At 39.2% G+C, this 144,179-nt stretch overlaps 1 long non-coding RNA gene and 1 pseudogene across 2 annotated transcripts; both read left to right on the plus strand.

Moving 5' to 3' along the window:
- The first annotated feature begins 47,949 nt into the window (after positions 1–47,949).
- Positions 47,950–106,922, plus strand: LOC149230780 (uncharacterized). 2 transcript variants are annotated; one of them, XR_016248023.1, is made up of 3 exons: positions 47,950–48,234; positions 53,996–54,080; positions 106,588–106,922. It is a non-coding gene; the product is annotated as an uncharacterized LOC149230780 (long non-coding RNA). The 2 variants fall into 2 exon arrangements; XR_016248022.1 differs by lacking the exon at positions 47,950–48,234 and adding an exon at positions 50,998–51,803.
- LOC149230781 (putative sugar phosphate/phosphate translocator At5g25400 pseudogene) lies at positions 101,082–102,302 on the plus strand (annotated as a pseudogene).
- Positions 106,923–144,179: the final 37,257 nt, after the last annotated feature.

Genomic DNA, 144,179 nt, shown 5'->3' on the forward strand with positions numbered 1-144,179 from the left:
ATGCATCCTTCCATATGTGGAATTTGGAACCGTGGAGGTAAAATAATGGTCATTTATTTTCTTGTCATTATTGTATTGGAACTCATTGTTGTAGTTCACTCAGATCGATTAACTTGGAAAAGTGGTTTCCAAGGAGAAGCTTGCATCAAATGCATGTGTTGCAAAGGAGGAACATGATTCTTAGTGGGAAGGCCATTAGTCAGCTTACAAAGCACTGAGGGATCGCTTTGGTACAACAAGGTGTTTAATCAGCAAGAAACCAACAAGTGTTGGATTGGGTCAGCAACAAAAGGAGAACATTGGTTGAAGTACCAAGCCATTTGCAAGGCAAGGCATGTCAGTGAACCCAAGTTCATGGAGATTTTTCCAAGTAGAATCAATTGATAAAATTGGGAAGGATAATAGTATTTAGCTCTCATCAGATAACCAGCTTTTGTGGTTCCAAAAGCCTTTCAGTGGGAAGGAGTGATCGAAATCTGGATTAGGGGCAAAAATTTGCTCAAAAATAAAAGTGCTCAGCATTGCTCAAAAATTGAACAACCGCGTACGTCTCGGTGATATGATCCCAATGGAACTCATTTCACTCAAAATGGAGCTCGTATGAGAAAGATAAAGACTTCTATCCACTTTGTCAAACATCAAAATTTTGGGTACAGGGTTGACTGGGATGCTGACTAGGCATCCGTACAGCCCAATTAGCAAAAAGAATATTCTTGAAATATTCTGACAGGTGGCTCAATCGGATTGTGACAATTGTCGGCATGTTATTGGTCAAAGGCATTTGAGGTGGACCAATGAGACGCTGATAGGTGGCAAGCCTGGAGGCCGCCACGTGCCCTCTCAAAGGTCGTGTAAAATGTTATTTGGCAGGCCAGTGGAGTCGAACCCACGACCTCGCCCACATAAGCCCCATGCTTGACCTCTATACCGCAACCATCTGACTTAACAAGCAATGAGCGTGACTTTTATTTAAAGAGGTAGCACATGGTGGTTGGGGAAGGAGAGGGCCAGCCCCCTCCGCATATGACCGACACCTCAAAACTGAAGGCTAGCGCTTAACGCTAACCCCACATTTAGTTAACTAAGTGGGGATTAATATTAATAAAAACATGCTTATCCATTAATTAATCATGGATTAAGTTGGCACAGGTTTTAGCAGGCCCGATAAATCCGGCGCTGCTCCAATTTTGGTGGGGCTAACTGGAGTTTCTCTAGATTTGGTGGAGTTTTCCTAAGGAAAACTAAAGAGACCATAAAATTTTCAAAATTCGACCAATTTTGGCTCAGAAAGAGTCATTCCTAGATGATTTGGATGTTTTAAACACAATGGAATTGGTTGCAGAGGAAAAAAGACACTTCTGTACATGATTTTTCTATGTTGAAGTTTAAGGAAGCTTAGGGCCACTAGGAGAGGAGGTCAAGCCTAGATCAGCTGAAGTCTAATTGTAGAGCTTAGATAGTCATTTCTGGGGTTTTTGGGTCTTTTGAATCCAATGGAGTAGGTTTCAAAGCCATTGGAGCACTACAGGTGCATGTAATCATAGAATTGACCATTAATCCAAAGAGGGCCTAGCCATTGAAATATGTCCAAGGAGACGTAGCCCAGGAGGGGTGAACTCCTTTATCATATTTGTGTTATGAGTTGTTATGTTTTACTTCTCTGTAATTTACTTGCTATACATGTGTTTAAAACATCTAATTAACCTTATAAATTGCTCATAAAACACTCAACACTTGACACATAATTCCTCACATTTTGGTTAATTTGAGATGATCCTAAACACATTTTTTTTTTTAATATTGATGAGGGAGATTGCATAGCATTAACAAGTTTTCCCAACATTCAGATCAAGAACTAATTGATGAGTACCTTGCAACAGGAGCAAAGGTCTCATCATAGTCAATCCCCTCTACCTGTGAAAAGCCACAGGCCATAAATCTAGCCTTATGCTTCTCCACACTACCCTCTGCATCTTGATTTACCTTGTAAAGCCAACGGGAGCTAACCATTGACTTGTCCTCTGGTCTCGGGACCACCTCCCAAACATTGTTACAAACTATCGAGTCATACTCCTCCACCATGGCATCAACCCAAACTGGCTGTTGCACTACTTCCTTAAAGGAAGATGGCTTTGTCACAACAAATTCGTCCATAAGAGCCATGTATCTAGTGTACCTCTCAGGTGACCTCCTCTACCTGCGTTGAGAAGTGGGTTCACCCACATTCTCTTGTGAATCATCCAACAATCTGTCGGTCTCTATGGTGCGCTTTCTTCCCTCTATGGAAGACTCTGCCTGAGTGGATGTCTCCACTCCCAGATCCTTTACATGTGGCTGCTACACATCAATCTTAGGCTCCTCAACCTTGGGAGCTAAAATCTCCCCATCTGCATGTATCTGAATAACCCTCTCAAGGGAAACTTGCATGGCCTTCTTCTCACTGAATTTGACATCCCTACGAACCATTGTCATCCTATTGGTTGACAAGTACACCCGATAGTTGTGAGGTGTATCAGTGTACCCCACAAATATCCCCAACTCTGTTGTCAGCTCAAGCTTCTTCCATGCAGCTTTGGTCACATGGAAATATATCGATGACCCAAAAATCCTAAAGTGACCAACATCTGGCCTCTTACTAGAATAAGCCTCCTCTGGTGTCTTCAACTCAAGTATCTTATGTGGGCTACGGTTCTAAACACAAACTGATGTGTCGCATGCCTTAGCCCACAAGTGTGGTGGTAGTCCCTAATCATGCAACATCGTCCTTGATGCCCCTACTATGCTTATGTTTTTCCTCTCGGCCACCCAATTCTACTGAGGGTTATGGGGTGTTGTCAACTCCTGTTTAATCCCTTCCACTGCACAGATGTTCTTAAACCCATTTGAGACATACTCACCACTGTTATCACTCCGTAGAGCTTTAACCTTCTTGCCCGACTCTTTCTCCACCAGTGCTTTAAACTCATAAAACTTTGTGAAAGTTTTATCCTTTTTCTGCATGAAAAATATCCAACATTTACGAGAATAGTCATCAACAAATATAACATAATACATGTGTTTGGTCGTGAATGTTATCGAGAATAGTCCACACACATCTGAATGGAATCACTCTAGAATAACCTCTGCTCCAATGTCTCTATCGTGAAAGGAAGACTTGGTGTATTTTCCCAAAGTACACCTATCAACTTTCTCAAGTGTACCTTTGGGAAGACCGGTAAAGATGTGCTGCAATATCTTCAAAGCCCCATGTTGCAAGTGGCCCAATTGCATGTGCCACAACTTGTGAATGTCTCAGCTCTACACCCTCTCTTCTTTTTTTCTCAAAGCAACACACTCCTCTACCTCCAGATTATAGAGATTCTTCACCCAAATCCCTATCTTCTTTACTTGACCTATGGCTATGTGTCGAAGGAACACCTTTCCTTTCGAGAAGATTACATCATAGCCTCTAACCTCAAGAATGACAATGGATACCAAGTTCTTCTTCAGCCCGGGAACATACATAACATTATTCAAGGTGAGTTGAGCCCCATGCTCCCTCTGAAAATTAATCATGCCCAATCCAGTAACACCATACTTCCCATCGTGACGCATATCGATATGTATCTGGAGATCTTTCGCCTCCAGGTCACTAAATAACTCTTTGTCACCAGTCATGTGGAATGAACCTCCATTGTCTAGGTACCATACACTTCCCATCATTTATGACACCATACATGCAATGAGGGAAAAGTCCAATTTGAATTGAGATGCCAAAGCCTCACCCGCTCCTCCTCCTGAGGACTTCTTCTCTTACTTCTTGAGTGGATAATTTGTAGCAAAATGGCCTAGCTCATGACAATGAAATCACTTAACTTTCGTCATGTCTTTCTTCTTACGTCCATGATAAGAATTTGATTTGGAATGGGAATCTTTCCCTTTCCCTTTCTTCGTCGTAATTGCTAAGGCATAGTTCTCTTCATCATCAGTCTTTGATGAAGATCCATCCCTGGTGTTTCTCCTGATCTCCTCCTGCATCAAATCCGACCACAGTCGTTCCCAATTTGGCAGCTTCTCCCGACCATTGACAGAGTCCTAATAACTATGCCAACTCTTTGGGAGTCCTAGAAGAGAAAGACTCACCATATCATCCTCGACAACCATGATTCCAACATCCAAGTTTCTAACAACACTGAGTGAACTTAGTCAAGTATTTTGGAATCATCTAGCCTTTCTCCATTTTGATTTTTCGAAGTTTGTCCTTCAGTGCCAATTTCCTTTAGTCATCGATGTTCTGATACAAGTCCATCAATGTTTTCCACATAACATACGGAGTTTCCTTACCATGGAGACCCAAGACAATGTGGTCTCGAACTCCCTCAAGGATTATTCACCTCGCCTTCGCCACACACTTCTTCCATTCGGCCAAATTCTGTGCATCTGGTGTTGTTGACTTAGGAATTTCTTGATCAACGAATTCCTTCAAGCCGTTATCTTCTAGCACAACCTCCATTATGTCTCTCTAGGCTATAAATTTTGAGCTGCCTCCCAAGGCATACTCGAGTCGCAAATCATAGAATGCCATGTACCGATCGTGGAGTATGTATTGCAAATTCGAATTTCACCTATAACTGAAAACTCAAAACTTCGAAATCTCCTCTAGTATATTGTTCTCTACTCCGATACCATGTAGAAAATCCTATCGATTCACAAGCTCATGCAATTTACTAAAGCACAGGACAAGAATCTACTTCTACTTTCAACCAGCGAAATCCAATAGATAGATGAAAACAATATGAACAAGAATAAGATAAATCAATGGCACGCAACACAAGATGTATATGGGGAAAGCAACTGCTCAAAACCCCGCTATTTGTATTGCATATATCAAAAATATGAGTGAAGATACAAAGCTTGTTCTCACTAGAACAATTCCGCACAAGTATGCCTAACTCTCTTAGCTCACAAGCTATCTCTTGGCCAAAACTTAGCCAATTTGAAGCTCTCCAAGCTCCTAATATCTTCCATAATTCCTAGGATGAATAGCTTGTATTTAAAGGGAATTCATGCTTCCAAAATTGTGTAATCCAAACATAAGATCAACCTATGATGAATGCATGATATTTACACTCCCGTAAATAATACAACTGATAGTACATTGTCCTTGAACTCTAGTCTCAACTAGGTCTTTCTCTGAACTGACATGCATGAGTTTCTCATGAGGGAATATTCAGTTAACTGGAGTAGCACTAGTGGATGCATTAGTGCGCCAACTGACTGTTAGTCCTTTATTAGTTCCTTAAATAGTTTGGAATTAATTTAACCAAACTTAACTCAGTAAACTGAGTGATCTAATTTCCAACTCAATTTAAACTCATATTGGACCCCTAAAACTTAGGGAGAACATATACATGACTTTAGAAAGACTGCCGACTGAAATTCCTAAGATAATTAAGTTAATTAAACTTAATTAACTATTTACAAGTTTCTATGAGGATAGAATTCGATTTTAATTCTCAGTTTAATTCAAGGACAAATTAAACTGGAATTTCTTATTGTCATTTCTTAGCATGAAGGCCTTTTCGAATGGTTGGTTATGCCCTTCGGATTGACAAATTCCCCTGCTACTTTTGTGAGGCTAATGGATGACATCTTGCAGTGCTTCACCAACTTATTCATGGTGGTTTATCTGGATGACATCTTCATCTTCAACAAGTGTTGGGAAGAACACTTACAACACATTCGACAGGTTCTTCAAACCCTTCAGCAACACAAACTGTGTGCCAACTTGGAGAAATGCACCTTTTGCATGAGGCAGGTCCAATAATTGGTTTACATCATAGATGAGCATGGCGTGCATGTGGACCTGACCAAAATCAAAGTCATTTAGGATTGGCCAGCCCCAAACACTCTAATGGAGCTTCGTAGTTTTTTGGGCCTTGCAAATTTCTATCGGAGGTTCGTGTTTGGATTCTCCCATATGACTTGACCTTTGAGTCAGACTACTAAGGGTGGGGCGAAAACGAAGTTTGCCTGGTCTGAGTCCCAACAAAAGGCATTCATTGAGTTGAAGCACCGCCTCTGCCCTGCACCAGTACTCACACTGCCTGACATGCAACAACCATTTGAAATCGAGACAGGCGTCTCAAACTATGCTATTGGTGCAGTCCTCACCCAGCACAGGAATCCAGTGGCCTATCATAGTGAGACACTTTCTGATACAATTTAGAAGTACCCCACCTATGATAAAGAGATGTATTCCATCGTGCAGACTTGCTGACAATGGAAGCACTACATTCTGAGGAAGGAGACAGTCATCCACACCGATCACCGACCTCTTCAGTTTATATAGACACAAGGGAAGTTGCAGAATGATCATCATCATAAGTGGTCTACATATCTGCAAAAATTCCACTTGAACATTAAATACAAAAAGGGGGAAATACCAATCATGTTGCAGACTGCCTCAGTCGGCCCCCAGTTGCAGCATTGACTGTTGTTCTCAATTCTTGTGGTCACGATACCTATGGATGGCCGCAACTATACAAAAAATATCTAGATATTGCCTCGACATACCAGATGCTCGTAGTTGGCAAGTAAGTTCCTGATTTCCACTTCCAAGACACATTATTATGCAACCTGGGCCACCTTTGTGTTCCTTCAAGCGAGCGTGCCAAGATGATTTTGGAGGCACACCACAGTTGGTTCGTAGGACACTTTGGTTTGGAGAAAATTGTGGTTGTACTACAAAAGTACCTTTATTGGCCCAAACTCCGACTGGATGTCGGGAAATATATCAGATCCTGCACCATCGCCAAGCAAACCATCAAGAAGCAAGGCTTGTACACTGCTCTGCTTACTCTCAACCAACCGTGGGAATCCATCTCCATGGACTATATGTCTGGCCTCCCTTCTACCAAGAATGGTAATGACTGTGTATTTGTGGTTGTGGACAAATTTTCTAAGATGGCTATATTGGCGGCCTGTAAGAAGAGTATCATAATAGAGGACACTGCCAAACTCTTCTTTGAAAGAGTATGGGTTCATTTTTGGATTCCTCATACCATTATATCAGACCATGATAACAGGTTCCTAAGCACATTCTGGTCAAGCCTCTGGACACTATTGGACACCAAGCTCACCAAATCGACTGCCTTCCATCCCCAGACTGATGGCTAGACGGAGGCCATTAATAGGATGATAGTGCACATACTCCTAATGTACAACTCCAAGCATCCTCAAACTTGGTATGAGAGTCTTCCATATGTGCAACATAGTTATAATAGAGCTCTCCATAGCTCGACTGATCGCAGTCCTTTTCAAGTGGTTCTAGGATTTCAACCATTGTGTCCAATTGATGTTGCCATGCCTCATGCGACTACGCAGACAGAATCCACACATGTACTGTATGAGGCTGATAAAGTGAACAGATTTATTGAATGCATCCAACACATCCGCCAATAGGTTCATGACATCCCGGAGAAGTCAAATGCCAAGTACAAGCAGCGACATGATCAACATCAGGTGCCACACAAGTTTCAGGTGGGCAACAAAGTCTGGTTGCATTTGTAGAAAGAATGCCTTACTGGAGCCCATCGGAAGCTCAGACCACTCTGATATGGTCCTTACACCATTACCAAGGTTGTGGGAGACAATGCTTTTGAGCTCAACATTCCCCCATTCCTTGGCCTGCACCCAGTGTTCAATGTGGACCGCCTTCGACCATACTTCCCACCATTGTTGGACACATCAAACATTACAGAACAACTCACACCAACAAGGTTAAACTTAGACTGCATGGAATTGGCCACAACTAATTGAATTATGGACACACAGGTTAAGAACACTCACCAGAAAAATATCCAACTATATCGGGTTGTCAAAGTTGGACAACTCCTACACTAAGGCAATGGCTCACCAGGGACCAAGTTCAACAGAAATTTACTCACCTCATGGAGGCTCTGCACGTAATGGGGACCATTTCTTCCTAAGGGGGGAGGAATGATCTAGGTGAATATTGGTGTCCACCTGTTGGCTTTTTGGGGCCTCACCCAGGTTCAGAGTTAATTAGCCAAACAAATCCCAATACTACTGGCCTCCTCGACAATAGTCCGCGGAGCGCGGACTGAGGTCTCACCTAAAGTAGTATGGGAGGGTGTTAGAACCAAGTTCCCGCACCCTGGAGATGTATGATGAGTTCAACTAGTCCTTTGTTTGTCCCTGCACGCAGGTGGCTTTGTGCACCTTCTGTTCGCGACCTGATATCCCACCTTCGCGCAACCCTAACCAGGGGCTGTGTCGCGCTCTGCGCTATTACCTGAGATCTTATTTATCTTCTAGTATTATTTAAGCACCTTCGCCTACTCAAATGCCTTAATTTATACTTAACAATACAAAACATTCATATAGGTTCACGCAGTAAATAAACAGTATACTTGCAAATTATATTCAGCCATGCATTAAACCAGGAAAAGATACACAAAATTATATCAAAACTTCTCTTTATTGATTCTCCAACGATTACAGACTCAACCCACCCTACGCACTCAGCTGCAGACTACTAGGCCTTTGCGCACTCAGCTGCAGAGCCTTTTCCTACTCTACAACCCACAGACACACTTTACACTTCGACTCACTCACTTAGACTTCTCATTCGTTATTCCTTATTAGTTATCTTTTACACTTAGAGCCTCGCTCTATTTATACAATCCCATGGTCCGTGGACCATGGTAGGTCTATCCAGCCGACATTACATTACAAAATTAGGGCGGGCAACCCTATGACTCTATCATACTTTTGCGCCCCGTGCCTGCAATTCGCGAAGCTTTTTACAACAAGATTTGGTCAAAACTTGGGCTTTAAGCCCCAAAACATGCATTGGGGGGATTTCATGCCGAACAGGCCCCCAACACAAACATCGCGACTCGCCCTTGAGTCACTCTGTCGGCGTGGAGATCTTTGCGTGGAGTCCCTCCAACTGTTCTCGAACTGCGGCAAGTTCAACAGCACACTGAGTTGTTGCTTGTTGGATTTGTTGCATACATTGTTCCGAGACCTTTGTGTCGGGAGTGCTTCTCTGCATCAGTACATGCATCCCTTGCATGTGTGCGAGCTTGCCTTCAATTTATGTTGTGATGGTGAAGGCCTCGTCGATCCAAGGCTGAACACGTGCCTTCAATACTGCTTCCTTGTGTCTTGTTGCGTCCCCCTGCTCTTTTAGCGCTTTAGCCTGTTGCACCCGCGCGAGCCTCTAAGTGAGGATCACTGTCTGCACAGTTCCTCGGACGTTGTCATACTGCTATTGGAGTTCTCGCGCCTTTGTCTCTAAACGTTGGATGTTGGGGTCCTCTTGCAGATTTGTGAGTACCTCAAGTGATTCTCTCAACAAACTAGTGCAGTCTCACACTGTACCGCCAATCTTGTCCAGTCCCACTGTGATAGCGCTAGAGCGATGTTCTCTGACTTTTGGGGGGTGGATGGTTGTGCCTTCAATCGCAGCTCAGTGATCTAAAGATTCAGCTCTAGCTGAACCTTTGTCATTTCTTCCCTTATCTCGCAGACACCTGCTGCTAACCTGTGGATCCACGCCTTTGCTGGCATGTCTGTTGGGATGGCCAGCTCCGGGACGCTTTGGCAAGCGTTATCTATTACCTGTACCAGCTGTTGGTTTTGCAACACCACTTCGTTGCGCTGCAAGCTCACTTGTTCCATATTGATTTTCTGCTCACTGAGGACTTGCAGTGCGCGACTCTCCCTAGCACGCATTTTTGCAGTTATCCCATCTTGCAAAACATATAAGGTCTCTTGCGGGAGTGCAACCATATTGAGACCGAGACCTTTCAACGCGCTAACCATAGGCCTATCGGCCTCATTTAATGCCACTAGTGCCCGTTCCGGTAGCACTATGGTATTCGTCATCCGTGCACGCAACATCTGCTATGTTGTTGTTGAACCAACTGTGAGGCTGGTCGAAAGGGTACCAACCTGAGGAGGGTGCACCTGTAATTCCTGCAACTGCGCTTTGAGGGCCCCCAACACAATCTGGTTCTCCTGCATGAATTCTTGGAGAGCCTTAGAGGTGACATCGCATAATGTCTCACCGATGTCATGCAGATCCCCCTCAGTTAGGGTGATCGGGTCAATAGACAACTTCGATGCCTTAACCTTTTTACGCGACCCTGCCAGCTCCGTTGGGTGTTGACATTTCAACTGCGTTGATGCAGTTTGTGGGTCCGCACCTCCCTCTTCTGTCTCTGCTTCCTCCACTTCCTGTTGGTGCGAAGGCGTCATTTGGCCCTCACCCGCCTTCGCGGCTACCTCCTATGTTGCTGCCGCTTCTTGTTCCTGCTCAAGTGTTGTCTGTGTAGCATCCCGTGCTGCCCGCACTTCTGCTGCCACTACTTCCTTCCTTCGCTTTTTGGCCAACTGTGCGATGCACAGCGTGTCCTCGTCTTACTTTCTTCGTGCCACCGACTTCTCGATCGCTGCGACGTCTGGGGTGTGCAACTCCGACGGCCATGCCTCTAGTACGTTAAAAATGACGTCATATGTAGCTACAAAGGGTATCTTTATCCAATGTTTGGTCCGATCCGTTCGTGCTCTGATATAAATGTTATGCATGTCTACTTTGAATTCTGCAAAACTCTGCAGACTGTTGTAGACAGTGGGTGACAACCGCGGCTTACGGTTGATCTCCATTCTGAGGTTCATCTCCATGAACACCCAGAATATTTTACTGTCGCGGATCCTCTTGGCATCCTTTGTGGCCCAAAGTGAAGCATACTTCGCGGCCTTTGGCAGGTCACTATCAATTATGGGGAATTGACTATCCTCTAGTAATTCCCCTGCCACGAGCACTATGGACAGTAGAAGCCATGCATAGTGGAACGTTTTGCCCTGTTCCTGGGCTTCGCAGCAATTCTCTAAAAACTCCTTGCAGAGGAACTCGGACCAGTTAAATTGGACCCCCTCCACGCACTACTCAACCAGTGCTACCCTCAGTGCGGGTACTTTGTTTTTGCGACACTTGCACATAACCTTTCCTGCCAGGATTTGGGTTTCCATGCATACTGCTTTGTCCTTGATGTTGGAGATGGCATAGCCCCTCTTCTTCTTTTCCAGCGTGTACTTTTTCTTCATGGCCTCTGCGATTTCCAAGTCACTTCTCTTCCCCTCCGAGATGTCCGCCGGGTCCTCTCCTTTGCATGGGATTCGGGAGATAAGGTGAATCAAGTTTTCCATGATGGGGATGGGCTCCTCCAGCCACAAAAACCCATCATGCACCAGGCAAAGCAACTGCCTGATGATGAAAATAGTTATTGGGGCGCGGTGGAAATGCGGCACCTAGAGCAAATTTGGTAGTCCAGCATTTTCCACTCCGCACAACTACTTCCGCGGCTCTAATTCTATAACCTCCACCGTGGTGTTCTGCTTGGGATTCATGAGCGGCCTGGTCTCAAGGTGAGGGAACTTATCGTGGTCAGCGAGGTCCCAATCTTCAAATTTTAGGCTCGGCACCCCTCCCAGGTGCATGCCCTCAAACATAATGTTGTTTGGGAGGAGCGGGATCTAGAATGAGCTCTTGGTCTCGTCCAGGTCCTTGGGCACTTTAGCCTTTCCTTTTCGTGGGGGGATATAGGTAGGAAACTTTGTCAGGGGGTGCGCAGGCTAAGTTTCCTCATCCATACCTCAATCCTCGTCTTCGGCAATGATTAGGTCCTCCAGATATTCTTCTTCTTCATCGGTCTCTATGGTGACGACTTCCCCCTTCTCCTCCATTGACAACTTGGCGCGCAACAGGTTTTGTGGGGACAAACGTACGGGAACCATCGCTTGTTTTTCCTTCTTGGGTCTTGGCGTGAGCAGTGATTTCGAAATTTCTGTCACAATCCCAACACCTTCCGGAGCATCCCCCGCGGCTAGGACCTACGCGACCTCCTCGGCGATCATTTCAGTTATCTCCATAACATCCTCAGCTGATACCATCGTATCTGTCTAGAAATCTCGTACTCGCGAACTTAGGGGCTCAACCAACGCTCGGCACACAACAATTGGGAGTCTGCTCAATAGCTCAATTCGCAAATGACCAAGTGTTGTTTGTTGGACAACCCTTTGTGTTTTATAGTGCTTTTTGAATTTGAATTCGACCGTTCCCCCCAAATCTGGTTCATTAATGCTCCCCTGGTGGCAGATTTTTCCAAATCTTGCCCATAAATCACGTCTTAAATACCTACGGCCCGCTCCATTTGGTCTCAAGTCGAGCATCCCATCATGAATAGTGACTTCAACGGTCACTTTCTGGTCCACCCGTGCGGCAGCGCAGCCCCCTATGCGCGGTCACAGACCTTGTGACTCTTGGTTTCTGCGCGCAGCTCCCAGGCAGAATAGTTTATAGTCCCGCACTTCCTTTCAACTGCCTAGAGCGCTAAGACTATTCTTCCTTCGGCTAGTCAAGTTGTCACACCACCCATGAAAAGTTTCACCCTGTCATCCATCATGTTTCTTTGAGAATACCCACTTTTTATTGTTACAGTCGGCATCGCGCATTTTACCATCTGCAACATGCTACCCTCCTTAGCAATGTGTGGTCCAAGCCAAGGCATCAGACTGATCAATTCACAATGATAGGTCTTAAACCTGTCATCATGATTGTATGCATCCTACCTTATCACCCTGGTCTTTTTGCCGAGAAAATATTCCTTTATCTCATCCTCCAGCTTCTTGACTTCTGCGTCCACCAGAGCGCTTTTCTTCCTTAATCGTACCCTTTCTTTTTCAAGTTCTTGGAGTCTAAAATTTCCCTGTTGGATTTCTGCTTCCAAGGTTCCGCGAACCGTTGTATCTACCGGTGCTATCATGCGTAGTCTAACCTCTCCAAGTACTATAGGGATTACAACGGTTGCTTCATACTCCAGCCTTGACAGTGCATGCGCGGTCAGGTTCTTGCACACAGTCCTATAAGCCCATAGAACAGCCGGTATGCGCAGGTCCTAGTTAGTCCGCTTCACAATGTGGACCTTGTTCAGTGCTTTGCGTACTTTGTTAAAAGCTTCTGCGTGGATATTCTTCTGCGCACTTGGTCTTTCCATACTTCGTGGTCCCAACTGGAGAGGTCATTCGTGCCACCTGCTTCCCGATCGTGTTTCCTATCGTGAGGTCGGTGTGCATTTGTGCAGGTTGTGCACCATATGCCTGTATCCACCTGGATAGGTGGGTGCACAGGCCAATTCATCCGAAAATTTTGTCTGTTATTCGCATCAAAGGCTTTCCAAACCACATGCGCATCATCCTTCTACATTCGCGCCAGTTCTCAAAACTCTTCTGGTGCATACCCCACCACCTTGCGGGCGTAGCACGCAATACCCATTTCAGAGCGTCAAAATGTTTTTGTTCCAGCACTTCTCTTTCAAATTTGTCCAAGAAGTCATGCACCTCGCTCAACCCATCATACGTAGGAAGATCTCTTACCTTTGTTGCTACACAGTGCAACGACCTTTTCATCATGTTACAGTTGAGCATGGTTGCCTCGTATAACCGATTCTGCCATCACTCTATCTCCTTGTTAGAATCTAATGTGCAGGAGCTTTCACGCTCCCACGAGATTCGATCATCCATGGTTGGTTTTACCCAGTCTTGCTCGCGCGCAATTATCTTGTAAATATGGTCCAATTCATCGTCATTGTCGTAGTCGCGCATTGGTTCTATGTAGCACGATCCTTCTACAAGGTCTAAAGGTACCACTACGCGCAAAGACTTTTTCTCAAAGATCACCTTGCGCTTCTTTAGATTTATCACTCCATTCATGTCAGTGGCCCAATCTATTCCCAATGGTGTGGGGTAGGGATTGTTGTCATCAAAAATCTCTATCACTTTGAAATTTGGTAGTGCACTTGCTCCTTCGACATCTATTGTGATTCCTTGCAATCTCCCCATAAACAGGATCTTTTGATGGTTCACCATTCGCAGTTGGATAGGAGACCATTGAATGCAGGCCTTCCCATGCGCTCCCATGTCTGCTTTGGCAAGACGTTCCCGTCCGACCCTAGATCCAGAATCACTTGGTCCATCTCGTATTCCCCGATCTGCATGGTCAATCTCATCTCCCTTCCTATTCTCGTCGTGTGCTTCCTGAGCTTCCAGACTACGCGCGGTTCTCCTAGCGCGGTCCCAACGCATCTAGTTATGAGTTCTTGCAACCCATTTATAGCCTTGTTGTTGCATAGCAGCTCCATGCATGTCTCTGAGAATGTAGTGAGCATCGATGGGTCCATGTCTGGCTCCAGTCTATCTTTACTTCCTGAAGTGGAGGCATCAACGAAGCTCCTCTTAGCTTCCATGAAGGTCTCCTTAACACGCTCCAAATAAAATTCTGGTTCCTTCGTTGGAGCCTTGCGAACCCAGGTGCTTTCTTTAGGCTGCTTGTCTTTGTCATCCCCTGTTGTAATACCACTCTGGAGCACGATATTTACATTAGGGTCTTCCTCGCGCGGCTCAGACCTCATCATTTGTAGGTTCTAAGTCGAGGGAGGCTGGAGTGATCCTTTATCATGCAACCTTGCTATCAGTGTGGGACAGTCCTCTATATCATGATCAAACAAGGTACAGTACAAGCATGATGGTCGCGTTGGGTTCGTACAATCACAGGCATAATATCCTGGCCCTCTGCAATTGTAACATATCAGCTATCCGTAACCTCTTCCTGGTCCCATTCCACCTCGACCTCATCCACGCCCCTGAAATCCAGTGTGCGCCATTCCTGTGTTTTGATTGAGGGGTCGTGTTTCGGCTTGAACTCTGCAGGTAGGAGTCTGATCCATTATCAGTTCATAACTTCTACAGGTGCGCTCATCATGGCCTACTGACCTGCAAAAATTACAGAACAATTGCTGGGAATTTCATTTATACTTCTGTAATATATGGTAGTTATCTATAGCATGTTTTCCTCCTATCTGACAAATCGTGCACCATAACGCAGGCGTCGCATGTTATGAAACCAACTCAAGAAAAGATAGAAAAGATAGATCAACGCCTAAGAATTCAGTCTCTTCGAGGGGGCAACCTCCTTTACATTACATAAATGAACAATTCTTGGATGATACAAATGAAAAGACCTCCTTTCTATATATAGGAGTCTAAGGGGTCATAACATAATCAGAGCCGACATAACAATAATAATGTAAGGGCACAATAATAACAATAGTGGGCTTCTATGGGGCACAATAGTAACAATATGGGCACTACATGGGTACATCAATATAATAAGTGGGTTGTACTAATAACAATAAGGGGTTACACTAGTAGTATAGGGGCTTAACATGCCCCTCTCCTTCAAAAAGCGTTGTCCTTAACGCTTGAGTAGTTCTTGATGCTTCTGTATAAAATTCTTGTCCTCCCATGTGGAATCTTCACCGGGTAAGTTCTTCCACTTGATGAGATAATCTAAAATTGATTGATTTCGTAGTTTTCAGGTTCTTGTTTCTGTGACTACTCCAGGTTCCAATATGTTTTTTCCTTCCTCTTCAATTTCTGGCAATATTGTTTGAATTGGGATCTTTTGCAACTTTTAAATAAGTGGCCATACTTCTTCGTCCTTCTTCCATTCATCCCTTGCTTCGTTTATCCAATCTGGTTGGATAATAGAAATAGCACAAAACAATGCTTCCACATCCTCATCCTTGAAGAGTCTTCCCATTCGGTAAGGTCGCCATTTTTTGAGTGCATGTAGTATTGCCAACATTTCCTTCTCATAAATAGCTTGCTTGAGATGTAGCAGTAAAAATACCCAATCACCTACATCAAAACATTTTTCACTAGGATGTTGATCTACCTGTTGTTTCTTTTGATTTTGCACTGAAGTGGCGTTATCCTTTAAAATTTGGAGAACTTGTTGTTGATGCTCAATGTGATCTTTCACTGCTTGAACCTTTTCCTTCTTGATATGTCCTTCTATCTCTGGAGTTTGAGGAGTGGTAATTTCTTCCAATCCTTTACGAGATATGGTCGGATTCATTTCTTGATGCTCGATGTGATCTTTCACTTCTTGAACATTTGTCTTCTTGATATGTCCTTCTATCTTGATAGTTTGAGAAGTGGTAATTTCGACCAATGAATTACAAGATATGGTTGGATTCATTTCTTCTTTCTCGATGTGATCTTTCACTTCTTTCACCTTTTTCTTCTTGATATGTCCTTCTATCTTGAGAGTTTGAGGAGTGATAATTCTTGCCAATGCTTTACAAGATATGGTCTGATTCATTTCTTCTTTCTCTGGGGTGGGGTCCTGGCGTATATCTTCTTCTTTTGATGTTTCTTGATCCTTTTCTTCCTCCTCTTCATATTCTATGTAAAATAATTTCTTATCAGCACACTTATGACCTTTAGTGCATTTGCTATCACAATTGTAACAAAGCCCCTTTTCTCTTTTTTCTTCCAATTGTTGTGGTGTAACCCTTGTAGGTTGTGGAAGGCTAGGAGAAACAACACTTCCATCTTTATAGTTGTGAGGGGTATGCTTCCTGGGTTCCATAATTTTTCTTTCCAATATGTCACAAAGCCCTTTTACTCTTTCCAATTTTTGTGGTGTTTCTCTAAAGAAGGTGTTGCTCTTTGTATCCTCATAATGTGCTATCATTTCCTCCATGAAAATTGACCATGTAACAAGTTGTTTACGAGAACAAAGCCCTTCATACCATAAAAATTGATCTGGTTCTAGATATGAAGATGCAATACATACCTTTTGTAACAGTGGTACACCATGTAGATCAAAATATTGCTCCATCTGAAGTATCCAATTTACCGGATCCTTGCCATCAAACTTCTTCATCTTGCTTTTTCTTGATTTTACAAGCTCGATCTTGAAACGACTGTAACTCTGTACTTTCGGATCTTTAAGTTCTGAAATTGCGATCTGTAGTAGCCTTTTGTGTCCTCTTTCCAATGCCACAAGTCTGACCCAAATTGGATTCTCCAAGGAAGAGTTATGCAAAATCTCCCACAGTGACTTGATTATAGACTAGTTCAGTAGAGCGAACTTGTACGATGTGCCATGAGTCACTATTTCGACCTTTGGATCTGAAAAATTCATACAAGAAACTACAGTTCGTCCTCTTTTTGTACCTTCTTATGAAATTTCAATCCGATCCCCAGAGAGAAAGTTATGACGCTTTTCCCCAGGTCACCTGTTTGGAATGTAATTCAGGAGTATGCCAAAAGACCAATGTCTTCAGATCATATCTCCGCAAATGTAGTGCGAAAGGCTCTGAAATTCGGACCCGAGATTTAGCACGATGTCTTCTCAAATGGGTTTTTTTTGCAACTTCTGAAACGTTGCAGAAAAAAGTTATAGCGAAAATTCCACGATGACCTATTTGGAGCAGCGAAACCCTAGAATCCAAAGCTCTGATACCAAATGTTATGAAACCAGCTCAAGAAAAGATAGAAAAGATAGATCAACGCCTTAAAATTCAGCCTCTTCGAGGGGGCAACCTCCTTTACATTACATAAATGAACAATTCTTGGATGATACAAATGAAAAGACCTCCTTTCTATATATAGGAGTCTAAGGGGTCATAACATAATCAGAGCCGACATAACAATAATAATGTAAGGGCACAATAATAACAATAGTGGGCTTCTATGGGGCACAATAGTAACAATATGGGCACTACATGGGTACATCAATATAATAAGTGGGTTGTACTAATAACAATAAGGGGTTACACTAGTAGTATAGGGGCTTAACATCGCGCATGGTCCTACTTGTGCCTCCGGTCTCAATGGCATTGGTCCTCCCCCCGCGAGGTAATTCGCGAACACCGAGCAGTGGTCCTTGTTTTGCACCTAGCCCTTACACTTTATGCACCATACCTCGTTGCGCACTTCTGGATGAACCGTCCTGTCTTGTTTCAAACTCTGCATCTCAAGGCACAAGTTTTTCAACTGCGCGTGAATCTGCTGAACTCTCAGGTTAGGATCTTGTATCGAAGTCTTGTGCAATCTCATTGCAACCTCTTTCTTTATTTTATGGGTGGTGGTGGTATGCGTGGAATTCTCTGCCTTATCAGATTGATCACACTTCTTGGTGAGACCTTCGTGAGCTCTTCTTCACCTCCTCGCGGAGGTGAAATCAAGGGGCTAGTCTCTAGTTCTGTGCTACCTTCATTTTTATAGATTCTCCTACTTTGCATAGCCCCAAACATCAATTTATTCGCATAACCCGCTTTTCACACAGTAGCATTTTAATCCAAATGTTCAAAGATTTAACGTACTTACCTTGCGGTCCCTTGAGGAAGCATCGTTCTACCTCGCTATAGCTGACTAAAGTATCTACCGCGAATTCGGTGATGAATCCTCCTATGATTTGATCGAGCTAGTGGTCGACAGCGCACACGATCTTATCCTCTGATGCTTCTAGTCTATGCACCAATTCTGGAGTCCACACAATAGGTTTGTAGAGTTTACACCTTCCTTAGTTATCTGCTAGCTTCGCGATCCACTCGTACAAATCAGTAGGGAAGGATGCAAAGAAAATTTCGTGGACCTCTGTATACATGTAGAAATATAACCACTCTTCCTTGGATAATCGTGGATTCCTATTTTCCTGTGTCGCGAACTTGTGAATATTTCTGTCCAACCAATCTTCAATTCCTTTCTTTGTCGGATTCCAGTGATACAACATTAGACATCTCTATGCAGATTCTGGTCCCGGCAACGAAACCATTTGTTGGCTTGTTGGGGCCTGACCAAGGTTCAGAGTTAATTAGCCTAACAAATCTCGATACTACTGCCCTTTCAACAACAGTTCGCGGAGCGCTCACTAAGGTCTCACCCGAAGTAGTATGGGAGGGTGCTAGAACGAGGTCTACACCTTGGAGATGTCTGATGAGTTCGACTAGTTCTTTGTTTGTTCCTGGGCACAGGTGGCTTCGCGCACCTTCCATTCCTGACCCGATATCCCGCCTTCGCACAGCCCTAACCAAGGGTTGTGCCGCGCTCTGCGCTATTACCCAATATCTTATTTATCTTCCAGTATTATTTAAGCACCTTCATCTACTCAAATGTCTTAAGTTATACTTAACAATACAAAACATTCATATAGGTTTGCGTAGTAAATAAACAGTATTTGCAAATTACATCCAACCATGCATTAAACCAGGAAAAAATACACATAATTATAGCAAAACTTCTCTTTATTGATTCTCCAACGGTTACAAACTCAACCCACCTTGTGCACTCAGCTGCAGACTACTAGGCCTTTGCACACTCAGCTGCAGAGCCTTTTCCTACTCTATGACCCACATACACACTTTACACTTCGACTCACTCACTTAGACTTCTCATTCGTTACTCCTTATTAGTTATCTTTTACACTTAGAGTCTCGCTCTATTTATACAATCCCATAGTTCGCGGACCATGGTAGGTCTATCCAGCTGACATTACATTACAAAATTAGGGCGAACAACCCTATGACTCTATCATACTTTTGCGCCCCGTGCCCACAATTCACAGAGCTTTTTACAACAAGATTTGGTAAAAACTTGGGTTTTAAGCTCCAAAACATGCCTTGGGGGGATTCCATGCCCAACACCACCCACCTATACCACCCAGACCTCCAGCCAGTTTCATTTGTTTCCTTGTTTATTTCAGTATTTACTATTTTTAGTATTTTTTAGGTCTTGAAATTCCGGAGCAGTTTTGACCCCTACACGACATTTTTTGAGGTTCTCTATAGGCTTCTTGCAACAAATCTTGTAGTACTCTGAGAGACCTTTCCAACAATGTATCGTACGCACCAAATGAAGATAATATGACCAAGTTATGACCCCGGTAAGTTGGCTGCCCAACTAACCCCAACGAGGCCCACAAACTCTTGTTGTTACATCTCTTAGGGGTAGGATTTTCGTTGTTTAGGATTTTCTCATGTTTTTCGATAATAAATAGGCCCTTAAGCCTCATCATAACACAGTTCAAAGGCATGTAGCCACCACATCTCTTCTTAGATATAAGCTACCATTGCCCATGCTAGTCTTATTTCCATTCTGTTTGTAAGCATATTTCAGTATTTGATAGTAATGAAATGAAGTGTTATTTCTGCTACATCTTTGTATTTATGATTATATCTGTAATTTGTTGTGTTCTTGTTTAAATTCGGATCAGGGCTCTCCTAAGTCTACACACATGTGTCTCCTTGTCAAATGTCTCAAATCCCTCCGTCTGCTCAATGTAGATCTCTTCCTCAACCACTCCATTGAGGAAGGCAGTCTTTATTGAAAATTGGCAACAAGAAATTGCTAAAAATAGAAGTGCTAAAAATAGCAGTTTGGGCATTGGTGCTGGATTGGGCAATAAGGAATGAAAAATGGAAGTGCTAAAAATAGAAGTTCTATTTTTAGCAGTGCAGTGTGGATTCCTATTTTAGTCAGTCCTTGGACTAGAAAAAAGAAGAATTCGAATTTGGTCTTACCAGCAGTTTGAATATTAATTAATTAATTCAGTTTGAGTTAATTAGTTAAGGAAAATCAAACTTTAAGTCTTTGTGAGAACATGCAATAATTTCTCCACTGATTGGGGAATGTGTCATTGATTTGCTCCACTAATTGAGGAATTAAGGATGAGTTCTATATTGAGAGGATCAATTGACTTAGTTTAACTTAGTCAAGTCGAGTTAGATTAATGTAACAAGTTGCTAAATTAATGAGATTCAGTTTGTTGATGCTTGCATGCATGTGACAACTGGTATTTTCAGATAACTGAGTATTCACTCATGGATAATTGATGCATGATAGTTCAGACAGAGACCCAGTTGAGATCAGATGAGGGACAATGTACTATCAGTTGCTAGGATATTCCTAGTGAATATTCCTTGCATGAGGAAGGAATATTATTCCTTCTAGAACTGCGTAGTTGGACCTGAGGTGACAACATATATGATTTGGCCAATTCATACATGTTATGTAATTGGACCCCAATCAAAACTGCGCAAGGAAATAGGAGCTTGGAGGACTTGTAGAGCCTATATATACAGGCCTAGATAGTCCATGAGCAACATCATCAGAGTACAGAGAGAGCAGGATAGCTTTTGAGCTGATTCTTTTTGTATGTTGTTGAGGATTTCCACTTGATTGATAATACAGAGATGGGGTTTTAGGTTGGTGCTTTTTTTGGATAAATTCTTCTGTGTTATGTGTGATTGATTCCTTCTTATCAGTTATATGTGTTCATGCTTGATGTTGCTCATAGTTGATTAGCTTTCACAAATTTTATGGTAGATGTAGAACTAGTATTATGCTTTAGTACATTGCATATATCAGTTGGATCTGCAGGTGAAATTTCTACATGATATCAATGAGCTAGCTGATTTGTAGAGAAAATTCTACATGGTATCAGATCACAGGTGATCAAGGAAGAACAATATACAAGAACGAAGAAGTTTGTGGTTTCTATATATAGATATCGAGTTCTTATCACATTTCAGATTTCATCAATGGCATTCTATGGTTTGAGGCTTGAGTATGCACTGGATGGCAACTCAAACTTTATAGCCTGGAAGGATTGCATGGAGGCAGTATTAGAGGATAACAGGGTGAAGGACTTCATTAATCAAGAAGTCCCCAAGCCCTCATGATCTAATGCCTAAGAGTTGGAAGAATGGAGGAAGTGTGTGGCTAGATCTAGGAGAATCATCCTAGAGGGAGTTCGAGATCACAGAGTCTCGAGCCTCCATGGGAAGGAGACTCCGTTTTCATTGTGGAAAACATTGAAAGATCTTTATCAGAACAGCTGTGATCAGAGGAAGTTGGCACTGAAAGACAAAATTTGAAAGATCAAGTGTGAAAAGGATGACACGAACTCTATGTATCTGAACAAGCTCACCTCATGTAAGGATGAGCTTGGAAGTGTAGGGATTGTGACAGCTGATGATGACATGGTGAGCCTTGCACTCCTCGAACTTCCTAAGAGTTGGCATAGCTACCAGGACTTGGTTAATGGAAGAGAGAAACTACCAGATTGGGAATGACTATGGTCGGATTTGATGCAGGAGGAGATCAGACGGAGCACCAGAGATGGTTCTTCATCCATGGAGGATGAAGAGAATTGTTCCTTAGCAAGTAAGGCGAAGAAGGGAAAGGAGAAGGTTTCTCTTCCCGAATCCAGTTCTCCCCATGGTGGGAAGAAGGTTGATAAATCGAAAGTGCGATGCTTTCATTGTCATGAGGTGGGCCATTTTGTTACAAATTGTCCACTGAGGAAATCCAAGAAGGGAAGGATCTGAAGATGAGGCACTTGCTTCAAAGTTCGAGTTGGATCTCACACTCTTCACATGCATGGTTTCATCCATGGTGGGAAGTGGTTGGTTTCTTAACAATGGAGCTTCTTTCCACATGACCAGTGACAAGAGTTTGTTCAGTACTTTGGAGGAGAAAGATCTCCAGATACTCATAGCAATGGGTAATGATGAAAAGTATAGTGTCTCAGGTGTAGGCATGGTTATTTTTCAGAGGGAGCATGGAGCTCGCCTTACCTTGACCGATGTCAAGTATGTATCAGGACTGAAGAGAAACTTGGTGTTGATCGCGATGTTGGAAGAACAATGTAAACTTTGAAACGGGAACTGTAAACTCAAAACGGGAACTCTAGCCAAAAAACACCAAAAAAACATCAAAAATAGTGCTAAAAACAAAAAGTGTGTATACTAGAACGATGGTTTTTTTTTTCTAGGGACAATTTTGAACATGTTTTAAAAATGGCAGTGAAAACGAAATTTTCGTGCAAAATACAGCTTGAAAACGAAAAAGTGATTATACTGGAACGATGAATTTTTTTAGGGTCAATCTTCAAAATTTTAAAAAAATGCTAGTAAAATGATCCAACAACATAAAAATGACTCATAACTTCTCATTTAATACCATATGAAAATCAAAAAATTTATTTCAAGATACGATGCACACATCAGTTAGATAAATTGTCTTAAACAATTATTCAAAATCACTCATATTTTCTTGCACACCATCAGAATTCACATCTTCAGATGAGTGACTGGATGCTGACGAAGATGTTCCATATTCTTCTCTTTCATCAACTAGTGCCCCATCTGAGTCCACATGCATGCCCATCATTTCAGGTTTCAAAATTCTTCTAGATCTACGACTAGTTTCAGCAGACTCCCATCTCAACACTGTTCCTTCTGGTAACAACCTTTGCAGAATCTCTATCGTCTTGAAGTGAAGAGTTCCTCTCTTTGTTAAATTGAAGTCATAAACAAGTATGTCAACATCCTCCAATTTTAATATGCCTGTGCGGCGCTGATTTATATTCGTACCCTTTCTTTTTTTCTTTCCGCCATTTTTTTGTCAACTACCATCTTTGGCTTATACACATCATTGAATGGGTGTGTATTTGTGGCATACCAATGTACTTAAACACTTGTAACATCCTCATTTTCTGTAAAGACCTTTATAATTTTAGCAACCCATAATGGATAGCCGTTGGGATCTCCATCTGCTAGCACTACGTTCATGCAACCCTCCTTAATATCATGTAATGAACCCCTGTAAAAGTCTTCCATGGCTTCACGTTGTGCACGAGATCTTCTGGAACCAATATACATCTCTCTTTCCTCTGCCTGTGAAGAATTAATAATACCTTGAGATTGTTGTTGTTCAATAATGTTTATTTCCTCATGTGCATTCGACACATTTTGTGGCCAAATAAATGGATTTTTCAAAGGTATATCTTCTTTTGTTGTTGTTGAAATGATATCACTTTGATTATTGAAAAATGACTCCCACCAAACTGAATCAGCGATGTTAAAGTACTCATATGTATATCTAATACATTTTCTAATTTCTTCTAGGCAATCTGAATAATTTATATCTCTATTTTGTCTGCGTGCATTATGAACTTCACCAACTGATTGTAATAACAATATTTTTGATGCAAATATTGGATGATCTGGAATGAATTTCAAAAATCGCAAACCTGATGACGGTGCCCATTCTGCAGTAGTTGAATACTTCTTGCCCCATATTAGTGTTTTCCCATCATTTTTTTTGATACGAAATTGATGTTGGAAGCTAATGTCATTAAGTTGTTCAATGCATTTCCCCTCACCATATGATCCCATAATAAACCTTCATATGTCAATAGTTTCTTCCAACACATCAAAAGCAGGCTCTGGCATGTATGATTTCTTAATACATTCAATTAATGATGGCAAGCTCCCAACTTCCTTCCTCCTCAATGTGACTGAAAAACGACTGAACATCTGATCAATATGGTCATGAGTGTGCCCAACAAGAAGGAAACCAACCTTTACCTTCTGAAAAATTCTCAATTCAACAAGCATGTTTAGATATCCAAAAACAACCTGATTTTTGTTTTCACGGCAAGTGTTGTCCAATTGTAGATACAAAACTTTAGGAAGATTACCAGACCAATGAGAAAGCACATCATGAATTATGGTTATGGTCATATTTGCATCATTATGAATATTTGGAGCTGTGAAGTACACCTTTGGCAACATTTTCCCATTGAAGACCATACAACCGACCAAGTGATACTGAATAAAATTTTCCTCCTGTAAATTTTTGGGTGTGCGAACAAAATGTGGTAAAAGTGTTTTCTTCTGGTCCATACCATCAATTATCAAACCCAAATATTTATTTGGATTATCATAACACTTCTTTCGATGCTTGTACAACTTTTTCCTTTCATTTGTTTGTTGTTCGAATGCTTCTGAAGTTCTTTGACAATTGAATCTACACAACATAAAAGAAAGCCATTAAGAAATATGGTTTCATACTTGATGAATATACAATTTTAAAAGTTAAAGCTATGAATGCTTACCTCTTTCTGACCCTTCACATTTGCCCCTTTTTTATTTAAGAGAAGCACATGTACTGCAAATCCCCATCCTTGTCTTCTTAGGAATACAGACGTTGTTGAATTATTTCTTCCATACCTTCACAAAATATTGATATGTAATAAACCGGGCATGTCCCTTAGCACCTTCTGCATATTCTTTGTATAAGTTGTAGATTTCTCGTCTTGCAAAAATTATCTGGAATATGTATTGTCTCCCTATTTAGTATACACTCTCCATGCTTTGAAAAGAAATTTTTCATCCATGACATTGCAGTATTTGATAATGGCCCAAACTGTCATTTATGACGTACTTCAGAATAAAATGTGGGATCCTTTTCCAAATTTTCTTGAATTCTCAAGAGACGAAAATTCCCAATCAAATGAAACATTTTGAAATCTTTTCTACAGATAAATAAAGTCCTAATATGATAATCATAACCTGACAATGTAGATTGCATGCACCCAACTAAATATGAATTTTGCATGATTTTATTCATTGACAAATATCTCTTCCTTCTCTCTAATGTAAATTTGAAATCCATATGTTTCGAGCAATATTTTTGGCAACATTCACTTGAAATGAGTGCACTAATATAACTTCTTCTCGTCAGATATTCTGCTCTACCCCTTGTATAACTAGAACATCTTGCATTGATACGAAAAGGTCTGCTCCTACTCCTCGATACAATATTTCTTGGCAACATCTCCATCATTGGATCATCGTTTGTATAAGGATTTTCATCATCATTAAGAGGAATGTTATCCACACTATGATCAGCTGTGCTTTTCAAATACTGACTTGGAGGATATTCTTCATCTTCCCCTTCTTCAGTGCTACTGTCATAGTCCTTAGAATTCGGACTCAATGGAAAATTTGACTTAATGTTTATTGGATATTCTTCCTCATGTGTATTTTCAGTGCTGCTCTCACAGTCCATAGAATTAGGACTAAGTGCATCATCCTATCCTTCATCACTACTACCTTTATACTCATTAGAATTAGGACTAAGTGCATCATCATGTCCTTCATCACTGCTGCTCTCATAGTCCTTAGAATTAGGACTAAGAGGACATTGTGACACTCCATTCTTTTGAAACTCATCATCACGCTCTTCATCACTGTTGCTCTCACAGTCCTTAGAATTAGGACTAAGTGGACACCATGGCACTCCATTCTTTTGAGATTCATCATCCCGCTCTTCATCACTGCTGCTGTCATAGTCCTTAGAATTAGGACTAACTGGACACCGTGACACTCCATACTTTTGAAATTCATCATCCTGCTCTTCATCAAAGATGCTCTCATAGTCCTTAGAATTAGGACTAACTGGACACCGTGACACTCTATACTTTTGAAATTCATCATCATGCTCTTCATCACTGCTGCTCTTATAGTCCTTAGAATTAGGACTAAGTGGACACTTTGACACTCCATTCTTTTGAAATTCATTATCATGCTCTTCATCACTGCTGCTCTCATAGTCCTTAGAATTAGGACTAAGTGGACACTGTGACACTCCATTCTTTTGAAATTCATCATCATGCTCTTCAACACTATTGCTTTCATAGTCCTTAGAATTAGGACTAAGTGGACACTGTGACACTCCATTCTTTTGAACTTCACCATTACGCTCTTCATCATTGTTGCTCTCATAGTCCTTAGAATTCGGACTAAGTGGACACCGTGACATTCCATTCTTTTGAAATTTGTCATCGAGCTCATCATCATTGATGCTTTCATAGTCCTTCGAATTCGGACTAAGTGGAATCTGTGACTCTTTATTTATTTGAAATTCTCCATCCCCTCTTTCATAAGTGGTGCTCTCATAGTCCTTAGGATCAAGATCAGGACAAAGTGGAAGAATTGACTTTCTATTCATAGTGGAAGAATTCCCATTATATTCATCCATATGAATAGAGTTGTTACGCGATGAAGATGTTGATGCTGTATAAATCGAAACTTCACTATCAGGACAATCCATCCCTTTCAAATAGAAGATGTTGAATGATACAAATGGAGAGTCTCCTAAAGATATTATATAGCTTAGAGAATGAAATTTTCCCTCCAAAAATTTTCCCCCCAAAAAGTTTCGCGAAAATATTTCCCTCCTAAAAGTTTGTGAGATTTATTTCTCTTCATTATTTTATTCTACAATTTAATGAAAAATGTAAACTAATTTTTTTTATGAAATAAATCATTAAAGTTAAAATTGTAAACTACAACTTCTACCTAAATTATTTTAATAGTCAAAGTATATAATATTTACTAAACAATTGAATGTTTTTTTTAATTTTTATAATACATTCTGAAACAAATTAATCCCACATTCACCCCGCTGTAAAACAATTCCATAATATTCACTTTATCATATTTTCCTTCATCACCATAAAAAAATTAACATGTTAAATTTTTTTAAAACTAATTAATCCCGCATTCACCGTACGGTAAAACATCTCCGTAATTTCACCTATATACTAAATTCCATTATCACTATTACTCACATTACATCAAGGTTTTCTGAGGTTCGTTGAAAGACTTGGAGCGAATTTGTGGAGCAGCTACATTGCTATCAACAACATATTCAATGAATAATTCTCGCAATTGAAAGGTCAGTTAATTTTTTTTCCTTAAAAATTTTCATATTAAATTAGTTTAATGAAGTAGATTTTTTTTTAAGATTAATACTTTTTGTTAGCCAAATTAACCAATACTTCCATCGTGGTGGGGCCAGCCAAGCTGGGCACCCCCACCTCGCATTCAACTGGCTAGCCGCCCCCTTTGCACACCTTACCAGCCCCCTCCCCAAACTCTTCCACCCCACCAACCCCTCTCCCACCGCTACCCCCTACCCCCCGCTCACCCTCGCCCCTCCTCACAACCATCCCACCCACTACACCCCACTCGTCTCCCACAACCACCACAACCCCCGCCCACTTTGCAATCGACCGGCCAGCCCACCCTACCCTCATTCACACCCCCTTCCCCCATACTTCCCATGCCCCCCTCTACTCTCCGCCCCCTTTTGCCTCACCCCACCCAACCACCCTTCCACCCCACGCGACCCCTGGCTCCCTTCCACCCCTACCCCCTGCCCTTCGCACACCCCACCCAACCTCACACCTCTCCCCCCCCCTCACGCCCCCTTACCTTCCCCACCCCACTCACCCTCACCACCCTCGCCCACCCCTACTGCCGCGCTCCGCCCCTCTCCGCACCCCACCCATCTGCTCACTCCTCCCTTACCCGACACCCCACCCCACCTAACCACGCACCCCCAGCCTCCCTCACCCTCCCCCTCACACTCACCCCAACCATTGCACCCCTATCCCCGCCCTGCTCCCTCACCCACTCTTCCCTCTGCGACCCCTACCCCCCCCTCTCCCACTCCGCCTCGCCCCACCCCGCGTCACCTCGGCGGCTCTCTTGCCCACCCGAGGTGGCTCGGGGTGGGGCGCCACCCACCCCGCGTCACCTCGGCGGCCCGCCCACCCTCCCGGGGTGGTCATCCGATTCCGCCGCCCACCTCGTGCCACGCCGGCGGCCCGCTCGCCCGCCCGGGGTGGCTGGCCGATTTTGGGAATCGGCCGGCCACCTCGGGCGGGCGGGCTGGCCGCCGAGGTGGCGCGGGGAGGGTGGGTGGGGCGGCGAGTATGGTGGGGTGGCCGGGCGGGTGGGTGTGGCGCCAAGTGGGGTGGTCGGGCGGGTGGGGTGCAGTGGACGGGTGGGGTGAGCGGGTACGGTGGGCAGGCGGGGCGCCGGGTGGGGTGGGCGAGGGTGAGGAGGGGCGTGAGGGGGTGGGGAGGAGAGTGTGGGGGGAGGGGGCGGGTAGGGTCGGGGAAGGGGGGTAGCAAGCGACGGGAGTGCGAGGGTGGGAAGAGGCGACGGTGGGAGGGTGGGGTGAAGGGGTGGGCGGGTGGGGTGAAGGGTGAAGGGGTGGCCGGGTGGGGTGCACAGGCATGGGTGGCGGATGGGGCGCTGGGTGGGTTGGGTGGGCGTGAGGAGGGGTGTGAGGGGGTGGTGAGGGGAGTGTGGGTGGAGGGGGCGGATAGGGTCAGACGTGAGGGGGTGCAGTGAGGGGTGCAGGGGGGTGGGTAGGCGTCAGGTGGGGCGTGAGGGGGTGAGGAGGGGTGTGTGGAGGGAAGGGGCGGCGAGTGTGGGGGGACGGGGGCAGGGAGTGTGGGGAAAGGGGGCGTGAAGGGGCAAGAGTGGGGAGGTGGGAAGGGGCAGACGTGAGGGGGTGGGGTGAGGGGTGTAGGGGGTGGAAGGGGCGGACGTGAGGGGGTGGTCGGAGCGGTGACAGAGGGGAAAGGGCTGGCTGGGAGTGTCGGGGGAGGAGGCAAGTAGGGTGGAGGATGTGGGGGGGGAAGGGACGGGCGGAAAGGGGGTGGAAGGGGCGGGTGTGAGGGGGTGGCGAGGGGGTCGTGGGAAGGAACGAGCGGGAAGGGGGTGAGGCATGGCGGGGGTGGAAGGGGCGGCCGTGGGGGCGTGTAGGGAGGGGGGATGGGTGAGCGTGTAGGGAGGGGGTATGGAGGCATAAGGGGCGAGCGGGCTGCCTGGGTGGTGCGGTGAGGAGCTACCGCAACCCCATCCAGCGCCACCATGGCGGCTCGCCCGTCCGCCCGCGGAGGTTGTGCGATTTTCGGAATCGCCCGCCACTCCGCGGATGGACGGGGTGGTGTCAGTGGGCTTCTGCCATTTCTTAGTGTTAATATTTTTTTAATTTCAATTATCTGATTATACAAATTTAAAAAAAAAGAAATGATATATTTTCGTTGTGGATTTAAGTTAATATGTTTTCGTTATTTACTGATTTATGTGTTTCTTTTTTTTAGGAAAATGGCATCAAAGAATATTTCTGTGAATCTTTCTGGACCAAAGACTCTTAAAGGTGCATGTTCAAAAAACATTGGTGAACGAACTCCACCTGAGCTCATGGCTACAAATCTTTCAAGTGCCTCAAATGATAAGAAGATGATTTCAGACTGGAAGAATTCAAAAGAGGTGAAATTCCCATCAAGAATCAGGTACGTGAAAGAAAGAGAAAGCCAAAATGTGAATATATGTATCTATATATTGATATACCGAATAATAATGGAATTTATGAGCTGATGGGAAGAGTCATAGATATGTGTTCGGTACCGGACACTGAAGTTGTTTACATACTTACAAAAGCTCCCAAGTCACATGAAATGATTAAATATCGACTATCATATTCATTGTATGACACAAGAGAGGTATCTACAAAGTTGTGTAAACAAATCGTAAATGAGATGAAACAAAACATCGTAAGTATTGTTATTTATATTTGTATTTTGCGTTCTTGAAAGTGTCTTGTTATATTTTTTTAACTTTGTTTTTATTGACATATGATATTTTGTTTAGCAGAATTTTGTTGTTCAATTAGGTTGGGAGGCATTCATTTCATAGAGCATGATATCATGAAAGTTGTCAGTAGTTTTTACTCAGTGTCAGAAGAAGATATGGAAAACAAGCAAAATGTAGTAATTGATGATGCTACAAAACTACATCCAAAGGATCAGAAAAAAAAGGCCTCTAGTGGATAACTAGCAAGGGTAGACAAGTTACTTTTGAGGACGATGAAGTTGAAACTGATAGTGAAGCATATGTTGTCGTCACTGAAGATGACATTGGAACTGAGAAGAGCCGTAAAAGACCAAAAGTAATAATGCCTAAGAATAAATCTGTTGAGAATGTTATGACAAAGAAAAGTAAAGTTGAAGATTTTGAAGTAGTCATTACCAGCAGTCAAGAACCTAGTGAAACTTCAAAAGAAAGCAGAGAAATCATCACACAAGGAGCTGATTTAGAGGATGGCATTATCAAAACAAAACAAAATGCCATTCGACAGAATTTGACAAAGAGAAACTTAATTGATGGTGGTCGTACATTTCAGTTTAATGTCAAACAAACCTATAAGGCAAGTGAAGGACAATGTCAATATCAAGTCAGAAAGCCACACCATCTGCGTGTTCACAACTTAAAGACATTGATGAGGTACAATCCATATGCTCATGTGGTTAATTATGTGCTTCTTCTTGATCCAGTTCAAGTTCTCAACAAAGAAGCATTTGATAAGTCAAAATGTTTTGAATACAATCATTATGTGCTTGGGGGGAGCCATTCTGTAGAAGCTCAAAGACAATTGATGGAGGAATATCCCAATAACCTACGTTTTGAAACAATGAAATGTATCATTTATGTTGGTTTATCGAATACAGAAGCAAATTTAGTGGCATGGGATCATAATTCAGATAATGAATATAGGTTGTCTATGACTTTCACCGAAAGGGTTAGATTTATTCATAGTGAATTTCAAGAAAAATGTGGTGGGGATATGATAAATGTTACTGCGGATTTCCGAAGGGAATGTTGTATGGAAATAAGTTATCAAATTGAAGAGAAACCTAATTCAAAAGGTGGAAAATGCAACCTTCCTAGTGATTTATTCAGAGGTGTTGATAACATTTTCCAATTGGCATTTAGAACAGAAGATGTTTGGAAGTTGATTGATGAGATTTTTAGCATGTGGGAAAACATTGGCATTAAAAACCAGAAGTTCAAAAAGTCTAAGCCATTGATATGTAGCAGCAGTAAATCAACTCTTGAATTGAAGCAGCTTCCAAAAGATATGACTATCACACCTTGGAGAGCAATGCAAAAAGTGAAAGATGAAAAAATTGTCAAAACATTATTATCTTGTGTGAAGTCAGGGGAATTATCATTGAAGGAAATGTCTGAAGAATTACAAAAGTAAGTTTGTTGAATTATTTTTATTTATTTGTAGATTATAATTTTCTTTTAAATAAAACATGTTGTTCTTGGTAGTATTTGTTATACATATTATTATATTAACTTTTTGTTACTTTATCTATGCAGTCACAAAGTTTACATGAAAATTCAAGAACAAATGGTTAAATTGTTGAATGAAGATAGTTGGGATGATGTTGTATGCAACTATCCAGATTCAAGTTCTACATCAACATTAAAAGCTTTTTATCTTGCATTTAAAAAGGTATCTTGATTTACACATTCATTTTTATTCATCTGTGTACTATTTTTAATTTATAACTTACACATATATTTGCTTATTTTATAAAAGATGAAGAAGGATGATAATGGAGCGCCAACTAGCTTCAGAACCTTTATTGAAAAAATAAAGATCGAAAGACTGAGGAAGCAACATATTAAGAATGTTGAACTTGATCCAACTCTTATTCATTTCATTTGGAATGGGCTAGACACTATTCAATATCAAGTAATACAAGGCGACTGTGAAGACATTGCTAAACTCATACCTAAAAGGAAGTATGCCCTAGTTATTGCAAATATTCCCCATGGTTTCAATATTCCAAACATTGACTATGATAGTGACCCTTATACTTATCAAACTCTTAGTAAAGTGGTTGCGGGATTTGTAGAGGTCACGTCATCACCATTATGGAGATTTGTGACATTTCATTCAGACACACAATTGGCAATGATATTGTCAAGCTTCAAGGGGAAAACAAATTCAAGGATGCAGCTTACATGGTAAGACGTTTAAAATGTATATTTGATTAATGTTGAAAAATTCATTTATGTACAAGTTGATTGAACTTTTACTATTTCATGTTACAGGCAAAAGTCAAATCTTCTTAACCGTGAAGATCAACTATTTATAAATGATTGTGAGTTCATTCATATTGATAGTTGGGCAAAAGATGATAACTATATGCCTATGATTTTTAATCGGGTAGACGGAAAGAGTCATAGCCAAATACTGACTTATGATGATGTTGTAAGAAAACTAACATATGAAGACAAAGAAGCAAAAGGAGAGATAGTTAACATTTATAAAAAACCACAATTATTGATTAACTATCTTATAGACATATGTTCAAAAGAAGGAGATTGGGTTCTGGATTTATTTTCTGGCTCAGGTAAGTTTTATTATATGGAATTGAATTTCAATATGTTATTTTTTAATTAATATGTCATTGTACTAATTTACTTCATTATTTCTTTTGTGCTTGATAATTAGGTATAACACTAACATGCTGCCTTCAAAAAGGAAGAAATTGCATTGCAATTGAAAAAGATCCATTACAGTGCAATTTCATTCAGCAAAGAATTAATGCTTTTCAATTTCTTCCAGATGCAATGAAAGAAATTGGGTTGAAGAAAGGAGACTTTAGTGAATCATGTGTGGCAAAAGAGGCAAAGGAACCTCAACCACCATTACATGGGATGTTTGGAAAGACATACATTGGGAGATTTGCAGACATCAAAGATCCATTAGAAGACGAAAATGAGCAAAAGGAAGCAGAAAGTATTGTGGAAGAAGACAATGATGAAACTCTAGAGGACGAAGAGTTTGGATTACGTGACATTGTTGATTAAATTTAAGTTATGCTTGGAAATCAAGCTCATTTTTTGTAACTATTAAGTAGTTATACTTGCAATGCTTTGACTTTGACATTTTATGAGAAGAATATACACTCAGTTAAGGTTGTTATGCGTTCAATATTTGTAATATGTGATTTTCACATTAATTTTTAAGTTAATCATTATTTTTTGAAAAAAAAAAAGAGTATTATTATTTTTTTGACATGAAATTCATAAAAAAAAAAAAAAAAAAAAAAAACTATTATTTAACTATTTATAGTTAAATTTTTCGTATAAAAATTGTGATTTTCGCATGTCAATTGTAACAAAAATTTATCAAAACGTGTAGTTTTTTAGTTATATTTATGTTAAAAATGGCTATTTTTATGTCCATTGTTAAAAAAATATTGTTTTTTAGAAACAATTATTTCTTGTGGATTGAAAAATTAATTAACAATGTATAAATATGTAGAATATTGAAAATTCAAAATATCGACCTTATTCTTTAAATATGCAAAACAATAGAAAGTTCACTACAAAAAAAATTAATTTAAAATTTAAACAAGAAAATATGAAGAAAAAGACCACTTCAAAAATTATTAAATTTACAAAATAATTATTTACATTTCATACATTAAAAAAAAAGTCTTTTAAAGAAAGGGCCTGGTGTAGAATTACCACGTTTTTAAATTAGCATAAAAAACACTACCATTCTAAGACGCAATGTACATAAAAAAATTTATAGTGCCAAAAACTAAGCTCTAAAAAACACGTGTGTTCTGCATCACCCCTTTTCAAAATCGGGTCATTTTTTTGCTATCTCTGCAAAACGGGTAATAGTATGAGTTCCCGTTTCAAAATTTACATTGTTGAAGACAGAGGTTATGATGTAGTCTTTAGTAACGGAAAGGTTTTCCTTAGACACATCATCACTAGACAGGTGAAGCAGATCGGTTCACGGATCAAGAACCTGTATGCTCTTGAGGTTCAAGATGCATGCAAAGCCTTGAGCAGCAAGGCAACTGATGGAGACTTGGTGGTTGAGAGGGAAAGTATATTACCTATCAACATGAAGTGCCAGAAGAAATCTCAGACAATTGTGGAGGAGCCACGATTGGTGCAGCAGCTTCAGGAGGTTGTGGAGCAGCGACAACAGGGGAAGCTGAGCGGAGATCGAGTAGAGACATCTATTCATGCAGAGATCTCTAGTAGGGGAAACTTCGAGCCAGGTGGGTTGAGGGATCACATGCAACCATACCTCCAGGTAGGAGGTGGGGCGATGTGGAGTGATCGTCCCAAGGAGGAGGGGCAGGATCCTTGAGGTACCCAACCTCTTTGATTCGACTTTGCTACGGGAGCTCTGATGTGGAGTAGCAGGAACTGACTGATTGGGTAGAGTTAGATGTGGATGGAGCGGCAGAGAGAGCTACAGTGTAGGGAATCCCAAGACAGCGCAGAGCATGCAAGCTGCAACAATGCGAGAGGCACAAGTGTGTTGCACAGTGTAGGGTAGCGCAAAGAAGGGTGCAACAGTGCGAGATGCATGAAGATTTTGCAGTAGCATAGAGGTCAGAGAAGGAGCACTTGTCAGCAACAGGTAGAGCTTCAGTGTCAGAGTATGTTTCTAGCCCAACAGAGAGGTCAGTTGGGAGTTTTTTTGTTCCGAGAGTTGTTGGAGCAACCACACTTGATAGATGTGTTGCATGCAGAACATTCCAGAGGTACAGGATCGAGTTTGAGAGGAAGTTTTTCTTGTTGAGAGGGAGTGTTGAAAATTGGCAACAAGAAATTGCTAAAAATAGAAGTGCTAAAAATAGCAGTTTGGGCATCAGTGCTGGATTGGGCAATAGGGAATGAAAAATGGAAGTGCTAAAAATAGAAGTTCTATTTTTAGCAGTGTAGTGTGGATTCCTATTTTAGTTAGTCCCTGAACTAGAAATAGGAAGTAAAATTCGAATTTGGTCTTACCAACAGTTTGAATTAATTAGTTAAGGAAAATCAAACTTGAAGTATTTGTGAGAACATGCAATAATTTCGCCACTAATTAGGGAATGTGTCCTTGATTTGCTCAACTGATTGAGGAATTAAGGATGAGTTCTATATTGAGAGGATCAGTTGACTTAGTTTAACTTAGTCAAGTCAATTTAGATTAATCTAAAAAGTTGTTAAATTAATGAGATTCAGTTTGTTGATGCTTGCATGCATGTAACAACTGGTATTTTCAGATAACTGAGTATTATCTCATGGATAACTGATGCATGGCAGTTCAGATAGAGACCCAGTTGAGATCATATGAGGGACAATGTACTATCACTTGCTAGGATATTCTTAGTGAATATTCCTTGCATGAGGAAGGAATATTATTCCTTCTAGTACTGCGTAGTTGGACCTGAGGTGACAGCAGGTATGATTTGGCCAATTCACACATGTTATGTAATTGGACCCCAATCAAAGTTGTGCAAGGAAATAGGAGCTTGTAGGACTTGTGGAGCCTATATATACAGGCCTAGATAGTCCATGAGCAACATCATTAGAGCACAGAGAGAGCAGGATAGCTTTTGAGCTGATTCTTTTTGTATGTTGTTGAGGATTTCCACTTGATTGATAATATAGAGATGGGTTTTTAGGCTGGTGCTTTTCCCGGATAAATTCTTCTGTGTTATGTGTGATTGCTTCCTTCTTATCATTTATATGTGTTCATGCTTGATGTTGCTCATGGTTGATTAGCTTCCGCAAAGTTTATGGTAGATGTAGATCTAGTATTATGCTTTAGTACATTGCATATATCAGTTGGATCTGCAGGTGAAATTTCTACATGATATCAGTGAGCTAGCTGATTTGTAGAGAAAATTCTACAATCTTAACATCCATCTTGTGGATCTTCCACCCGAAATGTGTTTCCAATTCTAGTATGGTCCTAATAGAAGAATATCTTTCCAAAGGGGAAAATGTCTCCCCATAATCAACTCCCTCTACCCTTGAGATTCCTTTGGCCACAAATCTAGCCTTGTACTTCTCAACACTGCCATCAAATACACGTTTCACCTTATACACCCACCTGGAGCCAATAACATATTTTCCCTCAAGTCTAGGCACAACCTCCCAAGCATTATTCTTCATGATGGAGTCATACTCCACCATGGCATCTATCCACACTTGTTGGGAAACTACTTCTTCAAATGAAGAAGGCTCAAAATCAATCAATTATGTCATGAGTGCCATATATTATACATATTTTTCTGGTGATCTCCTCTATCTACGTAAGTATCCAGGAGCTCCAACATGCTCCCAAGCATCCTACACCAATCTGTCTGCCTCCCTGATTCTCTTCCTCCCTTATTTGTAAGACTTTGTGTGAGTGAGTACCTCCACTCTACCTCCTCTCTGCTCCTCCACATTTGGTTGTGAGTTGTGAGGTGCAGTGAACTCCCTTTTAATACCCTCTTTGGCACACAATTATTTGAAGGCATTAGGCACATACTCTCCTCCATTATCACTTCTCAGGGATTTAATTTTTTGTCCAGTCTCATTTTCAACTAAGGCTTTGAATTCAACAAAATTTGAATAAACTCCATCTTTCTTCTTCATAAAACATATCTATCATTTGCGCGTAAAATCATCTACAAAAATCACATAATACTTGTGCGTTGCAACTGAGACTATAGAAAACGGTCCACACACATCTGAGTGAACTCACTCCAAGATGGCCCCAACTTTTCTATATTGACCTTGGAAGGATGATTTGATATATTTTCCAACAGTGCATCCCTTGCAAACATCATGCTAATCAAGGGTGCATTTTGGAAGTCTAGTGGTGATCTGCTGGATTATTTTCAAAGCTCCATGGTGTAGGTGTCCCATGCGCCTATGCCAGAGCTCTCCAACATCTCGGCCTTGAACATGTTCTTCCTTGCTACTCAATGCAATGCATGCATCCACCTCTATATTGTAGAGATTTGTAACCTGAACACCAATTTGTTTTACTTTTCCAGTAGCAACATGCTTCGGATAAGTTTTCCCCTTACTGAACACCACATCATATCCATGATCTTCAAGTACAACTACATAAACTAAATTTTTATTTAGACCAAGCACATACATTACATTATTCAGGTGAAGACGGGAGCCTGACTCCCTATTAAAGGTGACAGTTATAATCCCTTTGGTAATATACCTCCCATCATCTCGAATTTCTATGCGTAATTTTAGGTCCTTCTCCTCCAGGTTGCTGAAGAACTCCTTACTTCCTGTCATATTAAATGAAGCACCAAAATCTAAGTACCATACACTGCCTTGTATAGTACTTGACATGCATGCAATGAGGGTGAAATCCATCTCGAATTATGATGTGAGAGCATCACCTCTTGCTGCTCTTGCAGGCTTCTTCCCGGATTTCTTGTGTGGACACTTGATTGCATAGTGTGACACTTGATTGCATAGTGTCCATATTCATGGCAGTGAAAACATTTAATTTTACCGATATATTTCTTCTTACCATGGTTTTGGTTGGATTTTTCCTTACCTTGGGCCTTCTTGCCCTTGGCTTTCTTTCCTTTGCTTACTAGAGAAAAATTTTCTTCCTCTTCAGTTTTGGATGTGAGACCATCTCCAGTGTTTCTTCTAATCTGCTCCTGCACCAAATCATACCATAGTCTCTCCCAATATGGGAGCTTGTCTCTTCCATTGACGAAATCATGATAGTTGTTCCAGGACTTTGGAAGGCCAAGGAGCACTAACCTCACAAGTTCAGATGATGGAACATTTTCTCCTACTCCTCCAGGTTCTTATCTGACTTCAATGAATCTGGATACACTAAGGAAGGGTTTCATTTTTCTGCATTCGAATGCTCCTAATTTTATATCTCAATGCCAATTTCCTAGCATCAATGCTGCTCTGGAATAAATCTGAGATAGTTTTACACATTGCAAATTGAATCTCCTTTCCATGCAAATTCAAATCCACATGATATATGACTCCCTTTAGGATAATACTTCTGTGTTTTGTTGTGTCTTTTTTCCATTGGGCCAACTGTCGTGCATCTGATGTTGGTGGTTTTGGGATATTAGTTTGTGTGTACACCCATACTTCATTGTCATCCAACACAACTTCCATCATGTCTTTCCAAGCACAAAAATTCAAGGTGCCCTCTAATGCATACTCAAGCTTCAATCCATTGAAAAACATTGTTCCTACACTGAAGAAAATCCCCCCCCCAAAAAAACTTGCAAATCATTTTTTTTTTAAGAGAAGATTTGGAACCTAGTTTCTATGTAGTATTCAATAACTCGGATACCATGTAGAAATAGCTCGAAATTTGCAGCTGCTAATGAATTCAAATTGAAAACAATGGACACAATTTTCTTCTACTTAATCTGCAAAAAGAAAAACATACAATAGAAACACATGCAATAACATACAGCTATTCAACCACAATGAACACAATATTTTTATTGGGGAACCCAACTGGGAAAAAACCATCCTCTATTTTATATCAAATCAGATGAGAATATGGATCTATTACAATGACAACTTCAATCCTAGAAATGTACACCTACACTGCAATACTAATATCTTTCTCTCTAACCTTCCCTGACCAACACTTAGCCAAGATAGGCCTCAACCATCCTCCTATTTCCTTACACAATCCTTGAGGAAATTACCTCCTAAAAGATAGGGAAATTCCTTATTTCCTTGCACAAATCCTAGAGGAATTGATCACTCGCTCCAATGCAAAACATGTACACTCAACTAGTATACAATCGATAACTACAATGTGCCTTTTCCTCCAACTCAACTAAGCAATTCAAGTTGCATGCATGACTAGGGATATTTTTAGTAAATTGATTAGTTAATTGAGAGATCAGAGAGTTAGCAACAATTACCACTACTCAACTGAACTCCTATTAACTCTATTCATGACTAGAGCTCATATAACTGGGTTTAACTAACAATAACTCCACTAGATTGCTAGATCTCAAGAATCAACTCATGCACAACTCTACTTCTTGCCCACAAACTCGAATTGATTGACTTAACTAAATGACTTGGCCATGTCACTCATGCTAACTGCAACTCAAGTCATCATGCTGTTGTGGAAATTTGAATTTCTCCATTTGACTAAGGCACAAGTCAAATGAAGTCTTTTCTTGCTAAAATTTAACTCTCATTACATCTATACTCAATAAATAAAGGGTTGTAAATTTGAATATTTTCTCTATTAAAAATTCAATGATGTTATTGTTTGCTATTAGAGCACCTATCATGGACTAGCAAGATTAAGTTGATTATAATACATGCTTTTAGTTTTTGTCATCAAAATATTAGCACTATTTTTTGAAAGATATAATTACTTTTACCAATGAGTCCACAAATCATTATAGTTTCTCATATTTCTCTTGTTTTTTCTTTTCTCCTTTTTCTCTTTTTTCTCTTCAAAAGCCATGTTCTTCAATTCTAGAGTATTGCTAATAATAAGTTGAGAGTGTCTCCACAAAAAGGCATATGAATAACAACATATGCTTGATTAAGGGAGATTTCTGTCATTATTTGTTTGCTATGTTTTGTTATAAAGTTCAATGGTATAATCTATCAAACTCCAATTAGAAAAAGGCTATTGAATTTCACTAACCAAATTGCATCTTTTCTTCGTAGAAGTAACATAAATTCTTGTGCCCCTTGGTTTAATGGACAATTATAATTTGAAGAGATGACAATCTAGATGCATTGACAATGATTTTGTCTACATGGCTTAAAAAATTGCTTACATTCACACCAAAATGTCCCTTGTGAATAATTCCATCACTCCACTCAATGATCTTCGACATCTGTGAACTTGTTTAGTAAACAATTTGCTCCTTTTTGCAAAAATTTTACACCATCCCTCCTTACATGCTAATAACTAATTATTCTTATTTGTTTAATGAATAGTGACCGTATTTCAAATTATGTGATTTGAGACACAATAACTTGATTTAATGCCACCTTCTTAGGACATTTTCATTTGGATAAATGCTTCTAGTTAACATGAGCAAGCAACACCATCTAATATGGGATATTACAATGACATAGATATGTCTCACATGTGACGAAATCCATCCATGTCTATATGAATTTATTATGTTAAAGTCACCCAAAGATTATATTTGGCTCTAATTTCATTTGGATGATTTGTTTCTAAACACATGTTGGCCCACAAGGGGTGATTGTGTATCAAGGGGATTCAAACATTCGTGGGGTGAATAACAACACCTTGCTTTACTAACCAACTAAGCTCTGTTGAGACATCTCTATAAAATAAACATGTGACATCTTAAACCTGGGTATGTTAAGCACCAAGAGGGATAAGAAAAACCAAAGCACAAGCTTCTCAATGCTTAAATAAATGAAGATGTGACATATTAAACCCATGTTTATTAAGCACCAAGAGGGATTAGAAAACCAAAAACAAGCTTCTTAATGCTTAAAAAAATGGACATGTAACATCTTAAACCCAGGTCTAATAAGCACCGACAAGGATTAAAAGAACCAAGTACATGTTTCCCCATCCTTAAAAAATCCACAATAAAAATGGATATTCCATAATTAAAATGAAATTCATATTAGATGATTTATTTCTCTCACACACGCATGACTTAAAAGTTCTATGACTAATATCGAAGAATGTATATTCAAAAAATTTCACTTTGATCAATGTAAAAACACTGAACATCAATAATAAACAAAACAAAACAAAGCATCTAAATAAAAAACTAAAATAACCTATACATTTAACAATATGCACATTTTGAAGAAATTCTAAATTTCTAACTAGCAATTGCACAAAAACATGCAAAGTCAAATTGCAAGAAGTCGAGTTGTAAAGTAGTGAAACACAAGAACAACATGACACTTAGAAGGCAATATTTAATGTAATGAACCATACATAAACTTAGAGATATGAATGACTTGATAAGTGGGCGAATTATTAGTGAACAAGAATTACCTCTCGACCTTTCCAAGGTCTTAAGCATATATGTAGCATTTGGGGCATTTTGTATTATAGTGACAATCATTTTATAAAAAATCATCCAAATGTAGGGCTTGGAACAAGCCATTTTGCTAAGTGGATGACAACCAAAGAAATCATGGAGTTGGTGCTTGATCAAGAAGTATCACATATTTAGATATATGAAGATTGACAACTAGTTATAAAAGAGTTGACTAACGAACATCAAATTTAGAACTTGGCACTTCAGGAATTGGTAGGGCAATTTAAAGAAAACTCCAAATGATTTGTTTGTGCACATGTATAGAGATTTGAACACACTAGTGTACATACTTTATCAAGTGTGGGAGGTAGGGCATCTTCAACTGATCGCTAGATAGATTCATTTTTATGGAATGCATCGAAGGAATCATCACTGAAACTGTAATGCCACAATGCATTTTTTATTCTAAGTATCATTTTGATTCTAGTTTGTTGTTGGGCATACCAAATTAAAGTTTAGTATGTTTGGAATATCTTTTTATGGACGCCTATAAAACACTGTAATAGATTGAATAAAGATTGTTTACTCTTTATAGAAATTAATGTGTAGATTCAAAACTGGTCTTGAAATTTTCTAAATCACAAGACTTGGAGCTACTCTATTCATCTGCGGAAGTCAATTCACCATCTAAAACAAGAATATTAGACATGCAAAAGGAAACATCACACATGCAAGAAGATTTATCTAGGGGAAAACAACTGCTCAAAACCCCTTACTATCTATATTGCATTAATCATAGAATCTGGATGAATACAATATGCTTGCTCAAGCTTGAGCACAACCTGCACCTGTATCTTCTATCCTCTGCTTGACTAACTGAACCTGGCCAATACTTAGCCAATTTTAAAGCCCTCCAAGCTCCTAATTCCTTGCATTGTTCCCTTGGGAATTAGGCCCCTATTAATTAGGAAATTCCCTCATATGGATTGCACAATTCCTTTAGGTCAATTCTCTGACTGCATGTACCACCTGTACAACTTGGAATATTTTACAACTGATAGTACATTTCCCTTGAACTCCAATCTCAACTGGGTAACTCAAATTATTTGCATGCATGAGCTAATTTAGGCTAATTGATTAGTTATTTGGATGATCACTCAGTGTGGTTGAAGTTCCACTTCCACAACTTGACCTTCCACTAGTTCCTCCATTAGTAAGAACTAGTTTTACTGACCATAACTCAATTTAACTGAATTAAATTGTTACAACTGGAATTAACTCAACCTAGGCTCCTAAAATTTAGGAACCCATTACACACAACTAAACTTCATTCCCCTAACTTGAATTAACTGATCTCGACTCCTATTTTTTAGGAATCAACACAAGTAAATTAAACCTCAACTCAGTAACTCGAATTGAGTGTTCTTAACTAAGTGACAAGTGCTATGTCACTTTCGTTAACTCCTCCAAGTTTTCTGTTGATATGGAATTTCGAATTTCCTTAATTTGATTAAGGCAAAAATCAAAATTGAGACTTTCTCGTTGCATTTTCAACACTCCCTCTTCGCAAGAAAGGGATTCTCAACTACCCCGATCTAGCACCTTTGGAATGTACTGCATGAAACACCTCTCACTGTTGTTGCTACTCATGCAACACTTGAAACTAAGAAGCATCCAAAAAAAAGACTAAATCAACTATGTTTGTAACTAACTACTGGGAAAACTGTGCTGCTGCTGACTTTGCTACTGAGCCTCTTACTCTGTTGTCAACACTCCTCTGCACTCCTCAGTATCTAACTGACATTGATATTCCTTCTACTGAATATTGTGGGCCCCTGTAGCAAGGTAATGATCCATGAGGGGAACATCTCAATGGATCCTACCCAATTTTTTTTAAATCTTGGACTAGGGTTTCACATCACCCCACCACACACCTGGGGGTATGGTTACATGTGCTCCCTCTTCTCACTTGGCTCGAACTCTCCCCCTGCTGGAGGTCTCTGCTTGAGTGGATATCTCAACTCTTCCTCATGTATGCTTCTCCATTTGTGGCTGCTCCACAACTTCCTGAGGCTTCTTCTGAGGTTGCATGTTGAGAGGTCTAACATTCTCCCTCTCAACCACCAAATCTCTAGTCTCTGCCTTGCTCTTGAAGGCTTTGCATGCATCTTCTACCTTAAGTACATACAAGTCCTTGACTCGAACCCCGATTTGCTTCACTTGTCCCGTGGCTATGTGTCTCAAGAATGCCTTTCCTTTGCTAAAGATCACATCATAACCATGGTCTTCCAAAATTGCAATGGAGATAAGATTATTCTTTAGACTTGAAACAAACATCACATCCTTGAGTTTGAGAGGGGAGCCTGACTCCCTCTAAAAGGTGATTGTACCAATCTTAGTTGCATTGTACCTTTTGTTGTCTTCAAACTCAATGTTCATATGGAGATCTTTCTCCTCCAAGTCACTGGAAAAGTATATATTCCCCATCATGTGGAACAAGGCACCACAGTCCAAGTACCACCTGCTCTCCATAACTGTGCTTGTCATGCATGCGATGAGAGTGAAGTCAAGCTCGAACTATGAAGCCAAAGCTTCACTTGTTGTTGCTATTGTAGGCTCCTTCTTTCTTGCCTTCTTTTGTGGACACTTCGTGGCATAGTGCCTGAATTCATGACAATGAAAGCACTTGATTTTGAACAAGTCTTTCTGCTTGCCCTCTTGGTTGGAATGAGACTCACCTTGGGACTTCTTCCCCTTAACCTTCTTTACCTTGCTGATTAATGCAAAGTACTCTTCCTCTTTTTTGGAAGAGGTCCCATCTCTAATATTCCACCTTATTTCTTCTTGCATTAGATCAAACCATAACCGCTCCCAACTCAGTAGTTTCTCTCTACCATTTACCGAATCTTGATAGCTATGCCAACTTTTAGGAAGGCCCAAAAGGGCTAGAGCTACCAAGTCTTCTTCAGGGACATTAACACTGACCCCGCCAATCTCATCACGACACTGTATATACTTGCTCGGGTATTGCGAGATTGAGTCGTTCTTTTGCATCTTGATACTTCGAAGCTTGTCCTTGAGTGCCAGCTTCCTGTGGTCACTATTTTTCTCGAACAACTCAGTCAATGCTTTCCACATCATGAACAACATCTCTTTTCTGTGGAGATTCGAGACAATATGATACCGAACTCCCTCTAATATGATTTTCCTTGCTATGGCCACATCCTTCTTCCACTGAGAAAGTTTTTGGGCATCAGATGTTTGGGGTTTTGCTACATTTGTCTTGATGTATTCTAGCAACCCATTATCATCCAATACTGCCTCCATGCAACAAAGTTTGAGGTTCCTTCCAAGGCATATTCGAGCCTGAGTCCATTAAATCCATCTTCTCAGTCCCGAAGAAAACCTTCAACATTGATCTTTGTAGGGCCATTTAATAGTATGCTAAATTCCTTTCATTTAATTTGTCAACCCGGGGGTTTTGTAAACTTAGAAGCAAACCAAAATATATGGGACCTCAGATAAAATTGTTGTATAAAGTTTGTTTAGAATGCAAATAATGGAAATGCATATTACAAATCTAAACTATTTTGAAAAGAAAAGATTCAGATCTATTTTATGAAAGCATAAAAATGTTTGATCAATGGAATTAGTTTACTTTAGAAGCCAGAGAAGAGTCTCTTGTTCAAGAGTCCTGGTTGCCCTTCTACAATCTTTCTATAATAACATTGCCAAACATATAAGAAAGCAGGAAAGAAAGCATATAAATGAAAGCAAGTAAATATTGTTTTCAGTTCAGTTCTTAGCTCATGGAGAAGAGTCTCTTGTTCAAGAGTCCTGATTGTCCTTCTCACATAAAAACTAGGGACTGAAAGGAAATCAATCTTCACATAACAAAACAAACTTGCGGAAAGTAAATCACACATGTATGAAAGGAAATAATAGAAATTAAACTATGTTACAAATGTATGCGAATTGTGGTTGATGGAGATCTGTCCATTCCTCAATTAGCACACATGAACAACGATCATTCCTTAAGAATCAAGCAACATTCATAACTCATAATTGCAAGAAAATGATATTATTCATGTTGAATGAACAATCATACTTTGATGCTAATGAATAACTGACAACTGTTGGCTTCCTTTGAAGGATGCTCCTCCTATTTATACATGAATTAAGGATATCTACTCAATAAATGTAGATCCCTTAAATATCTACTAGATCCATACTTGTCTCAACTTATCCCCCAATACTAGATACAAATCCCATGACACATCGAGATCTCCTTGGAATATGGTCCACCTCTTAAGTTGAAATTCGAATCTGTGCATTGGAGGCCACATAAGGGTTCCTTGGAAGCTTCCAAATGACCTACACATGTCACCAAACTCAAGCCACTTTTAGGTATAAATAGATACATGTTATTTTCTAGTTTTTAATCACAAATTCACTCTAAATACATGAAATTAATAACTTTGGAAAACGTAAATGTGAACTCATGTAGTAATGATAATGCAGGGTTATGTAATGATAATGTGATGGAATGAGGTGACAAAATAAGGATAAAGGTGAAAAATAGAGTGAAAGTGAATGTTAATTTGGTGGCCCAACAATCTTCAAATTCGAATTTCCTGCAATGACAACTTCGAAATCTCTACTCTACAACGATTTTAGCTCTGTTACCATATAGAAATTAATGTGTAGATTCAAAACTGCTCATGACATTTACTAAATCACAAGACTTGAAGCTACTCTACTCAAATGCGGAAGTTAATTCACCATTTAAAACAAGAATCATAAACATGCAAAAGGAGACATCACACATGCACAAAGATTTATATAGGAGAAAACAACTGCTAAAAACCCCTTACGATCTATATTGCATTAATCAAATAATCCAGATAAATGCAATATGCTTGCTCAAGCTTGAGTCAACCTGCACCTGTATCTTCTATCCTCTACCTGATTGATTGAACCTGGCCAACACTTAACTATTTTTCAAGCCCTCCACTCTCCTAATTCCTTGCGTTGGGAATTAGGCCCCTATTAATTAGGAAGTTCCCTCTTCTGGATTGTGCAATTCCTTTAGGTCAATTCTCTGACTGCATGCACCACCTATACAACTTGGAATAGTTTACAACTGATAGTACATTGCCCTTACACTCCAATCTCATCTGGGTAACTCAAATTCTCTGCACGCATGAGCTAATTTAGGCTGATTGATTAGTTATTTGGACGATCACTCAGTGTGGTTGAAGTTCCACTTCCACAACTTGACCTTCCACTAGTTCCTCCATCAGTTAGAACTAGTTTAACTGACCATAACTCAATTTAACTGAATTAAATTGTTACAACTGAAATTAACTCAACCTAGGCTCCTAAAATTTAGGAACCCACTGCACACAACTAAACTTCATGCCCCTAACTCGAATTAATTGAGCTATACTCCTATTTTTTAGGAATCAACATAAGTGAACTTAACCTCAACTCATTAACTCGAATCAAGTGTTCTTAACTGAGTGACAAGTGCTATGTCACCTCAGTTAACTCCAAGTTGTCTACTAATATGGAATTTCAAATTTCCTTAATTTAATTAAGGTAAAAATCAAAATTGAGACTTTCTTGCTGCATTTTCAATACTCTTGAGTACTGTAAGTTTCTTTTTTGAAATATCATTTTGGCGAGTTAGTGATATAGTGAGATAATGAACAAGCAAACAATGAAGGGGATGTTGATATGATTGTTCTCCTCCTTATTTTGTAATGTGATAGGTGCACTTTTAGAACATGTATTTCATTTTATTCCACAGTAAAATATATGTTTTTTTCTTTAGAAAAACTATTTGAGATATGAACGCTGCAAGTCAATGCTTTTTGGCTTATCCATAGCTTAAACAACTAACACTACCCAAGATTTGCTACACTCGTCATAAAAGTGACTTTGTTGGTTAGAGTAGGTACCTAATCAAATGATGGAGACATTTTGACATCAAATTTGCTAAAATTTGCATCAGTACCAAAGGACAAAAAGTTCATTGACACATAATCACCATTAATTTCTCCCAACAAAATTAACATAATGCTTGCAAAGACTATTGATTTAAAGAGATTCACTTAATTTAATGCCAATGCAATGTAAATTATACATGATACTAATACTGTACAAACAAGGAAAATTTTAGGGGCTAATATTCGTAGGTGGGTTACTTTTCCAAGCTTTAAAAAAAAAATTCGACAATTTCCATTTTTTCAAATGATTTGCCCAAATTTTAATAAAATTATTTTACCTTAAAAATCACCAATATTTTATAGAAACTATATAAAATCATTAGAAATATGAATATTGTTACAAAATGTCACTAATCATTTTATAGTTTGCATATTAAAGACTAGTAAAATTCACCAAAATTTCTAAACTTTAAAATAAAATTCCATTTTTAACATTTTCCATAAGTACAAAATAAAATTATAAGACATATCACAAAAATTAGCATAGAACATTACTCAATGCAATTTTCACAGAGGCATATGAAATGAAATGATATTTTAAGATTTTAAGGTCCACGAGACTAAAATTAGTCATGAAACCATTAATTTCTTTTTTTTTGCTTTTTCCAATTCAATCATTTTCCAATTCAAATTGATAATAAACGGCCCAACCAATACTATTTAATATGATTGTCTACACACAACCAATACTAATAATAATAAAAAATAGAGATCGACTATGCAAATAATAATTTGGCAGTGAATAAACCTTATGAATCCCTATCTCAAAAACAAACACAAACACAAATTTCCAAACATTACTGGAAAAGAAGATCCGACGACAACCCAAACCAAGGATAACTGAGTATGCTTATGGTGAATATTTGCACATTGACGCTTTTTAAGAAAAACAAGTTCAGAGATAAAAATTTTTGCCACAGCCTCTCGGTCTATACTGTCTGGATGCCTAATTATTGTGTTTGAGGGCATCGAGCCCGGACGGACCGCTTCAGCATTTTGGGCGCACAACTCCTCCATTCCATCAATCATGTGAGTAACCGTATTAGATTATAAACAGTATCGGCAGCCTCATGTACTTTGTTTATTCGTCCTCTACTGCTTTTTTTAATTATTCCCATTTTTATTTGTTTGTGTATAAGCGGGCCGCACCTCTTTTTCTTTAACGGTGATTTAAGTTTTTGAATTAGTCCCAGGCACAAGTGTAAACCAATTTAGTAGGCGCGTGAGTACCCTAATTCAAAGCACCTCTTTTAGAATCTAGGTTGCAGATTTCTTAATGTCATTTAGATCGGCCAATGGGGCCGTTGGTTCATTATTGAGGGTGATATACTATTCTGATTGTGAAGGTTTGTCCTACTAGAATGGCATGGGTTTCAAAAGGATGACTTTGACATACATATTACTAAAATGAGCTTGAAACGGTGAACTCCGAGACATGGGGATTTCCGAATGAAGTCCACTGTGTGCTATCCAACTCTAACAACGTTTCATGGAGCACTTCCAAATAACACATATAGATTGGTTTGCATTAATGAACCATGTTGGAAGATGGTCACATAAGAAATAGAACACAGAGATCTAAAATTTTGTGAGGCTCAGATATGAACCTTGATTATTATGAGTATTGGTTTATTGCACTAAGATAAGTGTGGTGCCTGGGTGGGGAAGATCATTTTGTGTCTATCTTAGTTAGTTTAGTTAGTGTTTAATGTTAAAAATAGGTTTATTTTAATTCTGGATCTCTCAAGCAATATTTTTAGATTTTTTAATTTTTTTTGAGTGGTTAATAGATTTGGAGTTAAGATAAAGAGCTAGTTACCTAAATTGAGCTGGAACCATATTGAATGGTAAGCCAATCCAAGAAACACAACATGTTCGCAAAGCCTGCGTGTCCATACCCATATGTTGGACATGTCACATGTTAGAACATGAGTTTGACACCTGTCCTGTTTTTTAGTATGTGTGTGCCCTAGGGTGTCCCAAGGTTTCAGATACGCAAGGGGCCAAAATATAAGCCATAAAAGACATTTCCTCCCCCTTTTTTTCACTTTCAGCAACAGGAAAATGCTCTAACTTTGTGGAGGTGAAGATAAAAGATCAAATTTGAAGGGATTCTGGGAGATTCGAAGGCATTTTAACTTTTTAGATTTGTCATTTTTTCTAATAGCAGCTTTTTTCATTATTCATATCACAAAAATCATGGCTCAATCATTAAGGGCACTGGTAAAGGTCAAAGGATAAGGAAGAATGTTAATGTTGTGTTGCTGCTTTTCCTCCAACTCCATCTACTTCTGTTACTGCTCCATCTGCTGCAAATAGAGTTGTCTGTGCTATAAATACCCCATGCTATAATAGGACATCAAGCTCGAGAAAGAAAATATCAGCATCTTGTATCTACCAAATTTTATATTTTTCCATTGGCATTCCCACTCATAGTATCAGTATCTATGTAATACATTTTGATTTTAATGACATCAAATAACTCAATGAAGAAAAAAACACTCTGTGGTTCAAACTTCATTATTGAATACTCTAATTTCTTGAGTGTTTAATGAAGTGACTAATATATTTAAATAAAGTGACTAGTTGTATCAAATTTTTTGTAATTAAAAAAAAATGGCACTCTATAGTCTATATACATATTTTCTGTACTTCTAATTTTTGATATATCTCATGGGTAGACACATAAAAGTGTCCAATAAGGGACACATTGACCCCAAAACGAAACACAAGGGATATATGTGTGTAAGAGACTTAGCTCCTAATTATTAGAGAGAGTGATTAGTTCATCTGGGGATCAGATCTGTAGTTCATATGCTGAATAATTTGTCCTAGTTCAGTTTCTCAGTTTCTCATGCAATGGCTACTTTACTAGGATCAAGGGAAGTAGGTTTTTTTGTTCAGTTTCTCAGTTTCTCATGCAATGGCTACTTTACTGGGATCAAGGGATGTAGGTTTTTTTTTCACTGTGAAGGGCTCTCAATTACAAGATACACAACTTATTTTTCTGAAAATTTTGCCAATCTAATTGAACAAGCTACCAAATGAAACTTATTTAATAACAAAATCATTCAATGGAATTTGAAGGAAACTATGAACAAGCTATCAAATGAAACTTATTTAATAACAAAATCATTCAATGGAATTTGAAAGAAACTGTGATGTCCTCTTCTACTTAATTTTGCCAATCTAATTGAACAAGCTACCAAATGAAACATATTTAATAACAAAATCATTCAATGGAATTTGAAAGAAACTGTGATGTCCTCTTCTACTTAAAGTGCCTAATGGAGGATGAAATAGATTATCTAATTCCATGGAGGATGAAATAGCTTATTTAATTCCATGGACTATAGTCAATTATAAAAGAAAAACTGATTATTCAATGTGAGTAACATGGGTAAATTGGGGTAATTAGAAGAAAATTTGTGAAAAAAAACCAAATTTGAAACAAAATAGAGAAAACTTGTCAGGGATTCAAATTAAAATGATGAGAAGAAACCCAAAAAAGAATCTAAAAGAAAATCATTTTTCTCATCATAATTTGTGAATATTTCTGTTTTGTGAGCTAAGACTCTTGGAGAGTTTTAAGACCCCTTTCTGTTGTGTGCACTGAAACTCTTAGAAAGATTTAAGACCCCTTTCTGTTGTGTGAGTTGAAACTCTTAGAAAGATTTAAGACCCCTTTCTGTTGTGTGGGCTGAAACTCTTAGAAAGATTTAAGACCCCTTTCTCTCTAATTGATATTTCTGTTTTGTGAACTAAGACTCTTAGAGAGTTTTAAAACCCCTTTTATTGTGTGCGCTGAGACTCTTAGAAAGATTTAAGACCCCTTTCTTTCTAATTGGTTTCCGTGGTGAAAGATTTCACTTTAGCCAATCCCTTCTCTCTATTCTGTTTGACATAATTCTCTGAAGCATCTTCATCTAATTTTAGCAATCATTGGTTTCGGTGGCGAAAGATTTCACTTTAGCCAATCCCTTCTCTCTATTCTGTTTGGCATAATTTTCTGAAGCATCTTCATCTAATTTTAGCAATCAAGAGAGGACTTCTGTGGATTGATTAGTCTAAGGAGCAATTCTGTGGCACTGAGGTTTGTCTAAGACAATTCCACGGTAGTGACGGGGCAGAAGTGAGCCCTCTTTGTGGCAGCCAGAGTATGCTGACAGCAAAACAACCCTAATCCAAGACATGCGGAGGAGGTTCCCTGTAACAACGAGATTATTTGAGGGCTAATACCGTGGTCTGTGGCAGCGACCCTTTTGAAAGCGATTTCTCTGTGGCAAACGAAGTCATTCAAGGCAGCGAAGCTTCCTACCTGAGGCAGCGAGGGCCTTTGAGGCCGTTTCTCCGAGTTGTTCTAGCAGTGAAGGTTTATTCTGTGGTTGCGGGCCACGTCTAAGAGTTTTGTAATGGCAGTGGCTCCTCACTGAAGCACACTTGAGGCAACGAAGTGAAGGCCTAGCTGGAAAAAGGGGATAGGGCAAGCAGCTTGCCATTTTGGGACAACAACAGGGTTCGTCACGTCTCTTTGATGATAACAGAGCAGCAGGGCAGCAGAGTTGTGAAGGCAAGCTGAGCAGTGACGGGAAGGACTAGTAAGCTAGTTAGTTGTGTTGCTGTTAGGTTAATTTGTATTGCGATCCATGTAAAAAGAGTGCTATTGTTTCTTAATTGTTGAGTTCTGTACAGCAGACTCTGCTAGTGTAACAGCCCTGGGAAGTGAACCTGTGGGAGTTGTAATTTGACGTGTACTGTTGGTATTGTTGAAGATCATCTACTTGTTTACATTGTTGTGCTATCTTTCTTGAATTGAAAAGAAATGTTGTGATATGTACAATATTGTCTTATGCTCCAATAACCCTAAGGGCAAAATTTTCCATGGGGACAATACAATGGTATTAGAATTGTGCATTCTGCCAGTCTGTGAACATATGAACCCTGGATGTTTCCGGAAGACAGGGAGAACGTTATACTTAGAATTGTGCATTCTGCCAGTCTGTGAACATATGAACCCTGGATGTTTCCGGAAGACAGGGAGAACGTTATACTTAGAAATGTGCATTCTGCCAGTCTGTGAACATATGAACCCTGGATGTTTCCGGAAGACAGGGAGAACGTTATACTGCGGAAGAAAAGGGGTGCCCACAGCTCAATCATGGAAGATAAGGAAGAGCAAGAGAACCCTTTTGGCATCTTAAATGAGCTGTCAAGAGGGCAGCAGCAGCTAATCCGAAGGGCAGCAACAAATCACCCAACTGTTAGCACAAGGGCAGCAGGACGTAACCGAGAATAGGCTCAATTACCTCAGATAGAAACTGTTGAAATACTATGAACACCTGCATCTAAAAATATGCGATGAATGATCTTCATATAGCCTTCATGAACTTGCCCTCTTCCTACAATAAGCGAAGTACTTGTAAATAGCATATTCCCACTCCAATAATAGCTCCATAAAAGCACTTCACAAGTGATAAGTATGCGTGGAACTGAAGAAAAAAATTCAAAGGTTCAAGTAGGGTGCACCATTTGAGGTAATAATAGGTAGTGCATTTTAGGATTAAACTAGTTTTACATTTGGTATGCATGTGAGGCAATAAATAGCATTCCAAAGCTAAAATAGAATGGTGGACACGTCAAAAAGAGAATTGTGGGCTACCATCTAAACAAAGCAATAACCATTCAAAGTAGGGTGCACCTCTCTAGGCCACAAGTAACAAGAATGAGGCCCACTTATGTGCTTAGGAAGGTTCCTTATGTGGTGTGCTCTGGTTCTAACTTAGCAACTCCTCCAAAGACCAGATTTACCATAATTATTAGCCCACCATAAACTCAAGCCAAATGAAGTTAAAGGACTATAAAATTACAGGTAAAGGCTCGAGTGGATGGAGCTCATCAAGGCCAATAATATCAATCAGGAAATCCACAAAAAGTGTGAGGAAGCTTCCTCCACATGTGCACCCCAAGTCAAAGTCAGAAGGAAATCTAAAGGCTTATGTGTCTTACGCTCTCCAAATATAGTAAGTGCATTTCATGTGGGACCCGCCAAGAACCCTTTAGAAGCTGACAGTGGATTTGGACCCTGAAAAATCAAATTTTCAGAATGACTTGAAATTTGCCATTGATCATTGATGCTTTTTGCCATACTGGGTCCTCCAAAACATGACCAACCTGCTGAAAATAAAGTGCTAAAAACAGACCAAAATTTCATGGTCTTGGAATCTAATAAATTTTGAACCATGAACAAATCTCCATAATGGGTCTCCAAAATGTAATTCATTTCCGAAAAGGGCCAAGTTTCAAAAAATCGAATTTTTCCTTGAAAATATAAACGTTCTAAAAGTTGGAACTTCTCTGGTTTGCCCCAGATTTGAACCCTATGCATATTTCAAAAAAAGGTCTCATCAAATATATTATCAGATCCAGAAAATGATGTCTGATTCATAATATGCTGTGATCTATCATCTGGTTCATACATAGTATGTTGTATGCTGTAGATGCATATTTTGTTATTTCTATTCTTTTCTTTCATGGTGGGATTTGGTCTCCGTGAGTTACAGGCCCTTTTTATTCTTTCCATGTAAAGAGTCAAGAGTCAAGACAATGCAAATTTGATGTATGAGTCTGAAACTTGGTCTACATCAACGGATGCTTGTCTTTTGATTATTAGTCTGAATGTCTTCAATCCATTGTTGATTTGCTGACAAAGTGAATTATATTTTCCTAAATGTTTTCTTGAAAGTGTGTTATGTTAATGATTTGGTACTGGGCTTGTGCAATTGGATTTTAGGTCAGACATAGAACCTGTTGATCCTAAAGCATGCATTGAGGAGTCCTGCAAGTCAAGTTGTGTGAAGCCACTTTTTCAATATCAGGTGATGCAATTTTATTCTTCAGATACAGATTCAGGGAATTTTACTCAAAATGGATATAAGTGTGACCATACAACATTATCTTTCTTTTCAATAATTTCTTTTCTTCCATCAAATTACTTAGAGGACTCAAAATGCCATTAAGCGAGTATTACATTTTTCTGAAAACTAGATTGTTTGTTGGTGCACACAGCTGGATTCTTGTTGCTCTTAATTGTAGTTTTGGTCTATGTACTCTATAAATTCTCAAAACAGTTTCTGGTGCATTGCTTTATTGCTCTGGCACTGCACAAGGCGCTGCTCAAACTTCCCAGCTATTTCTAAGAAGACTGGAACTTGTTTTCGTGTTTTTTTTTTTCCTTTGGCTCGCATAATTGTGTATTTTTTTCTATCTTCTGAACATTTCAACGAGTTTGACAATTACATGATTGTTGACACATAAGATGCATTCTATGTAGTAACGAATGCCAAAATGAAGGTTGTTCAAGTGGCTATTGTTATTTAATATTTAGAAAGGCATTCACATTCTCTGGGTTCCATTCTGAGATTGTTTCAATCACTGCAGTCTGGGAGTGTTTAAAACATCATCCTATTGTTTTGGCATTATTTCAGGAATAAATGGGTAAACCTGTGTTCCTTTGTATCTGAGGATTTTTCCTTATAAATAAACCATTTCATGCTATATTGCTGGCCTGTTGCCAGCACCCCCATTATTCATTTAGTGTGTGAGGGTGAGGTAATAATCTCACCTCACCCTCACACACCTAAGTGAAGAATGGGGGTGCTGGTAACAGGCCAGCCCTCTTGGAGCTCTCCCATTCTTCCCCTGAATCTCTGGATGAAGACAGATCGACTGACAGCTGCATAGGTAGCTGGTAACCCCAAACAACATGAAGCAATTTGATCCCGAGACCTCTGTGGACATAACATGAGAGCAGCTAAGATTCGAGCTAACCCTTAGGGCTTTTTCATGCTAGATATGTTACCATAGATGGATGTAAGTTCATTTTGACTTTTATTCGAAATATAAATATTCTTTTCTTGTTTTGGAACAAGCTTAGGCCATGTGTGACAGCCTAAGTTGCATGAAACAGGGAAACGGGTACGAGTTTTTGAAACGGGCACGAGTATGAAACGTGACCCCCCCAAATTTTGGAAACGGGGAAACACAAATATATATATATATTGTAGGACATTTAAGAAATATGTGCAATCATAAAGCATATATGATACATTCTAACTTATAACATTATGATTAAATTGTCAATTGTCAATGCATACACTATAAGTCTCTAAATTTACATCACATTTACTCATGAATGATCACATAATGAAAATAGCAATATCCAAAATCAGCCACGAGAAATTTCTAATTTCTTGTCTCATGCTTGATTGGGAGTCTCCTCCTACATAGTCGAACGACCTTAGTGCTCTTGATTAAATACAAGTTCCATACCCTAGTACCCTACATGCTCTTGATTATTGGGAGTCTCCCTTGCATAAAGGGCTTGGTTCTCTTGATTAAATACAAGTTCCATATCCTAGTACATGACAAAATCTAATGGAAACATTGCAATCCCCACAATCCTGAAATCCTGAAAAACATATAAGTCTGCTGGATTTTGAGTGAGATTTTCTACTTTCTCCATTTTTCATCATTTTACTTAAATTTTTAACATTACCATGAATGACTCAAGATGTTTGAGAGTGGTTTCGCCTTCATTGGATTGGAAAATAAAGGAGAATGTCACTTCTACTCAAACATTACCATGAATTGCATATCAACACTAGGGCCATAGGCTTGAACATTAGGCTGCCCCACTAAAAAAAATCCTCTTTCTTATAACTTGAGAGGCATCTAGAAGCATCCAGAAGATATTTTAGTCACCCAATAAAAAATTAGAAGCGAAAAAATATAAAAAAAAAAATACAAGAAAAAGTCAAGTTAGAAGAGGATCTGACAACCTTGATTTACATTTGTAGTGATTTATATTTTATAATGATATATGGTGTATTTTCAAGTAAAATAAATCCTAGGAAACATTTCCACAAGAAAACAATTAGCAAGGTTGTAGTTTCTAACAACTATTCTAGCTTAGTCCCGAGGGTTAAGCCCAATTGGTCGAGTTCCCGTTGCTAAAGCACCTTGCCAATGGGAGGTCACGGAGTCAATTCTCCTCGATGCTCTTAGGGTTAGTTTCTGCTAATAAGCGGGCAGGATGTGATCCCTTCAGGTCGATCTGCCTGGATATTTCTTCGATGATGAAAAAAATCTATGCTAACTGTACTTCATACTCTTTAACCCAGACTTTGCATAAATCACAACTACCAATTTTCAACACTCCCTCTTGGCTAGGGAGGTGTTTTTCATTCTCTCTCTCCCCATCCAATCCATAGGTCTCTCAGCCACAACCCAAAGAAGAGATCAGATGTACAAGTCTCTCTGTCTTTCAATATCAATCTCCATGACCAATCCATAGGTCTCTTAGCAACTTCCCAAGGGAGAGATCAAATGTACAAGTCTCATCATAAAGAAAGATACATAGCATCAAACTCATCCCATAAGCCAAAACCCAATGGCATCAAGGTCAGTGCCCAATTGACCAATGGGATCAACCGATATCGTTCATGAGGCCAAACTCTCCAACCATATGCAATGGTTTCTTAGTCAAGCTCAATGACCCAAGAGAGTGTACACAGGGTCCATCTCCTCGACCTTAAACAAAGGTCTCTCTATCCACGACCCAAGGGAGGAATCCTTATCTTGACATCAATCTCCTCGACTATATAGTCTCTCAGTCCACAAACCAAGGGAGAGAACTCATCCTTCCCAACCAAACTCATTGGCCTCTCAGTCAACGACCCAAGGAAGGGAACTCAAGATCAATCTCCCTGACCAATCCATTGGTCTCTCAGTAACTACCTAAGGGAGGGATTACAAAATCAGTGTCCCCGACCAAACTCATTGGTCTCTCAGTCATCATGACCCAAGGGATCACTTCATGCCTCAGAACCAAGCTCCCTAACCAAACTTACTGGCCTCTTGGTCAACTGACCTAAGGGAGTGATAATATTCCTGACCATGTGGTCTCTCAGCTACAACCCAAGGAAGATTCATGATGCTATACATTCAAAGCTCTCTCTCTCCAAGAGAGAGATTCTTAATCATTCCAAGCTTTTCTTATAAGCAAACAAACTTCATCTGGGATAGTGGATTTTATCAAAACATCAACACCCTGCTCATCAATAAAAATGTATTCGAGCCTCACAACCCTTATTTGGACAACATCCCGGGTACAAATCTCATTATGCTTCGACTTGACCATGAACAACAAGATTCTCAGAAAGCTTTACACATTTTGATTATCACAATATACAATAGTTGATTGTTACAGGGAAAAGTGTCTATATAGAACTGCTCTATCCCACTAAGGTGTGACCGCTGCCTTAGAAACAAACAGAGAAAAGCTACTTTCGTTTTTCCTTTATGAATTATAGATAGAGAGGAACAGAAAGACCAACCTCTGTCTTGCGCTAATCTCCTGATTTGATCCCTCTCTTCTTTGATAGTCTTCAGCTACCTGCTCCCTTGCACGCCCAGCTTCACAAAGTACTTGTAAGATCACAAAAGCATAGCACTATACAAAGACATGGATCTATAATCATAAACAATCTAGGATCAGATGTCAATTGACCATACAAATGTAGCAAGCATCAATGACACAAAAGCATGGAGGAAAACTTGAATAGCTTTTATTGATAAACAAGAAAAGAGCCAAGAGGAGTTACAACCAGTTGTTCTGACCCAACATCAACCTCCCAGCAAAGAAGCCCCTCTTCACCTCAAACAAAGCTTAGATCACCCAACAATCTGATGTTTGTCTCAAGAAACCAACAACAATTCCTTACAATATGCAAAATTCCAGCCTCTGGATCTCTGGGATGAGGGATCCATATATAGATATCTGTAAGGGGGATGAGTCAGCTTGTGATTTGATTAGTGTCCTCCCTCTGATAGTTCTTGCTTCCACTTGGAGATTGATGGTCTCTTACTCATCCTTGGTCGAATTCAGTGAGGCAAGTGTCACAGGAGAAGATTCTAGAAGCTTCCATTGCCTCTCCAACTCGCGGAATGACACTGCCATTTGTCATTTCTCGCCCATCGCACCCCACAGAAGGGATTTTTGAAATGTAACGCACCCACACAGTGTATTTAGGTGAGATGCAACGCACTTAGCTAGTGGAGCAGCTGAAATGATCCTGTTTTGACCAATTCTGAGCAGTTTTTCATGGAGAACTTCTGGGAGAAGCTGTAATCTGTTGACCTTGTTCCTTTAGGGGTTAGAACAACACTTTTAGGGACTTAGGAGCCCTTGATTTATGGACATTTCATGCTTGGGGTTGTAGGGCCCAAAAATGTCTATAACAGTTGCCCCCTAAAGCATGAGGTCGTTAATCTTTTGATGTCGGGTGAAATGCTTTATTATGAGGATCCGAAGTTCTTTAAATGCTGGGAGGAGACCTGTAATAAGATACAATACAATACATTATCTTCATAATATTTTCATGATCTAGCTGAGGCGGGCATTCCCATGCTCCGCTTTATAAATTCATTTTCATGTACATAGGACAAACAATCGTCTAAGTGTAGACTGATGATTTTGATAAAGCCATCATCCTTTTGATTGGATGATTATCTGTGCAGCAATGATGTACATTTGATGTCTTTATTTTCCCTGAATATATATCGTAGCCCGGATGGATGAGACTAGATCCGGGGTCTTCAATCTCGTTCGATCTTCACTGGGAGTACAAGTCGATCCATGTGAGAAATGTTCTGAAGTCGAACATGGAAAAACATCGCTTGATTACCAGCCAATGATGTAGACTGTTAACAAGCGCGAGAGGAATCACCGATAATGATAATGACCCTCAAGGTACTGCAGTACAATTGACGTGGTGTGAATAAAGGACTTGGCGTCGAACACCACGCAAAATCTTTCGGTCGAAGGCCATTGAGTTAAACCCGTCGCCGGAAGTGAGAAACTTGCCATTGAGGCATGCAAGCTTCAAAGTACTGAATGGGGTGTTCCTAGATCAACTTCTTGGATAATGAGCTGATGTCGACAAGAAGTGATCCGTCACAGGAGGGCCTTAATGAATCCCACATCAATGACACGGAACAGAGCAAATGATTTTAATGGAGGTGAAAACGATCTGGTGATATAAGGCTCAGGGTGGCGGTCATGAAAGAATGGAGTATAATGTATGGTAGTGGGTGAGACACAGGTGAATTCTCTGAATGACTTCTCTTGAACATATCGGCGACACTGTTGTGATGGATTGGTAGCATTAACCCCAAATGTGGATGGTATGATGGGACCATGGTGATGTGACCGGTGAATGAAACAACCCAACCCGACTTGGACACGGAGTGGAAGTGTCATGTTCAAGAGCGACTTGCTACCAACAAAGTTTCTTCAAGTTTTCTTCCCAATTTTCCCCAGTCATTGCTGACCAGTACCTCTTTATTTTTGTCAAGCTTGAGGAGGATAACATATGCTTGTTCTATAATTTGCCCTTCGGGCAAACCCATCGCTATGTTTTAACAAGCCTAGCGATAGTGAAACTCGTTCTCGTCTATAGACAAGTTTGTCGCTATTAATCCTTTTAACGAGTTTAACGACAAAGATAACTCGGTCCTTTTCAATTTTAGAGAGTCTGAAAAGGAACGTAAAGGCAACTCCAAAATTCCTTTTTCGTCATCTAATCCCTTAAGTCCGAAAAAGTATAAAACAATACAGAAGGGATGAATTTTCGATACTTTTAACGAGCCGAACAAAACAAGCGCTCGATCTTTTTGTGTAATAATCCCTCAGGTCCAAAAAGATTAAAATCTAGAGGAGGGATAGCACTTCCTGTCCCTTTAACGAGCTGGAGAGGCCAATGGCTCAGCAATCTTTTCATATTTTATGAGTCAGTTGAAAAGAGCTTAAAGGAGACTCGTCTTTTGAGGAACGAGTGGTAAAATGGGTAGCAGCTGATTCCAGGTAAGGTTTGGAATTTCCAATCACGGTAGTGTCACAAGGATGGCTAGTGAAATCACTCTTCGCAGCTGTTCCTCAAAATGGGTAAACAATCAAATGGGGGTGAATGATCGGCCAATGCAAAAGTGGAGGTGACGGTGCAAACACGACCAAGGCTTTAATGGTTGAAGTACTACATTCACGATGGTTATTTACCGGGGGAATAGTTCATTTTTTAACGAGCTTAAACGCGGGGGGAAACATTTGCTCATGTCTTATGTTTATTTTTTAACGAGCTTGAACTATGTGCTAAAGCTGCTCGATTAATCCAGTCGTGTGATAAGAATGTCTCATATAAAAACGGCAACTTTTAGAGTTTTGCCCCACATCCTTTCTTTATGCAAGTTAGGAAACGACCAATCCTACGAGTTTAAAGGGTTAGAGGACCTACAAATTTAAAAAATAAATAGTCGCTCTTCGCTTGCACGCCAAAAGGCTTGCATGCCCCCAGGTATAAAACAGAGTTTCAAGGTTACCCCTTCTTTAGTCCGTTAAAACATTTGTTTTACCGAGAGAGGCCTACCTCTTACAGGTTACCAAAGATTGTTCTATTTACGGCGTAAACAAAACACCTCTTCGGCGATGTCTACCGAGATAAACAAAGGTGAGCGGCGATGCCCGCCAACTCACATAACTTTGACAAGAGGATCTTATTCCAGTCCAACTCCCTCTTCCAATCACGGACGGGAGTACGGAGGTCATATACTCTCGCGGAAACCTACCCTATACCCGAGGTTTTCCTGCCGAAGCAGACCAGGGTGCATGCCCCCTGGGTTTCAGTCATGTCCCTCGAATCACTCGCGCTCATTGGGTGGACGGACTGGGGATTGAGACATTTCTTGCGTGAAAAGACCATTCAGGGATGGTATATGACTATTTGCTATGCGTGATCCGGGAAATGAAAGCTGGTCTACGAGCTTGACCACTCTTCCTTCGTGCGGAAAACACATCACTCTAAAGAGTGATGAGACAATGGCTCTCATGCAATAAATATAGTCTCGTCCAAGGAGTAGATTGTAATCGAGGGGTCCTTGAACTACCATTACGTTCATGTGAACGGTTTTCCCTCTCAATGTTATGGGCACATTGGGAAGGATCCCTAACGGTCGACTGGTTCCTTTATCAAAACCTGTTAGATTTCTCATCTCAGGCAAAAGCGATGGCGAACCAAGCGCTTTCCAAGCAGTTGAGGAAAGGATACTCACAAAAGCCCCCTCATCTATGATGGTACCAGACATAACCATTCTATATATTTGAACAATGATTCGGAATGGTATACTAGCTGGTAAACGGGGTCTGCCTAGTTGATTCCAGTCGAAGGAGACAACTAGGTTGCTTGGAGGTGGGACCGAATAGACGGCCGGGTACGACTCTGACGAACTTCCTTCCTGTGGTAAAGGAATGGGTAAATTGCCCCCATGTTCATTGGAGTCTGTGCTTATGAAAAGAATTTGGACGGTGTCATCCTTGTTCTCTTCAGTGACTGTATCATCTGAAGATGGAACCTCTGAAGGCAAGACCAGGTCAACTGCCGCCTCGACCTTTTGACTTTCGTCTGGTATGGGTTCAGATGGTTTATCTTCAATGATAGATGCTTCGGCCGACCACCTGAGCAGGCCAGCCGGATTTTCAACTAGTGACGGACTCAGCAAGAGTTTTTTATATCCAGGAGGAAGTCGTAACGGTGAAACCAGACGATCGTCCAAAACTCTTTTAGCCTCGTCTAAGAAGGGACAACAGTGGACGGCGTGATCGCCTTCGCACAGTTTACAAGGAAATCTATATTTTCCTTTTTGTCCTGGGGCTTCACTTTCACTAGTTGACGATGTGTTTTCAACATGATCATCAGAGGTTGACGACACCGGGTTGTGCAAACGAGGAGACCAGTCCCTTAAGATCCGAGGGATGCAAGGACAATCTCTGTGATAGTGGTCTCCTTTGCAAATGACACATGGCGATTTAGGCCTGGTCGGTGCAGTGTGTGGATTTTCGCTAGACGACACTCGTTTGCCCCCATTCGCTTTTGGCTCCTTCTTCTTCTTCTCTTTCTTCTTCTTTTCCTTCTTCTCCTTAGGTACTTGACTTTTGGCTTTACCAGCCCCATCAAGCGAAGAGGAAGGAGGAGAGGAAGAATTAGAGGAAGTAGAAGGTTGGTGGGTAACTCTGGACTCGTCTAGTTGCTGATTCGATTGTTCAGGAATTGTGGTGTTCTGAATGACAGAGGTTGAGAAGAGCCATACAGGCAAACCAATTGTCAGTCCTGGAAGCGACAATGTGGCCATATGGGGTGCACCAACATCTCCCCAAGAGGAGAAGGGACTAGGATTTCCTCCAAGGGGAATTCCTTGGTTGGTGGATTCCATTTTCTCAACCCAAGATCAACGTAGGAAAGGGTAATGAATATTCTGTTTAAAATAAATTTTAGACGCTTTGACACAACTTGTTTTTTCAATTTTTAAGAGTCGAGAAAAAACAAAAGATGACTCTAGTCTCCTTCGATTTTTAATGAGCCTGAAGTGACAAGTGCTCAGATGGACCTTTTCCGTTAAGGAGTCTGAAAAGGAACGAAAGGGACTGCTCTGGAAATCTAGGTAGAGGGATTACCAAACCAATCGCAAAACTGCAGAATACTTTTTACGGTACGGCAGTCAATCTTCCCGAATGCTGTGTTCAGTGCATTGCGATCGATAGGGCGGCAGACACGGCTTCCTATGGATAAAGGATTAAGCCTATTGGGGTCTCCCAAAATATACTCGACGGTACGTGGGAGCACAAGTCCTTACTGGCACTTATCGTCTCAAAGTGGAGGAATCACCCAACCATCAGTGAGAACAACAGTTACCAGGCTTTACGACGCCGGAATAAGTCTCTAGCCTAGACTTCTAAATGTTGTGCGTTAAGTTCCAAAGCGTTGTTAGATTCATTGAATTTATTTTAAGTTGATCTTGTTTATGAAGTTTGCCTTTCAGGTTCACCACGAGATGTAGATGTAATTCCTAAAATGCAATCTAAGATGATAAACAAACTTTTTATCTTCTTTGTGCAATGAAAATCCTAGCTACTAAGGGAAAGAAAGACAGAATCTTTTCACAAAGAGCAAAGAGCACACTCTAAATGCACTTTCCTAAATCAAGCCAATCAGACTGTCTATATGCAAATGCACATGCATGTATTTGTTTTCGACTTTCTTAGTATATGAATGCTAAAAAGAAAGTTGATGCACAAATCTGAATTTCTTTTCAAGCGACAAATATCAACAAGTTTCTTTTCGAAATCAAAAAATGGAGACGATCACAACACCTTACGATTTTGAAATGAATACTTGTTCTAGACACTAGAAAATTACAAATTCAGACCAAAAGCAATAGTAACAGGATAATCGACCATCAACAGCAATCAAACTCTTTCCTACGATTGAAATCGACACTTGCGACAGTTTCAAATCAAAGGACGATAGTACGATTATGCTACTTTTGCAAAGGAGAACTGTAAATGACTCAACAAACACACAAAAACATCTACAGTTCTTTTGTACAAAGGAGGCGGAATAACAGCAAGGAAAAGGGGTTTCAAACAGACATATACTGATCACAGGCAGCAAAATTCAGGAATAGAACTGGAAAGAATGAATCACAGAAACCAAAATTGCACAGAGCTAGTCTGATCAGCGCACCTGTAACACAGAGAATTTGAAATGCAGCGCAGCTTGTCCACTCGGGAAGTGCGCTGAAATTCAGATTCTCTGAACAGTACCTGCGCTGGGCCAGAAACGAGACTCTGTTCGGGTTCCGGGTCACAGTTTGCAGTTCAGTTCTTGGGTTTTGGCCGAGCAAAAAGCAATCAGTAATGCAACAATCAGGGGTAGATCTAAGGAGGATCTAAGAGCTATCACAAGGGCAATCAGATAGTTTGTGAATCAGTTGTTTAAATCATAAACAGATCCAGTAGATGGATTGAAGTAGCAGTTATCTACTTTGCATTTGTTATGGCAAATGCAGTTCAAATGCTACCTGTAAGTTTATGAAATAGACAACAAAGAATGATAAACAAACAAACTAATTATCTCCCCAGCGGAGTCGCCATTTTGAAGTGTCTATATAGAACTGCTCTATCCCACTAAGGTGTGACAGCTGCCTTAGAAACAAACAGAGAAAAGCTACTTTCGTTTTTCCTTTATGAATTATAGATAGAGAGGAACAGAAAGACCAACCTCTGTCTTGCGCTAATCTCCTGATTTGATCCCTCTCTTCTTTGATAGTCTTCAGCTACCTGCTCCCTTGCATGCCCAGCTTCACAAAGTACCTGTAAGATCACAGAAGCATAGCACTATACAAAGACATGGATCTATAATCATAAACAATCTAGGATCAGATGTAAATTGACCATACAAATGTAGCAAGCATCAATGACACAAAAGCATGGAGGAAAACTTGAATAGCTTTTATTGATAAACAAGAAAAGAGCCAAGAGGAGTTACAACCAGTTGTTCTGACCCAGCATCAACCTCCCAGCAAAGAAGCCCCTCTTCACCTCAAACAAAGCTTAGATCACCCAACAATCTGATGTTTGTCTCAAAAAACCAACAACAATTCCTTACAATATGCAAAATTCTAGCCTCTGGATCTCTGGGATGAGGGATCCATATATAGATATCTGTAAGGGGGATGAGTCAGCTTGTGATTTGATTAGTGTCCTCCCTCTGATAGTTCTTGCGATTGATGGTCTCTTACTCATCCTTGGTCGAATTCAGTGAGGCAAGTGTCACAGGAGAAGATTTTGGAAGCTTCCATTGCCTCTCCACCTCGCGGAATGACACTGCCATTTGTCATTTCTCGCCCATCGCACCCCACAGAAGGGATTTTTGAAATGCAACGCACCCACACAGTGTATTTAGGTGAGATGCAACGCACTTAGCTAGTGGAGCAGCTGAAATGATCCTGTTTTGACCAATTCTGAGCAGTTTTTCATGGAGAACTTCTGGGAGAAGCTGTAATCTGTTGACCTTGTTCCTTTAGGGGTTAGAACAATACTTTTAGGGACTTAGGAGCCCTTGATTTATGGACATTTCATGCTTGGGGTTGTAGGGCCCAAAAATGTCTATAACATTGATTCCAACACTTGATCGATCAAACCAACAAATAGCTTATGAAGCTACACAGATTCACAAAAGGTTGAACATGCAACTATATACTTAGCTTCAAGTGCACTAAGAGCAACAAAAGTTTGCTTCTTACTTGATCATGAAATCATAGTAGATGCCAGAGCCCAAGCCAAAAGAAGAAACTAGAAGCGCTCTTTCTATCATCAGTGCATCCAACCCAATCAACATTAGTAGAACCATGCAACTTCCATATTAGAAACATATCTCAAAGCATAATCAATGGTGCCATGCCGATATCTCAATATTTGCTGCAACCTAATGCACATGTTGGGGCTCAACCAAGAATTGGCTCAACATAACAGATATAAGATCTTGTGTTATCAGATAGTTCAACAAGCCAATCAATTTGCAATACACAGAGGGATCAACTATATTAGAAACACAATCTCGTAGCTTCTTCAAATTTGTCATCACGAGAGTGTCCATGAACTCATAGTCCATCATGCCAAACTTCTAAAGGATCTCAACAAAGATTTCATCAGTCTTCTAATCTTAGGTAGTCATGCATTAGATCAAGATCCTTTTATCATCTCCCTCTTACAATGGACAAAGAGGTCCTCAGACCTAATCATGGGCTCATCTTCAACAACGAATCAATATCGCTACAAATAGCCATCAACCATGCACGAGGTGTCTATCTTCATATTCTTTTCCCTCTTACTGAGGTAATCCCTCGCTTGGCACTTCCAACCATCTTCCATTTGGAAGTCACAACTGAATTCTTTTTGTCATAGATCCAAACAAGCTTTAGTCTGGATGATTGTCTACTCCCTCCAAGTCCAGGGATCATCTAATAATATCTTTTCAACACGAGTTTTCTTGTCACAGTCACAAGTTTTGTTCTTCCAATCTTTTCTTTTATTGCCACAGCCTTGTCAGGCTTCAACATGTACCTACAATCCGCACTCGGAGGCCGAGGAAGAACAAATACAACCAAACAAGATATACAAGGACAAGAAGAACAGCAATAACATTAATGATTTAAAATAAGAGAGATACAAGATACTTATCTTTTGAGAACATGTCAGCTCCCTCTTGAACTTTAGCCTTCTTGCAAATCGACCTTGTCCACATCATTATCATGAGGTTCTTCTTTGATGGATTTAGGGTTTCTTCTATCAGCAGAAGCAATCAATTTCTTACCCAAGTCTTGTTGCTTGCTAGTGTTTACAAACCCTATATCTTCAATTATTAGAATTAATGATGATCCTTTGATCTAATCAAAATCAAGAAACCTTTCAATTTATTATCCAAGTCTTGTTGCTTGCTAGGGTTTACAAACCCTACATTTTCAATTATTAGCATTAATGATGATCCTTTGATCTAATCAAATTAAGAAACCTTTCATAAATCATTATAACAATAGCAACATCTGCTTCCTGAAAACTTGCAATGAATTTTCATCATCCAGATCTTAGCTTTTTACTATAAAATTCATGCAATTGCTTAATATATCAAGAGAGAGACTCAGGTATTCAAGGCTTGACATCTTCAGATTTAGCAGGATTTTCAAAGAAGGTAAATGAGGTGACTTTGCTTTCAATGATATATGATGACAGCTCGTCTTCTTCCAGGCCTTGTTCAAGCCTTCAAAGTAATGTCCTGCCTTCATGCAACTTTGCAATAAAAGTCACACGATTCCTTCTATTTTAGCAGTCATGTATTCTAGCTTAGACAAGTTCCTCAATCAAGTAGACTTTGCTCCAACTGTAATTCAATCTTGAAGAGGCATTTGACCTTTTTTTTTCATTTCATCAAAAGGTGTTATGATAAGACCGATCATCCAAAAAAAATATCGTTCTTCAAGCAATACTTCTTTCACAGCTCAAATCGAAGAGATGTCCTAGACCATTTTCATGTCATATACAACCAATATTTCTATGAGGATTATGATGAGACATCCTCAAGTTCAATACTTCAGCGTTTAATCTCGAATGGCAATTATTGATGGTAATCTTTGTAAACTTAAGTATTCTATACACAGGATCAGCCCATATCATGTTTGAATGTATCATACCACTCATTTTCAAATGTAAGCACACTGTCTTTTAGGTAAAACATGAAGTTTGTAAGGTACTGTCTTCAGGTTGAGGCATTTCAGTTCCAAAGAGTATTATGATGTAAAACTCAGACCCACATTTCGTCAGAACTTCTCTAATGGAGATAAGATATCAAATATTTCAAACAAGGGTTATTAATACCAAAGAGTTCAGGGAGACATCAATCTTTGGATTATTTTTCCAGATATCTATCCTTGTAATGTGCTTTGTATGAAGACTTAGGAGCCAAGCAATATCATCTTCAGTCTTATAGTTATCACAGATCTTTTCAAGAAAAACATGATCCAAAAGAGTCATAGGTACATACCTTAATTCCTGATTTTGCTCCAATGGTCAACACTTCTTCCTGTACAAAGATTTGCTAAAACTCCATTGTCTTCGATTAGACATAATTCTTGAACGATCAGGATTGCAACGTCCTTGAGCATTAGATTGATAAATTGGGGGCATCAGTCCTTCAAATCATTCCTAAGAGAATAAAGACAACCTTTCACAGGTATCCACTAGCTACACAAGAATGTCTCCCAGCTGTTCATTATATATATGTATAGATATATATGGATCAAAATCTGTTATATGCCTTCCTTGGACTTCTTCCACTAGAACAGAGAGGCTCAGATATGCTTGAACAACCTCAAACTTCTTCCTTACAAGGGGCTTTGGACTTCCTTCTTGACTATACCACATGGATAGAGTTCGGATCCTTGACTTCTTTCATTCTTTGCCTTTTTCATAGTGATGTCAACACAAACTTCTGAAGTACACTCAATCCATTTTGGATACTTTGATCACTCAAGTAACAAACTCAGACTTGTAGCTTCTTCGGACCTTGTTTCACAAAGAGAAGAGGCTCGGACTTGTCCATTCCACAGAGACAAAGAATCTTGAACCTGTTTCCTTCTCACAGAGATAAAGAAGTTCAGTCTTCCACATTGATTATAGGCTTCAGACTTGGTCACCTTCCACAGATATCAAGAGCTTACAATTAATACTTTCCTCAAGAATTTTCCCTGAATGATATTAGCCCTTGATCTCTTTGCAAACTGTGATATAGGGTTTTGTCCTTCCATAACCAAGACTATTGATCTTTTGCAAATTGAACCAGGACTTTTTCAGACTTAGGCCTTCTTAGGGCTTCCTCAAAAGGGTGATCTCAGTGCTCCTTTCTTCACCATAGTTTTGATACATTGTTGAGTTTTCTAGTAGAAACAAACTAATACAATTTTTCAATCTGATAACTACTTCAAATGATAGAATTTGACTTCTTTATAACATTCCAATTATCAAGTAGTCATACATGAAATTTTTTAACCATAACAATAGAGCAGCAGTAGAGATCACAGTAGTCAATAAGACAAGAGACACCAGAAATTAGGCCAGCGGCCAGGGCAAAACCCAAAAGGGGAAAACCCACAAAATCTTTCCCTATGAGAGAGAATTCAGTTCTTCAAAATGTGTATTAGAATATTCAATCAAAACATCAATCTCTGCCCTCAATGTTTTCCAAGTCAAAACCAGACAAGGGAGAGAGAAATAGTCTATGTTGGTTCATAATCAAAGTCTGCAATTGAGGGGCCTAAGTGCCACAGTCCTTTGCTTTCCCATAGAGACAGTGAGTCACAGAGAAGCTCGCATACGACAGAGATAAGTGCCTCTGAGAATCTTGCTTGCCACGGAGAAGCTCAAATACCACAGAGATGAGTGCCACAAAGAAGCTCGCATGTTACAGAGATGAGTGTCATAGAGAAGCTCACATACCACAGATATAAGTGCCACAGAGAAGCTCACACATCACAGAGATAAGTGCCACAGGGAAGCTCACATACCATAGAAATAATTGCCACAGAGAAGCTTGCATACCACGGAGATAAGATGCCTCAGTCCGCTCGCAAATGCCTCAGATCAGAGATGCGAAATCTGCCTTGGAGAGTGAATAGACTCAATATATAGTTATTTGTCCAAGCAAAAAGATGTGTCTCTTGGGCAGGCCGACATGATCTAGGAGGTCCGACTCGGACACTTTGTGGGGTAATAAACCAATTATTTTAAATTCAAATTTTCTCATTTGGATTTTGCTAATGAAAAGACCAACCATAGCTACCAATTTTCAACACCCTCTTCCTCCTTAGCCAACATGGAAACAATTTTTGTGCCATAATTCTATGTTCATATGCAATGGGAAATTAAGAGTTTTTTAGTGTGAAAATTCTTGTCTTCTAAGGTCTGTTTCCCCTGAAAGACCATCATGCTTTGTGCAGTAAAAGTAAGTGTGCAAGAAAAAATGACTTTGAGGGAGTGTATCATACCAAATTGGACAGCACCCAACCTTGAGGGTGATGTTTGTTGCTGAGAAGAAAATAGGATGTCCTTCAAGAGAGAGATCGCTTTCAGACTAAGAAAAGAGCAGCCACTTAGTCATTGGGAAGTGAAGTTGTCTAGCAAATGATGTTATCATTATGTAGATGGTCCAAAAGTTTGAGGACAACAGCCAGAAAAGTAAATACTGGTTTGGAAAAGTAGATGTCAAGTTTTTGCCCCAGACTGAAAAACCAGTCGAATAAAACATATTCGAATTTTGATAAAACACACACACAGTTTCATGTGCATCCATATGAATCCAAACCATTTATACTCAAACATCCCAAGTTTCTCATTTATGTAGCAAGTAAGAGTGCATATAACCAAAATAACACTGAGTGTGATACATCATTGAACCAAGTTACATCAATGAAAGGCTCTAAATGCCCTCTAGAGTGCAAAAATAAGCATAGTATAATGAGTAACTATAGTGTCATAGTCTAGAGTCTATACTCTAGACTCTACAATTTGATCATATGGTACCAGTTTCTAGCTGTGATTGCATTGATTGTTGTACTCCTCTTTCATGACCCTGGTGACAATGTACACTTCATTCAAGCCATTGGTGACACTAGGTCCATGACAAAGGAATTAAGCAATTAATGTACCCAATATCAAGATACATAGAAGGTTTGATGCTCTTGATTAAATGCCAATTCCATACCCTCATACATGATATCTAGTGGAAACCTTGCAATCTACCAACCATGTAATTTTGAAAATTGTTAAGTCTGCTGAATTTTGAATCGGATCTAAATTCTTACTTTCTCTCCATATGAAGTCCAATGAGGTTGGCACCACTCAAACATCCCGAAACAATTAATGGTTATGTTAAAATGTGTTTGAAAACTTTACATTCGGAGATGCAATGCTGACTGGAAAGATGGATGATGAAGAAAGGAAGGATGCAACTTTGAGTTTGGCAGTGAAGAACATGCAGACTCTGATTCAGATGAGGAGGATGAACAAGAGCAGCAGAATAAAGAAAAAGGGATTTCAAATAAAAAGAAGCTTCAACAAAAAATGAAGATTGCGGAACTTAAACAACTTTGTTCCAGGCCAGATGTTGTCGAGGTTTGTGATGCAACATGGGTGAATCCAATGTTGCTTAAGTTTTTAAAATCTTATCGCAACACTGTTCTTGTTCCTCGACATTGGTATCAAAAACGAAAATTCTTGCAGGGAAAACGTGGAATTGAGAAACAACTTTTCCAACTTCCAGATTTCATTGCTGCGACTTCCAGCTCGTCCGTCGTCCACACCATCACTCCGCTGTTCAACTCTAGACCACTCTGTCATCTGCACCATCGTTTGCGTATTACCTTGCCACAGGCTTGTGCTGTCCGCCTGTGTTTCCCCGACCGCATCTGTCTCTTGCTACATCCTCGACAACCCTGTCTGCTCGGTGTCATATCCACTTCAGGTCGCCACACCCTTCGTTGATCATTGTCGTTGGTCAACCTTTCATTCCCCGCACGTTGGAACAATGGATTATCTTGGTATATAATTACTATAGTTATAAGTTATATTGATATATAATTCATATTAATCTAAAATTATATAATCAGATATAATCAGTTTTAATATAAAAATATAACAGTGATAACTGTATAATTATAATTGATATATAATTAATTATAAAGTTATAGTGATATAACTATATATATATATATATATATATATATATATATTAAAAAAAGTGAGAGGAAAATGGATTAAGCTCAACAAGTACCACTTACACATACCTGAATGAGTGGGCAAGGTGAAGGAAATTGTTGCAATTAAGCTTTGAGGACAAAGTTTTTTGAAGAGAGGGGCAATGTTACGAATATAATTTCAATAAAAATAAAAGTAAATAATAAATAATCAAAGTAATAATTATTTTAATAGTTATTAGTTAAAAGACATGTCTAAAGGCATGCCCAGTCATGAAGGGGCACCTATCTAGGTATATAAGCGGGCCTTCATTGTAACATTCAATCATCCTTGTTCTATCGTCTTATCAATAAAATATCATCTACAATACATTTATGTATTTTACATTTAAAAGCACAACAAGTAGCAACCTCATCCCTCAGCATCACTGAATATCAATAGCCAACACATCAAGCTCAGAAGCTCACTGATTGAACTAGTACTTCATAAACTCAAGAGACAATTTCAGACCACTCCACTTAGCATATGCAACAATATGGAAGCTACATCAATCTCAAATACAAGGCTAGTAACATGGCGACATACGAATAGTAGTGTATCCTTTGCCACAAAACTTTCACAACTATATACAACAACATGCGAAACTTTTGTGATCTGATCTAAAAATAGCACATACTTTGATCAGTAGCATATCAACAATCTCCTTAGCAACAACTTCATCATCATTGACTGTAATCTCCTTAGCACTCACACATGCTTTGAGTACATCTTAGTCATGTAATGGCCCCACATGAGCATGACATCAGTAACAACTTAGTAGTCCTCAATATTCTTAGCAATGTTGCACGACTTGTATAAGACTCGTCTGGCTATTGACTCGGTGACCCATATAAGACTTGGTAAAATACAGGAAAAACTTGAAATATTGTATATTTTAAGCACAAAAAAGAAAAAAAATCAAATTTTGAGGGTCTTCATGGGTCTTATGTGGGTCATATGCGGTTCTTCATAGGTTCAATGCAGGTAGCCGAGTTTTATGCGAGTTTTGGTGGGTATGGGTAGAAATCGCGGGTTTTATGCGAGCGACTCGTCTTGCTATAAAACCTGTCAAGACCCACGGGTACTCGTGGGTCTTATAAGATTTGTGCTACACTGATTCTTAGTAAGACTCGAACCGTCGTAGAATAACCTCCACAATACTCAAACCCTTGGTCCTTGAACTGCCTCAAGATTCTGCCTTGGAGCTTAGCTTACACACAAGAAATTTGGTCTGATCAAACCCTCAAACAACCCTTTAGATAGACCTCTAAAGCTGTCCTTATATTTTTCCTCAGATGAGGTTGTTTGGGTCAACAATTTGGCCTTGAATGACCTTATATTGGCCTCTTTAATTGCGGATCAATGCGGCCTGATTAGATCTTCATGTAGCCCAAAAACTTAGCCTTTGTCTCTCCTTATACCGCGGCAAGAACAGGCCTGAACTGGACCTCCTTCCATAGGCCTAACTTCGGCCTCTCCTGTGCCCTAGATAAGTCTTTACTGCGGTCTCCTCTTGCGGATGCTACATGCCCTACTGCGGCCTTCTCCTATAGTCTGCTCAAGGTGAACTTGGCTCTTTTTGGTGCACTTTCAATTGGTTTTGAAACACGTCCTTGGCAACCTCAGAAGGGCCTCAGACTAGTCCAAATTTTGATTATATATGGCCTCAGAACCTGCCCTCACAGCCCTTTAATGTCCTAAATTAGCCCTTAAACAACCCACACAAAACTTTGTCCAATCCAGCGAATTCACCACATAAAAGATGAAACAATGATGATCAAACACACTCAGAAACTCGACCTCCTTCAGATTAGCGTGACTCCTCTTAGCCTTCGACAAAAAAAAAGATAATGCGTGAGAAATTGATGGCTTTTGAAATGCAACTGAGTGCCCTATATATACACAAAAGAGGGGGTCAAAATGGGGGCTGACTTGCCCTAAAAACACCCCTAAATAGGTGGAGCTGACCTGATCATTTTAAAAATAAATTTGCATTTCTCATAGGGTCGACCTGAGTTCCCTTTCTTAAAATTATTTTCAAAGATAAATACTCCTTTTTTAGGCCGACTTGGCTAATGAATAGTAACAACCATGACCCAACAAAATATATCAAAGATCACCCAATAAAATATATTAAATATTGTGCCAATCTTTGGACCAAGTCATTAAATAGATTTGAGCACCATGACTATACATTTTGGGCTTCAAATTTGAGAAGGCATATCTCCTTAACCATGAGGAGTTACATCGCGTGCCACCTATTGTTAGAAATGACATGACAAGTACTATCATCTGATGATGGTCTTGTTAGCATATTCACTGATCTTCCCTTTCATTTACCTCAACAAATACGGGGCTTCTTCTAGTTGCTGCTTGAGTTGACATCAATGGCAACCAATTTTGAACAAGAAGTTGTTATTCCAAGGATAAAATGTGTTGCTAGGGATGTTGCCCCCAACCCCTTAGACAATCCAAGGAAATTTAGTATTCCCTTGAAAAGGTGATCATCCGTAAAGGTTGACTTCCCCATGGATTTGTGAACCCATGACAAACATGTGTGCCCCCAATTATGTGGGAATTGCATGGACCTAATATTAGCATTCCAACCAAAAGGGAACCCAACATTTGGTGTGAATGAATACCAACAGAGGCACTAGGGCCAAGGGATGGACGCAAAGACCCATATATAGACATAGGATTTGAACCTCTTGAAGTGGATGTGGGTATACTACTTGTAGTGGGACTAGAGCCTCCGCTAAATTTAAATGGAGGGACCATGGTGGATGATGTTGAGGCACCTATACTTGATAGGTCAAATGGTGGAAAGAGCGATCTAGGATGAGTTTTCCAATAGAAGATAGTGTTGAAGAATGTAACTATTATCGGTCTTAATAATTGTACTTGAGTCATTATGTAATATATTTGTCAAAATAAATTTTATTATTATTATTAAATTGACTTATTAAAGCATGGGTTTCATGCTTGGGTCAATGGTCAATAGGTCAAAGCACTCATTATGTGCTCTAGGATTTTGTTGAGTCAAAGTCAAATTTAATAATGTAACCCTTCTTGGGATCATTGTATTAAAGAAAGAAAATTGTTTGAGTTCTTGTTATCTCCTCCACAATCAAGTCGTCCTCAAGCAAATTTGGCTTCAATATCAAGTCAGCTTCTCCTACTAGACAGGTCGGCTCAATGTATAGACAAAAACCACTATATATACCCCAGTGAAGTCGACCCAAAGAGGTAGTAGTCAACAAGTTTGCATGGACTACAGTCAACAAAGTTACAGTACAAAAATTACAGTCAGCGAAGTTTTGATCAAACACAGGACAACAAAGTATTGAAGCAAGACATAAATTCAAGATCAAAATTTTTCACAATTAAAGAGGTCAAAATTTTCTATCATTGCAGGGCTAAAGTTAAATTGCAGGACCAAAGTTTCTTCTTATAATTGTAGAAGCCGAAGTTGGTTAAAGAAGGAACGAAACTCTTATTCTTGAAGATTAGTATTGGAAGAAGACTACTTCAATTGAAAGGATGACTTGATGGATGGAGAGAGGTTTAGGTCAAGAGTCTTGGTTGTCTCACTATGATTTGAATCTACTGAAGAAATATTTCTTGACTGGGTTTTCCCTTACCTAGGGGTTTTGCCCTGGCTGAGCGCCTATATCTTGTGTTTTTGTGCTTTGGCAATTGTCTTGATGATAATAATGTAATAACAAAGAAGAAGAAGAAATACCTAATCACAAGAAATTGTCAAGTAATAGAGAAATCAAATTAATAAGCAACCCTATCAGTATTGCCCTAGATTTCTCAACATGGAATCAAAGCATGGGTCATTTGCATAAGTGCAGGAAAGAGATCACAAAGGCTACAAGTCATGGCAAAGAAGTCTGGTCAACTAAAAGAAGTGAATCAAAAATTCTGGGGACTATAAACTAGCCCTAACCACTATAATATGGCTACAGAAAGAGTGAAGGCATAAAAATGTTTTGTTTGGAGCACTGAAAAAGGCCAAGCCATTCAAAAAGGATGAACCGAACTATTTCAACACATTTTGGGCATAAAATATGAATCTATACCTCTGCAACTAGGCTGCAGACCTGGGTGTTTTGGGCCGTAGATAAAAAATTAAAGAAAGGAGTTGAGAGGCACTGTTTCTAATCACTGAAACGCTGGGCATCTAACCTAGACAAGGCCAAGTTCATTGCACAAGAAAGCGAGAGTCTGGGCATAAAACTTAATAATTGAAATTTCTTGAAATTCGAAGTTATAGTACTTTGTAACATGAGGGTGACCAAATTATACTACTTACGGATTAAAGATAGTTCTTACAACTAGCAAATAGCCTAATTGAAGATAACAAGCAGAACTAAACTATATAAAGTTTTAAAGACCTATATGTATGACCTGTTGTGAAGTATCAGTCACTATGGAAGAAGCCGAAACTCTTGTGAAAAAGGTCACAGTCCTGCAAATATATATAAGGAGTTTGAGCCCTTACAGTAACAAAAAGAGCCGACCTAGAAGAATCACATATGAAGTTTGATTCAGTAAGATATAGTCAATCTTGCAATTTGTAAAACGTCTACATATTTATTGGAATTGGTATCTAGCAAAGTGAATGAAGATCTTTGAGCATAGCCTATAATTGAGCAAGCAAAAACAACCAATCTATATCCGTGTGAAGAGGAATATATTTGAGGAACGGTAGCAGCTCATTTGTGGAAGCCTCTACTACAGTCAAGAAAGTAAGTATTGATGTTACTCTTTGTGTTTTTAGTCATTTAATATATGTTTTTCAAGTTTGCAAGAAAAGGCATCAAGCTCAATAGAACTTCAGGGATGAAGGTATGTAATCTTAAGGTATGAAATGTTTAGTTGCATATGTTGGCAAATACTCATTGTATTAAAAAGTTGTTAATATCTAGGGCTGTAAAACATAGTTAATATATATATGAAATCCTAATTCGTTTGTTTAAAAACTCTATTTCACATTTCTCTAAGGTTTATAGACAATTCATGATCTATAACGATTCTTGGCAATAGTAAAGGTGTCAAGATTTTGTAACTCAAAACCTTAGAAACTCTCTTCAGATTCTAGATAATCATCGCACTATTGTACTTGCATATTTTGGTTGTACTTGATAAGAAATATTGCAGGGACATATCAAGAATGATGACTTGAAAGGACAATTTGACAAATGAAGATGCTATCATATTTAAGAGTGAGCCCTTTTTTGTTAAGGAAAACCTACTAGGTTTGTATAAAGTGTAACTCAAGGTATGTATAAAGATTTATAATTCTTCTTCATATTACAAGTTGGGGTCATTTTAAAATTTGTTACTAACTCTTTCTTGTCTAGGATTTTTGGACCATAATGATCCTTGATAGGGTGATTAATCATTAGATTGAATCTATTCTCATCATATTATCTTTTGCTATTTTGTTTATGAAACCCTAACCTTTAGGGTTCACTGTAAAACCCTAACCTAAGGGTATGTCGATGAAACCCTAATCTACTTAGGGTTTGCGCACTGAAATCCTTGCTTAAGATATGTTAACAATATTGTTGAAACCCTAGTCCTCTTAGGGTTGTTAGTAAAGAACCAATTCTTGTAATGTTTAGGGTTTTGATATTGATATAACAAAATCCTAGACTTTTAGGGTTTGTTTTTGTTGTCCTTAAATCGAAACCTTAGATCATTAAGACTGTGATAAGTTAGGGTTTGCTGCTAATAAGTCAAAACCCTAGACTCTTAGGGTTTGGTGGATTAGGGTTTATAAGCAAGACCCTTGGAATGAAACTCTAAATTTATTCTTCCACTTAATCGAAACCCTAGCTTGATCAAGATTGTTGTGTATCTATTGATGTCTGTTTCTAGGGTTTACCTAAGTATTGATATAAGTTTCAATGATGAAACCTTAGATATGCATATGCTAGTAAGATAACTTGATTATCAATGTATCTAGGGTTTATAACAAAAACCATAGCAAAATCTATCTTGAAAGTATATTGTAATTGAAGTCTAGGGCTTATGACAAAAACCCTAGTAAGAAGTTGAAGTCTAGAATGTAAAAAGATGAGTCTCCTGCTGATTATGAACCTTACTAGGTTTAGGTATCCAATGTCTTAAGTTTAATTGTTTTGATGCTTCCATTATATTGATATGATTTTGATATAGTTAACTTCATGCTCCCATATATATTTGTATTTTGGTTGTACTTGCTATTAAAGTTTTACAAGTACGTGATCTTCAAGATGTTGAGGATGAGCATGATGACCTTGAGAAAGAAATGAAGCCTTGAAAGATTGTAAGTCTCTCCTATGTTATAAAGGAAGTAAGTTGTTGCATTGAGAGGGAGCTTGGATGAAGGAAAAGAAAAAGTATATCTCCCCAGTTGAGAGGGAGGGCATAGCATGACAAGAATAAAAAGAATGAAGCTGGAGAATGAATGAAAGTACTACTGTTGGCTTTGCAAAAATAAAAAGACTTAAGTACTGAGGCTGTATTTGGTGCTCCTGAAAAAAAAAGAAAGCTTCTGACAAGAGGTATTTCATAGCATGATGATACAAGCAAACCTTGTGCAATTATCCTTAGAAAGGCTAAACCCCCTAGGAACAACCTTACAAAACCTGAATTCGAAGCTCTTAAATCCTTGAACAACAAGAAGGACATTGTTGTTCTTAAAGCTGACAAAGGAGGTGCAGCTGTTATCCTTAACAGGGAGGATTACCACAATAAAATGTTAGATCACCTTTGTAATAGTGGGAGCTATAGGAAGCTAGCTAAAAATCCCTTGAAAAAGGTTTCTAAGACAGTCGCACTAGCCATAAAATCTAGTTGCACTGTTAGCTCTCTGAGTAAGAAACTTATTGAGAGCAACCGTCTCACTCCTAGGATTTATGGTCTTCCCAAAATCCATAAGGAAGGGGCTCCCTTGTGCCCCATAGTCAACACTATAGGAGGGCCGACTTATCTTCTTGCTAAATTTCTTGCTAATAAAGCTTAAGCCTCTTGTTGGTCAGACCAAGTCCTTCGTTAAAGATTCGTCCTCCTTTATTAATGAATTAAAGGATATTAGAATTGATCCAAGTGATATGTTAGTTAGTTTCGATGTGGTCTCATTATTCACTAATATTCCTATTAATGAGGCCATTGATGTCGTTAGTCGTATCACGGATCCTGATACTACGTTTTTAGTCAAGATTTGCCTTACCTCTACTTTCTTTAGTTTTAAGGGAGAATTTTATGAACAAACTTGTGGTGTTGCTATGGGTTCCCCCCTTTCCCCTGTGGTTGCTAATCTCTTTATGGAATTCTTTGAATCCAAAGCCTTGTCATCGACACTTTTCCAACCTAAGCTGTGGAAAAGGTTTGTGGATGAGACGTGTACCGTTTGGTCTCATGGTAAAGAGAAGTTAGAGTTATTTTGCCATCACCTTAACAATCAGTCAGATTCCATAAAGTTCACCATGGAAATTGAGGTTGATGGTAGCCTTCCTTTCCTTGACATTCTCATTTCAAAAAAGGAGGATGGTTCTTTCTCTCACCAAGATTTTTGGAAGAAAACTCACACAGAGCAATATCTTCATGCAAATTCCCATCATTTCCCGACTCAGAAACAAGGTGTTCTCAACACCTTAGCCACTAGGGCTTTTTTCCGATTATAATCATTTTGATGATGAAAAGACCCATCTCCTTAAGGTCATTAAAAATACTGGCTATAGCAAATCCCAGGGTCTGAGAGCTTTCCATAATGCGGAAAGAGGACCTAAGAAGAGGATCGATCCCAAGGGTCAAGCTTATGGGGTTCATCTTTCTTTTATTCAGGGGACCACAGACAAAATCGCAGAAGATCCTGAAGAAATATAATATTCCTTCTTCCTGAAGACCCCTTCGCACTATTCGAAGTTCTCTTCGTTCTATCAAGGACCTAGTTAACCCCAAGGATGTGAGGGGAGTTTATATTATTCCTTGTTCTTGTGGGACTCCTTACATTGGAGAGACTGGTCGATCAATAAATCAGAGGATTTGTGAACATGCTGCGGACATCAAACATGGGAGGTCTCGCTCCTCAGCCTTGGCAGAACATGTAGAAAAGACCAATCATCACATATGTATAGAAGAGGCTAAAGTCATAGCTAGGGTTGACCATTTTCATCATCGTAAATTCAGAGAGGCCTTAGAAATTGAAAAAAGGCCCATTAATTTTAACAGAGACGATGGTTGGAGCATCAGTAGGTGTTGGCTCCCTGCCCTGATCTCTATATATATATATATATATATATATTTGTTGTTGTTGTTGTTCTTGTTGTTTCCTCTAATATCTATATTAAATAATATAGATGTTAATTTAAATTAATATCTATATTATAATAATAAAATTAATAATGTCTACATTATAATTTTATTAAATTAAATAAAATCTATATTATATTAAATTAAATAATATCTATATTATGATTTTATTAGATCATTATTTTGTTTTTATAATTATTATTCGTTTTTATACATTTTATTTATTTATTTTATTATAGCATTTAATATATATATATATATATATATATATATATTAATAATAATTAAAATCCTTTTTAATTAAAATTAAACAAATTAAAATCAAAAATAGAAAATAAATAACTTAGTCAAAGTAGCTGTTTTTTCTAACAGCTAGTTAGTTTCTCTCTTCATCTATTTATTTCAATGCCTAGATCTGATTCATCATCTTGTCCTGAAGATGAACCACACTGGATGGTTCAAAATGCGTCGACGAAATTGCTCCTATGTGATTGTTTCCGAAAGAATTTGTTATGATTAACATCAAATGATTGAAGACCCAGAAGGTTTGCGTTTACTTGTATGTATATTTGAAAGTTTATTACTCATTGGGGTTGTGTTTGTACAGGTAAATCTCTCCATAAGAAGTTTGAACACTTTGAAGCATGCTTGGACAAATGGATATATCTAGTTTAGGGAGAGATGAAGCATCTAATGGCGGATGCTTGGGAGGACATCTGGCCAACTTATGTTCATGATGTCTAGATTCCGAAGAGGGAGGGTGGCATTGGTCATGGAGCTCTGACCTTTGATACACACCTAGATCCCTGGGTTGATGGTTAGCAAGTAAGATTGATGGTACCTAGACTGGCTGAAAGCTTGAGTCCATCGTGGTCCCACCTGAATAGAATACCCTGGTCAGGTATCTAGTCCACAACACTGAGTGTGTTAGAACTCTTCGTAGTCCATTTCATTTTGAGATCTTCCATAAACCTTCATATATATGTAATTATGAATACCTCCCTTGTTAAGAGGGAGTGTTGAAGAATGTAACTAGTATTTGTCTTCATAATTGTACGAGTCACGATTTAATATATTTGTCAAAAGAAATCTTATTATTATTTTTATTAATTGACTTATTAAAGCATGGGTTTCATGCTTGGGTCAATGGTCAATAGGTCAAAGCACTCATTATGTGCTCTAGGATTTTTTTGAGTCAAAGTCAAATTTAACTAGGTAAACCCTACTTGGGATCGTTGTATTAAAAAAAGAAAATTGTTTGAGGCATGTTATCTCCTCCACCATCAAGTCGGCCTCAAGCAAATTTGCCTTCAATCTCAAGTCGACTTCTCCTACTATACATGTCGGCTCAATGTACAGACACAAACCACTATATATACCCCAGTGAAGTCGACCCAAAGAGGTAGTAGTCAACAAGTTTGTATGGAATTGATTCGATTTAAACAGGAACACAACAAATTACAAATATAACCATAAATACAGAGATGCAATAGAAATAACACTTCATTTCATTAATATCAAATACTGAAATATGCTTACAAACAGAATGGAAATAAGAATAGCTTGGGCGATGGTAGCTTATCTCTGAGAAGAGATGTGGTGACTACATGCCTCTGAACTGAGTTACAATGAGGCTCAAGGGCTTTTTTATTATTGAACAATAAGAGATGTAACACCAAGAGTTTATGGCCCTTGTTGGGGTTAGTTGGGCAACCAACTTCCCAGGGTTGTAACTTGGTCATATTATCTCCGTTTGACACGTATGATACCTTGTTGGAAAGATCTCTCCGAGGACTACAATGATCGATGCGATTTCCATAACAATTGCCTCAAAATGGCTCCCAAAGTTTAGGACCCGAAACACTGCCAAAAATAGTAAATTGTGCTACAATTAAGGAAATTGAAAAACTGAAAGAGACAGTGGTAGGGGTCCAAGTGGGATAGGCGAGTGGCCGCCAACATCCACCTGGATTAGGACTAGAGTCAAGGAAGTTACAATACATAAATTACAGGCAACGAAGTTACAATACAAAAATTATAGTGAGCGAAGTTACAGTACATAAATTACAATGAGCGAAGTTACAATACAAAAATTGCAGTGAGCGAAGTTACATTCAACGAAGTTTTGATCATATACAGGACAACAAAGTACTGAAGCAAGACATAAATTCGGGATCGAAATTCTCCACAATTACAAAGGTCGAAATTTTCTATCATTGCAGGGCTAGAGTTAAATTGCAGGACCAAAGTTTCTTCACATAATTGCAGAAGCCGAGTTGGTTAAAGAAAGATCGAAACTCTTATTCTTGAAGAACAATACTAGAAGAAGACTACTTCAATTGAAAGGCTGACTTGATGGATGGAGAGAGGTTTAGGTCAAGAGTCTTGGTTGTCTCATTGTGATTTGAATCCACTGAAGGAAGAGTTCTTGATTGGGTTTTCCCCTACCTAGGGGTTTTGCCCTGGCTGAGCGCCTATATCTTGTGTTCTCTTGTGTCTTTGTGCTTTGGCAATTGTCCTGATGATAGTAGTGTAATAACAAAGAAGAATAAATACCTAATCACAAGAAATTGTCAAGTAATAGAGAAATCAAATTAATAAGAAGCCCTATTAGTGTTTCCCTAGATTTCTCAACAAATAGGTTGAGTAGTTTGGTGGAAATAATACCTATGGTAGAGGAAGAAGGTATGGAAGTTGTCTCGAGGGCAACTCTAGTGAGACTCGATGTGGATACAAGGTTTTGCTTGGTGTAAACCAATTGCAGTAGACTCTTGGTAAACTTTGTTTGACTGAAAAGATTAGGTCAAATTTGCGCCCACACCTAGATTAGATGGGTGAAGAAGTATGTACTATGGGTCATAAGGAGATGAGAACAAGGTGGCAAAGTTTTGTCAACCACTTCTTGAAGTATGGGTTTGATCCTTGGAGAACCAACGATGATTGCCTGTGAGGTAGGTAAGTCTAAGTTGTTAGCAGGGTAAATCTTACATCTACGAATAGGTGGACCCTCCTCTTTGGGTGAAATTCCCTTGAGACGACGAGAATGACGTGGACTATACTCAACCATGGTGATAATAAAAGATGTATGCATTAAAATAAAGCAACATCTCAGGCCAACTAGACTCAACCAAACAACACACATCTAACAAATCTAAGAGATAAGCAAGCAAACCAAGTGTATCAAAGGGATCTCTCCTTAGTTGGAGTTTAGTTGATTAGGGCCCAATTTAGCTGCGAAGATATGGATGGGACAGTTACCTTGGCCTCCTGCTTAACAACTCAATGCCTAGTGCAAGTGCCCTTCATTATGCATGGGCACCCTCAGGGGATTTGAGTGAGTATAGACCAACGTTTGTCCTAGTTACAGTAAGCATTATCCACTCACTGTCCCCTGTGTAAGGTCCCTAAGATTATGGCCACTATGGTTACCACCTACAACCAGACGACCTGGGGGAACAATTGTGGGTTGGATCCACACATAAAGGAAGGGTATCAAGCACCTAACCTCCAGAAAGAGATCCTCATATGTGCATAGGCCACACCATTGAGACCAAATGAACTGGGGCTATCACTCCATTGATGCCAATGTGACCTAGTGCTTAACCCTTGTGTTAGATAGGCTTCCTAAGCAACGTTCGATTGCAAATTGATTTTGCACTCCCCAACTCAAGATTCTAGTGTTTGTTTTATAGCCTAGGAGAATGTCCTCTCCAAACTATACCAATGACCTAAAATCTTAAGGTAATGTTGGCGTGCTACTAGGGAAAATAACAATATGTTTTATGAATTTTATTAATGTTGGCCTTTAGTGGCTGTTATTAAGTCATGGGTTATGGTATGAAACTTGTATGGTGTGATTGACTTAATTTTATATAAAAGAATGCAAGAGATGAAGGTGCAATTGATCACTTTCAATGAAAACTAACTAAGGTAAGGTGATATCTTTCCAATGCAAAGACAAATGCAGATCCTTACCACACTTTCCAATGCAAAGACAAATGCAGATCCTTACCACACTTTCCTTTACCACTTTGAACATTCACAAGTAGATTTGGTTTGAAATAGATTAACAAGCGAAGAAAATCCAAAAGAAACAACAACGAAAGATGCACCCAAAACTTAAAACCCTACCTACAAGCAAGCGTGCATTAAAAATATGGGTATGATGACTCAACACACTCACTATAGCGGGCACAAACAAAAGGGTTACAAGACCATGGCAATAGAGTTGTGTTCTACTCTAATGTCTTTGTAGTGAATCAAACCCAAGATTGGATTCAAGACCCTTGAAATGAATTCAAACCCCCTTATTTGAAGTGAATTTGAGGGTCACTAACTCAGTGGAAGCTTTGGTGGGTAAGACTCCACACTGACCTAAGCCTTAGGCTTAGGAGCTTGCAAGAAAGATGAAAAAATTATAGGGAAAACCACAAAAAACCCTCTCATAAGTGTTGCAAGGCTCTGTCAAAGGCTTGACAAAGAGTTGAACGCTTTGTGATGGTCCGATCAAGGCATTGAACAGGGATCCATTGCTTTGCCATGGCTAGGCAGGAGAGTTGAAGCAATTTTAAACCCAAATACTTAGTTTTCAGGTAGAAATTTTTGAGGCTTGATATTCTCAGAATTCGTAATGAAGACTCAAAAGCAATAAAAACGAAAGAAAGCAAAAGAACCAAAAGAAACCTTCTGGGGTACTCCTCGAAATCACTGCCAATTATGTTTAGCCAAACATTCCTCTGTTGCCAGAGTACCAATTCCCACAAGTCTGCCCAAGACTCATGACAAACAATTCCTATGACCTACTTTATCCCTCCAGACATGCATGCACAACAAAATTTAAATGAACAAGAGAAGACATGGAAGACACGCTTGACATGAAAGCCAAATCACTGATTGCTTTCGGTGGTTGGACCTTGAGATGCAACTTTTTGCTCCTTGCACCATTGACCTACAAAATAGACAATTAAAAGATACCAAACTCTACTACCTACAACTATGTTAATGTTAGCACATAAAAAACCAAAATGCATATATTCAAAAATCACATGAAATACATGTAAGTGGGCGGGAAGTAGTATTTTCTTATTATGTCAAAGCACTTACATAGTTGTAGGTCCTTTTTCCCTTTGTCCTTAGCTCCTTCTCTAACCAAAACTCACAATCAGGCTCATTGCTAACCTTAGTTTATCTCAAGGCGCAAATGGGTTCTCAATTCGACAATATGTACCTATGTTTACTTCTCTCCCTTTTGCTCCATGGAGATCTTTGCTTTCATAGATGAGTTAACAAAGTGATTAAATGAATTTGGACATCTTTTTGATTGAGCTTGATTTGGTCATTTCATCCTTATCTTGAATTTATGGTCATTTTTGACCTTGTCAACCCTTCTCCATGCACTTTAGCAACGTTGGCCGCTTTAGTGCTCTATGCTAGAGGCATTAGGGCATTCAACTCTCCTTGTTAGGTCATCTGGGGCATTGGAACTCTCTTTGACAATGTTTAGGGGGTGTTGAAGAGGCAAAATTGGACTCTTTTAGGGTTTCTATGAAGCTTTTTCTACAGCTCAACCTTCCCCTTGTGTTGCTTCTCTTGTAGACTTAGGGGTGTGTCATTTCAAGCTATAGCACTAGGAGCAAATGATAACCACCAAGGTGAAATAAGGAAACAAGTATACATGCCAAGCATCATGGTGATTCATACTAGAATGCCAAAAAAGTTAACTGAAATCAATTGCAAGCAATAATGGTCAAAGTACCTCACAAGAGTTGACCCCACCTTCATTAGATGCAAAGGTTAGGCGAATGAATATATTGGCCAAAGAATGGGTGACATACATCTGAGTAGACAATATTGAGGTCAGAGTGGGTATTGCTCCATGTAGTATTTTCTTATTATGTCAAAGAACTTACCTAATTGTAGATCCTTTTGTCCCTTTGTCCTTAGCTCCTTCTCTAACCAAAGCTCACAATCAAGCTCATTGCTAACCTTAGTTTATCTCAAGGCGTAAGTGGGTTCTCAATTTGGCAGTATGTACTTTTGTTCACTTCTCTCCGTTTTGTTCCATGGAGTTCTTTGCTTTTATAGATGAGTTAACAAAGTGATTAAATGAATTTGGACATCTTTTTGATTGAGTTTGATTTAGTCATTTCATCCTTATCTTGAATTTATGATCATTTTTTACCTTATCAGCCCTTCCCCCATGCACTTTAGCAACCTTGTCCACTTCAATGCTTTGTGGTAGAGGAATTAGGGCATTCAACTCTCCTTGCTAGGTCATCTGGGGCATTGGACAATGTTTAGGGGGGTGTTAAAGAGGCAAAATTGGACTTTTTTAGGGTTTCCATGAAGATTTTTTTCTGCATCTCAACCTTCCCCCTGTGTTGCTTCTCTTGTAGACTTAGGGGAGTGTCATTTTGAGTTTTTTCACAAAGAAAAAATTCGTAACTATTCTATTAAAAGATCAGTTACATGTTATAAAAACTGGTAGTATCAACTACTGTTCAGTCCATAAAACTATTACAAGCTGCCACAAGTCAAAACTGCAGGCGATCACAGTCCCATAAAACCATGAAAAACATCAGTGATGAAACTAGTGTCCACATAGTAAATTTTGAGTTATAACACTAGGAGCAAATGATAACCACCAAGGTGAAATGAGGAAACAAGTATACATGCCAAACATCATGGTGATCCATACTAGAATGCCAATGATCCATACTAGGGGAGTGTCATTTTGAGCAACCTTTTGCAATGAATCTGTTCGTTGTTTACTTGACATTTTTGTTGTTTTTGGACACTGGAGGATTTGGTTTGAACTTTTGAACCTATTCATGGTTTTCTACAATTGTATGCCAAGAGAATGATTTTTAAGATTCATTGAATGTGCTAAAGAACCCCAATGAAGAATACTTGACTCCATAGCCCAACAATCATGGTACCAATGCATTTTAGCTTGGTTCCTCCAAGGGTTTTACCTTTGGTGTCCATACTTTCATTTCCACTATAGAAATTTGTGCTTAATCATTAAATTATGTAATAATGGTCAATAATAAATTAGACTTAGGCATTTAACTTTTTGTTATATTTTTGCTTTATGTCTTATTGATCAATCCCACATTCATAAAGTGGATTGACTCAGTGTTAATGTAACCTATATAAGAAAGTGTTTGCTCTCTTATTATAAAACTGAATACAAAGAACTCTTTCGAGTTATTTCTTGGCTTTCTCTATGCTCGTGTTTTCTTTATATGGTATCAGAGCGAGGTTATCGAGCCACGAAATTGTAATAGCGTGAAGATTCTAGGGACTGTTGCCGGTAGTGAACCAAAAGCTTTTCGGGTCAATTGAGTGATTTTGCGGTTTAAAAACCAGTCGTACGGAATTGTATGGAACATCAGTCAATTCTTGTGCTGTTATTTTTTCCGTACAAATAGCTGCCATTTTCCAGCTGCCAAAACCAGCCGTCAAACAGCTGCCGTACAGCCGTCAAACAACCGCCAAGCAGCCGTATGGTCGTACGATCTGTAATTTTTTAAATTGCTTGCTGTAATTTTCGAAATTAAGGGTCAATTTTCGAAATTGAAGATCAATTTTTGAAATTAAATCTGAATTGAGCTGTTTTTATTTGAAATTGGACTGTAATCATCAAATTTGGACCGCAATTTGTCCAAATTGGGTGTCAATTTTTTGAAATTTGGCTGTAAATTCTGCAATTTCTCTCAAATTGTGACAAATCAGATTGTTAAATAGCAGATTGGATATGCTTATACCTGATTTGTGGACCAAATTTGTGGATCTGGTGTTTTTAGTGGCCGATCTATTATTTTTCAGCGTTTTTGAGGCACTTTTGATCAGTTTGGTGGCAGATTTCCCAAATTTGACTTGCAGAGATGGCTTCATTGAACAATATCATGTTGGAAAACAGTTAGAATTTCTCTGGCAAGAAGTACAACACGTGGAAACAACGGATTTTTTGCAATCTTTGAGTACCGTTGCTTGGATGAGGTGGTTCTAGGCAAAACTACCCGACCCATAATTGCGGGTAAAGATCAGGACAAGTTTGATGGCTATGACAAAGAGGCCATGCTTATCAGACTGTAAGTTACTGATGAGATGCTTCCTGAAGTTCAAACAGGGAAAACTTCAACTGCAGTTTGGACGCATTTGAAAGATCTTCATGAGACATTTGACAAAGGGCGAACATTCTTTCTGAATAACACGCTGTTATTGATCACGATGAGTGAAGGTGCCTCATTGCAAGAGCACTTGCTCAAGATCAAGGACATCCGAGATCAGTTGCTAGCCATTGGTCGGAAGATGGAGGAAGAGGACATGGTGGTTATCACGCTAAAAAGCTTACCACGAGCCTATGAGCATTTCATTGAAACCCTCAACATTACTACTACGAATGTTGACCTGAAGTTCGAAGAGATTTGCAATAAACTCTTACAGCAGAACAAATGGAGGAAACCATTGGGTAGTAGCACTGAGACAAAGGGTTTTGAGCAGGCCTTTGCAGCTAATTACAAAGGCAAAGGAAATGGGGCCAAGAAGAAAGGCTAGCAAAGTGGGGAGGATGGTCCCCAGGGACAGAAGACCATCACTTGTCATTATTGTGGCAAGACTAGCCATGTGAAGAAATAATGCAGGAAAGGGTTAGCTGACCAAAAATCCAACCAGGGAGGGTCTCAGCCAAAGGCTCATGTTGTAGAGCACATCGAGGAGAAGGAATCAACCTTCTATGCCTTCATAGCCACAACCCAAGCAGACCAGTCCAAATCATCTGCTTGGTATATTGATTTTGGAGCATCCCGACATTTCACCAACAGGCAGGAGGAGTTCGGGGCATGTTCATCCAAGGATTCATTAATCTTTGGTGGTGGGGCCGAGTATAAGGTCGCTGGTAAAGGACATATTCAACTTTCCTTTGGAGAAAAAACATTACTCTTTCTCAATGTCTACTATGTGCCAGGCATGAAACTCAATCTGCTAGCAGTTAGTCAGATTATGTGACATTGTCCAAATCTAGATATCAACTTTAGCAATCATAAATGCTATATAGTTGAAAGGAACACCAAGAAGACTGTTGCTCTTGGTGTAGAAGATCATGATTTGTTCAGGTTGGTAGACATTGGTCAGGTAAAAGAACATGCATTAGCAACGAAATTTGCATCAGATATTCGTACACTATGGCATCTGAGGTATGGGCACCTCAATATGACTTACCTCTCTCAGTTGGCTCGAGAGAAACTAGTTGATGGACTTTTGGATATATCACTGAAGATCCAGGGAGTTTGCAAAGCTTGCCAAGTTGGCAAGCAACATCGATCACCATTTGATGAAGCACAGGCTTGGAGAGCACAAAGGGTCCTTCAGCTGGTTCATGTGGACGTTTGTGGACCAATGAGTATGACATCAATCACCGGTGCCAGGTATTTTCTACTGTTTGTTGATGATTTTAGTAGAAAAATGTGGGTGTATTTTCTCAAATTAAAATCTGAAGTGTTTAATGAATTTCAAAAGTTCAAAGCATTAGTAGAAAGAGAGTCAGGTTGTCACATAACCACTCTTAGGTCTGATAATGGTGGAGAATTATGTTCCAAAAAATTCCAAAAATTTTGTACTAAGCATGGCATAAAGAGACAATGCACCACACCCTACACTCCACAACACAATGCAGTAGTTGAAAGAAGAAACCGCACCATCACGGAGATGGCCAGATGTATGCTGCAGAACAACCCTGTTCCACAGAGGTTTGGGCTGAAGTAGGATTCACAACAATTTACCTGCAGAATAGATCTCCAACGATGCCGATAAAGAAGAAGACACCAGAGGAAGCATGGTTTGGTGGAAAGCCTAAAGTGAGTCATTTGAAAGTCTTTTGATCTACTGCGTATACTTGGATTCCAACTCACAAAAGAACCAAGTTAGATCCAAAGAGCAAGAAACTGATGCTTACAGGGTACAGTGACACTCATAAGGCTTACAGGTTGGTTGATCTAGCCACTCATAAGGTGATCTTTAGTAGAGATGTTGTTGTTAATGAAGATATTAGACCTTTCCAATCTTTTTCAGAGTCCCGAATTACCAAACACCTAGAGGTCACAAAAGATTCAGGCAGCTCCCCCTGAAGCGGGGGAAGATGAGACTCATAGTTCGGTGATTTCTACTCTTGACAGTCTGATTCGACAATCAGATGATATTCCTACAGGAAGCCCAAGTCGTGGTGGCAATACTGATTTGGGTGGGGTAGATCCCAAAACAAGGCTAAAATGGTGGCACAACACCATTGGTGATGTTCAGATAGGAGAAATGATCGGGGACGATCATCCAGACGAAAGAGCATTCAACAACCATCTATGGTTAACTTTGTTCTTATGGTTAACCTACAGGAAATCTATGAGCCACAACACTTTGAGGAGGCAAAAGGAAGACTTGAATGGGAGAAAGCCATGGCATATGAACATGAGAGTTTGATGAAAAATCAGACTTGGGATCTCACATCTCTTCCACCAGGGAAGAAACCCATAGGCTGCAAATGGGTCTACAAGGTCAAGTACAAAGTAGATGGTACACTTGACAAACACAAAGCACGATTGGTTGCAAAAGGATTCTCTCAGCGAGAAGGCATTGATTATGAGGAAACTTTTGCTCCCACAACAAAGATGAGCACCATTCATCTGGTTCTAGCCATGGCCACACAGTTTGGCTGGAAAGAGCATGAAATGGACGTGAAAAGTGCCTTCCTAAATGGAGATGTGCAGGAAGAAGTCTACATGCAACAACCACAGGGGTTTCAGGTTTCAGGAAAGGAGCATTTGGTTTGTCGACTGAAGAAGGTTCTATATGGCTTGAAGCAGGCACCTCGAGCATGGTACATTAAGATTGACAGATATTTGGATGAACAAGGGTTCCAGTGGAGTCCTTCAGATTCCAACATGTATGTCAAAAGAGTTGGTAATGATATCATTCTTCTAGTTACATATGTAGATGATATCATTGTCACAGGTAGTGAATAAAAGGCTATAGAACAGATCAAAAATAATATAAGAAAAGCTTTTGACATGACTGATCTAGGCCTCCTGCACTACTGTTTAGGTGTATAAGTCTGGCAAACAGGTAGCAACATCTTCATATCACAATCAAAATATGCCAGAGGTTTGTTGGATAGATTCAGAATTACAGATTGCAAAATCTCATCTACACCTATGGAGAAAGGGTTGAAACTTTCAGCCTAGATGGACTCTAAGGAAGTTAATGAGTCCATATACAGGCAACTAGTGGGGAGATTGATATATCTTACAGCCACTAGACCTGACTTATGTTTTGCTGTGAGCTACATTTCCAGGTTCATGAGAGCGCCAAAAGAACACTGGACCGCAGCAAAATGAGCTCTGAGATATGTGAAAGGGACACTTGACTTTGGCATTCTGTATAACATAAGCAAAGAATCCAAGTTTATTCAAATTTATAATGATTTTATATATAGTCTCTATATAATGTTGGCGATTTTTAAGGTAAAATAATTTTATATTCTAAAATTTGGGCGAATCACCTTTTATAAAATTGGAAATTGGCGAATCTTTTTTGTGGAAAAATCATGGAAAATTAGCCCACTGGGCGAACATTAGCCCCAAAATTTTTCCATGGTGGATATACAGATTTCTGTAGACATTCTTACCAAGCCTTTGGGTCCTGAAAAATATGTAAAGTTTCGGGATAAGCTTGGTGTAGTTAGTAAATTGACCATTAAGGGAGGGTATTAAATTATGTAATAATGTTTATAAAAAAGGTTTTCAGCGATAATCACATCAAAATTCATTTGTCGACGCGTTTCAAATCAACAAGTGTGGTTCATTATCCGTGTGGTTGTCGACGCGATAATCTCATCTTGTTTTGACGATGAACCACACTTGCTGGTTCGAAACACGTCGACAAATGAATTTTGATGTGATTATCACCAAAAACTTTTCTTATAAACTTGTTATGGATCACAGAAGCCTCAATTCAATATGTAATAATGGTCAATAATTAATTAGACTTAAGCATTTAACTTTATGTTATATTTTTGCTTTATGTCTTATTGATCAATCCCACATTCATAAAGTGGATTGACGTGGATTGAATACAAAGAACTATTTCGAGTTATTTCTTGTCTTTCTCTATGCTCGTGTTTTCTTTATATTAATTGCAAATTGAGAGTAAGAGAGTACTCATTGGAAGATCAAATGAATTTTAGGGTTACCATTCTTGGCTTGGAAATGTACTATTCCTAAAAGAGAGTAGTCAATATTGAGGTCAGAGTGGGTATTGCTCCATGTAGTATTTTCTTATTATGTTAAAGCACTTACATAACTGTAGTTCCTTTTTCCCCTTTGTCATTAGCTCCTTCTCAAACCAAAGCTGACAATCAGGCTTGTTGACCACTATGTGTCAACAACCCATAGCAGTACACCCCCTTTTTTCGCAAAAGGGATAGCGCCTGATCGATGTGTTCGTGCCGTCCAATTATCATCATCAGCTTGACCAAGATGTTATAATGTAAACCCATTCTGCATGTATGTGATGTAAATAATCTCAGCAGATCCGTGTCGTGTATGTAATGACCTAGGTAAACCTACTTTTCTGGTGACGATTTACATTTTGGGAGGTTTTTTGTCTCACCGATCCATTCTCGAATGATCGGCAGAGTTTTCCTTCAGTCTTACCCTAAAGCCGGAATGGATTTTGTCACTAGGATCTTAGGCGAGTCCTAGTGTTCTAGATCTAGTCTATGTAAAAGTGATTTAGGAATAATCCTAACTATTTGGTTAGGTTATTTTATTACAAATTGCTTGGTCTGCTGGATTATATTTGTGTCGCAGAAATGGGTAGTCTCTGAAAGTCTTTTACAAATGGGTTTTCCCCCTTGAGAGGTAAAAAATATGAAAATCATAATGTAAAGTGTCTTGAGGGTTGGAAAAATAATTTATCCCCTCATAGGTTAATTAATTAAATTTTCTGGCAAAAAATTAAGTAAAATCATAAGCCTGAAATTTAATTAATTCTAGGTCCTAGCTCGCTAAATTTTAAGCCTTTGGTCCCTGGGGGTTAAGTCAAAGTCAAAATTTTGAAGAAATTAACTCAATTTTTTTATTTTATTTTTGAGTTAATTAAAATGCATTTAGTTGAAAAATTTGAATTTCCTCAAGAATTTAATATTTTGACGGATGAGATTAAAAGAAATTTTAATCCTCATCAACGATTGAGATTGCTTTGACAAGAATTACTCGAACTAGCCGTTGGAGGATTTATCTTTAAATAGGAAGTCATTCGTCAGTCAATTCGTTTGACCTTAGAGTCTTGTGTTAAGCGAAAAGGTCTCGTGTAATCTTTTTTTTTGAATAATAAAGAAAGACTTTGGGGTTAATCTTCGCCGGTGTTACTCTTCATGGAAATACTATAAGATGTGTCATTTTTCATGTGTAATTTTTTTTAGCAATTGATAATAGCTTCTGAAGAGTGATTTGAGTACAGGTATCTTGCTTAGTCGCTAGGAGTTAAGTCATAATTTAAATTTTGAATGTAATAGCAAGTATATCTATTTATCTGAATTTTATTATCATTTTCTCGCTCTATTTTGATGGCTAAATTGAGTTTTGCAGGAAAGTTTTGATTTTTAGGACCAGCCAACTCCCGATCCGTGTTTTCTGAAGAGCCTAGCTTAATTTAATCTTGGGCTTATCATAAGATTTTTATTGGTGATGCATGAAGGGTTTTGAGCTAAGTACCTCCTTTAAAATTAAAAAAATTAATTTTTTATGTGCGAAATTGATAGATCTGGCTGTTGAGAGGCTTAGACTATCAGATCTGGGAGAGGAGTTGGACTCACACTCCTTAGATCTGATAGATCTGCCATTCTTGTGCATAGATCTATAAAATTATTTTTGGTTTTCTGACTTGGGTTTTTTTGGGTTTTAGTTTTTATCATTATATATATTGTTTGGGTGTTTTATTGTTGTCGTGCAGCTACAGATCTGAGGAAGAAACCTGTGTAGAGTCCAAATCTAGGCCCTGGAGGAGATCTGGATCTCTGGGGTTTTATTTGCATAATTTTGCAGGGATATTATTCAAAAGATTTTGCAGTCCAAGGTTTTCAAAAGGTTTTAAATCTAGAAAATTTTACAAGGGTTTCAAATAAATCTGAAGCAGAAGGATTTAACATTTTAATAAGAATTTCTGGAGTTTTCTGGCTACCATTTTTTTGAGTTTTTCGATCTACTGGTTGGGTTTTCGTTTCGCTGCAAAATTTTGATTTTTTTTCAAGGCCCACAACCTTTTGTTGCTACTTGCATTCTCTACGAATTTGCAAACACCAACCATGGTGCCATCGCTCCCATCTACGTTTTCTTCAATCATCCCATCATTGCCTTCAAACTATGCAAATGCATCCCTCTGCCCAACTCCTTTTACCCTTGAAATTCGTCCATTGCCTCGCTGCTCTGCCTACAAATTCCTCTCCTGCTGCATGTGGTATCTCTTTGCCCTCACAGCAGTTCCGTCCCACAGCTCTCAACTCTTCACAGACCATACCCATTATTCTCACTCCTTAATCCTCCATCCAGCCCGCAGCCATCCTTTCCTGCAGTTCTGCCTGCAAACGCTTCTCCTTAGCCCGTGGATCTCCTTTGCACGCTGCTCCATTCACTCTTGCACAACTCTCTTTTGCTCCCTCTGCAGCTCCATCACAACCATCAATCCCCCGCTGCTCCATTGCCCCTGTGTCCTTCTCGCTGGTTGCAATTCACGGCCTCGTCGCTGCACTTCCATTCCGTCGTCAAAACCTGCATAAGCAACAAGCAAACATTTCGATTTGTTTCTTTTTATTTACTTCTTATGTTTTAGTGGGTTAGGGTTAGCATCGTTCCTTTTTTTTTTTTCATTTATGAGTTAAGAATGTTTAAAGTTTGATTTTATTCTTTGCTTTGAGTTAGACCTATTCCATTTCAAAATTTCGATTTTTGTTTATTATTTTCGATTTCCCTTCAGTTTATTTTCTGATTTGATTTATGTTAAACATTTTATCATTTTTCTTTTATTGTTTTTGATTTTTATTTGTTTTCATTTTCATCTAAAACATTAAAAAATCTAAACATTTAAAAGCATAAAAAAATTTAAAAATTGAAAATTTCTAAAAACTAAAATAAACTAAAAGGGATTGGCGCTTTCACATTTAATATTTTAATGTGGCCTATGGCCCATTAAAATTTTAATTTTTAACCCTTTAATTCATTTTAATTACGTCACATTAAAAGATCTTGATTTCTTCATTCGACTAATTGCCTAAGGAATAATTAAAATACTAATTTAAAGTTCCTTGGTGTTATTTGATGATTAAATGTATTTTTGTGATTTCTCTATTGTTAAGGTGCGACTAATGTTTTAAAAATTATATTGACTATAGGAGAAAATTAATTAATTCTAGATCTAGGTCATTAATGAAAATCATTTTAAATTCGGAATCTCTTGCATGATAAAGTTTTGGGCGGTTGCGTTTAATCGTTCATGATCTTCACTTTGCCACATTATAATTTTCTTTGGATGACTTGTCATTTATTTAGTCTTTGGTTAATTCAAATTAAAGGCACTGGTCTGTAGTCATTTTTATCTTGTGATTGTGTCTATCTATCTCAATTGACCGAGACTTGTTCTAAATTCATCAAGTTGTTCATCCTTAAAATCTCCTAGAGCCCGTGTTCCACAGGCTACCCTCGTCCATTCACCTTAGGGACTACCCCCCTTGACTTATCTAGGAGGGAGTCTAAACGGAGTGAGTAAGGATTAGAGTGACAACCCTTACTCTGAGTGTTGTCGTGGTGCCTAGACACTTTGTGCAACAACAAGGCCCATTGCTAACCTTCGTTTATCTCAATGCGCAACTGGGTTCTCAATTTGGCAGTATGTACCTATGGTCACTTCTATCCCTTTTGCTCCATGGAGATCTTTGCTTTTATAGATGAGTTATCGAAGTGATTAATGAAAGACCTCGAACCACTGTTCAAAGAGTTGTGTGCAGTTCGCTACTGCACTTTCAACTATCGTTATACCCTCTATGACAACGGTTGCACGCTGCTCCTTTACTTCTGGTAGAGTTGAAGGTTGGGCCTTCAACTGTAATTCTGTGATTTGCAGGTTCAACTCCAATTGAACCCTCTCCATTTCTGTACCAGCGTCGCGAACACCTGTAGCCAGCTTGCAAACGCACACCTCGACTGGTTCTTTCTTAGGAATAGCCAACTCTAGGAGCATTCAGAATGCCTCCTCCACGACCTGAATTATACACTTGTTTTGGTCGGTAGCCTCAGTCATGGTGGCGATGGCAGAGTCTCGTTGTAGTGCCATCTGTTCATTGTTAATCCTTTGCTCGTTGATCACCTGTAGAGTGTGGTGCTCACGGGCCCTCAACTCTGTAATCACTCCATCCTGTAATAGGTGGAGCACCTCGCCAAGGAGCGCTACCAAATTCAACCCTACTCCCTTGAGGGTGCTGACAATGGGCCTATAAGTTTCATTCTCTGTGGTCAGTGCTCCATCGGGAAGCACTATCGCGCTGGATACCCTCGCGCGCAGCATCTCGGCAGCTTCTGAAGTGCTGATAGCAAGGCTGGTAGACATCGTGCTAGCCTGTGACGCGCGGGTCTGCACCTCCTGCATACATGTCTAGATAGCCCCCAATACTAGTTGTTGCTGCTGCTCAAACTGTTGTAGGGCCTCCATAGTGACATCTCGCACCGTGTCTCCAATTTCGTGCAACTCGCCCTCTATGAGGGTGATTGCGTCCAACGACGTCTTAGTGGCCTTGGACTTCTTCCCCGACCCTCCTTTCTCTTGTTCTCTTGGATGCTTGATGCGGGCGAACGTCGCTTGTGGGTCCGCGTCATGCTACTCTGTCTGCTCGTCCATCTCTTCCTCTGTCTTAGGTGAAGGCGACCTCGCGCCTTTGTCAGAGACCCACTTTGAGATAAATGGGTGTATATTTAGGTAATATGATGTTCTAATTCCATTAAAGATGATGATTCTCAATTTGAGGGCCAATAACTTTTGGTGAGTTGTAAGTCAAGGGTCAAAGCCATTTTGGGTAAGATGTGAAACTATCCCCTCAGTTATAAAAATTAAAAGGAACAACAAAACTTTGTTCCATCATATCTTACGCATATATTTTAGAAATCTAGAGGCGAACAAATTATTCAATAGTTCCCAAGATAAAAAAAAAATCAAATTGGACACATGGATCCAAAATATTATGATGATTCTCAATGAGTGAACCTTATCTTTGAAGAATATTAGATAAAACATATTTTGGTTGTGCGACTCATGATAGACGGATCCATAAAGGTATTATGGAGTACTAATTCTATTGGACCTAATGGTTCTTTAAATAAAGTTGCATTTTGGGGTATATGATGAGATGCAACTCATGTGGTACAACACTTTAGGAATTCGTGTAAAACTAGTCCTTGTGACATACAAAATGAACAAAGAAACAAAATTATATATCATTAGAAAATACTCATATATTTTATCCATTTTGAGGTTGGTACATTAGCCATTAGTTTCCATAATGGAAAGTTGCAGAATTGATCCTTAGATCCAAATTCTTATGACAATCCTTATTAACTGAAACCTTTGCTCTAGATAATGTTTGTTAAAACATGATCTAGCTATGGGGTTTATGGAGAAGCCCCCCCTAAATGTAATTTAATGTACTAATTCCATGACATATAAGGATCCATTAAATAGAGACCTAATTTTGGGTTTATGATGAGTTAAAACTCAATGCTAAAATCCCTTTAGGGACAAAAATGAAACTAGTCTTAGGGGCATAAAATGAATAAATTAATAAGATTGAGTTTCATCAAATCATACACTTGCATTTTGTCCATTCATAGACATAGAAATTATCCAGTTATTCCTAGAACAACAATTTACAAATTTGACCCTAAATCCAAATTCTTGTACTGATCCTTATTAAGTGAAACACTAGCTATGAACAACACCTAATAAAACATGTCAGAATCATGTAACCTATAGGAAATTGGGAGAGATAGAGGAAATTTGATGTCATGATTATGTTAAAGAGAATGATTTATTGAACTACGTATGATTTTGGGGTTTATGGCGATTTGCAACTTGGAGGTTAGATCCCTTTAGGGGCACATGTAGAATGGGTGTTACGGAGTCCATAAAATGAAAGAAAGAAATAAATTATGTGTATTCAGATACTATAAATATAGTTTGGCCACATAGAGGCTACCACACTATTTAGCGGTGCTAGGGAGAATGATATGCAACTTTGACCCATCGATCCAAATTCTTGAATTTCTCACTTTAACAAAACACTAGCTCTATGAAATGTCCTATAAAAAAATGCTTTGGTAGTGGGACATGTGTAATAAGGGGGTTATTGAAAGTAATCTAATGTTCTAAATTTAGTAGAGATGAGGGTTTGTTAAAATAATGCCCCATTTGAATTTTGGACTCAACAGTGAGTTGGAAATTGAGGGTTAGAGCCATTTCAAGAGAATGTAAAATTGGTTCTTATGAATACAATATGAAATGATTAACAATACTTTATGCAATTATATCCTACACGTGTATTTTGGCCACCCTAATTTTGAAACACTCTTTATTATTTCTAGGGATGATGATTTAAATATTTAACCCGTAGAATGATAATTCTAATCATGTTCCATATTGTGAAAAATATTAGATAAAAAATTGGCCATTAGAACATGTTCCAACTATGGAAATTATTTGATAAGGGGGAATCTATAGGTAGTAGAATGCCCAAAGTCCATCAAAGCTAATGATTTATTAAACCAAACAATGGTTTGAGATGTATGGGTAGTTGCAACTCATGGGTTGGTGTCCTTCATCAACATATTTCAAATTGAATATGGGGTATAAAAATGAACAAAATAATGAACTTTCATGTTGTTGGGCCATATACTTATATTTTAGCTATCCAAATGTTATGGAAATGACTAATAGTGCCCAAAATGACTTTAAATTTGAACCTAGGTCCAAATTTATGATTTTGCACATTGAGAAAACCCTAGCTCTACGAAAACATATAAAAAATATGTTTTTGGCCATGCAATTTGCAAAGAATGGGGAACTTAAAAGTAATATAATGTCCAAGTTTGATAGACTATATGATTATGAATCAAGATTTGACTAGGGACCTAGATTTTAGCTATCTAGATGTTATGGAAATGACTAATAGTGCCCAAAATGACTTTAAATTTGAACCTAGGCCCAAATTTATGATTTTGCACATTGAGAAAACCCTAGCTCTACGAAAGCATATAAAAAATATGTTTTTGGCCATGCAATTTGCAAAGAATGGGGAGCTTAAAAGTAATATAATGTCCCAAGTTTGATAGAGTATATGATTATGAACCAAGATTTGACTAGGGACCTAGATGTCACTTCACTTCTAAAATTGTTAGGGAAAATTAAATTATGTGCTCTTTAGGTTTCTATGGTTATATTGTTTTCCAATAGTCATATAAAAATTATTTTGACTAGTTATTCTTTGGATTTTGAAGATCCACCTGATTTGGCTTGATCACCTCATTGATTTTATGGGTAAAATTTTGTTAGTATCCTTTTTTATAATCTCCCTTTTGGTATTAGTTATGTTTGTGTTAGTTTGAAAGTTCATATCATTTATAAAATATTTGTGGCCATTCATTCCATTATTAGTCCCTGCCATGGCAATGGCATGGGACTATAGTAATCGATTTCGATGGCTTAACATTAGTTCGCCCAAAATATTTAGTAAGTTTTCAGGCATCGATGTGCTATGTCGTCCGCAGACCATATTCTAATTTTTTTCGTGGTCTTATTTAGCCTCTTCCCGAGGCGGAGGGGTGATAATCTTATATTATTTTGGTTTTGTGTTTTTCATATTTCGAAATTGTTTCAAACTGTAGACTAATGCTAGCATTAGTCTAGCAATATTAAATGCTAGCCCAGTTTGGAAATGCCAGGGAAGATAAAGTTTCCATAAGCCATTTCTTAGTCGCTGAAGTTGCCACGTGTTCGTGCGGTGTCACTGAAGTTGCGACATGTTAATGTGGTGTCTCTACGGGAGCTATCTTCGCATTATCCAGGGTACTTGCCTGTAGAGCCTTCCTTCTTAACCAGTAACCTAGATTCCAGGGCAGAAGAGAGCTGTGAAGCAGAAGTAGCACAATAGGGAGAGCTATGAAGCAACACAATAAACTGTGTCAACAATTGCTACAAACTGCAAACTCCAAACAACTTAGCCTACCTTGCTATCACTTATAATCTAGACCTATGATTTTGGAAAGAAACTCAGGAAACTCACCCACCATTTTCGGGTTGCCAGAGGACGAAAGGGTCTTTTTGATGGGCCAACAGCTCTTTGATATGAATCTTCGGAGATCTTCTTCTTTCCAACTTGCCGACAGCTTGGTCTCCATCTTGTCTCGAGTCTGCTTGGCGTTAACATGTCCCTGGTCTTCTTCATGATTGAACCGAGCTCTGAGTCAGAAGTTTCTTGGACTTAACACATCTCTGGTCTTCTTTATGACTGTACCGCGACCCAAAGTCTTGGGCTCTCAATCGGAAGTTGCAGTAGAGAACTTGGTGGGCGGTGTGGAATTGGGTTTGCCATGAGGAAGGAAGCCCAGAATCTGTTAGCCGTCCGAGGAAGGAAGCCCAGAGTCTGTTACATCGTCGTCCGAAGAAGGAAGCCCAGAATTTGTTAGCCTTATTGAGACCTGTCAACCCTAAATGGAGCGTCTCCACTATCTGTTCGTCCATCTATCTGTCTACAATGTGCTGTTTACAATACCTTTACAGGGAGAATAACAAAAGCATGAGTCACTAGAAAGTTGCAATGTATGTTTCTGTTTTAAAGTGTAGCAGAAAACAAAATTGAATAATGGTAATCTAGATAAAAAGGAAGCAATAACAGACAATAATAATAACTATGGCTGCTTATCCATTTCTGTGTATTTGTTGTATTTAAGTAAATACATCTTTGGTACTGTTAATGGGGACTTCAAATTTTTGCAGTTAACAACATAAGCTCTAGATTCAATAATGTCCTATGGTTTCAGGCTACAGCCGACAAGTCATTAATTTGCTACAGTGACAGGCTGCTACTTCAAGTTAAGGATACCAGGAAGCTCAAATGATCAACAATTTTGAAAGCTTGAGGCCAAATTCCACCTGTAGTCGTAGCTGGAATGGCGCCAAGAAAGGTAGGCGCATCTTCTTCCTCCTTAAAGTCCCCACAGTGATGCTCTGTAGCTAACCACAATGAATCTTCTGCCGCACTAAAGAAAATTGCTACCTTATTGAGATCTGTCAACCCGGAAGAAAGAAAATTGCTGCCTTATTGAGATCTGTCAACCCTAAATGGAGCATCTCCACTATCAAATATGCTTTGGTGACTACATGTACGATCAACAATTTTGAAAGATTATACCTCTGGTGGTGAGCCTGGTTAGGTTTCCCAATCCATCCGCTGAAAAACTATGTGTTTGTGTTTAGCAATTGAGTTTCTTCAAGGCAATCGTTCTCTGGTTACACCTCTCAGTGAGGCAGGAGGCACATGTAGGGCATGCAAATGCAATTTTTATAAATTACAGCTACCACATAGCATATTAATCATCCTACACAAAATGCTATGTGTGACCTACCATGAAGGCCATGTGTCTCATCGTTCCATTTATCAAAACTCTGCCATCCTTAACCTCAGCCTTGTTCATTCCTCAGCCTCATGCCCTCCTTAACCTCGGTCTTGTTCATTCCTACCTTGGCGTTGTTCTTATACAGATGCTTGAGGCCCTCATGCCTGTTGCAGTGTATTCCACTGGAGTTTTGTTGGGAAAGGAGTGTTTCAGTTCAAAGACTATGGGCAACATGGTTGGAATCTCTTTAGGGGTTGCCATTGCTGCATATGGGGAAGCGCAGTTCAATTCTAGGGGTGTCATGTTGCAATTGGGTGCTGTGGTTTTTGAGGCAACACAGTTAGTCTTGATCCAAATACTTCTGACCGCTAAGGGGATTAGTCTGAATCCAATAACATCACTGTACTATGTTGCCCCTTGCTGTTTTGTATTCCTGTCAATCCTTTGGGCAATAATTGAGTTCTCGGTTCTAACAGCCTCTTCTTCATTTTATCTGGATGTGAGGCTTTTTAGTGCCAACTGTGCATGTGCATTTCTGCTGAACTTGGTATTTTTTCTTTTGGTTGGTAAGACATCGGCCCTTACAATGAACGTTGCAGGTGTTGTCAAGGACTGGCTCCTGATTGCCTTATCATGGTCTGTTATAAAGGACAGAGTGACTGGTATTAATCTGTTAGGGTATGGCTTGGCTTTCTTGGGGGTTTGCTTCTACAATCATTTGAAATTGCAGTCACTTAAGGTAAAGGAGGCTCGGAAGAAGGTCTTAGATGGAGATGAAGATCCGAGTAGGTTACTTGGACAAAACCCAGATACCGAAGGCAAGAACAAGAATGATGCCAATGTCTAGATTACGCAGGAAGGGCTGTTGATCTTGTTCTCACAGGTATCATGTCATGTACCAATGTGATATAGTTTGATTTGCCTTTTATCTTATGAAAGTGGTTCAGGGCTGCACCACAAAGAGTGAACTTCCTTTAGCTTAGGTGTATCTATTCCACCAAACTTGCCTGAGATTCTACCCACCCTCATCCCTTTGAAATTCATGCAGCACATGTAGTGCAGACCATAACAAAAATGAAACCCTGGTGGATAACAACTTCGGCAGTGGATCAATGTTCTGTTGGCTGTCGAGTTTATTCTTTGTGGCAACCAGACCCTTTATCACAGGATGAATAAAGAAAAAGCTTCATTGTTTGTTGATCATTCTATCCATTGTTTCCTAATCCTATTTTAATTATCTTATTAGTCAAAAGGTAGAGATTTTAAACTTTGTAGCACGACAATTGCAATCACATTCTTTTGGATTGATGATTTTAGATGCGGGAGCCTCTTAATCTTGTGGAGCATTGTATTCTTTGGATGAAGGTCAGTCAGGAGCTTTGTGTGTAGTTTTAGATATTCTGATAAATGTCTTTGGTTCTCATAAAAAAAATTAAAATAATGGCCTCATAAATTCCTTCAAATTGAACAGTTCAAAAGAATTGTGCAGGTGCATGTTGCTTTGGTATGCTGAAAGTTTGGATCTGAAGGTATCATTTGGTTTTTCATTTCATTTCAAAAACTAAGCATTTATGATATAGAAGGTAAACACAGTTATAGTAAAAACTTCCGAACTACACCAATTGGACTGTAACTTCGATAGCCTTATTTGCACCCAATCCAGAATTAACTACTCACAGGACCTGAATGTGCACTGTTGTTTAAAACTTTTCCAGAGCTCATTCTGGTATTCATCGATAACTTCACTTCAGTGAGTTAGCAAAAGGTGTAGCCTCTGAAGCATTTTTTAATCACTGTCTGCCAGGTTAATGATATTACTTATAATGCCATGAGCTGTCATTTGCAGCATTAACCATTGTTATCATTCTAGACCAAAAGACTGAAATTCATGCTGGTAGTTGGCACTAGTTTGATGTCATTCAATATGTTCTTGTTGGTGTTTGCTTGAGAATGACTCCATCATCATGCAGCGTGCTTGAGCTTCTAGTTTTTAATGACTTGCTTGAGTTAATTTGTTCCTAGCCTATTTTCAGGATCTGTAAGTGTCCTCTATCTATTCTGATTAGCTTGACTAAGCAGTGACAATGGCAAACTAAAGCTATATTTTATAACCTCCCTATAGTGAGTTAGCAAAAGCCGTAGCTTCTGAAGCATTCCTTAATTACTGTCTACCAGATAGATGATGTTATTTTTGATGCCATCAACTGTCATTTGTAACAGTAACCATTGTTATCATTTTAGGCTAAAAGACTGAAAATTTATGCTGGTAGTTGGGAGTAGTTTGATTTCATTCAATATTTCCCTGTTGGTGTTTCATTCTGGTAGTTGGGAGTTAATTTGTTTTCAACCTATTTTCAGGGCCCAGAAGTGCACTCTAGAGTCTATCGATTCTGAGTAGCTTGACTAAGCAGTGAAAAGAGAACAAAAACTGTGTCAATTTTAGGTCAATGGGAGACACTTGAAAGTCTGTTCAATGAAGCACTGGCAATAAAAAAGGGTGTAATTGCTATTATTCTGTCACTTTCCAGTCCTTTGTATCAATGGGCTTGAAATTGACAGTTCTATTCTCAAAAATTATGAACTGTGCAAAATTGCAAATGGATAATGGTATTCCTGAATCCAACGTGGAGTGCCTCATTTTGAGAATTTGCTCCTTGATATTGCTCAAATATATATGCAGTATTCAGAGCAGATTTAATCACGCTCCAGTCTTAATGGCAGAAAGCCCTCTGCAAGCCAAAAAATAAAAATAATTAATGTCTGTTCTAACTTCTAAGCCTCAAGTTATTTTCAATAGGAACAAGAAATCTCACTGGAAGATGAATTTGAGAGAACCAATAGATATCTGCAGCAACTTCATATTTGTAGTACTCAATTTTAGTAAGGAATTTATCTTGTAGACTTAACTTATCTATTCATTTCCAGTCTTACTGTATTCAGCTGCAATATTGGATTCATTGCAGTGAGATATTCCTAAGGGCTAATATTCAGTTATCTCTCTCTATGCGATCAGTTCTTGCCCCATAGGCTACAGACACGAGACATTTAGCTACTTCAAAGATAATCTGCTTGCATTTTAAGATCCCTTTCAATCATCATTTTGTAAGAAATATGATGTTCTATTTAATATTGAGCAATCAGTTATATTGAATTTCCTATTTTAATCTACTTCTGGTAATTTGAGATCCATTTAGATTGTAATATGATCATCTTACATTGTTTTTCAAAGTTGAATGGTTTTTACCTATTGTTCTTTTTGCAGTTTACCATATATTCATTTGCAAATCGCTCTGTATTTCTGATTTTGCTCCTGCATCATGGCTCAACAAGCCACGTGTTGCATCTTTCTCTTTAAAAGCACAATGTCGTGTTGTTGAATTAGTTTTCTCAATTTTGAGCTGTGATTCAATACCTTTGTCAACCATCAATGTGAAGTTCCCAAAACACATTCTGTTCCTCCTTAGTCATGGATTTCCTGCCGAGAAGTGTTTCACAGTCACATGGAAATGTAGTTTGAAAAAAAGACAGGTGGATTATGTTGTTTGTTATAGCTTGTCCCTTCTTTTGCTTCATTTTGCTTCTGTTTCTTGTTAACAGATTCTGGGCTTCCTTCTTCGGATGACGATGTAACAGATTTGGGCTTCCTTCCTCGGACGACGATGCAAGACTTTGGGATAGCATACATGCTTAAAAACCCTCCCTTGGTGATTTAAAACATACCTGTCATCCTAGGTATCTTCTTCAGGCTTTGAACTTTGAGCATCTAAGCCTATTCCTGCCTCCTTTGGAAGGAGAATATGCTATCCCTCCTTTCCCCTTTGGAAGCAGAATTGTCATTCCTGTTGAATGTAAGTTGGATTTCTGTTGTCACTAAGACCTTACAATTCAGGTTAACAGAGTATCTGTACAAGTGACAGTATCGAAACTTCAATTTGCTTAGGCATTCAATGGGTTTTGACAATTTCCACTTTCAGTCAAGTTTCAAGCCAAGCTTATACTGATTACCCATTTCAGGATTGAGCTGGAGACACATAGAAAGTCTCAGGGGTCTTAACCAGGTCTCACAACACTGCTCGAAACTTGTCGTGCAGTGGTGGTCCAAACCAAGCCAGCAGCATCATGGCAAAAATATGATTCCCAAAAAACTGTTGATAGGGTAGAATATTGCACCTTCTTCTTGACAAATAGAATATTTAGCAGAGTTGGAGTTATCAATTCGTATAAGTTGCTTGGCAGATCTTTCACATGTATATGATTTCTAGTGATTTTACATGGTAAGTGAAATTAGCGGTTGACTTGTCTCTTCTAGAAGTCAGATATGCACTGAAAAGTACCCATGAAGCACTTTGCAAATGAAATCTTCAAAGGTTGTTTATGTGCTGGGGGAGAAGATTTTTATAGCCATGGCAATCTCGAAAATACCTATGCACAATCACTATGGCTGAAAACGAACTGCGGGATCAACTTGAATGAACTAGTATCTTCCTCTTCTCATCTGTACTAAAGGCAGGAATGTGGGTTGTTTATCGGCCTCATCTCCCGGCGAGCTTGAAGTTATTGTATCTGGATGCCTATTTTACTGGTCTTGGAATTGGTTGTCTATATCATGTATAAGCCTCTCAGCGTGTTTGAAAAATTGACTGTTTTGGTTGTCTATATCTGTACAAGTCTCTCAGCATGTTTGAAACTTTTTGCATTGGCAGGGACTTGCTGCTATGCAGCCCTCTTTGTTAATTCATATGATGAATCCTTCTATACAACAAAAGTGTTAATGTTGTTGAATGTTGACTAGTTTATGTTTAATTCAATGATCATTGCTGTTTTCATTACATTCTCCTTGCATGCTTCTAGTATCATGTTGGTTATTTTTGTTTTGTGAATGATATGTCTTCTCATCCTTGTCCAGAAATTACGTGTTACGTGTATTAAATGAGCATTGATTTGAGCTTGCTAGATAAGCACAAAATCTATAAAATCTATCATAGAAAATGTGTTGGTTAGCTAGGGTTAGCTAGGCATAAAAACAATGTTGAAAGCTATTTATTTCTATGGAATTATATGTATCAATGATAAATCTAATTATCTGAAATGCACTTCATACTAACATTTTATATCACCCCTTTGTTTTATTTTTAGGTTTCCCAATCAGAGGAAATAGAAGATGGAAATGAAATCAATGATGCGGTTGGATCAATTTGAGATAATGATGATGGTGGTGGTTTCATTAAATATGAGAGTCCAAATACTAGTGTAGATATATAGGTTATTTGCATGATATCATTGACATGTTGTATATTTTACTTCTCTTATGTAAATATGTTCACTTTATGGTTTGGACATCATATTGACTTGTTTCATTGAGTGGCATTAGGAAATGGTTATACAATCATCATTTTGATTTTTTTTTAAATATGACGATTATAAAAAATTGTTTTATAGGATATTATATATATGTCTATTTGAAATGATTATTTAGTTTTCTATGATGATGTCCATGACATCATGATGTGATTATATTGAAATCATATATACTATACTGACTTGTTTGATTTGATGGAGATGATGATGTTGCTACAAAATTACCTTTCTTATATCTTTTTCCAGAGTAAAATTTTAGGCACTAGGGATGGGGTGGGGAAAAAATCAACCTCCCCCTTATCTTGAAGGCAAGAGGGAGGATGTTGATAACATGCCAATGCCACACTATACACTCATTTAAGAGCACCACATAGATTATTATTTTCAAAAGCTTAATATTTCACATATAATAATTGAACCTCTCTGAGGGAGGCTAAAAAACTATTTTTCCCACCCATTTGAGCTAAACCAAATTGACAAAATGTTTGGACATTAGGGACTACCTAGGGAAAGAAATAACCCTACCTCTTTGCCCAAAGTTAAGATTAAGGTTGTTGATACCATGTCAAAGCCACATAATATACTCGCTTAAGAGCACATATATTACTCTTTTCAAGAACGTAACATGTCATTTACAATATTTAAAATTAGGTGGAGAGGATAACAATCATTCCACCCAACCGTTTAAGTTAAACCCAATTGACATACTTTTCTTATATCTATTGAGCATTGTTGATTTTAATTAATTGCAATTTTGTATGGAAAAATCATTATCTTGAGATATTGTTTGTAGAAGGAATATTTTATGGATGCACATTTTTTTTAGTTAGGATGAATGCCTTTAATTTCACTTTAACTACCTTAACGCTTCTTATAATGTTAATTCAAGTTGAGATATATGTTAAATATTGTATTTATTTCGTATTTCTTAAAATAATTTGAATTAAAAAATGAGTATAATAACATTAGCATTAAACATAAAAATTTATTAGGTGAAAAACCATATATGAACTGGATGAATATGGGAAAGAAAAATTGGAAGAAAAACTTTATGCTAAAATGGATGAAATACTAGAAGCTATAGCTGAAGAAAAAACCCAGTGTTAAAGTGGAAGCCTTAGTGGAAGAAAATATGGTGTTGAAGTGTAAGTTATAGTTAAAAAAAACATGGTGCTAGAGTTGAAGTTATAGTGGAAATAAAGCCAATTTCTAAATGGAAGCAATAGAAGAAACATGGAATGTTAAAGTGGATGTTATAGTGGAAGAAAATTTTTTCTACAAGCAAAGTTGTAATGGAAGAATCTCAATGCTAATGTGGAAGCCGTTATGGAAGTAAAACTTATTATGAATAAAAACAAATATTAGAAGATATAGACAAACTAAAACTAGATGCTAAAGTAGAAGAAATGCTAGAACTTATATTGGAAGCAAAGCTCATTTTGTTGTAAAAAACAAAAATATGGTAAAGTTGGTGGTATAGAAGAAGCTACATTATGAGAAAAAATCAACACAATACACAATGCTACTCTAGTTAAATTACATGATGCTAAACCTAGCACAAAAGTGTGATCATAGATAAAATTTAGAAAAACAATTAATGAAAAATGTAATGTGAGAAAAATTTGTCATTAAAATTAGTACCAAAATCAATGTAAAATAAAAAAATTATCATTTAACACCAAATTTTGTGTTGAAAAAAATGTTCTACATTGACAGGAAAAATACATTGAATTTAGAGATAAACTTGGTGTTAATGGACTATTTCATTACAGTGAAAGAAATACGTTAAATAAAAGAAAAATAATGTAAGTTATCTAAAAATAATCCATCTGTAACATTGAGCTCATCCTCAACTATACATTTTTATAATACTTAGCAATGCATTCATGAACTCCCTCATTTACCTAGTATTTCTCTCATGGCTCCCTAGTCATTGGAAACTACAATCACTTAATATAATTTTATAAAAAAATATATGTTGAAGTAAAATTATTGTTGGAATGTGCCCCTTTGGAAGATAATATGTCTAGGTTATGTCAAAAGAAACTTTAGCCTTGTGTAAAAGAGGTACACCCCACATTCATCATGGAGTAAAATACCCTTGTAATCATTTATTATATAAAAAAGTGAAATTACATTATCCCATATGTATTATTTGGATGTAATTCCTCGATCACTTGGATATAACAGAGGTTATGGAGTCCTATGAAAAGCATAACAAAAGAATATCAAAGTTTCATCTTTGTAAATTTGTGAAATATTTGTGGAGATGCTCTATGTAAGATTGGATATTTTTGAAGATAGTATAGAAGTTATTTCCTTCCCATGGATGTTTCCCCAATTAGAGTTTTACCATGTAAATTTGGTGTGTTTTATTATTGTTCATGTTCTAAATATTCTAACATGGCATTAGAGTTGGTTACTATTTTCTATCTTTTTCAGTAAAAAAAAATTGGAACAATATTTTCTTCAATTGGCTAAACACTATTATTTATAGTTGTGCCATATAAATATATTAACCATTAAGGCATCTGTCTCGGAATTCCGACTTCACCATTGGCTCCATAATAATGAATAAGCTAGATCAACTTATTGATTCATTAAATTTAATTTTGTTAATTAGTTTGTTTAACCTATCTTTGGTATATTTATTTATTTTATAACCTGAAGTTTTGGTGCATATATATATATATATATATATATATATTCTCTTCTCCTGGCTTCACCATTGGCTCTGGAGTAATGAATAAGCTAGGATCAACTTATTGGTTCATTTAATTTGGCTTTGTCTTTCCTAATTTTCAATTAGTTTGTTTAACCTATCCTTGGTAAAAAAAAAATTATAACCTAAAGTTTTTGGTGCATATTTTAGGTTTGGTGTTTACCATTCCTATTTTCTTTCTACCAAGCCTTATTGTTCTCTTGAAGCTAATTTGTTTTTCAATAGGAGCTTATTTTTAGTGAATTTTTTTGTTGGGTTTACTTTTCCAGTGATTTAGCTATTCAACCTTCTCTCTCACATCTTCGTACATTGTACAAGCATGTACATATCTATATGACCTCATAGGGTTTAGAAGTTTTTGTAGTAACATATGGATGGGTTTGCATGTTTCTTTGGTAATAGGTTTCTTTAAGTTCATTTTTAGTGGTCTATATGTTGGGCCTCTTCCCTCCTTTGTGCATGAATTGTACGAGTCTTTATAGAATTTGTATGGTCATTTGTTTGATACAAAGTTTTTGGGGACCAAGATCTAGTGTGCATATGGGGGTTGATTTCTTTTCGAGCAAGGATACAATTTCTCTTCTTGGTTATATAGATTATGATTAGGAAGGAAACAATTTAGATATATGAGCTACCATAGGGTACATCTTTCAACTTGGTTCATGTATTTTTTCCTGGTCTAGTAAGAAGTTGAGAACTCTTTCTCTATCTTCTTATTAAGCATAGTACATGGTAGCTAAGGAAGCAACTAAAGAAACAACTTGGTTATTCCATGAACTTAATTCGTGTGGATTGGTTCAAACATCAAATACATAATTAATATGTGATAACTAGAGTTCAATTTATCGTGCATGTAATTTGGCATACCACTCTATTGTACTGTTCAACAACCCCTCCATTTATTATATAAATAGTTAGTATTGTACTAAAAAATGGGGACCTTTCAATTTTTTTTCAAAAAACTAGCAAATAAGAGCTTGCCTTTTGAAGCCATTCGGAATAAAACCTTGGATAAACTATAAACCAAGTCACTTTGTGACTAGGAATTCTCGCTTTATCGCAAATCGTAGGATCCAAAGTAACAAAGGTTATTCGTGAGTCAGAATCTACGAAATGTGATAAAAGAAACCCCTGTAAAAGACCAAAGGTAGCATTGAACTTTTTATAAAACTTAAGGCTTAAAGAATTCCTTATAAAATAAAGTATTTATCGCACTCACGTCGCGTCTTCCACAAAGGCGCAAGCATGCAAACCATGAAAACTGTGAATTGCAAGGTGGCCAGAACCCAACAGAATAATGCAAACTATTATAACTTGAATCACGTCTGACATATCGTGAATAACTGTTTTTATGGAATAATTATCCGTTTAAGGAAAATCACTCGTAAAATAAAAAAGTAAGTCACTCCTCGCAAATCGCAAAATACAAGCGACTTTGAATTGGTGTATTCCCGATATCACCAATATTGTGATTTGCGATATTGTGATGTTGCGATTTATCATATTCGTAGGATTGGTATCACACTTAACACACACCAATTTGAAATATCATTTAGAAACTTGCAATGTGATGTTTTGATAAGTCATAAAGGAAATCACACGTAGGCCTTAATGCATAGTTAATAATGTTTAATTGCATTTACTCTTTTAATGGCTTGAGAAGATTGATATATTTTTTACCCATATTTGAAATAAAAGCTTCGTCCTTACGTTCTTTCAAAATTTATTGTGTTATTGTCTTTTTCCGCTTTCATTGCCGCTCTGCGTTTTCATTTTGTTTTCTCCATTACCCAAATATCAGGAAATTTCTAAAGGAAACAACGCTTGAAAAAATGGTTAAGAAAGGAAAGGGGACTGTAGAGGCTACTACATCTAAGGATTCAGACATGATTCCACTCTTCTCTTATACCACCTGCAACAAGGATGGTGGGACTACATCATGGGAGGCAATGTATAATTTACTGGAGGAAGAAAACCCAAGGGTACTAGAAATAAAAGCAACAACAGATGATGAGGACTCATCCGATGCTTCCTATTTTGAAGTAGCATGTTTTCCTGCACAAGATCGCTGCAAGGCCTAAAATATTACCATAAACGGATATGGTAATATGGATTATTGATAATGCGGAAATTTTAGATAGAAAATTCAGAAATTCCAGGCATGAAGTCATGGGGTCATTTACTCCAGACGATTTGCGCCAAATGTACCATCTGTCAGAGCCATAGAAGCTCTATGATAAAGCCTTTATTGAGCATTTTACGAAAGAAAATGAAGACTCGATGGACGTCATGCAGAATTGGAGGTCTGGCTCCAGCAAGTTCAAGCGAGAGAAATCTGGTATGTACCCAATCGCACCTTTGTTAGCCCCACAAATGGGTTCCATTGATTGATATGGCTGTTAATGCTATAATTATGAACTGGAGCAATATTTTGTTGGGCAATTTGGCTATGGCCATTAGAGAATATAGGCGCAATATAATTATCTCCACTCAGGTTATCCCTCCCTTTTACATGAGTGCTTAAGTCATGGATGCTATATGTTTTTGTTGACATTTTTCAAACATGGGCTGGAAATGGACTCTATAGGACCCTACTCCCATCCACGTTTATCATAAAGTTTTATGGGAATCACAATTTAGCTCCCATTTTTATAAAATTTGTCATGGAGTTTTGTTGCCAATTTATCAGGGCATTTTTTATAAGAAAGCCCCCAGGCTATCAAAGGAAGCAAATATAGACATCTTGCCAGTGGCAAGATGGTTTGGAGATGAATTATTTACTTATATCAGAGTTTTTGGGAGTATTATAGCTCCACATGTTCTTCCATTTTATGTTTTAGATAGATTATTGGCAAGAGAGATTGCCTATCAAACAGTGGGGGATGGTATTACCAAAACCCTCAAAGAAATGAAGAAATCCATCTGGCCGACCTTTCTAGTGCAATGTGGTTCTTTCATATTATATGATTTTGGGCACGCAACAAAAGAGATACAAAACATCACATCTTTGAATCTAGGTACTGTGTCAGGCAGACAGTAACCCTAACAAGGTCACCTGAAACTTCCACTAATATGGTCAAAATCAGGCAATTTATTCACCAGGACGATGAGTTTGATGATCTCTTTGAGGAAGCTGAGAGATTTTCATAGGTTTTACATTTAGCATCAATAAAAATGAACTCATCAGATCTGAACCGCTTCCATTACAAGAATAAAAGATTGAAAAAGGCCCCTTTGGACCTATTACTAATTGAAGAAATAAGAGAACCTACTCGCAACGTAAGCTTGGAGGAAAGTTCAAAGCACAATTCTGATGAGGAATCTCAAGAGAAGTAAGGTCAAGGTTCAGAAAATTCTGAACATCAATCTCATAATAAGGAAGAAAGCCCTGAGAAAGATCCCAAGAAGGACACAGAGGAAAATGCTGAAGAAACGACCAAAAAGGCCTTAGCCAAGGAACACATGGAGACTGGCTCCACACAGGTTCAAACAGAAAAGATCAAAGTCATTGATCTGGATAAAGAATGGGAGCAATTTAATAAAATTCTCCAAGTGTAGCAGATAGAGACAAGTCTTGAAGGAACATATGGCTTTCAGACTCCTAAACAGACTCAACAGGTTATAAATCCAGAAAAAACAATACAAGGAGTTACAACTACTCAAGATATTGAAATCATCCATGCCTACCTAACTTCAGAAATTGTTTTAAAGTTTGAGTTGATACCCCCACTGGATATATTCTACATCCCAACACATAAGGCTATAGTGAAGAGGCAAAGGAATAAAAGGAAACTTGATGCATCAGCAACAAAAATTCTAGAAAATGAATCGATTGAGGTAGTATGGAAAGACACCCCCATCGATCCATTAGAAAATATTACAAAGCTATCACAATTTGCAGGTGCCTATGCAAATGTAACAATTGATAAGGCAACAAAAAGTTCGACTCTTTCTTAAAGAAAAAGAACAAAGAGTTCAGCTGTTAGAACAAAAACTAGAACAAGAAAGACAAAGCACCAATAAGCAAGCACATATGCAAATGGCACAACTTCAAAAAGATTTTGAGCAAATGAGATTACAACGCCAGACAAACATTGCAGAGAAGGACTCACATATTCATCAAAAACAGAATGTAACGAATAAACTCAAAGACCACCCTCAAGCAAAAGAATTCATTAAATATGTACTCGAACTAAACTCTCTGTTTTCACAACAAGAAGAAATATTCTGCCAAAAAATCTCATTGATCAAACCCTATTGTGAAACAAGTGATGCATTAACCAACCAAGTGGTTGATCAGAGACTAGAATATGAAGAGATCTATAAGAGGATTTCAGAGTTTATTTCTTGGCAGGAATCTGAAGAAGGTAGAAAATCCGATCTGCCAAAGATTGAGGAGTCCCACAAGGATATTTTATTCACAAATTGGGACATATAGTTGAAGCGAGCAGAAAAGACAAGAGCAAAAGTAGCTAGTACAACAAACAATATAATTGAAGATGTGAACCAAAACCTTCATAGTGCCAATATTATCAAAGAATGCAGGCCATAAGTTCTCCGAGACATCAAACAATTAGAAAAACAATGGAAAGAGACTGCCAAAATGCAAGTTGAGGAAATCAAACAACTATCTAAGATTGATTGGGAAACCTACTGGCAGTTTCTGGTAAAACCACACAGTCAATGGATGACTCTGCGCTGTCTAACAAATTCCGCACAAAAGATGGTGCCACCTCTCTCTGATGTTGTATTCACGGGACAATTAAGATCAAGAATTGGCTATCCACCCTAGATGTAGCCAATGATAGATATCTGTGAACTCAAGGACCAAATGGCTGACTAGAACCATTCAATTTGAAAAGCTTGTCATCATTTTATTTTCTATTTTAGTTTTTATTTTACTTATTTTGAGGAAGTTTGTTTGAAACCTCCTCAAATTTTTATGTACTAATCTATTTTTGATACATATGTTGTATTATTTAAACCTCTCTCATGCATTTAGAGAGGGGTCTAGAATTTTATCAAAAACACTTTGCAAAGGCTTGCATTTCTGTACTTTTGTGATTGCCTTGATGAGATAATTAGAATAAGATCATGATTTTCTTTGAGATTGAAGCATACTCTACTGAATTTGTACTTTTGTAATCCTAGAGTATATTTAGTTGAAAGGAAGCAAATCAATATCGCTGACTTCATGAGGAGAACTTCTCATATCTAGTACTTCTATCTTTATGGTTGAGTTTTGTTTATGAATTGGCAGTGATATTTCTTATTTGTGTTATGTATGAAATCTGAGCTATAGTTTGACGTTATTGCACTTTTGTAAAATGTCTTAGCTGTGATTCCTTATTGAGTACATGAACAATTGATATATGCGATATAGTTTCCACAATTATTTTGCCTAACTATTTAGTCAAAATAATTATCATTAACGATTTCTTCTCTTATAGAAATTGAATGATCCTTATTACCTGTTGCTTTAAGATATCTTTGTAGATCACATGAGTTAAGTTATTTCCAGGTATATATTAAGATAAATGTTAGAATAGATAGAAGCATGTGTTTGATTGTTTAATTAGATCATTTTAGTTAAGGAATTTCCCCATTATACCTTATATCAAAACGACATCATCATCATATCAATTCTTGATGGGAAACTGGTCCCATTATCCCCAATGGAAGCCACCATACCAAACGGAAAATGACCTGCTTCCAAGGTCTGGACTAGGTGGTTATCCCCCATGTTGTTGCAATGGAATTCCGGAGCTTCAACATTTTGGTGCTAGAAAGAGGGCCATGATTGTGAATGGCAAAGAGAACTGATCATAAATTGTTGGGAACAGGATCCCCCAAGGATAATTTTGGGTCAAGTTTTGTAATAAAGTTATAAAGTCTCCGCATTTTGTGGTCGTGGAGCGTGAAGGTGTCATGAGTCATAAAGGGTTGTCCACCCTTATTTTGTAAAGTGTAAAGTTGCCTGTAAATATCTACACATGGTCCATGGACCATGGCATTGTATAAAAAGAGCTAAGTAAGTAGGCTTTAAGTAGTTTAGAGAAGCAAGAAGTCTTGAGCAATAAGGATTAAGTCTTTAGAAGTCTAAGTTTTGGGTCGTAGCGTAGGTAGAGGGTCTGCAACTGAGTGCGCAGAGGCTTAGGGTGGAAGTTTGCAGCTGAGTGTGCGGACCCCTACATCTGTGTGCACAGGGCAGATAGAGTCGTAATCATCTGAAGATATCAATAAAGAGAAGCACTCTACAAATTCTGTGTCTTTGTTTCCTGTTAACGCATCTTGTCATATTGTGTATGAATTTCATTTACAATGCTTATGTAATGTGCGAATGTATGTAATTACGTTGGTTAATCGAATGTAAGAAAGAATATTTGTTTACGCGGCACTAACCGTGATCGCTTAATAAGATAAGTAAGACACTTAGGGTAATTTGGGAATTTACACAATAAGCTGCCCTCGCAGCGCGAAAGTACCTGAACTGGAGGTTAGGGCTGCGCGAAGGTCAATTGTACCCCTTCATGGAGGTACCGAAGCGTAGAACAAAGGGCTAGACGGACAGGGCCTAGGACTTGGGGACCTACGTGAAAGCAGGAACAAAAGGAATAAACCGACATCATGACCATCTCAGGGTGCGGAAACTTGGTTCCAGCATCCCCCCATACTGCTTCAGGTGAGACTTCGGTCCGTGCTCCGTGGGCTGATGCCGAAAGGGCCAATAGTGTAGGGATTTGTTTGGATAACTAACGCTGAACCTGGGTCAGGACCCACGCAACCAACACATGGTTCCGTTGCTAGGACTAGATTCTGCATAAGGGACGTGTGATGTCGTATCACTAGAATCCAACTAAGAAAGAGATCGAAGACTGGTTGGATAGGAAGATCCACGAATTCACAGTGCAGGAGAATAGAAACCCGCAACTGACAAAGTAAAAGTGGCTAGACAGGTACCTATATACAGAGATCCACGAGATCATTTTCTGTTCTTTTCCAGTTGAGTTATACGAGTGGATCACGAAGCTAGCGGATAGGCAAGGAAGGTGGATATTTGACGGTCTTATTGTCTGGACCCCGTAGTTAGTACATAGATTGGAAGCATCTGAGGATAAGATCGCACGCGCTGTCGATCATTGGCTCGATCGCATCATAGGAGGATTTGTGACTGAATTCACAGTCGATACCTCAGTTAGCTACAACGAGGCGGAGCGACACTTTTTCAAAGGTCTGCGAGGTAAGTACTTGAAGTCTTTGAATACTTGGATTAAGATGTTATTGTGTGAAAAACGGGTTATGCAGCTACCTTGATGTTCGGAGCCACACGAAATGGAAAAACTTATAGGAACGAAGGGAGAAAGGGTCCTGAATATAGTCCATTAATTTCACCTCCATTGGGTGACGAAGAGGGAGTAGTGCAGGCTTCTCCACGAAGTGCTATTCAGTTAAAAAGACAAGGATTCCCACAACTGCCACCTCCACCCACACCACCTCCAACTTCACCACCATCACTTGCGAATTCACCCATACCACCTCCACCTCCACCACAGTTCAGCATGGAAAATTAAGTGAAGCTGCCTTTGTTTAAAGGCTTGGGAAATGAGGACCCGGACTAGTTCTAGTTCATTGTGAAAGCTGTATAGGAAGCTCAGGGCATCACGGATGATCACACGAAGAAGGCAACATTGGTTAGTGCTTTGGAGGATCGTGTGCTAACCTGGTACATTAAATACTCTAATGATAACCCAAACGCTAGGGTGGCGGATATCCAGACTGCTCTGAATAAAGAATTCAGTAGGCCTAAATCCGAGGCATAGTCGATTGTTGGGTTTAAGGAAATCACGATGAAACCAGGCGAGACACCTTGGGAATTAGATCAGAGGTTGAAGTGTAAAATCTGCGCAGCTAATATGAAATTAACAAATGGACAGCACCGCTAGTGGTTGGTGGTTTCGCTCCTGCCACATCTAAGGGTTGCGCTGTCACAACAGAAGATAACGACTCAGGCAGAGGCCTTGGAGATTTCATGAAACACCGATGCAGGATCCGAATCTGGGGGTTCACGAGATGCATGCGTAGTTGCAAAATTTTGTATTGAAATGCAAAGTTTGAAGCAGGACAAAACAGTTCGACCGGAGGTGCGCGAAGAGGTATGGTGCCTGGAATGTAAAGGTCAGGGGCATGACAAGGACCATTGCCCAGTCTTTGCGAACTATATTGCAGGAGGAGGAATGATGCCTTTGAGGACGGAAGCTTAAGCAAGACCGAGCACGAGGCCTACATTGTGGTGCGCTATATGTCAGGTAGTAGGAAAACATATGACGAATAACCGTCATTTGCTGCAAAAGTTTGTAAAAACACCACAACAACTGCTCTGAAACTTCTGTAGGTCGATAGGGCATGATTAGCACAATTGCAGAAGCTATGAATTGATGATGGATAGAACACCCTCGTATAGGGTTCAAGTAGAAACGCGACCCCTTGACCAGAGCGCGGGGATGGCGCGAACAGGATTTTAGGGGCGCGGACGAGGCCGAGGCGGAGGAGGACATGGCAGAGATCGGGGACAACTAATATGCTACAATTGCAGAGGACCGAGACACTACGCCCATGATTGCACTAACCCAACGCGTCCGTTGTGCAAATATTTCTCTCTTTGATCATAAAACGCAGGGCTGTTCTACGCTGATATCAAGGATACGCGACAAAGGGGCGCTACCACCTCAGCTGACTCAGAACCTGCAGATGATGAGGTCTGAGCCTCGCAAAGAGGACCCGAATGTGAATATAGTGCTCTGAAGTGGAACTGCAATAGGGGATGATAAGGGGAAACAACCTGAAGATAGCGCATGGGTTTGCAAAGCTTCGACGAAGGAGGCTGAATTTGATTTGGAGTGTGCACACGAAACATTCATGGAAGCAAAGAAGAGCTTCGCTGAGGCTTTCACCTCAAGGAGCAAGGATAAGTCGGATCAGGAAATGGACCCTTCTATGCTTACTACCTTTCTAGAGACTTACATGAAGATGTTGCGCGATAGCAAGGCTGTGAAGGGATTACAGGAGCTTATAAATAGATGCGTCGAAAACACCCTAGGTGAACTGTGCATGGTACGAAATATTGGTAAGCATAAAACAAGGACAGGATGAGAGATGACACTGACCGCGCAGATAGGAGAGTATGAAATGGATCAGGTTATTTTGGATCTGGGGTTAGACGCGAACATCCTACCAAAGCAGACTTGGGAATGGATGGGAAGACCCACGCTGCAGTGGTCTCTGATTCAGTTAAGGATGGAAAATCAGCAAAAGATCATCCCCATGGGGTGGCTGCAAGGGGTGACTGTAGATATTGAAGGCGCGAGCACATTGGCTGACTTTGAAGTAATAGAAATTGTGGATGACAGCAACCCCTACCCTGCGCTCCTTGGGATCGATTGGGATAATGATATGAACAGGGTAATCAAACTAAAGAAGCAAAAGATGATATTTGAGAAGAAATCACTCCGCGTAATAGTGCCCCTAGATCCTGCTGAAGGATTGCACTATACTGAACCAATCCGTGATTATGAGAGTGATGACGATATATATAAGATAGCAGCACAAGACCAAGATTGGGTGAATCCAACAATGGATGGACGAATTAGAGCGCTGACAAAATCGGTTACATGAAGTAACCACGCTAAGCTGTAACATGATGACTCGGTCATTGTGTTGTGTGTCGTCAGAGGTAAGAAATCTGCCCTCTTATAATGTCTTGAATGATGTAGATGTATTTTTGGACGCATTTGAGAGGGATGTACCAGAAGAGCAACGCTTCCAGGGTTTGGACTGGGCACTATGCGCTACACCCGCAAGGTGGTGGGTTACGCACAAGGGTAGCTTTGATGATTGGCAAGAGTGTAGGACGATGATGAAAACATACTTTGGGAAGCCAAAATTACGAATAACGGACAAGTATGACGGGAAGGATGATTTGCGCGCACATTTGGCCAAATGGGTCGAGGCTTATGGAGTGAAGCCCCAACCTGAATGGGTGCACTTGTTCTGTCACACCTTGGATGTCATCCCAATGAACTGGTACTTGGAAACAGAGCTCCACCATGGTACAGGTGAATGGGATATTCTGCGCGTAGGATTCATAATGACATTCATCTTTGAAGACAAGTTTGACTATATTGACGAGGCACAACAAGAAGTGAAAGCAACAATCTTTAGGATATCGCAGGATCCTTTGGACCTGTCTCAACCGATTGGACTACTCAGCTGAGTCACACGCTGGAATGCTATAACGTAACTGTTGAAGAAGAAGATGATGATCCGCGAAAGATTAACATCCTTGAAACAGAAGGTCACCACAAGGCCGAAGGACCGCAGATTGAGAATCCTGATATGAACGCACCACTGAAAACGAAACAGGTAAATATTGGTACGGAGGCAAAACCAAAATTCATGAAGATTGGAGATTACTGGGATGAAGCGATGGTGGATAAGGTCGCTGAATTGCTCTGCGAATACCAGGATATGTTCCCTACCAAGTTTACGGATTTAAAAGGGATAATCGGAGACCTGGGTGTTATGAAGATCACGTTGAAGCCCGACGCGAGGCCGGTTAAGCAAAGACCTTACCGTCTCAATCCAAAGTATAAGGAGAAGGTCCACTTAGAGCTAGACAAGATGCTCGCGACAGGAATCATTGAGCTCGTAAAAGAATCTGATTGGGTAAGCCCAATGGTGGTACAGGAAAAGAAGCAGAAGGATGAAATAAGGATATGCGTAGATATCAGGAAGTTTAATGACACTTGTGTACATCATCCTTTCCCAACTCCGTTCATTGATGAAGTGTTGGACAATGTAGGTGGCCGGGAAGCATATTCCTTTCATATTGAAGCAAGAGGATATGAGCAAGACGACCTTCGCGACTAAGTGGGGATATTTTCAGTACACTGTAATGCCTTTCGGATTGAAGAATGCGGCTGCAATTTTTTTGCACGTAGTCATTACAGTGTTCAAGGAATTTATTCGCAAGTTTATGGAAGTGTACTTTGATGACTAGACTGTGTTTGGGCTGGTGAAATGCCATGTGGAAAGTTTTCACCTGATGCTAGATACCTGTCGAAGATACCAGATCGTGCTCAATATGAAGAAATTCCTGTTTTGTGTTCCTTTTGGGACCCTGCTAGGTCATGTGGTTTTTAGACAAGGACTGATGGTAGATCCCGCAAAGATCGCGGTGATACTTAATTTAGAAGTGCCGAGGAGTGTGAAAGAACTGCGCGCTACGCTAGGACATACTGGATATTACAGAAAGTTTATCAAGGGCTATGCCCAGATCACCACGCCTGTGGATAAGTTGTTGAAAAAGGATGTCACATTTTGTTGGAACGAGGACTGTAAGAAAATATTGGATGTATTGAAAGAAAAGATGATCACTGCACCGATTTTAGTCTTCCTGGATTGGAAGGAGTTTTTTGTACATGTCGACGCATCATGTATAGTGCTAGGAGCAGTACTGACACAGGCTGGTGGAGGAGACTTGGACCATTCTATAGCATTCACAAGTAGAAGGTTATCCAAGGCGGAGAAGAACTATTCCACCATCGAGCGTGTAGGGGTAGCCATGGTATACGCGCTCCAGAAATTTAGACACTATTTGTTGGGTGGCCATTTTAATATGTATACAGATCATTCCGCATTGAAATACCTGGTCAAGAAGCCTGTGTTGGGTGGGGGGGAATTTTCAAATGGTTGTTATTGTTTCAGGAGTATGATTTTGAAGTTATTGTGAAACTTGGACAACTGAACGCGGGACTAGACCATCTGTTGCGCATCGAAACAAGGGAAGAGCCCACTAAGTTGGAGGAGGGATTGCCTGATGCACAGCTATTTGTAGTGCGCATCGCAGATGGTCATTTTTGAAGATATCATACACTTTCTAATGATAGGAACTGCCCAGAAGGTTACACCATCTAGCAAAAGGAGTTAGTGGTGCACACGACACACTTTTTTGTCATTCTCGGGTATCTGTACAAAATGGGGTCCGATGAGATATTGTGAGGATATGTATTAGAGTTTGAAAGGAACAATATCCTTGTGGACGCTCATGGGGGCGCTGCGGGAGGACATTATGCAGGGAGAGCGACTGCATAGAAGATTCTATGCGTAGGGTTGTGGTGGCCAACGCTCCATCAGGATTCAAAAGCTTACTGCAAAGCATGTGATGTGTGTCAAAGGACTAGCAGGCCATCGTAGAGGGATGAGCTGCCTTTGAATCCACAGATGATGTTGCAACCCTTTGAGAAATGGGTGATAGATCTTGTGGCCCGCCTATTCAGCCCCAAGGGAAGAAGAGAGTAGCGAGGTACATTATCACTGCGATGGAGTATTTGACTCGATGGGCGGAGGCACAACTTGTAAAGGATTGTACAGGTGCAACTGCTGCAAAGTTCCTCTTTGAGTATGTATTGACGCAATTTGGGTGTCCAAAGATTTTGATGAGTGATTGTGGTACGCACATTTTGAATGAGACGATTAGTGCGCTGACGGAGTAATTTCAGGTATATCACCAAAAGAGCATGCCTTATCACCCACAGGCTAACGGGACGATGGAAGCATTCAATAAAGTGCTGGAGAACGCACTGACTAGGTTTGCAATGCTAAGCGAAGTGATTGGGACCTGCGCATACCCACGGTACTATGAGCCTATCAGACGACATGCAAGAAGTTGATTGGACAAACACCCTCTAGGCTTGTATATGGTGTTGAAGCAGTGATGCCCATGGAATAAATTGTGCCTAGTCTGCGCATAGCGGCACTCACGGGTATGACGGATCACAGAGCCCTGGAAGAAAGGCTTGCGCAACTGGATAAGCTTGAGGAAGAAAGATTTCTAGCTGGATTTCATCAATAGGTCCAAAAGCAACGCAAAAAAGCATGGCATGATCGACACATTAAGCTGCGCATCTTTAAGGTAAATGACTTGGTTTTGTTATATGACAGCAAGTTTGATAAATTTCTAGGGAAATTCAGAATGCACAGGTTAGGGCCCTATGTAATTAAGGAGATTACCGAAGGAGGAGTGATTCAGTTGGTCAAATTGAATGGAGATCCCTTCCTAGGAAAGGTGAATGGAAGTCGATTGAAGCCATACACCGGTGGTCCGGCTATGTTACTATATGAAGGTAACACAGTCTTAGCGCTCCAAGCAGTTTAAAGGAGGCGCGAGAGTATAAACTACACTGCTTGGGTTGGGGAGCTGCGCGATTGAAGGATTATGCGAAGCAAGGAAGTGTCACAGGGTTCACGGCAACACAAAGGGCGCTGTGCTACCCAGGGAGAAATCATGCAGGTCAGCCGGAAAGTGATCGTTAAAGTCACCGTTCAGATTTGACGGTAGAAATGTGGCGAAATGGAGCGGGCGGCCAACATTTAAGATGGAATTTATGGATGAAATCCTTGAAAATCTGTTGCCAATCCAGCATTAATGAACCAAATGTGGGGGGAACTGTCGGATTTGAATTCAAAATTCCCTATAAATTACAGGTGGTTGTCTAGCAAAAAACACTTGGCATTTTGAGAATTGAGTTGTTGAGGTCTCAGGCGCACATGAACTGCGAGAACTTCGAAGCTTTGATAGCCAGTTCAGTATTTGAGACATTGCCGAAGGTGACACAAGAGTTGTTGAAGAAAATCATGTCAGCACGTGCAGAAGCTATGGATACTGAAGCTTCTCCAGAGGTTGCCAAAGTATTAGAAGAAGTTCCCATATCACCAAGGATGTTGAGACCAAAGCCCACCTCAACCAAGGAGAGTGCGAAGGATAAAAAGGGAAAACAACCTATAACACCGGTGTGCGCATCGCCGAGAAGAAATCCACCGAAGGATAATCCCACCGCACAGGAAAAGGGAAAAGCCATCAATCTGGAGCCGAAGGAGGAAGAAATTGAAGACATCCCGATGGATGATAAGGATGTGGGGATAGACATGGAGGAAGTTGAAATCCAGGGTGATGGCCTTATCACTCGGTTTCCTGAGTATGTCCCTCTGCGCAAAGGCAAGACCAAGGTACCAAAAGATATTGACGAGAGCAAGGTCCACTTGCAAACCCCTCTGCTACCAGATGAGAGTGTTTTTGAAGGACCACGCTTGGGGTGGGTTCCTTTGTTAAAAATCAAAGACTGGGACTTGGCTAACCATGAGAAGTTTCCACACTTGGCAACCGATTAACTAATGCGCCACATTATTGATACAACCATTGGGATGACCGCATTAGAGCCGTGGAGGTGGCTCAGAGGAGTAGACAAGGTAGGTCTACTCAACTTGCTATGGGTGCCGCACTACAACCGCACCCCAGTTACAGTATTGGTCATCAAGCAACTACTATGCTTGGTGCATGATGGGTGTCTGTGGTTGGAGGAGCCAATACCCATCATTGACAGATTGATCCACAAGATCACGTGGTTGCCATAGCGAGGAGAAAATCCGGCCATGTTGTTTGGCGAAAAAGGTGGCGAGCAGGTCCTTGCGGAGGCCATGAAAGAGAAATTTAAGCAAGTGAAGACACCGCGCGGATATGCCATATCAAGCATCATTGACCCTGTTGTAAAGGTGACTACATAGATTTTGGCAAGGAAGGTGATGAGGAAGTGTCGCACTGATGAAGTGCCAACGCTTGTTGTCGTACTAGCAGCCGAGTGCGCCAAAAGAGTTCAGTTTAATTGGGCGGACTATCTCCGTGGTGAGTTCCTTGCGAACTGCTGAGTGGCCCAGGAGCTCAGCAAGATGTTCCACTACGCGTGGCTCTTGCTGTCTATTGTGCAGGTAGCATGGGAGCTACCAGAGGACAGTCCATTCCCTTTGGTCACACTAGACCTACTAGAAGCAGTGAAGTACACTTTGTTGTGGGCGACCAAAGATGCGCAACGCATCAAGGACAACAAGATCTTATGGATATTGATGGAGATGAACATCCACATGGCCATCAATCGCAAACCGCGGTTGTCCCCTACGGTGTTTTCCAACTTGCCAGGCTACGCAGAGTTTAAGGTATATTTTCACCATGTGTCCATCAGGGCGGGGAAGGACCCTGCACAGATATGGTATGACTTGCCTTACCTTGCAATGGATGACACCATTATGATTTTTAATTTTGTAAAAAATAAAAAAAATCAAAATCAAATGTCACAAAGATTTAAAAAAGAAAAAGGGTTTTTTTAAATTTTTAGAAATTTTCAATTTTTAAATTTTTTTATGCTTTTAAATGTTTAGATTTTTTAATGTTTTAGATGAAAATGAAAACAAATAAAAATAAAAAACCATAAAAAAAATGATAAAATGTTTAACATAAATCAAATCAGAAAATAAACTGAAGGGAAATCGAAAATAATAAACAAAAATCGAAATTTTGAAATGGAATAGGTCTAACTCAAAGCAAAGAATAAAATCAAACTTTAAACTTTCTTAACTCATAAATGAAAAAAAAAAGGAACGATGCTATCCCTAACCCACTAAAACATAAGAAGTAAATAAAAAGAAACAAATCGAAATGTTTGCTTGTTGCTTATGCAGGTTTTGACGACGGAATGGAAGTGCAGCGAGGAGTCCGTGAATTACAACTAGCGAGAAGGACGCAGGGGCAATGGAGCAGCGGGGGATTGATGGTCGCGATGGAGCTACAGAGGGAGCAGAAGAGCGCTGTGCAAGAGTGAATGGAGCAGCGTGCAAAGGAGATCCACGGGCTAAGGAGAGGTGTTTGCAGGCAGAACTGCGGGAAAGGATGGCTGCGGGCTAGATGGATGATTAAGGAGTGAGAAGAATGGATACGGGCTGTGAAGAGTTGAGAGCTGTGGGACGAAACTGCTATGAGGGCAAGGAGATACCACACACAGCAGGAGAGGAATTTGTAGGCAAAGCAGCGAGGCGATGGACGAATTTCAAGGGTAAAAGGAGTTGAGCAAAGGGATGTATTTGTAGAGTTTGAAGGCAGTGATGGGATGATTGAAGAAAATGCAGATGGGAGAGATGGCAACAAGGTTGGGGTTTGTAGATTCGTAGAGAATGCAAGTAGCAGCAAAAGGATGTGGGCCTTGTAAAAAAAAAATCAAAATTTTGCAGCGAAACGAAAACCCAACCAGCAGATCGAAAAACTCAGAAAAATGGTAGACAGAAAACCCCAGAAATTCTTATTAAAATGTTAAATCCTTCTGCTTTAGATTTATTTGAAACCCTTATAAAATTTTCCAAATTTAAAACCTTTTGAAAACCTTGGACTGCAAAATCTTTTGAATAATATCCCTGCAAAATTATGCAAATGAAATCCCAGAGATCCAGATCTTATCCTCCAGGGCATAGATTTGGACTCTACACGGGTTTCTTCCTCAGATCTGTCGCTGCACGACAACAATAAAACACCCAAACAATATATACCATGATAAAAACTAAAACCAAGAAAAACCCAAGTCAGAAAACCAAAAATAATTTTACAGATCTATGCACAGGAATGACAGATCTATCAGATCCGAGGAGTGTGAGTCCAACTCCGCTCCCAGATCTGATAGTCTAAGCCTCTCAACAGGCAGATCTATCAATTTCGCACATAAAAAATTAAAATTTTAAATTTTAAAGGAGGTGCTTAGCTCAAAACCCTTCATGCATCACCAATAAAAATCTTATGATAAGCCCAGGATTAAATTAAGCTAGGCTCTTCAGAAAACACGGTTCGGAATTCGCTGGTCCTAAAAATCAAAACTTTCCTGTAAAACTCAATTTAGCCATCGAAATAGAGCAAGAAAATGATAATCAAATTCAGATAAATAGAGATACTTTCTATTACATTCAAAATTTAAATTATGACTTAAACCCTAGCGACCGAGCAAGATACCTGTACTCAAATCACTCTTCAGAAGCTATTATCAATTGCTAAAAAAAAATTACACATGAAAAATGGCACATCTTATAGTATTTCCATGAAGAGTAACACCGACGAAGATTAACCCCAAAGTCTTTCTTTATTATTCAAAAAAAATATTACACGAGAGATTTTCGCTTAACACAAGACTCTAAGGTCAAATGAATTGACTGACGAATGACTTCCTATTTAAAGATAAATCCTCCAACAACTAGTTCGAGTAATCCTCGTCAAAGCAATCTCGATCATTGATGAGGATTAAAATTTCTTTTAATCTCATCCGTCGAAATATTAAATTCTTGAGGAAATTCAAAATTTTCAATTAAATGCATTTTAATTAACTCAAAAATAAAATAAAAAAATTGAGTTAATTTCTTCAAAAATTTGACTTTGGCTTAACCCCTAGGGACCAAAGGCTTAAAATTTAGCGAGCTAGGACTTAGAATTAATTAAATTTCAGGCTTATGATTTAAATTAATTTTTTGCCAGAAAATTTAATAAATTAACCTATGAGGCGATAAATTATTTTTCCAACCCTTAAGACACTTTACATCATGATTTTCATATTTTTTACATCTCAAGGGGGAAAACCCATTTGTAAAAGGCTCTCACAGACTACCCATTTCTGCGACACAAATATAATCCAACAGACCAAGAAATTTGTAATAAAATAACCTAACCAAATAGTTAGGATTATTCCCAAATCATTTTTACATAGACTCGATCTATAACACTAGGACTTGCCTAAGAGACTAGTGACAAAATCCATTCCGGCTTTGGGGTAAGACTGAAGGAAAACTCTGTCGATCATTCGAGAATGGATTGGTGAGACAAAAAACCTCATAGAATGTAAATCGTCACCAGAAAAGTAAGTTTACCTAGGTCGTTACATACACGACACAGATCTGCTGAGATTGTTTACATCACATACATGCAGAATGGGTTTACACTATAACATCTTGGTCAAGATGATGATGATAGTTGGACGGCACGGACATGTCGATCATGCACTATCCCTTTTGCAAAAAAAGGGGGTGTACTGCTATGGGTTGTTGACACATAGTGTTGAAAATGCACCAAAATGATGGAGCTTAGTGAAAAGAAGTCGCCTTCACTAAGTGGGCTCACAGGCTATTTTTGGCGCAAAGTCTATTTTTAGACATATGGATCATGGTCTATGAGTTGAAGGATGCTATTTATGGATGATTGGTCATGTTGGTAAAAATAGATGTACCTCTATTTTTAGACATATGGGCGGAGTCTATTTTATACTGCCAGTCAAAAAATAGAACAGTCGAATATTATTAGCTCTTAATAATATTTGGACTATAAACATTATCTTATCCTCTTGCAGCACTTCAGTTCGAGCTACGGATGTGGCACATGCAACTGCCAGAAGGAAATATGCCTTTCCTATGGGTTAGTTGAGCTATTGCATGATGGACTTCAGTTAGAACTCAAGTGATTGAGTTTGGTGGAGTTGATTAAGGAGTTGATGGAGTTGTGTTCAGTTTGACTTAGTTGAACTAGTTGTATTTAGTCTAACTACCAAATACACTAGTGACGAGTGATGTGAATTAATTATTAATTAATTCACTAATTATTAACTCATAAATCAATTAAAGTATACATCAGTTAACTCAGTGCATGGACAGTTCAGTGGAGACAAGTGTTAGAGGTGGGTGAAAGGGTGAGACTACTATCAGTTGTGACTATAACTGTGCATGAGATTTGCACAATCATTGATTGAGATTGCCAATGAGGATTGCGCAGTACAAGCCAAGGGAATTAGAACTTGGATCTAATCTATTCTCAACTTGGATTGCGCAGTAGAGGCAGGCAAACAGTGGAGGAGATTTGAACCCGTGACTTGTTCAGATCCGAGCTAGTTTGTGTGTAGCATGTGGAGATAGTACTGAGTACTTGTGAAGAGTATTGTACTATGTATTGTTACATGTTCTCTATCATTATAATATACAGATAGTTGGGGGTTTTCAGTTGTATGCTTTCCCCATTACATACTGTGTTGATATGTGTGATTTATGTTTCAATGTGCGCATGCAATTTTTTCTTAATTCCACAAATTGATGATCAATGGTAGAGGAGGTTATGTATTATGCATGCATTCTGCAAATAGTGTATAATCAAGATAATATATGTGAATAAGTGTTATATTATTCAAATTTCTACATGATATCAGAGCGAAGTTGATCATCAGATCTATTATTCAGAAAGTGATTACATTTTATTTTTTCAGTCAGAGTCTGTAATCGGGCCAGGTAGCCTCTGGATTCATCCTTCTTTTGGAAGATGAGATATCTAGTAAATTCCCATACAGTCAATCTCTGTACGAGAAATACTTGGTTCTCACGAATTTTAGTTCAGAAGCGGTTGAGTTTTGAGCTGGTGGAATTCAAATTTGCAGCAGTGTTCTCTTGGTGTTGAAGTTGAAATGTCTTTCAACGGATTGCGATTGGAGTATGCCATTGAAGGAAACTCGAATTATATTGCATGGAAAGACAGGATGGAGGCGGTGTTAGATGACAATGGGTTGAAGGAGTTCATAGATGCCGAGGTCCCAAAGCCTATTGATGCTGCTCAAGTTGAGGCTTGACAAAAGAAGACAACAAAGTGTCGAAAGATTCTATTGGAGGGCGTGAAGGATCACATTGTATCCAGCCTGCATGGAAAGGCTTCTCCATAATTGATGTGGAAAGCATTGACAGATTTATTCGAAAGCAAGAGTGACCAGAGGAAGTTGGTGCTCAAGGATAAACTCAGAAACATTAAGTGTGAGAAAGGTGACAGTATGCCCAAGTATCTCACGAAGTTCACCCAATGTCGGGATGAGCTCGGAAGTGTGGGGGTGACTGTCGATGATGAGGACTTGGTGAGATTGGCTCTCCTTGGTCTTCCAAAGAGTTGGCATTTCTATCAGGACTCTGTTAATGGTCAGGAGAAATTGCCAGAATGGGAGAGACTTTGGTCTAATCTTGTGCAAGAGGAGATAAGGCGGAATAGCAGGGATGGATCTTCATCAAAGGCATTTGATGAAGAAAATTCCACTTTGGCTGCCAAAGCAAAGAAGGGGAAGAACAAGAAAGCTTTTCATTCTAGTGCGAAAGGAAAGAAGCAGGACATGTCCAAGGTGAAGTGCTTTCATTGTCACCAGCACGGACATTATGCCACAAATTGTCCGCAGAAGAAGAAAAATGAGCAAGCTGCTGGATCTGCAGTGGGAGAGGCCTTAGCCTCACAGTTTGAGCTGGATTTTTCGCTGATCGCATGCTTGGTATCAAGTATGATGGGATCGGTATGGTTCTTGGACAGTGGTGCGTCTTTTCACATGACAAGAGAACGAGATTTGTTTTCTGATCTGGATGAAAAAGATCTTGGAGTGCACATTGAGATGGGCGATGATGGTAGATATAGTGCGACCGGTATCGATACCATTTCCTTTGAGAGGGAGTATGGTAAACCCTTCATATTGAAGGAAGTGATGCATGTTCCAGGATTGAAGAAGAATCTTATCTCTGTGGCGATGTTAGAGGACAAGGGATATGATGTTGTCTTCAGCGAGGGAAAAGCTTTCCTGCACAGTAAGACAACTGGAGAAACCTGGAAGATAGGGGTTCGAGTCAAGAACCTTAATCAATTGCATGTAGATGGTTGCACAACAATGGCATGCAAGGTAGAAGGATTGGTTAGCCAGGATGATGGCGAGTTGTGGCACCGGAGATTGGGCCACCTTCACCATGGAGCCTTGAAGATACTGCAGCAGATTTCTACTAGGCTTCCTAAAGGCACTCTTGCGCAGTCAGATTAGTGCAAGGGGTGTACTTTGGGAAAATTTGTGAAAGCCACCTTTCACGAGAAGGATAGTCGCGCCACGATGATCCTTGAGAGAATTCACACATACGTGTGTGGACCTTTCTCAGTAGCTTCGACAGCAAAGCACAAGTACTATGTGATCTTTGTTGATGATTTCTCTCGAAAGTGTTGGATCTTCTTCATGCAAAAGAAGAGCAAGACATACTCAAAGTTCTGTGAGTTCAAAGCACTGGTCGAAAAGGAATCGGGGAAGAAGGTGAAGGCTCTTAGGAGCGACAATGGTGGTGAATTCATCTTTGGCGAGTTCAAGGACTTCTGCAGCGCATAAGGGATTCGAGGAGAGTTCATAGCTCCCCATAACCCACAGCAGAACAGGGTTGCTGAGCAGAAGAACAGAACGATCGTGGGTGCTGCACGGGCGATGTTGCATGATCAGGGCCTACCCCTTCACTTGTGGGCAGAGGCATGCAATACTGCAGTATATGTGTAGAACCGTTGTCCTCACAAGATACTTGGCATGAGTACACCCGAGGAGGCTTATCTGGTAAGAGGCCTGATATTTTCCATTTGAGGATTTTTGGTTTTCCTCTTTACATGCATGTGACGAAGGATGTGAGGAAGAAGCTGGAGCCGACCACAGAGGTTGGGATATTTGTGGGGTACACTGATACGCCCCACAACTATCGTGTGTATTTGGCAGACAGTCGCAAGAATGTTGTGTGACGGGATATCAAATTTCAGGAGGAGAAAGCCATGAAGTGTTCGCTTGAGAGGGAGCCACGCTTGCATGCAGATGAGGAGCTATTAGTTCCTAAGGATGAGCTTCAGGATGTGGATCAGCACAAGATGAAGTTCATGGAGTGGAAGAGACCACTCATGCAGCGCCAACCATCAGAGGGCGAAAGCGCACTACAGAAGCTGAGCGACTGGCTCAAGATGTAGAGAAGGTTGTAGGACCACCTACAACACAGCGCAGACAGAGGCAGTCACCTGATTGGTACACTAGATACATGGCTCTTGTGACTAAATGTGTCGCGACTGAGCCATCATCTTTCGAGGAAGTTGTGGAGGATCCCGCATGGGTAGATGCCATGGTGGAAGAGTATGATTCGATTGTCAGAAACAGTGCATGGGAGATTGTCCCAAGACTGGAAGGGAAATCAGTGGTGGGTTCGAGATGGATCTACAAAGTGAAGCAGGCAGCTGACAAGAGTGTGGAGAAGTACAAGGCAATATTTGTTGTCCGAGGCTTCTCACAGATAGAGGGGATCGATTATGAAGAGACCTTTGCACCTGTCGCAAGGTATTCTTCCATACGGACGATTCTTGCTCTCTCAGCGCAGATGGGGTGGCACATCCATTAGATGGATGTGAAGACTACATTCCTCAACGGAGTCATTGAGGAGGAGGTGTACATAGAGCAGCCCGAAGGTTTAGAGATCTTCAGCAGCGAGTCGCATGTGTGCAAGATCAAGAGAGCGTTGTATGGGTTGAAACAAGCACATCGTGCTTGGTACACACGGATAGACAGTTATTTCACCGGACTTGGATTCTCCAAGAGTGAGGCGGATCCTAACCTATACCAGATTGTGGTGGAGGGTAAGTTGTTGATCATTGTACTTTATGTAGATGATTTGATTTTGACGGGAGATGAGCTGTTGATACTTTCATGCAAGGAGGATCTTGCTAGAGAGTTTGAGATGAAGGACTTGGGCCTCCTTCATTATTTCCTGGGATTGGAAATTTGGTAGCGTAGTGATGGACTATTTTTTTCTCAAGGTAAGTATGCCTGGGAGATACTGGAGAAGTTCAACATGCATGGTTGCAAGCCTGTTGATACTCCTCTTCCTGGAGGTTGGAGGAAGGAGGATGCTACTTCAGCGGAGGTAGTGGATGCCACTGTTTATCGACAGTTGGTGGGGTCGCTTATGTATCTGGTCAATACACGACCCGGTATATGCTATGATGTTAACTAGCTTTCACAAGCTATGGTTAAGCCAACCAAGCTCTTCTGGAAGGCAGGCAAGCATGCATTGCGTTATCTCAGAGGCACATCGGGATATGGATTGTGGTACAGACAGGAGGATGAGGTGAAGCTATGTGGCTTCATGGATGCAAATTGGGCAGGGAGCCCAACGGACAGAAAGAGCACATTTGGAGGGATCTTCAGTATCGGGTCGACAACAGTTTCTTGGTACAGCAGGAAGCAGAGATCCGTGGCATTCAGTTCAACAGATGCCGAGTATATGGCAGCAAGTTTGGCTGCATGTGAGGCTATATGGGTGAGGAAGATCCTGGTCGGGTTGTTCGGGTCACACTTGGAGCCTACTGTGATTTATTGTGATAACCAGAGTGTTGAGTCCCAAACCTGCATCTTCCCTATATACGTTTTTAGCCTTCTTTTCCATTTACTTGATCCACCAAGCTGTCCAATCATTGCATATTAGTCTAATAAGAGCTTATGAAATGGTTTCCTAACTATGTTTATGACTGTTGTTTGATTTAGATTTTTGTTCAATTAGCTGTGGAAACTTGTCACTTTCCGCAGCCAGCTCAAGTTTCCGCAGCCATTTTGTTAAAGACCATGTTACAGGTGTCCAATGGAGAATCTGGCCACATGGGCAAGCTGCAAATGACATGTACATGGAGCGTGTCCCCTTGGTTCAGCCGAATCACTCACAAACAGCCATGGTCAAAGAAGGTCAAAGGAGGGGTCAAACCAAGAGTTTTGCGGTGGCACAGCTCTGTTTTGCCCACGTGAAGTTTTGCGTGGCAAGATCCTCAATTTCCAGAGGTGTGCCAACACCTGTGGATCAATCCTTGAACCGAATCGAGCAGCCATCACTCCATGGATTTATCTGTCATGATTACCATATTGCTAGATCTCAGGCCGTGGAGATTTACGTGTCTGTTTGGCAGCGTAGAATCTAGGAATCAGTTATAACATTTTCACTTATAAATAATGCGTTATCATACGCTAGATAGTTAGCTTTTCATATCTAATCTTGACTGTGTTTTCCGAGTCCACTGTACCGTGCTCTATTTCTATGTTTTTACTGCACTTTAATATATGAGAAGACAACATTCTTGAGTTCAATTTGTGACTAAGTGTTGATTGGCTGAGGTTGCAGAGGGCCCCTGTACACCAAAGCTTTGTATCTACTGTATAGTTTCTCTCTTTCTTTCATTATGTTACTTCTTTTATAATCAGTTGCTTATGTATATATTTCCTGATGTTTATAACTAACTGTTGTTCATCTTTTCTTTTATGCTTTCTCATGATTGCTAGCTTATCAGTATTTTCTCTTTCAGGTTCTTATAGGCAACCCGGGAAAATTACATAGTTTTAATGACTACTGACATGAGATCATCTTGTCCTTTCTGTTGATTCATTTACTGAGTTTTAATTCCAGCATTGTCATTTCTTTCAGTTTTGTTTTGCTTATTTACTTTTCTGCCACTTAGATATCATATTACTCATCTGTTTATGATTTCCTTCCTATAGCCAAGCGACTCAATTAGTGAGGAATCATAATATTATTTGATGTAATATGATTTAGTTTTCTTTCTTGCAAGTTAGTGATTAAATTACTTATGTCATTTTCAAGAATTGAAATATGAATGAGTAGTTAAATCTTAGTTTCCTTTTATGCAATTTGATTTCCTGCAATTTAGATGTCATATTACTCATCTTGTTTATGATTACTTCCTATAGCCGGAGTGAGTCGAAATGTGAAGGGTCAGAATATGGGTTGAAGTAGTGTGATTTAGTTTGCTTTGCTTTCAGTCTTTGAGTTGTTTTGAGTTCAGTTTTTATTTTCTTTTCATACAGCAGTAAGGATACTGGGCCATTGTCACTAGTTCACTGTTTTGGTACATTTTTATTTTCTTTTGAGAATTGATTTCATCACAGTCAGTTTGAAACCTTCTTTTTGAGAACTTTAAAGTTTGGAAAAATCATTGTAGAAATCACCATTACCATCCATACTTGACTTTCAATTTCGCCATCTCACACTAGGGAATCCACAGAAGATAAACCCAAAAACAAACCAAAAACTCAAAAACGACAAAGAACTAAGAAATCGATTATCTTGCATATACAGTGCACTTCACTTCAGCAGTTTATGACTCCCGGATTGACATTTTAAATAGCAATTTAGGACACACTAAATTGACCAAACATTTTGGCGCCGTTGCCGAGGAAGTGAAACTAGGTAGCCAATTTCTTAAAAAAAAAAAAACAAGAAAATTTCAAGGAAGGAAAAATTGATAACTTCTCAAAGTATGCTCTCCTCTTGCACTTAGTTTGAACTGGAGGATCGGAAAAGAGAGAGTTATTGGTTTAATAATTTCTTGAGTATGCTCTCTTCTTGCACCTAGAGTGACCTGGAAGATTAGAAAGAGAATTATTAGCCCGACTTGAAGAAAAAATAAAAAAATGACATGCATAGAGTAAGAGATTCTAGGGGAAGGTTTTTAGCTAGGGCCAAGAGTTCGATTTTTACAACTCCATCTACTTCAAGGAATAGACAAGAGACACCTCCATCATCTCCAACTCATACTCCTAGCGTTAGGATTCCTAGAATTCAAGAGGCAGTAGTTGAATTAGGATACTCTCCCACACCATCCATCGAATCTGAATTAGGAAAAGATCATTTCTTTCCTTCTACAGGGAGACACATTATATTTGAAGAAGTAGAATCACCTGAAGAAGAAGAGGGAGAAATTCCTCCTCGTTCGCCATTAGTAGAGGAACCAGAGGACTCTGAAGTCTCTGAGGAAACTATCATGACAGAGAAAGTAGTAAATGGATTTGGTAGAGGTAGAGGTAGAGGAGGAGGAGGAGGAAACAATGGAGGAGGTAGAGGTAACAATGGGGGAAATAGGGATGGAGATAACTCATTCGGATTTCCTATAGTTGATGAGGATTCTTGAGCAACAATGAAAAACATCTCACCATCTGTCCTCCCAAACTTTCATGGGTTAAGAAATGAGGATCCTGAAATATTTCTATTTGAGTTTGAAGTCGTGTGTCGAACTTATGATTATCTGGAAGACTCTCAAAAACTCAAATTGTTTCCTTCAACATTGAAAGGAGCTGCTTTGAAATGGTTCATGGGATTAGTCACTCAATCCATTAGGACTTGGAATGATATGAAACAAACATTTTCAGATAGATACTTGGACTATTGTATGCCCACCAATCACAAGGATGAGGTATTCAAAATGGTGCAAAGAGAAGATGAAAACTTAGAGGACTTACTTGAAAGATTTCAATACAACTTGAAAAGAGCAAAGATGAATAACTTAGATGAGGAAACCTTGAAATCCCTTCTATTAAAAGCCATTAGAGATGAATGGATAGATATTTTGAACATGATGGGAAAATGAGATATATCTCAACTTCCACTTCATGATATAGCAGTGCTATGTGTCCATCTCTCAAGGGGAAAATCTAAAACTGGAAAAGGGCCTAGAGATCCTTCTCTCATTAGAGCAAACAAATCTGCAACTGGATCAGTAAGTAGGGCTGAGATTGGCAACATTCTTGATGAATTCAAAACTGATATCTTAGGGAGTCTTAGTGAGCAACTAGACACCCTTAAAATACAAAACAAGCAGAAAGCAGAAGCTGAAGCTTTGGCCATCTTTTGCCCAAAATGTAGAAAGAAACATGCTCTAAGGGAATGTCCCTTGGATGCAAAAGTTGTAGAAACATGTGTGATTTGTTCAGAGAACCATGAGACCAAGGATTGTCCTTCAATTCCTGGGCTCAAAGCTGTCTTTCAAGAAGATCCAAATTCAATTGAGTCTCTCTGTTTTGTTGCAAGGAGACCTTGGCAGGGGCAACAAAATCAAGGGTTTAACAACTCTATGAACTTTCAACCCCCACCAAATTGGAATCCTTGGCAACAACCTTGGTCCCAACCTCAAAATCCTTTTCAATCATGGGTACAAGGTATGCAAAATCCTTATGGGAGATTTGCTCAATTTTATCAATATCCTCCATCTTTTCAAAATCAACAAGCTCCACAACTTCCAAATCAAAACCCACAACTATCATTTCCATTTCCACAACAACAAAAACCTTCTCAACATAATCCAAATTCTCAACTCTTGCTTCCATTCCAACAGAAGACAAATCAACTACCTTCCCAGCCATTGCCGAACCCCAACAATAAAAACCCTCAAAATGCTTACATTGTAGAAGGACAACAATTTCCTACCTATGTGATTGTTCCTCTCAATGATGTACAACTCAGATCAGGTAGAGTTTTAGATAAGCCTTCTATAGATGCTCAAAAGCAAAGCATTTATGAGGAAGATTCTCTTGAAGCCAATAAAGGTTCTGAAGTATCTCTTCAAAACCCAAACACTCAAAAGAAAAAGAAAAAGAGTCAACCCCCACAACTCCTATAGTTGAGCAACCTGCATCTTCATCCACACCTCCTTTTCCTAAAAGATTACAAATTGACAAAGGGGTGGAAAAACAAATCTTCTTGCTTGACTATGATTTTCTAGATGAATTAAAGAACGTCTATATCAAGATTCCCTTTTTACAAGCCATTAGAGAGATTCATATTCTAGCAAAAACAATAAAGGAGTTGAGTCTTAAAAGACCAGGAAGGAAACCGAGAGATACAAGAAGAATCCACCTGGTAAGAAAAATTGCAGATATCATGATGGGAAAAATTACTATGCAGAAGTATGTAGATCTCGGTAGTCCAATTGTCAAAACACATATCAATGGAGTAGAAATTCCAAATACTTTGATTGATTTAGGGGCTGCTATCAACATTATGAGTAGACAGACTATGGAACAACTGAAACTTCCTAATCTCCTTTTTACACCTACTTTACTGCAACTTGCAGATTGATCAATTATCAAACCAGATGGTGTATTAGAAAACATTTCGGTCTCCTTAGACTCTTGGGAATATCCAGTAGATTTTATGATTTTAACTCCCAAGAGTAATTTAGGAGGACACCCTCTCATCTTAGGAAGACCTTGGCTAGCCACAGCTGATGCTTTTATCAGTTGTAGGTCTGGGGATATGTATATTTCTGATGGTAATTCGACAAAGAAATTCAATCTGTATCCTCCAACAAAAGCAATTACAGAAATAGAAGATAATGAGTGGGTTGATGATGAGGATACTATACAACCTGTCTTTACCATTTCTGAAATCAGTGAAGATAGTCAAATTCTGAACACATTAGAAAACTTTGAAACATCTTCAGAATATGAACACACACAATTTCAGTTAGATTCTGACATTGAGTATCTATCATCTAGACAAATGTCTTTTTTCTCTATGGAAGTGTTTTGTAGTTCCGCCATTGAGATCTTTCCAGGTAAAAAATTGAATATCAACAAAAACTTGGAAAAATCACAACAGGAAGAGCTAACCAAAATCTTGCAAAAACATTCTACTGCATTTGCATGGTAGTATACCGATATGAAAGGTATTGACCCTAAGACTTGCATTCATCACATCTATATCGAGGAAAATAGTAGACCAATCAGACAACCTCAGAGAAGGATGAATCCAAACCTTAGGGAGATAGTGAAAGAAGAGCTCCAAAAACTACTCAATGTAAACTTCATTTATCCAATTTCAGATAGCCGATGGGTTTCTCCTTTGGTTATAGTACCTAAAAATAATGGTAAATGGAGGGTATGCATTGATTACAGGGAATTGAACAAAGAAACTTTGAAGGATCACTTTCCTTTACCCTTTATCGATCAAGTATTAGATACTTTAGCAGGCAAAAAGTATTTTTCATTTTTGGATGGTTTTAGTGGCTATAATCAGATTCAGGTAGCACCTGAAGATCAAGATAAGACCACATTTACCTATCCATGGGGAACTTTTGCTTACCGAGTACTTCCTTTTGGATTATGTAATGCACCCGCAACATTTCAAAGGGCAATACTAGGAATCTTTTCTGATCTAATCCATGATTGTGTAGAGGTTTATATGGATGATTTTACAGTTTATGGTAATTCATTTGAAGAGGCATTAGAGAATTTGGAAAAAGTCCTTATAAGGTGTAAAGAAACAAACCTTTCATTGAGTCATGAAAAATGCTTTATGATGTTTACTGAAGGTATTGTTTTGGGACATCATATTTCAGGGGATGGGATTAAAGTTGATAGATCGAAAGTTGAAGTCATCTCCAAGTTGCCTATTCCAAATTGTCAAAAAGATGTTAGAAGTTTTCTTGGATTTACTGGATACTATAGAAGATTTATCGAAAACTTCACCAAAATAGCATCTCCACTCTTCAAATTACTTACAAAAGACTGTGAATTCAAATGGGATCCTGATTGTCAATCTGCATTTGAAACTTTGAAAACAAGAATATCTGAGGCACCCATTTTGAGAGGGCCAAATTGGAAACTTCCTTTCCATATTTCTACAGATGCTTCAGATACAGCTCTAGGAGTTGTGTTGGGTCAAAAGGATTTAGTTCCTTATGCCATTTACTACACCAGTAAAAATTTGACTCCTACCAAGTTAAACTATACTGTGACTGAAAAAGAGTTCTTAGCTGTTGTTCATGCAATCAATAAGTTTAGACATACTGATCACTCTGCAATTAGATATCTAATGAACAAACCTATTACTAATGGCAGAATTACAAGATGGCTCTTACTTTTACAAGAATTCAATATTACTGTGTTGGATAGACCAGGGAAACAAAATACAGTAGCTAATTTCTTGTCTAGGATCCAAAATACTAACGAAGATTCTCCTATAGAGGATAAGTTTCCAGATGAATATTTATTTGCAATAACTACTAAGACTCCTTGGTATGCAGATATTGCTAACTATTTGGTTACAAGGAAGCTACCTCCACATTTATTTCCTAGTGAAAAAAGAAGAATTATTCAAGAGAGTTCGAATTATTCATGGATTTATAATGAATTGTTTAAAACAGGGCTAGATTGTGTGATCAGAAGATGTGTTCGGGAAGATGAAATGCCTGACATCCTTAAGGCATGTCATGATGAACCATGCGGTGGACACTTTTCTAACAAAAGGACGGCCTATAAAATCCTTTCTTTAGGATATTATTGGCCTTCCCTCTTCAAAGATGCAAAACAATATGTCAGAAGGGGTGACAGCTGCCAAAGAGTTGGGAGACTGACTCTTTCAAATGAAATGCCATTACAACCACAAGTACTCATCGAACCCTTTGAAAAATGGGCTTTAGATTTCATTGGACCCATTAATCCACCATCTAAACAGAAGAAGTATATATTGGTATGCACTGATTATGTCACTAAATGGGTAGAAGCCAAAGCATTGCCTTCTGCCACTGAAAATTCAGTTGTTAATTTTCTTTATGAGGATATTTTTACTCGTTTTGGTGTCCCAAGAGAAATTGTGACAGATCAGAGAAGTCAATTTACATCTAACTTGATGGAGAAGCTGATGGAAGAATACCAAATCAAGCACAGAAAATCTACTCCTTACCATCCGCAAGCAAATGACCAAGTGGAGTCTACAAACAAAGTTCTTGAGAGCATCATCACCAAAACTGTCCATCTACACAGAAGAGATTGGGTAGAGAGGCTTCCTGAAGCCTTGTGGGTCTACAAAACTACATGGAGGAATACAACATGACATTCTCCATATGAATTTGTTTATGGGAAAGAAGTCCTGCTCCCCATCAAATTTCAAGTCAAGACTTTCAAGATGGTAGTTCAGTTGGGGATGAATCTATTAGAAGCCCAAAAGCACAGAATGGAGCAGCTGAATGAGCTAGATGAGATCAGACAAGAAGTAATTTTAAGAACTGATCTAGTTCAACATCAAAGAGCTAAGTGGCATGACAGATACATCAAAGAGAAAAAGTTTCAAGAGGGAGATTGGGCACTACTGTTTGATTCCAAGTTTAAAGACTTCAAAGGTAAATTTCAGACTCATTGGCTTGGGCCATATGACATTGACAAAGTCTTTAGCAATGGAGTGGTAAGAATCAAGAACATTGATGAATTTCAAACCCCTCTCATTGTGAATGGCCACCGATTGAAAACTTATCATAAGCCACTCTCAAAAGAGGAATTTGTCAAAATGTTTCAAGAGAATTCTGCAATAAGGCTAGTGAAGAAGAATCCTTCTTCCCCACCAGCCTAGCCTTTGTTTCTTTCAGTTAAAAAAAAAAAAAATTTGTATAAGACTGAAAACCAATCACAGATTGGCGGTCTTATACAAAAAATGTAGAGTGAAAATCAGGGACACCTGACACTCTATATTTTCCAAAAAAAAATCTCTTCTCTCCTTCTTTTTCCATCTTCACTCCACCTCATTTGCCATTCCACTCCATCTCCATCCATTTTCATTTCACTCCGCTTCATTTCACTCCATTTCACTCATTTCATTTCATTTCATCAATAAAAGTCCCTTTCAGGACTATTTTCACTCAGTCAGTTATTATCTAACTATCTTTGTTCAACAAAGAGGGTGCTATGTCAGTTTCCGTAGCCAGAAGCAGTTTCAACAGCCACCACTCTGTTTTTCAAATCCACAGTCAAAATGTTAGTGCAATAATCATGAAAATGCAGGTGTAATTGAGCATATGCTATGAAGACATGGAGCATCTCCAAGACATCAAGGAAGAGCAGTTGGTTAAAAGCTAATGAGCAAGAAATGACAAGGTTTCCAAAGGTATGAGAATTTTTTTTAATCAAATAGCAATTAAAGTCATGATTATGCATAGTTATCAAACCATAAAAGCTCTACTATGTGCAATGATCGTTACTATAGCTCCATTACCCACTACCATTCCACGAATTTATTCCGCACACCATGCATTCATTTCTTAACGGTCTCATGATTGATTTTCGGATTTAAACTCATAGTCGACTACACTTTCATTCACCACCTGTAATCATGAGATGTGACCTATCCCTTTACGGCTCCTCTTCACCGCATTTTCCGCAGCCATCCATTAAAATGTGTAATATTTCGTACGCAACCGTTTAAATCAAAAATCTCGACTTTACTCATTCCCTTACCATTCTATTAAGACCATCTTCTTCACATACATCTGCATTTCATCTTGTGAACTCATTGCGGTTGCTCATCCTCTGTTCCGCCTGTAATCCCGAAGCACTCTCGTTACCTGCTATCCATCTACCGATTGCAGCCACTGTATTTTGCTATAAACCCTGCAACTGAGCCACCTTCCCTCTGCTAAACCATCACACGCAATTGATTTTTCAGTTGAAATTCAAAACAGAGGAAGGAATGGGAAGATTACTAAGAGCAGAACCAGAAGGACCAAAATATTTAGAAGGATACCCTCAAGCAAAAGATTTGCTGAAGAAAGCCAAATGGTTACGCTTCATCCAAAAATTCGAGGGCTATAATAAAGAGGTAACCAAAGATTTTGCACGGTCTTTTGATGGACAAATGGTGGAAATTGGAGATTTGAAGCTCACGGTGACTGAAACAACAGTAGCAGCTGCCACAAGCTTACCCCAGGAAGGTGAGCGATGGTTTAAAAACAAAAGCGTGGATGAATAGGCATGGAGAATTATGCTAAGAAACCCAGGTATGGACACCACTGTGTTTACAAAAGGAATTCCTGTTCATGCACTGAAAGAAGAATGGGCCAGTCTGCTGTTAGTTATCCAAAAATTTATCACTTGCGAAGGACGCTTTGGTTCAATGTACATGTACCATGCTAGACTGTTGATGAATTTCTTAGAGAGTCAAACTCTTAATTTGCCTTATTTCTTACTGTTGAGTTTGAAGAAGATGAGTATCATAGTCCAAAAACACATAGGAAATATAGAACCTCATCTATATCATCATGGACTTGTAAAGATTCTCATTGAAGACCAACTGAAGAAAAACAAAGATACTTGGGAACAATTCTTAATAGGAAACTACTTTCAAGAGCCATCCATCTAAAAGTAGTACACCAAAGACACCAATAAAGAGTAGGAGAAAATAAAAGAGTACCATAGTCCAAGACTCTCCTACTACAGAAACTCAAGAAGTTGGTCAAAAAAAAAAAGAGAACAGAACTAAGGACAAGAAACAGAGAAAAGTGAAAGGCAAAAGAAACATAGAAGAAGTCTACCAATCACCTGAGCCATCTATAGAGGAAGATTATCAAACACTGTCGGAGAGATTAGTGCATCTTCAAGAACAGGCTACTATAGCAAAGAAAAAGGAAAAAGGGAAACATAGCATACAAGAAGGGAGTATTAGTCCACCATACTTAAGGAGAAGCACCAGGCTTAGAGGAAAGGGAAGTAAAACACAAGTAAAATGACCCCACTTCATTGAATTGGGTGGGGAAACACCCGAGAAACCTCCAGCTGGCTGTAGTCCACCTCGTCCTCAGCCAAGTATTGAAACTAGTCCTCCACATGTTGATGAAAGCCCTTCTCGGCCAGAGCTAGAAAGCAGTCCTCCTCCTCCACAAGATTTTGAACTCAGTCCAAGAAAGACACCTGAAATAGAACCCAATCAACAGGAGGTATATGACTACCTTGAATCTTTAGAAAAAATAGTTGCAGGTCCGAGTACCACTCTGCCCCACATGACACCAGATGCACAAGTTCAATCCTTAAAGCAAGAGGTATTTGAATTAGAGGTTCTAAACAGGCATATCAAGCAAGAAAATGAAGCACTTAAGGAGCAGAGCAAAGTAGATAAAATTATTCATGATAACACTATGCTTCATTTGGGACTATGGCAAAAGAAGAACAAGAAACTAAAGAAAAAGTGCATAAATTTGAGCAGAGAATTGATCAATCTCAAATTCAGATGTCTAATAAGGAAACCCAGGATGGTGGTAGCACCAAAGAAGAAGAAAAGAGGACTAGATGTCCTAGCAAAGGCTTTAGAACATATGGATTAAAGGGGAATGACTAAATTTTGGTTGCATGAGGACATGCAACACCTTCACAGTGGGGGTATGTTGAGTCCCAAACCTGCATCTTCCCTATATACCTTTTTAGCCTTCTTTTCCATTTACTTGATCCACCAAGCTGTCAAATCATTGCATATTAGTCTAAAAAGAGCTTATGAAATGGTTTCCTAACTATGTTTATGACTGTTGTTTGATTTAGATTTTTGTTCAATCAGCTGCGAAAACTTGTCACTTTCCGCAACCAGCTTAAGTTTCCGCAGCCATTTTGTTAAAGACCATGTTACAGGTGTCCAATGGAGAATCCGGCCACATGGGCAAGCTGCAAATGACATGTACATGGAGGGTGTCCCCTTGGTTCAGCCGAATCACTCACAAACAGCCATGGTCAAAGACGGTCAAAGGAGGGGTAAAACCAAGAGTTTTGCGGTGGCACGACTCTGTTTTGCCCACGTGAAGTTTTGCGTGGCAAGATCCTCAATTTCCGGAGGTGTGCCAACACCTGTGGATCAATCCTTGAACCGAATCGAGCAGCCACCACTCCATGGATTTATCTGTCATGATTACCATACCGCTAGATCTCAGGCCGTGGAGATTTACGTGTCTGTTTGGCAGCGTAGAATCTAGGAATCAGTTATAGAATTTTCACTTATAAATAACGCGTTATCATACGCTGGATAGTTAGATTTTCATATGTAATCTTGACTGTGTTTTCCGAGCCCACTGTACCGTGCTCTATTTCTATGTTTTTACTGCACTTTAATATATGAGAAGACAACATTCTTGAGTTCAATTTGTGACTAAGTGTTGATTGGCTGAGGTTGCAGAGGGCCCCTATACACCAAAGCTCTGTATCTACTATATAGTTTCTCGCTTTCTTTCATTATGTTACTGCTTTTATAATCAGTTGCTTATGTATATATTTCCTGATGTTTATAACTAACTGTTGTTCATCTTTTCTTTTATGCTTTCTCATGATTGCTAGCTGATCAGTATTTTCTCTTTCAGGTTCTT

This window comes from Pinus tabuliformis, chromosome J (genome assembly GCF_031772625.1).
Source record: "Pinus tabuliformis cultivar Carrire ecotype Pingquan chromosome J, CPIR1, whole genome shotgun sequence".
NCBI lineage: Eukaryota > Viridiplantae > Streptophyta > Pinopsida > Pinales > Pinaceae > Pinus > Pinus tabuliformis.